At 43.2% G+C, this 144,179-nt stretch overlaps 2 protein-coding genes and 1 long non-coding RNA gene across 5 annotated transcripts in view; 1 reads left to right on the forward strand and 2 right to left on the reverse strand.

Moving 5' to 3' along the window:
- Positions 1 to 1,588: 1,588 nt before the first annotated feature.
- FOXO3 (forkhead box O3) lies at positions 1,589 to 90,194 on the reverse strand. The gene is made up of 3 exons (XM_040060525.2): positions 89,504 to 90,194; positions 17,151 to 18,585; positions 1,589 to 5,769 (listed from the first exon to the last, which is right to left on the reverse strand). Exons 1-2 carry the CDS (start codon positions 90,086 to 90,088, stop codon positions 17,185 to 17,187), a joined length of 1,986 nt encoding a protein of 661 aa, XP_039916459.1. The 5' UTR covers positions 90,089 to 90,194; the 3' UTR covers positions 1,589 to 5,769; positions 17,151 to 17,184.
- A 5,624-nt stretch (positions 90,195 to 95,818) lies between these two features.
- LOC120751139 (uncharacterized) lies at positions 95,819 to 107,178 on the forward strand. Of its 2 annotated transcripts, none has more exons than XR_005700286.1 (3): positions 95,819 to 96,943; positions 100,070 to 100,227; positions 105,660 to 107,178. It is a non-coding gene; the product is annotated as an uncharacterized LOC120751139 (long non-coding RNA). The 2 variants fall into 2 exon arrangements; XR_005700287.2 differs by lacking the exon at positions 105,660 to 107,178 and adding an exon at positions 103,032 to 105,126.
- A 9,785-nt stretch (positions 107,179 to 116,963) lies between these two features.
- The window catches only part of AFG1L (AFG1 like ATPase), a 64,437-nt gene continuing 37,221 nt past the window's right edge, over positions 116,964 to 144,179 (reverse strand). For both annotated transcript variants that reach the window (XM_040060753.2, XM_040060752.2), the window contains 6 exons: positions 140,824 to 140,906; positions 137,437 to 137,507; positions 137,080 to 137,180; positions 124,161 to 124,301; positions 122,319 to 122,432; positions 116,964 to 121,574 (listed from right to left, as the gene is read on the reverse strand). In XM_040060753.2, the coding sequence (XP_039916687.1) occupies positions 121,443 to 121,574; positions 122,319 to 122,432; positions 124,161 to 124,301; positions 137,080 to 137,180; positions 137,437 to 137,507; positions 140,824 to 140,906 (642 nt within the window). In that variant the 3' untranslated portion in view covers positions 116,964 to 121,442. The remainder of the gene's footprint in view (positions 121,575 to 122,318; positions 122,433 to 124,160; positions 124,302 to 137,079; positions 137,181 to 137,436; positions 137,508 to 140,823; positions 140,907 to 144,179) is intronic.

Genomic DNA, 144,179 nt, shown 5'->3' on the forward strand with positions numbered 1-144,179 from the left:
AGCTTGGGCTCCACTTCATCCGGGAAGACTTCCTTTTGAAGGGGGAGATTCCAGTCAAGATGACTCCAACCAGTAAAAGAGGTAGCCTCCCAGATTTACTTATCTCAGCCTTCTTAAAAGCACCCCTAACTTCCTTGGGAGCAGTAACCAAACGAGAGCTGTAAAATACTGTTTTCCCTGGTCTGGCTGAACTCACGACTCAGCATATGTGGTGAGGAGCTCCTAAAATAGCTCTCTGTTGCCTCACCAGCCTCAGCATCAACTTGAAAAGTCTTTTGCCTTCTGGGACAACTTGGAGAAGTTTTAAAATGTTTGGACTTATTTTGAAAGTACTGTGAGAGATAAGAATGATCTATTCCAAGGCTGGATGAACTGAAGGTCACAGCTAAGGCATTGCACAACAGACCCAAGTAGGTTCAGCACAAAACTCGCTCACGATTTGATCAGCTCATCTTCATTGCCGCTGCCACTCCTGCCTAAATTCAGGTTAAAGCTGAGTGCCTTTGGCACCTCACTAGGCCAAACAATCACCACAGCTTGTTCCAAGTATCAGTGGGGCGATGCCAAGGCAGAGGGCACAAGTCCTTCCCTGGCAGAGCCTTGTTGAAGCCTTCTGAAAAAGCCAAGCAAAACAGCTCTGTGAAGGGAAGATGTAGTTGCTGCAGGACAAGTGCACTCTCTGGGAAGTTTAATGCACACTTTATCCAAGTCAAAGGCTATTTATTCTGTCTGGATCATGTCATGTTTCATGCTGTCTCTGGTTAGAACAAAATCTGAACGGCTCTTGCTTTGTTTAACAAGGGATCTCCTCAAGCTGCTCTTTACTGCTGCACTACTTCAGCGCAGCGTTCCTGTGGGCTCTGCACGGACATCATGGTTAATCCCCATGGAGTAACAAGAACCCCTTCCCTTCCTGTGAGGAAAGGCTCCTCTTTCTCAAAAATATAATTTCTTCCTCAAAGACGACTCCAAAAGACTATATACATCTCTGGCTTCCCATCAGGGTGGGAGAAGAGTTTTTTTGGCGACATGTCTCTCATTTCTGAGCACACTCTCCACTGCCTCAGCCAGAGCCCTCAGTATAACTTTCTGCTGAGTCAGGCTGCTGGTTTTATTATCCCAAATCCCATGGTTTCAAGCACTCCAGGCATTTTTCAAAGACAGTCTGAAACCCAGCCAAGCCCACGGTGCGGGGTGTAACCCTTCTCCCGACAGGTCTGCAGTCGGACTGGTTCTCTCCCAGCTCAGGCGAGCTGGTCTGCAGCTGCAGAGTGCAGCTGCCACCCCTGGGGACATCCCCCCCTCTGTCCCCAAATTCAAGTGAACTTTGTGATTTTTTAGCAGCAGCAAATGATCCCCCTGGGGGTTATTTGACCACCAAAACTACACTGGCTTGGCTGAAGGACTGAAGGGCCAAGGCTCATGTCAATATGCATAGACAGATATTAGTGGATGCAGGCTGGGGACCTCTCCCAAGCTCCAAGCTGCCCACCAGCTATTTTCACTTGCTGCTTGAAAGTCAACCCTTCTCCAGGTCCTGTGTTTACATGTCTGTCTATGACACAATAAAACACAGCAAAGGCAAATGTGCAACGTAGAGATCCATTATGCTTTATTTACATGCGTCACCATCTCTTTTACAAACTAGATTACAATTTAAAATGGAATACACAAGGCAATATCTACTAACACCAAGTGGAGTAAGCACTGCGTCTCTACTTCATTTGGAAAGGGGCAGGTTTTGCTCCAAAACAAACTTCCGTCCAACCTCTGAGCAGTAAGGTAATATATTCCTCCAGGGCAGCATTTTTTTTTCTTTTTTTTTTTTTTTTAAATATAAAATCCTCAGTAAGACTGCAACGTGAGAGTGTCTGCTTTCAAATGAAAGTACAAGATAGCCCAAATGAAAAGTATAAACTGTTCAGCTCTTCAGTATGTAAAGACGGCCATGCGCGATAAGGCTGTGGATTTAATATTCTTCCAATTTACATGGCTTGAAACAGAAACAGATAAAACAGTTTTACAGATACTGTATACATATTTTTTCCAATCATGCAACTTTTTAAAAAAAAGTTAAACATGTGAAGCCAAATGTACAACTCATTTTTTCCAGCCCATAGTTACGAAATGTATCTGGTCCCCCTTCGCATCTGTTGGCAATTCCAAAGGTATATTGTGTACTTCAAACACTTACAGGACACCAATTGCCAAGCAATGATTTAATTTTGGAGAAATACCTAATGACCTAAAAGGTAAATTTTAAGCAGTGGCACAAAAATTTCTGGAGTTAAGCAGTGTTTAACTATCCAATTATTCTTAAGAGATTTTTTTTTTTTTTTTTTTTTTTACAAAATCACTAAATCAAGCCCCAACCTGTGACTAGAAACTGCACAAATAACACCTTTTTAGACCATTTGTTTAGACCAAGTGTCCAAAAGATAACCATGTAATTGTGACTTTGACCTTGATCTGTTTTACATGACTTCACAAGGAAAACTTCCAGGCATAAACATATTCAAAGACTCAAAGGCCAAATTTTCAAAAAGCAGGTTCCCCAAACTAGCTATTCAAGGCTCAATTTTGACACCTAAATAACTGGCCCTTTGCATTCTGAGAGATTTATTTAGCACCTCTGGAGTAAAGGGCCTTTGCTGGACACCTCTGCAGGTGTAGAGGGTGATGACTTTACCCTGGGCCTGGGGGACCTGTCACCTCCCCTCCCTTCCAGAAGCCAAGAGGGCAGAGCAGCTCACCTCTGCAACCACGCTAGAGTCCTCGATGTTTGGTGCCTGACACCAGGCACTCCTGCTTGAAAATTCTGGCCCCAAAACTGAGCAACAGAAACCAAACCAAACTGAAGAAGCTGGCCGAGTCCATCCCTCTTCATTGAGTGTTGGGATGCTCTCCAAAGCAGGGGCCCAAGCTGTCCCAGCCGCACCAATGGAAATGTTCCCCTTGGCATTGCTGGAAGGCAGGTTAAGCCTTTTAGCTACTAAAGCTTTTATTATTTCTTTAAAAAAAACTTCTCTGCCATTGATGGGCTGTCTCTAAACCAAGTGTTTTTTCTCCATTTTCTGAACAGAGCAGGCCATAGTTTTGTCTCTCATTTCTGCCAGTGGAAAGCAGCTCCTCTGAACCCATGAAGGCTAAGATGCTGGAACAGAGCAGAATTTGCAGCCATTTCATTTAAGCTTTCCCTTGCCTTTGACTAGAAGTGAATCTGTACCAAGAGAAAAAAAAATTATGGGGGGTGTGGTCACTTTGGCCATACCATCGAGTCAGGCTTTATTGATCTGTCAGTGATGGTGGGTCTTTGGGAAGCACCAGGGGTCTCACTGGAAGCTCATCTGTGTAGGGATTAAAAAGCTGCACCTCAGCACGAGGAGCCACCGAGTGAGCTCTGCTGACAGCCAAAATGTGGGGCTGGGGAACAAGTCCAGCCATGGGGCAGCAGGTGGAGAGAAGCCTCAGGGAAAGAAACACCAGAGGGAAGTCCTTCAGCATACACTCACATTTTGGGGTGCACCAGGAAGCTAAGAGCTAATGGCACATGCTCAGAGAAGGCCAGTAGGCCAGTGATGAACTCTTGATCAATTTCAGTAAAAGGTGCCTGCAACTGGACTCGGGTAAGCAGAGTGCCCAGCTGTGCCACACAAGCATCCTGGGAAGCCGGCTGCTGATAGACATGGGCAATGTTCACCAGCCAGCTCCAACGAATGCAATAAATTAGGCCACATGCTAACAAATAGAACAGTGTAAAAAGAAAATTTAAGTTTTTTTAAAAGACAAATGATAAACCCTTGGCTACTTGGAAGAGCTGATATGCTACAGAGCTATGCTAACCACAACTGCACAGAGCCTACATGGTCATAACTTGGGGGGAGAAGCCAAGAGGTGCATCTTTATGAGAGAACAGCATGGGGGCTACGGTACAAAACCAAAACTTCCATCACACTAAGAGCCGTTGTTTCACCAAAATCACCTCAGGGACCTGGAAAGTAAGGGGTGAGGAAGGGCCCACGAATGCATGTGAGTGTTGGTGCATGACTGTGCATGTGTGGTGGCAGTGGCGAGAGGGAGTCACTCCACATTGCATGGGACACGGGTTGGTGGGAACTCATGCACTGAGACTTTGGGTTAAAATGCTAGTTTTGTTTTCCTAACATCCATGCATAATGATCCATTTCTGTACATAATAAAATATATTTATATATTTATATGCATAATGCTTTTATGCAAAGGAAAAAACCTTCATATATCGCTTTGGAGAATTATGTATACACTGTCCTATTCAGAACCTCTTCATGCCAAGTTCCTACGTACCACTGGTGTTTTCCCCTCTTTTTTTCGTATCCCTCCCCCCCAAGATACTAATAAAAAGTAATCAAACTTTCCAGATTATAGAGAGGATCTATACAGCACCATACCTTTTATTCATTATTATTATTATTATTCATTTTACAAAAGAAAATCTTAGAAGCAAAATATATAAAACTGCCTTGTCTTTCAGTGTCATTTATCCTGCTACAATCTACGCTCATATGAAAAGCCATTTGTATGATACTGTCACCTTGCCATTCCCACTCCTGCTTCTCCTGCCACAATGGATTATACATAATGAGAAGGAAAAAATAATCAAGGATATGTCCAAAACAGCAACAACAACAAAAAAAAATAAACAGGATCACTAATGCCATAACACACTCTGCAGTGATCTGTGCCTCAACTCCTGGCATTGTCACTGCAAGTCACCTGCCGATGCCCAGCCACTAGGCTTCCTTTAATTTCTGTGTTTTCAAACACATCTTTACAGGTGACTGTGTCCACCTTGTGTGGCAGCTCAGCCCACAACTCCTCCCTGCGGCAGTGAGGGCAGCTTTGCTAACGTAAGGCAGGAGGGGAGCCTGCTCCAGTGGCCAGGAGAGGGGCTCCTGACTTGGTGCATGTGAGGGCAATGGTGCCCACTGTCAGTCTGTCCTCACGAGCCAAGAGGCAAACTCACCAGCTTCCCTTGTTTTGCAACCAACTCTGGGTTGACCCTTATGGAAAACAGGGGTGTACCATTAAACTTAAGGAAAGAAAAAGAAAGAAACAAACCAACCCAACAAGAAAAGAGGCCAGGCACATCCCCTCTCTGGAATCCAGCCAGTTGATAGGACTAACAAATGCTGTATCTTCAGAAAACCCTGACACCTGAGCAGTGTTGGGTTACGGTCATTTCCATGCACGTGCACAGTGCCTCAGACTGCCCAGGAAGAGAAAGCAAAAATGGTTAAAAATCTATGGAAATCAAACTGGAGGCTGTAGCGGGGAGGGTGGGCAGATAGGGAAATCCTCCAAAAATAAAAGCCAACTTAAAACATCCCATAAACCATTAATATATTGAAACACCACATACTCATTGACAAGTAACTATTGTAAAGGCTACACAGCGTGTTCTCAACAGGATGGTGCTGAACATTGTCTCCACAGCAGGTGCTTGGCCATCCCAGAAAAGGAAGATTTTGCATACTTCAGAATGAGTTCAATTCCCAACAAAAAGGGAGAGAAAAAAAAGAAATAATAGAGGGAAAAAAAAAAAAAAAAAAAAAAAAAAAAAGGTAGGTTCTTCACTCCAGCTCCAGTAAGGGGCCTATTAACAGTCTGCTTCGTTAGGAAAATAATGCAGGGTTCACAAAGGTCGTAAGCTGTAAACAGTATCACTGTCCACTTGCTGACAGCAGATTTGGCAAAGGGTTCTCTCTCTACATCTCGTGTCAGTTTGAGGGCCTGGAGAGAAGAAAAAGAAGAAAAGACAGTGAGATTACTGCATATAGAAAAAACAAAAACACAACAAAAAAGGCAACTAAGCAAACCTCCAAACAAAACAATGGCTTATACTGAGGAGCATTTCAGATATGTTTACACCCAGGAACTTCAAACATATAGCAAGGAATAGGATGACCCTGCCTGAAAATACTTTTTACTCGCCAAGGTTCATGTGTTTTCTTTGCTGGCTTAGCTACTCTCAAACAGGACAGAAAAAAACCCTCTCTCCAATGAAAAATGATGGTCAAGTCTGATTTACAGAAACCCAGTGCATCTGTCTATTTGTTAAGCTATTTCCAGGTAAAAGCAATGAAGGATCTTCTAGCTTTTCTCCATTTTTCACAATCATCTTTTCTCAGAATCACCAAAAAGCTGAACACATCTTCTGTAAGTGTTTGACATCCACCAGCACCTTGAAGGACAGATGAAGAGGATGCTCAAGAGACACAGTAAGGAGCCACAAATTTCAGTGTGGACTGGAGTTTTCCATTTTCCTGCTCACACAACACAGCAGCAACACACAAGAGTCCACCTGGATTTAAAAACTGGACAAGGGTCCATCTGATTCTGTAGCCAAGAAACTTGTCTGTGGAGAGAGAAGAGTGGGGAAGACACCCTGGATACAGCATGGAAATGCCTATGAAGAAACAGGGTGAGGTGGGTAAAACACTGAAAACAGATGAACATTTCAACCAAGGGGGGCAAGGAGACAGAGTTTTAAAGGCACTCAGTAGCTTAAAGATATAGGTAGGCATCACATAGGGTTTTGGAAACATTCTCATGAAATCCTCTTTACATTTTCAGCAAGTCCACTCGGTAGACATCTGTGTTGCTGGATATGTAGCTTCTGGCTCTGAAATGGCTTCTGAAAACAGAATTTAGTCCTCTCCACCACTTACTACCTTTTGAAGATTTTCCCCAAGAAGAAAGATTGATGATTTTTTATGCAGTGCAAGAACAAGGGGACACTGGCTGAAACCAAAAAGCCATTGAGTTGATTGCAGGAATGTTTTTACTCTCAAAAGACCCTGCTATCAAACATCCTCATGAAAAATGGTGGATTTAGTGGAAGTGCTGGTTTAACCAGGACAGGCACCTCCTGCAAGGAGGATCACTCAAAGACTGTCTCCTGTCTAAGGTGCCAGGCACTGATCCTATGATAACAATTTATTAAAATGACCTATTCTGATAATGCTAAATGATTGATGGAAATTTAATCATTTTGTCTCATGGTTATTAGAGCAATAGCGTGACAGCTGCTCCCTGCACCATTAGGGGAGAACTTCATTCAGCGCAGCTTAGGGAGCAGACAGATTGTGCATTTCACCCAAACAAAATTTGGCTTTATCCTTAATTATGTGGAGGGGTTTGGGGTAGACTGTTTTGTGAATAAAGGGATTTCCGACTGGATCAACATATTGATTTCTTCATTTTCAAAGGGCAAATTAACGCTGGCCATTCGTTAATGTGACTGCCTGGCAAGGACTCCATTTGGTGTGCCCCGATGGCTGTAACAAGGTCAGCAGAAGATACCCAGACAGGCCTGGTAGCCCCCAGTAAAACCCAGCTAGTGCCTTGTAAGCAGCTCAAACAAGTGCAAGCCCATTTCTATACTTCTTAAAGCCTGAGCACCAGAGTGGGCTGAAAACGTGTGACTTCCCAAAGCACAACATCCTCTGAAGGCAAGGCTTGGGTCCCAAATGCCACAGCCCAGCGAGTCAGCTCCCTCTCAGGCAGCTGCCAGTTATGCTGAGCATGGGCTTAGCTTTGGCACGTGTGAGAAGCTTTGCTGACTTTGAATAAAGCTATGATTAAAAACAAAACAGTACAGAAACTCCCAATAAAGTATTAAATAAAAATTTTATATGAAATGTACTATGAAACCGAGTGATGAGAAAATATGGAGGATGGGTTGAGTTATCTTTTGTGGAAGTGGCACTGCCCAATATTTTTTTCTTGTGGGACCTGTACTTCAGACAGTGCCAACATTTTGGAGACAGATGCACAGCTGAGGTGTGCATCACATAGCAGAATCAAACTATGTTCCACTTTCAAAGCTCTGCTTACATGGACTTTGCAAATGGATTAAAAATGAAAAGAGCAAGATCAAAGTCTTAACCTGCCTGCCTTCAAATTACCCTGTTAAAGTCTATAACAGACCCACACAGTCTTGCTTTCTGTCTCACCACAAAAAGCCTATTTACCCTGAGTTAGCAGCCTGCTACCCCACAGCGATGAAAACTGTATTAAGGCAGGAAAACAAGTGCTCCACTTACATCTCCATTTTTTACAGAATCATAGAATGGTTTGGGCTGGCAGGGACCTTAAAGATTGTTTAGTCCAATCCCCCTGAAGTGAGCAAGAACATCTTCAACTAGATCAGGTTGCTCAGAGCCCCATCCAACCTGGCCTTGAGCAGTTTCAGGAGTGGGTCATCTGTCAGCTCACTGGGCAACCTGTTGGGGTCTTTTACCACCCTCATCATAAAAAACGTTTTCCTCATACTTTATCTAAACCTACCCCCTTCTGTGTAAAACTGTTACCCTTGTCCTACTGCAACAGGCCCCGCTAAAAGTTTTGCAAACAGTCATGCAGAAGATGAGACATACCTTTCTTCTGTCCTATTCTCCGCCCTCCCATCCTCTACCTTGCTACTGACCAGTCACAAATGCTACTCTCATTTTACTCTGTGGCAAAGCTGATTGGTTCCAATTTCCCTCCAGCAAGAACTCTGCACCTCTGTCTCACAATCATTCTACCACTTAACTGGACTCCCAAGCCCCATGCCAGCTTGTGCACTTGAAGAATCATTTGCCACCTATTGCTTTCTCTCTGATCCCCAATGGTGCCAATTATGAAGCACTGGAAATTTTTTCAGAACAGAAAGGTGATGTGGAGATGCTCCCCAGAGTGGGACATAGATAAAGTGCCCTGATTTATCAGTGAACCAACACAGCAACCAGCACATAAAGTTTTCTGTTGGAAGAAAAGCTGTGTGCTCCTGTACACAATTATGGTATGAGAATCTGCACTGCCAACACACAGCTCCTCCGAATGGCAGCCTAACATGGATCTCTTGACTTGGCTGGAAGGCTTGTTGAGTGGATCTCATCTTGGAAAATATCACCCTTTAGAGGTCTGTAAAACAAGGGTTCTCCCTGGGTACCACTTTGTAACAACTCTCTAGGGACAGGAAATCCCAGTAACTACTTTTATTGTCTAGACACTTGGGATGCAAACATTTTCAAGGAAACTTGTGTCCTTTAGTGACAGATGTGCATTTGTTCTGCTACCTCTGCCCTTCGATTTGTCATTGCCTCTAGCAGCAGAGCTTCTACTCCAAAGTGGAAGTAGGCTCAAAAAGCAAGACTGTGGTGGACGTGTGGTTACAAGTTAATACTCTGCCTGATGTTTCAAAGCTAAAGAGCGAAAAATACACAGAATTTGCTTAAAAACAAGTAAGGAAGATAACTACTGTGGCCAGTCTTTCTCTAATGGCAAAATTACATCATGAGATTTGTATTTCAAGCACAATAAAAACTGGAAATCCCAATGCCACAGCACATATGCCACAGTGATGCCCTACAGGCTTTGCACACGCTGCACTAGGATGGCCCTGTGCTGAGGGACAACACTGAGATCAAGGGACAAAGCCCAGGGACAAAAAAAAACTAGCTGGCAACTTAATGTGGCTTTATTTCTTGAACTTTCAGGCATGTTGCGACTTCACTTTTTCTCTTTAATTTCTGCTTGCAAAAATAGATCCTTCCCAGCTCACAACAGGGTGCAGAGAGTAAGGGTTGAAGAATGGAAAGAGGAAGAACGCCAGCACAGAACCAGGACTTATGGGAGCTAAAATGTTGCGGGGTTTGTAGCTGCATAAGCACATAAAGCACGAAACTGTCTCTTCCTTCTTTTGCTGCTCTTCTTCCAAGGAACACTGTAAACCATAGGAGACAACCAAGCATTTTGGTAGTAAATGTAACTTAAGACAGCAGACCATTCTCTCAGCCTGTAGCAGGGACCCTGGGAAAGAAGGCCAGAAGTATAGTGAGCTGCCACAACTATTTATAAGCAGGTTATTCTGATACGTCACTGGTCTACAGAATCATATAAAAGTCCAGGCTGGAAGAGATCAGCATGATCTGATTCAGCTTTCCACTCAAGGCAGGGCCTTAGGTTAGATTATTCAGGATTCTGTCATGTATGGAGTATTTCCAGCACGGGAGAATCCAGTGCTCCTCCGGGCAGTTCATTTTACCCACAAAGGTGGGTAAAGTCCCTTCTACCCATTGTACAATGGAAAAGGAAACTCTGAGCCCAAGCGCTGTTGATACAAAATTGCTGTTGAGAACCATCACATCTGTCTGGGTTTAATCCTCTGCCCTGGCCAACACAGTAGAGGTTAGATACAGCACAACTTCTCTCCATAAGGTCATCAGGTTTCTTACTTGACAACCTTTTGGTCAATTTTAACCCCTGTATTTTGGTCAGGAGCCCAAGGAGTGGGATGGAAATCCTGCCAGTTATGGGTGACACTGCCAATGACTGAGAGAGATCAGTCTGGGTGTTCAACACATACCTTTTTAGGCAGGATGCTGCTGGACTAGAGGAAGAAGGCCAAAAATACTTACAAAATACAACTTTTTTTAGGGGTAAAGCCCATCAGCTGGAATAACTGTGCTTTCTTTAGGCACTCAGGAGCACTGGGAAGGAGATGTCTACTGTGGATCACAAAAAGATGTGCAACTATTGCACCTGTGCAAGACCAGAGAAGGATTTTGCTTGCATTTTTTAATCTGAAGAAAAAGAGTCACATTTTAGAGTGAAAGGTACCTGCATGGCTAGAGACATCCTGAATTATGGGTTTACAGTGCTATGGAAACATACTATGTAGCCGTTATTCTGAATGTGCTCATAGACAGCTGCTTTTTCTTTGCTAGGTACCAAGCCTATTTTAAAAACATCTTCCCTATGGAAGGGTTCTTTGCTATGAAATCATCTTGTTTTCTTCTACAGTAAGTTGGAAATGAGAGGCCAATACCATGTTGATAAAAGGCAAAACATCTTCTATCATAACTTACAAGTAGCAGAAAAGGCAAGAGAAGGAAAGATGCTATCTCAAACCCAGACTTTATCTACATTTGTAGGTAGATAAATGCCAGGAGATGTAGGCAGTGCAAGGGACAAACAACGGGAAAGACATTCAGCTCAGCTGTAATAATACATTAAGCACAAGCCATTCTCCACAGCATCATCTGGGAGAAGCGGCCTTTTTCCTGGAGTAATGGCAGACAGCCGTGTCTGCACAGCAGCTTCCGCTAGCCGAGCTGCGTCCCTGTCTGATTCCTGCTCAGCAGATGTCCCCTCTGCCAGACTCCAATAACTGCCACCAGTGCAGCAATTGGAATGGAAAAGCTGATTAAACAGCTCCGCCAGACTGGGCCTGAGCGGGGCATTCCCACCACCCAGCCACAGGTACCGGATTTAACGGGGTCAGCATCCCCACACACCGCTCGGGACTTGACTGGGGACAGTGCCGATGGGAACATCCTGCTGGACATCCTTCACCACTGGCACCAGGAGCTCAGGGTGGCTCCTTCCTTCATGCCCCTTCCCCCCGCCAGGACAGAAAGGCTGGCTATCGGCACACGGTACTACTCAAACGTGCACTCCCACTGCCCACACCGTACCTGTGCTTTTTGGCTGTCATCAGCACCAGACTTAAACCTCTCCAGCTGTCAGTTCATCACCTGGGCTGAGTGCCCAATTGCTGTGAAAAAAAGATCCTGACCTTTCCTCAGCTGCATGACGCTATGTTTCTAAAAAGGAGCTCTTATTACGCACTTCTTCAAGAAAATGTGCTTTCATGGGGGCTATTTAAAAGTCTGGCTCAAAGGAAGGCATGAACAAAGAAAAGCCACCTGTAACCAGCCCAGTTATCAGGCAAACCACATATCGAGGGACCAACACTGATCTGCAGCTCTAAACAATCATTATGGCTCATTCACATGAGACAGACGATTTGCAAAGACTCATTCTGTAACAAAACCTGTGCAATGCTGATCCAAGGAGGAAAGCACTGGGGAGACCAGTTGATGTGGGCTGTTCTAAAAATATCAGTTTGTGCTGTCATCTGGTGAGAGTAAGTCATCCCGTAATCTTAGCATCTGCAGGGACAGCAAGTTTCTGCCTAATTATTGCTGCTGAATCACATGACAAAGCATGAGGCTCTAAAAAATACATCTATATAAAACACCAACAGAAGAACACCCAAACCACAGGATAAGACCACTGTCCTAGCTTCAGCTGCTTTACACTCACAACACAAGCCTTTGGAGGCAACCCTGGTTTTTACAGATCTTTCCCCTGCATTAATAAAACCCCAAACAATAAACCCAGATTAAAAACATACCAGAACAAAAAAGCCCTACTCCCAGAAGGAGTGAGCAATTCATTTTGTTTGTGTGTCAGCTCCTTCTGTCTTCACACAGCACAAGTCACAGCATCCCTGCAAGCCCAGGACTGGCCTCTGTATGCAAGGGGCTTTGATGAGCTTAAGTGGGACCTCACAGGGGGCAGTCCCAATGGGGTTTGCCCAGATTTCCCCCCTCCTCCTCCCCAGCAGTCATGAGCACACAGTTTGTTCCCGTGCCACTGATGTATTCCCCAGCCACTGAGGAGCCTGCTCAGGGCAGGCCCTCCTTGGAGTTGAAGGGATCCCTGTTCTCCACAAAACACATTTTCTACATAGATATTTTTGTTCAAAGACTAAACTTGGCATGTGTGGAGTTCAGCTAGTCACAAAACCACCTTTGAAAACTTGGGCTGGCAGAAACACCATTTAAATGTTACAAGTGCCACCACCTTAACCACTAGCCTACTAGAAATGTTGCAGAAGAATGTGCTGCTCTTGAATTTCCTTTAGAATTTTTAAGGGCAGACAGCCCCACCTCAGCTCACTGTAAGAAATCTGGCAGCCCTAACCCTAAGCCCTCATTTTTGAAAGTAAGAGAGAAGGAAGTGCAGCTATGGTACTGAGGCAGTCACATGTCATCAGGTAAGAGGTCCAGTAATTCAGCTTTCATGGGCAGAAGTTTTCTGGCAGAAAACAAAAATCATCTTTGTGGTGAACTGTACAGAACTCTCTGATGCAAAACTCCACCCAAATGGAGATCTTTGACTACCTATTTTCACTTTTAAGATGGTGTTGTGACCATGAAGTCACCCTCAGACCTCTTTGTCTTAGGTACGAATTGTACACAGAAACAGGATGAAGACCAATTAACAAACTGGCAAGTAGTCCAAGCTGATATGGACTAATGAAAGACTAACAGACATTTTGTTAGGTTTCCTAAGATTTTCTTCACCAGAGATGTTAATCATTGAGTGTGAATACTACATTTGCAGCTTGTGTACTCTGCAGTAAGAAGATGTGAGACCTAGATGATACTGGTGGAAAATGAGTGACTTTAACTGATCTGTCAAGTCCTTTACATGTAATTTTCAAATTTCAAATAAGCCAACATGAGTCCAGCACAGTTCTGTTGCAGAGCCCAGAGGCACCCCGATAAATGACATATTGAAATCTCTTTCAGAAGATGTAGCTTAGATGAGTTTTTCAGACTATGACACCAACTCAAGAAGTTCCTGCCCTGCTTGTGCTGAGCTTTTCTCCACCCCATGCCCAACCCTGCCAGCACTGCTGCCTGCATGATGCCATTGTAAACTGGATCACTGAAGCAATCCAGGTAAAAGCAACTTCTTGGATGTGTTTTGGTGCTGGAGAAAATGTTTGCTCATGCAACTGTTCACCAGCTCCTGACCTTCCAGGCAGCAGCAAATGTCCTGAATAGTCTTCCCTGATGGTCTGGTTCGGGATTACTCTTTGGCAAAAGCCAAGTCCCTTTGGACTTGCCAGGTGTGACAGACCCAGGAGCAAAGTGCAGAGTTGTGGGAATCTCAGACTAAGAGAAGGACCTATTAATTTCAAAATAAAAGCTATTCTAGAGACAGATGAAGGAATAGTGATGTCTTTATTTATTGCTAAACCTGCTGAAATACCAAGGTGATGATTGAGTGGGTGGAGGGCATTATCCAGTGCTTTTGGAAAGCAGGTAGAGATAGAGGAACAGAGGCCCCAGACGCAGTATAGGAGGAGAAAGTTATGGCTGAGTGAATAAAGCAAAGCAAAAAAAAAAAAAAATTTCTCCATTCTTTCTTGTAAGAGAAAAAAAACCAAACCAAACCCAAATTCATTTATATGCCTCAATGAGGGCCCTCTGAAAGGCTGGGCATGGGCAGCCTCATGGGCACAGGTTGGTGGGGTGGGATTGGGCAGGGTTCTTTGCAGGGACCATGCACAGTCTTGTATGCAGCAAGCGTGCACAGCCACTAAACCCGCAACACTGCATCTCCAGCAGGGTTCCTTAAATTTTCCTATGAAGAAACTGCAGTTGATTTTCTTCCAAAGTAAACCTCCCTCTATCCCTAAGTACGTATAAATTAAATACCTGTGTATTTGCCTTCTTTCTTTTCTTCCTGAAAACTGACTCCAATGTTTCTCTTATTTTTAATAGAAAACACAGCACTCACTATTCATAGGTATGCCAATAATCCATTGCAACTGCTTTTGCCTGCCTGCAAAACACACCTGGCTACCCTTGTGAAACGGATTTAACACAAGCAATTGCCAGGCTGTTCTGCCAAAAGCATTCCCCAGTCTTTGGGCTTGTAAAGATTCATTACTGGGATCATGAATATCGCTGAGAGAAGATTTTAATTCATGGATGCCTATTGCTATAATGGAGAAGTAACCAAGAAAAGCAATTCAGAATGATTGCATCTGATGCCATGCGAGAATCCCCTATCAAATCGTGAGACGCTCACACGGAGGCAAAGTCTCAAACAGAGCTGCTTAACAGATGAGGAAGGGTGCATGATGAACCAGCTCAGCAGAAATCATCTGCGCTTGCACCTGATACCGGAGGCACCCTGCAGCAGCCGGTCCACTTGTCAGGAGAGGGAGAGAGGCTTCCACAGACGACTGGACAGTAATCCGCCAAGGAGAGCTGTCTCGTTAATAAATCTGTCCTCTGCAATGAGACTCTGCTCACACAGATGTGTCAGTTCCTTTATTCAGAGGGAGCAGCCTGAAAAAGATCACAGCAGCTATGCTTTCCATGGATGCCAGAGGCTGGGGTGAAGAGGCAGCAAGAGCATCACTGAGGAGGTGGGATGCTGTCTCTTCTCCACACTGCCCACACGAGTCCCCCTGCGGCGGCTGCTACCTACACACAAGCACGTGAAGCTATGGAAGCAGGAGGCTGCGTATTTGCCTGTGTCAAGCAAAACTGTCAATAACATGTATTTTTCAGGTCCCATTTGACAGATTGTACTGCTGGACGTTGCACAGCAATAAAGTTCCTACAGCATTGGGTTTTTTTTTTGGGTTTTTTTTTTTTTTTTTTTTTGTTTTTTTTTGTTTTGTTTTGTTTTGTTTTGTTTTGTTTTTTTTACATTGTGCAAAGAAGGTTTTTAAATCCAAGCAGCTCATGCACCTGAAGGAAGAGAACTCATCAGCAAGCATGACCTTCTGCAAATTTTTGCTTCTTCATCCTTGGATCAATGCTCTTTTTTTCCCTCCCTTTCTTTTCCTAAATTCTCCAGTACTAGAACTGAAGAAAGCCCAAAACTCATTCACAGGCCTGGCTTTGCCAAGTTGCTGCCTTGCTCAGGGTCTGTGGGACGCAGTGTCCTCTACAGCCCTTCTCTGCAGCCCGTCTCCTGGCTGTGCACTGCAAATGCTCTTGCTAAGGGTGAAAAGATGTGCAAGAGGAAATCCTTGCACTGACAGAGAAAAGGACTGTGCACACCAACCACTCCATCGGATCCTGGCAGCTTTGCAGATGGACTGAAAGGAGGATGCCGGGGCAGCCTCATTCTCCCTCCCAGAGAGAAGATCACAGCATATCTCCTGAGGTGCTCCGTACACACAGGAGACAGGAAAACATTCTCGAGGTTCACCACTGCTGTTCACCTACCACAAAGCTTCCCCTTCAACATCTAACTGGGAAACAGTGAATGAAAACGCAATTAAAGATGAAAGGGGCAAATTATGTGCCATCAAGTCAAAGGACACTGACTCCTTCTTTCTGTCCTTCAACTGGAAAATAAGAAAGCTGGAAGTAAGTGGTAAACTGAATGAATGCCTCATTTAATCACACCACTGAGTTGCTCCACATACTATTCTGAAGTGAACAAAACACTTTCAATAATTTATAGTTAACCTTTTATCCTGTTACATTTTGAAATTTACTCCCTTATACTAATAAATAAACAAAAGAGAAACGGTACTTTGTGCAGCACCTGCCCTATGAGTCAGGGAATATGTATGTGAGCAGACAGAGGTATGGGCAGGATTCTGCCAAATCACAAAAGAATGACAGAAACAATGATTACAAGTCCCCAGATGTGGAAAATAAGCAGCGGGAAAAATCGTATCAATCTTGAAAAAAAAGAATATGAAGAAGCTAATATTTAAAAAACACCTATGTCAGAACCCAAATCTACAGATATTCTCTTGGAGGAGTCAAAAACAAAAAGGTATCTATCCCATTCAGGGGCAGAGGAAGAGGACAACAGTTATTGCATACTTAAAGCATTAAATAGGCCAGGACACTCTTTAGACCAGGATCCCACGAATATATAATTCTTCCATTTCATACCTTTTTTTGGCCAAGAAATACAATTTTACAAAAAAGCAAACTCAAACAACTTTGCTAGTGTTGCTACGCCACAGCAGCAGCACAACTCTGATTCTGTCCAGATCTGTTCTACACATCTGATCCCCAGTGAGTGCTCTGATCTCGCAAAGACACTCATCCTCCTGCCCCGGAGCAACACTGCTCCACTGACCCTGCAGAGCCCCTCGCCCCATCCCTGAGTAGCACAGCCTGGCTACATGTGACATTGGCTGCAAGAAAGAATCCATCTGTTGTGACTTCAAAGAAGACGAGTTAGAGCTCTGCGATTCCTAAAACCCACAAATATTCCACCTTGGTTTGCCTGATTTGTCATTAACATTTCTCATGTCTAAATTAAGAAGGGCGCTGAGCACCAGATGCGTGCTGACAGTGTTGCAGTCGAGCAGCTTTTGTAGCTTAGCCTCGTTTCCCTCTACACCTCCACCTTTCTTGGTTGTGCCTGTTGCATACCAACACACAGCAAGCCATCACAAGCCAAATTACTATTATTAGTGTGCACTAACTATTAAGGGTTTGGTGCAAACTCCAATAAAACTAAGGAACCAATTATTTTTACTGCATCTATGGGGCACTGACCTGTTTGCCCGTTTTCCCTGTTCTCAAAGATCCTTCAGCCTGGTACCCAACTCTGTGATGAAGCCTGTTTAGCACCAGTGAAGTTCCCCACATTCAGACTGACAACGTTCTGAGCTGAGATGAGGGAATCAAAGTTAAAATCCAGCCCATCGGCATCCATGAGTTCACTGCGGATAATGGACTCCATGTCACACTCCAGGCTCCCATTGAAAATATCCAGGTCCAAGTCACTCGGGAATTTCTCGTGTCCCATGACTGGGAGGTTCACGCTAGAAGAGTACAAAGAGGAGCCTGACAGCGGGTCAGAAAGCGTTTGCATAGACTGATTGACAGGTGACTGCTGATGTTTGGTGGATCCCAAGCTGTTGGAGTCACTCAAGCCTATGTTACTGATGGAATTGGACAAGGCACGGCTGCCACTAAGAGAGGAGTTGTGGGACTGGTGCTGGTGATGGGACAGGTTCTGATTGACCAGACCGCCCTGGCTGGACTGCGCGGCAAACGACATCATGGGGTCGTTGCGGAGCATTATATTCCTGCGGGAATTCTGGGCGGACACAGCTGTGCTGGCTTGTGACATGAGTGGGTCAGACTGTGTCATCATGACATCGCTGTGACTAAGCGCATCCGAAGTGAGGAGATCCTGCAACGTCTGGTTGTTGTAATGAGAAATGGAAGAGAAGGTGGCCTGCTTGTTCTCCTGAATTGTCTGCATGGGTGACTGGCGGAGGGAGTTCAGGGACGACGGCCCAAACACAGCGTTGTTGAAACTACTTGATGGGGAGCCCAGCCCTGAACCTTTGGAACCATAAGGAAAACTGGAGCTTCTCTGCATTATCCCTCCTGTGGGTGACTGCTGGGAGGGAGGGAGTGTTATATTGTCCAAGAGATCATCCATGAGGTTATCAGTCAGTCCATCATTCAAGTTCATTGTCCCAGCCATATCAGTCAACCTAGGCAACTCCACAGTACATGGTTTGTTTACCGATGGGGACAAGCTCGATGGACTACTGTACAACATGGGAGAAAGCGGAGCATCGTCATCTTGAACATCATCGAGCTCGGTGCTTGCCAAAATTGGTGACAAGCGGCCACTGATCGTACTGGCGTTTGAATTTGTACGGGAGCGAAAATCTGTCCAAGCATCCAGCTCGTCGCTGCTGCGGGAGGTGGGACTCCCTGGCCACTTGGAGAGCTGGGAAGGGCTGTCCTCACTCGTCTCCTGGGCTGTCTGCAGGGCTGCCTTTTTCTTTGCCGCCCGTCCTCTGCTCTTGGTGTACTTGTTGCTGTTGTCCATCGACACAGCGCGTCTCCGGGGCGCCTTGCCGCCTTTTCCACCATCCGGATTGATCATCCACCAAGAGCTCTTACCAGTGCCTTCATTCTGCACCCTGACGAATCGGCTGTGGAGTGACAAGTTGTGCCGGATTGAATTCTGCATGAAAGAAGCAAAACAAAAGGTCAAGGCCGGCACCCCACTTCTTTTACAACCCAAATCTCAATCATTAAACCAACATCCCATGATAACAGCAACATGAATAAAATCACTGAACCCTCCTGGACGTCTCTGTGCATTTCTCTGGTGCTGGATATGGAAGGCTGGACTGTGACTGTGGCACGGCAGCGTCCCGCTGTAAAGCAAGCCCCAAGCTTGCACTAGCTGTGCATTCCTTGTGCCCATCTCTACACCCCTAAAAGCTTCATCCTAAGAAAAGGAGCCTGACATTCCTGCTAGAAGGGAGCTAGATGTTTCTCCCTTACTTCTGACTCAGGACAAACTGGTACTATCAGTAATCTTGCCATCAGTTCCTTGAAATAAAAACTGCAAAGGCACAGCAAAAATCTGGCTGGAGAGGTAGTCACACTCATCACAGCCTCTGCAAATGTCTTTTAATTCTTCATGGGCACGTGTGCCATATATTTGTTATAATAATGCCTGAGAAAACTGCAAGTGCTGTTGCTCCTCTCCCACAGGCACTCTGTGCATGACTAAGCTGTACTTTCTCTCTTGATTACAGGCACCAGAATTATGACCATACGGCAGTAGCTGGCCAGCTGTCCCCTCGCTATAGTAACCTCACAGTCTTCAAAACATGATGTGACACGGTATGCAACGATATCCCTGTCCCCGTAAGCTGCTGGATACAGAGCTGTATAAAGCTGCTGTACACAGCTGGATACTCCGTGTGGTACAGGATGCTATGAAATACAGGGCTCTCAGGGGAGCCTGCAACACAGCCTGTTCTTGCATCCTACCCGCCTGCACTCGTCAGCAGCACTGACCTGCCCAAACACCACACTGGCTCAAACTGATGATAATCACCTCAGAATCAGAAAGAGCCTAAGAAAACCAGCCCACGGTACCCCCAGAGAAATGGCATCAGATTTAAACCAAAATAACTGAGATGAAAATCCAACTCTACTCGTCCTGCTGATCTTGTGCTTAAAATATTGATCAAAGAAAAGAAAAGCAAATAGTATTTGTTAGTGTGAATGGTTCCAGGTTTGGTAAACCAACATTTTTTTTCCATGTGGAGGTCAAAAGATTTTTGGAGCTATCCCATATTCCTTTGAAAAACCCCTTGTACTATTCCTCTAAGATTAAAGAGTGCAGAGTTCTTTTTTCTTAAATTTTGGTAATTGCCAGGTGTATCTACGAAAAGGATAAAATCATATTAGTCCTATCAACACCTTTTAAAAACACACAGTCGGTAAGACCATAACACAATCAAACCATTCAGAACAAGTGCCCTTCATTTACAAAACACTGAAGAAACTGCAGATTTAAATGGGCAAAGAAAGAATCAGTCAACAAATCATTCACCAGCACCTCAATATTTGCATCCTTAGGAAAAATGGATGCTTGACATAAATAAACAGGAGATACATATAAAAAAGTACAGCCCAGCTTTTTTGAAAACAATTCTTTTCAGTATAAAATGCCTTTCTTTCCCCACTGTTGAGCTTTGTGGTTTCTGTCAGATTGTGAAATGGAAAACATGCCTGAAGTTCTTGCACGCAGACAGCAGACGTGGTTGTGATTATCACTTAATGAAAAGAGAAATCATATGGACCATGCTTCAAAACAGTAACTGTTATGTTTTAAACAATTTACACAAAGCAGCTGATCAGACTTCGCTGACATCCTCAAGAGAAGTTTGGGTCAGTGCCGCAGCTATAAACATGTCCATTTCTGAGGGACTATCATGCCCTCAAAATATGGTGGATTGATCTGATCCATAATAGTTCTTCAGTCTAAGGAGGGAAAAAGCTTTTTATTGTTTAACTGATGACAGTTGAACCATATTTTGAGTCTGGCAACAGTTTAACTTTAATAACTATGCACCACTCCTTACTTTCTCAGGTTTCTCCCCGTAGAACTGGCAGCAGAACAGATTTCTTTTTTTCTTTTTTTTTTTAATAACCTTTCTTGCAGCTTGTACTGCATCTCTGCAGGTAGCTCTAACCCTCACTTCCTGTAATTTCCATGGACAACCACTTATCAGAATATCTGCAGAGGGATTTCTCCATGCAAAGTCCATGCCAGGCTTCAAAAGCCATATGAACCACACTGTTCCACACCTAAAAATGCTGGGTATAAGAATACATGGCATCATGACTCTTGCTAATGAAAAACAACTCTAAGGGAGGAGAAACACCTGAGGTGGTATATGCAGTGTGCTATGCACAGCTTCAGATATAAAAATACATAGCCAAAGTACCAGCAGCTAATGGTTTTCAGCCTATAGTATTCTCATAAAAGGGCTTATTTCTGCTGCTGGTATCTGTAGTATGAAAGTATTTGGCCTAAAACCACGAAAAATCCTAATCGGTAAAATTGTGCGACTGAGGCACCATTCAGGATGAGGACTCCTGCATGTGCAGATATGTATGTGCACATGTGTAATTTTCTTCTTATTATATCTTTGCTCAGTGTCCATTCTACACAAATAATAAAAGAATGTAATAATCATTCTGCATTGAAAATTGGCGGTTATAAAAATTCCAAGCAGTTTGTTTTCGTTTACATTAAGCACTATGCCACTTATAATCCTGCTTCTGTTTTTCTTTGCTTTTCTTCTGCAGGAAGATTTTCTTAAGCATAATTATGGGCTAATTTATTTTTGTGTACCCCAACTCCACCCTCTGTTCAAACACTGCCTTAAAACCCACTTCTTTCACATAACCTCCCCCCACTGACCTCTTCAGCAACAGGATCTTGAGTTTTTTGGTTTTTCCTTCTGTTGGATGCCCTGCCAAATCAAATTAGGGCTGGATCCTATTATCCTTTCTCATGCAAGTTTTGCTACAGAAGCCACCAGGATTGACAACTCACATCAGTAAAGGCTGTTGCACTGTGCTACCAGGTGGCAATCTGGATGGAAATAACTGTATTTTCTACATGTTTTCTGAGCTGTCAAAAATATTCCCATCTGCTTAAATGATAGGAAAGTATATGGGGACAATCATTGCTCACAATCACATGCACTACTAATATATGACCACGCAACAAACCACAAAGGAGGTGAGCAAGCAAAGAAAATACAGTTTATTATTTGAACCCACTGCTGATGAAATTAATGGGGATTTGTCTTTGACTTATGTGGGAGATGAATTAAACCGTAATGATGGAAAATTAACACATTTTTCCATGCCAAAATGCAATGAGAAACTTTAAAAGATCCATAAAGGAACTTCCATCATGTGTCCTGGAGACCATATGTAGATGGGGTAGATGCTAGCCAGGCTGCAGACAGCTCAGTCACCACCAATGGGTACAACATATGGACTGTACTCGAGCAGAATGAAAAAGTATGATGTGCTCCTCCCTTTATTTGTGCTACTATTTATACTGGATGTGAAGAATGCCGTGTGCTCTACTGAAAGCCAGAAGACTGAGGCTCCTGCAGATAACATCTAGAGCATCATGTACTGCCCTGAGGCCAGAGCAGCTGGATTGAGGTCTCCTTTGAAAGTGGTCCTGCAAGAAGAGGGACTGTCCCTGGAGACAAGGAAGACTCAGGGCAGTGGAACACACAAGACCAGGCAGAAGTGGTGTGAGCAGAGGGTGGTGCAGAGCCACAGGCAAGCAGTGCTGCTGTCCTCCCTTGGCTTAGGCTGAAGGCACCAGGAGAAGGGGTGAGCTGAGTGCCCGGAACAGCCGGGGCAGCGACACCAGGGCTTATACCACTTTCCCCAAACTCAGGGACATGCTCTCAACTTCAATAAATGTTGATCCACTGCACTGTGTTTTATTCGGTTAATACTCCTCCAGCTACACTCTGCTGACAAGAAAATCTCCTGAGATCAGCTACCATGTCCTAATTACATGAGTCTCTCTCAATATTTTGATAAGACTGCAAACGGGCAAGCTGACAGGACACTCAAACATTTCCAAAGTGCCATATCCCTAATTTTATACACACAACTGAATAAGTCTCCCAAGGAGGCTGGGACGTGTTATTTCAACATGCAGACCCAGTCAGACAACAGCAGCAAATGTCTGAGCTTTCAAAATGGCCAAATTCCTCCTCCCTGTGCCCATTTCAGCCTCTTCCAAGCCATGTTTACCTTGTGGAGCCTGTCCACTAACTCAGACACCAGCTGCAAGTGCTTCCACTGCAGTACAGAGTCTTTTTTGTCTGGAAGCAACATGTGGTATCAATTTATCATCCTTGACAACGCAACAAGGAATCCACTCGCTTTAAAAATAAAATGAAAGTTGTGTAACTTAACTCTTAGAAGTTCCTGCTTTTAAAAAAAAATAAATAAATTTTAAAAGCCTAAAGATTAGCAAGATGAGGTGCAGCTGGTGGCTGACGAGTCCAAGTTACACACTGGCCTGTTTTTCTTTCAGTGTTTTGTAGTGAGTAGCGAATTTGCTATTTCAGATATGGGTTCCTAAACTATAAAGTTAGGGCTAAAAATCAAAAGCAGTAGTTTAACAAGTAGTATATTAGGACATGGTGGGAGAAAAACAAACACTATCTGCAGAGCCATAAATGTTGCTAATGCTCACTTGGGAGAATTACACTTTATTTTATCCTGTATTAACATATATAATATTTTTACTTCACCATATGAAGTTGTCTGGTGGCCAGGCAGTAGAGAAAGGCATCAGATCTAATACCACTGAAAAGAAGCAATTAAAATAACTCCAACTTATCAGCCTCCAGCTGAACAGGAGTCCAGCTTCTTCATGGCTCTCCTGGCTCACTTGAATTTCAGTTTTCAGCTTATGTCATCTTACTCAAAATGTTGTCACACAAATCTCATTTGGGGTGAACACCCCTACAGACAACCTCCACCAAAAAATTATTTTCTTTAAGAAAACCCCGCTTTTTTTGCATTCAGTGGTTGATGAAACTGGAGTCTGTTAATAATTCAACATATTTTGCCTGCCTCTCCAGACCAGTGTCTGTGCCTTTTCATGAAGTAACTCAAAACTTGCTTCAACTACCAGTTTTCATAGAATCATAGAATCACAGAATATATTGGGTTGGAAGGAGCACATCAGAATCATCAAGTCCAACGCCCAGCCCTGCACAGGACAGCCTAAGAGTCACACCATGTGCCTGAGAGCATTGTCCAAACACTTGAACTCAGACAAGTGATGCTGTGATCACTTACCTGGGGAGACCAACCACCCTCTGGGTGAAAAAACTTTTCCTGATAATCCAACCTAACCTTCCCCTGGCACAGCTTCATGCCATTCTCCTGGGTCCTGTCACTGGTCACCCTCTCCTCCTCTCACAAGGAAGTTGCAGACTGCACTGAGTTCTCCCCTCAGCCTCTTTTTTCTCCAGGCTCAACAGACCAAGTGATCTCAGTGCTCCTCATATGGCTTCTCCTCAAGGCCCTTCCCCTTCCTTGTGACTCTCCTTTGGACATTCTCTAATAGCTCAATATCTTTTTTATACTCTGGTGCCCAAAACTGCACACAGCACTAAAGGAAATGCTGCGTCAGTGCAGAGCAGAGTGCATTTTACACTCTGACTTTTAAAAACCACATTTTACAATTTCACATGTTTTACATTTTGTTTGCTTTAAAGTCTCCAAGGAGATTTAGTTGCAACTAAACAAGAAAACAGATGCAGTGGCTAAAGTTGCCAACTGTGTGCATGAAAGGGATTTTCAAGCCTAGGGAACTTGATCTTTATAAAGTACCAATCTACTGGTTCCATACAGTCCCTTGTTGCCTAGCTCCATAAGGCTGAAGTGCTACTCTTCTCAGAGAACTTTGAAATCCCAAAGAGGTCTCAGAATTTCTTCCTCTTTCCCATGAGTTTTAGCAAACTAGAAAAATGTATATAGTTTAATAAAGCAGTGAGGGTGCTCTGCAGATACAGGAAAAGCAAGAACTAAAACATAAAGAGAGTTCTCCCACAATATCTATCCAGCCATGTTGTCCTGATATACCTCTTTTTCCATATTAAACCAAATATTATGTGTTCCAGATTGTTATATTTTCCCTAAATTATGGAAGCTGCAGGGACAAAAAAAGCATTAAGAAAATTACACACAGAAAAAGAAATCTTTCCTGACACCCAAAGTGGTTTTGATGCCTGATGTTTGATATCATCTGCATGCTCCCTAGGCAGCTCCCAGAAATCCCACCAGCTGTTCAGCAGAAGCAGGCAGCCAGAGCACACCAGAGTCCTGCTGGGTACACCCCTTCACACCCAGATGGCAAAGGCACCATCCTCACACTCCTGGATATGGGAGGTGACACAGGCTCAGCCCTACCCAAGCACGCCCTCCTTCAGGAAAAGGGAAAAAAATATCCCCCAGATTTAAGAAAGTCAGCTCAGCATCTGAAAGGTGGCTCTGTGGTTTCCCCTCCTCATCCTCTCTTCAAAGGAGTTTTCTGACCTTGGTGGTAGGGAAGGAACACTACAAGAAGCCTCCACTGTGATTAGCTCTGCCTGCACCTCTGCCCATGGTCCCTCACCCCAGAAAAGCAGAGCCTTGAGGAATTTAAGCTTCTTGGGAGAACAGCGAGTCCAGAAAAGGTTTATCCCCTGAAATGTGCTGGCTCGGATAGGAAAGCAGTACACGGATCCGCCTCCGTCCCGCACCCAGGGCACCACGCCGTGCCAAATTACCACAGGAGAAAGTGATTAGCACAAGGAAAACAAAGCCTCCCCGACACGCACGCCACGCTTCCCCAGCTGCGCCGGCCACGAGGGCAGGCAGCGAGCAACCTGCCCAGCAAGAGGGTTTATGACCTCCTCTTTAAAAGGAAAGCATCTCATAGCATGGACCTGTGGGAATTGAGTCATGACTTGAAAGTTTTTCCTAAGGAAAAAAAAAAAGAAAGAAAAGTAAGAAAAGTAAAAAAAATTAATTCTAGTTAAAACAACCACTGCCTCGCTCTTAGCAAACAGTGATATTGCAAATTGCTACACTGACGTAAATAAAACTTAGCTGAAAATATACACTGCCTGGAAATTGCCTCAGAGCACCACACTTCCAGTTAGCAGAAAAATCTCTAGTTATTTTACAGTCAGACATGCTCTGACCACATGAGTACTCTAATAAATAACATTTGTTTTTCTGTGAACATAGTATGCTGGTTGTCGTTTACACTGGGTGTTGGGAGATGGGAAGCAGAGAGCAAGGAAAATGCTGATACTTTAATGCAGCTGTGGAACAAGAAGGTCAGGCTCTCCAGCAACCCCTCCCAGGAGCTAGGTACCTCAGCACCTTTGCTATAGGAAGTCCCCCAAAAAACAAATTGTTATCCTCTGCATGCTATGGCAATGCTTTTCCACATTAGAATAGGATTTGGGAATCAGGAGGCAGGCACTGTCACTGAGAGGCTGCTCAGGCACCTTGTCAAGAGGCACCTTTTTCAGTCCCTTCCACCCACTTCATACTGTGATTGCCCAAAACTCATTTGATTTAAATGAAAGGATTTAACTTAATTTTAAGAGCAAGAATTTACTGTGAGGTATTGCTCTTGTAAGGTGAAATCCCAAGGGAAGTCATCACAGGCTTGACTGGGACATGAACAGTCAGCAAGAAAATGGGAGATGTTACCCCTTATTGAATTTAAACCCAAGGAGTTGCATACAAAAAGGCTGCAATGGACACATAGGGCTGGGTCTGTGCAGAGTCAGAGCAAAACAGTTGTAATTTCTGTTCAGGAGTGGTATCACCAGCAGTTAATATCTTTCTTTTCTCCTGTTGTTTCTCAGTGGCAAGCCCCAGCATTTCCACTGTGTTTCCACTGTAGGAACTTTGAAAACACCACTATGCTTTATTTGTGGAGCTCCTTCAGGGCAGCATTGCTGCATTTCTCCTCCACGCCAGGGAGCCCCCAGAGAAGTGCAGGCACACACAACCAACCAACCTGAACACTGTACATAACAGTAACTCCCACAAAAACAGTTACTGCTGTCAGCACAGCCTCGATCCACCAGCTGCTGAAGCTACTGGAAGAGGTCTCCCAAACCTCAATGGTCACCCAGTTAGACCTCAATGAAAACAATGCAATTTTACTGCAAGGCAGATTTTCACCATGAAGGCTTTGGGTTTGTATTGCTAGAAAGAAGATCTAGGAAAAAAAGCACCTGTTTTTCATTTCTTAGATGCAAAGATCCCAGCACAACTCTCACGCAGCATTGTGGAAGCCAGAGTGTTCAATTCTATTTTTACTCATTCTCAGCATATGGTTGTTACTATACACTGACTATTTAGAAACATGTATGGGCGTTCTTTCATGCCTTTATAAATAAATGTGAGTGATGCTACTGCTTGTAATAATTCACTAAAAATAGCAGCTTCCCATGGAAGATCACAAAAGCCTCTCACTGCTGAATCACCTATTATAAATCTTTATTTTCTGAAATCTTTTGCGGTCATGGGTTGATTTTTTTTAACACTTTCTAAGCCTATGAAATGCAACTAAACCAGCAACAACTCCCACCTCACAGTGGCAGGGGAGGAGTAAAACCTGTGTGCGTGGAGACACCATTCCAGGGCTCCTGGAACCCAAGCTCAAGGCTGCCCTGTAAAGTGCTAGCTCTGAAATGATAGATGGTTAAACACCCGGCCTGGATTAATTGGAAGTGTTGAGCTGCACACACTAAATTGCGAATCTGGTGACAGTTACAGCAAACGTGACTGATGAGAGGAATAGATCCTATACACTGTCACCTGACTGAGCTGGATCTGGCCTGACCAAGCCCTTCAAAAGCCAGCACAGGCACCTGAGACCTCATAAGAAAAGTCCAAAAGCAATCTCCAAACCAGCTCCCAGTATTTCCGCTCTGTCAACTAATCTGAAACAGGACCCCTCTCCTGTGCTATTTTAAGCACATAATTACTTTATTATTGAACGAGAAGATAATATCTGATTTAAAAAAAAAAAAAAAAAAAAAGGTAAAACCCCAACATTTTAAAATATGATGTGCTTCAGTTGGCAGCTGAGATGGCAAAGGGAATGGTCCTGCTCCAGAGACCTGAGCTCTGGGGGAAGTTGGAGATGAAACTAAGCGTGGCTCTCAGTGGGTCTGACCCACTGACTTTTACAGGGAAAAACCCCTTGGGAGCCTCACAAAGGGCAGGTGGTGTGGGAACACGCAGCTGTAACTCCAGATACCCACTGGGTTAGGCAGCACTGGGGTGGACAGGGTGTGAATTAGGAGACAAGGGATAAGTGAACAGAACAACTTGAAAAACAGGTTATCTCCTCCTTCACAACTCCGGACTGGATGGCTACCAATAAATACCTGAGCACTCTTCAAAATGTAATGGCGGCTGTAAAATATTAATGCCTTTCAAAAGTAGAAAGTGATCGGTTTTCCTTTTGATGTATTCTGATGTGCATTCTGCTTTCGTCCTGAGAATAACACATGGGTTCTCCCCAGCCTCTTGGTTACACAGATTCCTGTATTTTCCCTCTGCATTGGGGAACATATTTGATACATTGCACTTAGGAGTATATTTGAAGAATCATACAGACTTGCTTTCTTGTATACACAAACACAGCTCATGCTGCACCAGATGACATGGGTGGACAAAAATATCCATCTCCACACCACTTTTACAAAAATAGTAGCAAGGTGGGTTTACTCCAGAAGTCCTTCCCCAGCCTATTCTATGATCTGACTTCCCCTGATCCATTGCATCAGGGCACTCATTCCCAAAACCAGGTCTGCCCTGAAACTCATCACCAAGGCATGTGGCTTAAGCTTCCATGCTTTGATGCCCAGGATGTAATCTCCAAGTTGACAGCATTTGTTTCTTTTTTTCCTCCCTATGGAAAAAGCTTTTCTGCAGAATAAAAATCTGGGCAGCTCCAGGTCAGACCTGGAGCTAAGTGACACCAGCCACCCTTGGGAGTACTGGGGAGAAATGGGCACCTCCACCAAACAGGCTCACCAGCCTATCTCCTAGTTCTCATCTGGGGGCACCTGACCCTCTCCACTGGTGGGGGTAGATCTCATCCTCCAGCAGGAAGGTTTTGGGATGGTGCCTCCCAGGGCACGGCAGCTTCAGAAAGCTCCTCCGCACCCAAACCAAACTCTACGTCTCCGCATTCATCCCAGCCTCACCTAACCCCACTGACGAACTGTTTTAGTTTTCATTGAACCTCACCTCACTCAGATGACTTGCGTGTTACTGGTTCTACTGGATTTTTAAAATTTATTTTCTGTTTACTGCAGGGACAAAATATACCCAAGGAGCTGACAAAAGGGAATATGACACCTATTACAAGGCAAATGAATCAGCCCTTTGCTACAGCAAGCAGGACATTCCTGTTTCACACGTACCTGGCAGCAGCACCATCCCAGAAACCTCACAATACAGGTAAATGCACTAGTATGAAAGTAATTTTTTTTAAGCTGTTTACCTAATTTGAGAAAATAAAACCACTGTCATGGATACAATCATAATCCCAAGTGCTGAATGTTGAGCCTAAAGCTAGACTGTGTCAAAATGCTTCAGCACTAAATGCTTTGTTAAAGCCCCACCCCAACACCAGAACCTGAATAGCAGAATGATGAGTGGAGGAGCTTTTTCATGTTCTAGATTCAAACCTGTACGCATGAGTAATCCCTCCTGAGGCCAACACTCAGGCCATGATGGGGTCCTTGTATTGCTCCATGCATGCCTTTTTCAGAGGCAGCTGTGGAGCCATAGGGCAATGGGTTTTAGGACCTTGACTGTGTCAACAGCAAGAGCCATCACCAGGTACTATGACAAGAATTATCTACTCTGTAGGATGCAGTCTGGTTGAGCTCCAAGTGGGAAGGACTGCACCCGCAGAAGACACTTGCATCTGAAAGTTTACAGCCTCAACAGGCAGCCAAAGAAGCACTAACTCAATAAAGATGCTACAGAAAATAAAATCAAGAGACTTGTTTTGCTTTCATTTGCTAGCACAAACCGGCCTTGCCTTTCCTGCCCTTCAGGACAGACCTTGAGGCAATTTCACAGACATCATCCTGTATTATGGAAAATTCTAAGTTTTGACTTGCTAAATCAAAATCTATGCCTTTTGGGGTTGCAGTAGCCATATGGACTTCAAGATGGCCCTACAATTCTTCCAGATATATTATCTCCCAGATAACTTTCTGCTTCAGAGAGAAACTATCCCAGATCCTGGCACAGGCTACATTTGGTTTTTAGGGAAAACTGTTGAGTTTTATTAGTGGAACTACACTGCTTGAAGTGAGCTCTTTTTCAACACCTACGTATTCAAGACACAGGGCAAATTTTAAAGGACAATGCCAAGAATGATGATGCTTTTGTACACCATCTTTTTCTTATGACACTGTTCACAGCATTCATAGCTCAAGAATGCAAGGCCTCCTAAGTATGCCAGGTATCATTTTCATAATCAAAGTACACAAGAACCAAGCACCTTCAAGTTGCAGTTGAATAAATGAGGGCAAAACCAGCGAGCAATGGCAAATACTTATGGGGATATTTTCCCTCCTTGGGAAGGAGAAAGGACCCACTACACCAAGAACCCTGAGATGTGCATACATTATGAAAGGCCTGCTAATACTTTTGAATTAGGAGATGATATGCAAAACATAAAATGGGCTTACTAGCCTTGTGCTTTTTATTTTCTTCCTCTTCTTCTTCCTACCCCCCATGACTGAAGTTAAGAGGTGATGGGATATCTAGCAAAAAAAGAAATGAACCAGGCTACCTTCTGGTTAAGGTTAGAAAAAGGAGAATGAAAAAATAAAGAGATGGAAGAGTCCACACTCATCTCCAGTTTGCCTTTTTTCAGAGCTAGTGGAAGGTAATTCTGTTTACAAGGATCTGCTCATGTGCCTGTTGCAAAGTAAGATTTTCAACTGCAAAGGCTTTTTTTGCGTGTCTAAATGTATGTGAACTACTTTGTGTGCTTGAACAGAAATGCCTTCAATGTGTGGGGTAGATGTGCACCAGCCTTTGCCAGGCTCTGCCTTGTTGACAAGGATAAACACACGGAGACATACAGAAATTTCCAATTTTGTACACAGGCAAGTTTTAAAGCTTGCAAAAGCTAATGAAACCCTTCTAGTAGTTTTGTAACAGGTTCCTTTTGAGGTGAAAATGCACCACATTAATTATTTTCAGCAGAAATGGGTTTTTGGTGCCATCCAATCACAGCTATGACACCAGCAGCCCTTCCGCAGGAGAGCGACAGCTGAGTCACTAATGCTAAAAAAGGGATGAGAAAAAGAAAATGAAAAAGAAACTAGGCTACTTCCCCTGAGGAGCTAAATACGGTATTTAATGGCATCTTTTTATAAGGTTAACAAATCAAATGCTTCAGCTGTGAATTGTTGCCATCATCATAACTACATCAGGATGACCCTGAACAGCCTGTCTCTATCTAGGTTTTTTCCTCCTGTGACACACAAATAAGGAGGAAGAGGCTGGGAGCAGCCCGGCCTTTCACCACACTCTGATCTTCGGGGAGACAGGTTGTGATAACCACACAAGGATTGGGCAGGACAAACAGCTACGCTATCAACGCAGGGGGAAGGTGGCAGGAGGGAGCAGCTGGGTGCTTGTCTTTTCCTGCATCTGCAAGCAGCTGCCATCTTCGTCAGCTGCTGCCCCCGTGGCACTCTGCCTGCACGAGCTGGAGCAGGCAGCACTTGGGTTCCTCTTGTTTAACTCACACTGAAGAGTTGTGTGTCCTCCCTGTCCCACTGCCCTTAAATGAGTGTGTCAAAAGCAATTAAAGTCAGGATGGCAAGAAACCTTAACGCTCTGTGTACAGAGGAGCATCTTTTTTCCATCACCACAGAAGTGCTGGACATTTTAGACTCCATGTTGCAAGTTGCATTTTAGTGAAGTATCTAAGAAATATATGCATACTCCAGAAAATATCTGTTCAGCAGGAAAGTAAGGAGTGAAGAAGATTCTCCAGGAAATCAACTGCAGCTACCTGACAAGGCTTTCTGTATTAGGAGACCCTATATATAGTCATAAGGTATTAGAGCACAACAGGATGAAATTTTTGCTTGTTTACCCAAGGTCATGTTTGTCAGCAACAGCCCTGGCTCAGGGCTGCACCAGGGGAGCTGCTTTTGCACCTTCAGGCCCCAGTAAATGGTTCCCACTCTAAGAGCCAACAAAGTAATCACAAATGCAACATGATCACGGGGTGGTTCGGAACACTGCCTCCTGATCTGATAGCCAAACACGGGAGTGCACAAGACACTGGTATGCAGGGAACTGGGCCACCTGGGCAGATAATTCCTGGCAAGATCATGTGCACTTGGACTAACCTTCCTCCTTGAGAGCAATGCCAGGGAATGCACGTTGGACACTGGCGGCACTGCATTTATATACTCTTCTGAGGGAGACACTTTCTCTGAGTTCTAGAGTTTAGCCAAACCCAGGCACGCTTGCCAAACACACAACATTTCTATTTAATTACTCCCATGCATGTCTCCAGCAGACTCCCTGCTGAGTTGGCTTAAAGCACCCCATCCACGCCTTATCACAAACTCTGACCATGTTTTTATGACTACTTGAAGCATAATTCCAGCATGATGCCAAACAGCAAATAAGTCACTGTTCGTGCAAAATGTCTGGCTGACCTCTGTAGGATTCTTCACATGAGAAAAAGTTTGCAGGATTACGACCAAAGCCTGGAAGCAGGGTCATTCCTTCCCTCTGCCCACACCCCCTTCTCCCTTGGCTCCAAAAACCAGTACATGCTGTCCTCTTCATTACTCCAACACAGTCCTTAAGGCCTTAGACCTGAATGAAGAAAATGAGCAAGCTCTGTGATTAAGGGTATTTAAAAGTGGAAAAAAAAAGGGCAACTGTTAGGGAGAATCTGCTAGGAGGAAGAGAAGGAATCGGCAGAGTGCCAAGAGACAGAGTCCATAGTCCTCACATTTCAAAGGCTTTCAGGATAGATGACCTCAAGATACTTTCACAAGCTAGTCTGAACGAGTCACATTTTGGTAGTCTGCTGTTTTTCCCCTCCTCTCCTTTTTTCCACCTAGATAACTTTGGTTTTTTTCACTTCGAGAAAGACAAAATAACTTTAATAACTTCAAATAACTTTACTCCCCTGTGGCACTTACATGTCAATTAGCTCTGGATTGCTGCTATATACTGGGACAGTGTACATGCTTGGGAAAGTGTCCCTGGGAATTGTAACGCCGTAAAACGCCTCAGTGCTTCAACCCTACCCCATCATTCTGGTACACCAGCCAGTGAACACAGAGTGCTTTCTTTTGCTGTGCCCCCCTCTGTCCTCCATGGAATTAGGACATTGCTGGAACTCAGCACAATGCTATTTGCAGCCATGCATGTTTGAAATAAAAAATGAAGTCCAGGATTGTGTCTCAGGCTGCCTGAGATTCAGCCCCTTTCTGCTGCCCAAAACCACAAAGACAGTGTTTGCATGTTTAGATAACAACTATAGCAAAATGAGGACTAAAACTGTAAGCAACCCCTTTTAAACACAGCCAAGGCAGGGAGTGACTGCCAAGACGCACTGGCACTAACCCGATGGAGCCTTATGAACATTTGACTTGTTTTACTCCCAGGTTTCCACTCTGAGTCCCAGCTGCATGGAAGTCATCTGGGGGCACAACTGGGTTTGTTATCAAAGAACTCCTGGACCCCCATGCGTCAAATGACAATGAGCTCTGCTCTTCGAGTGAGGTATTTTCAGCTTCGGGAGGTAGCTAGAGAAAAGCTGGGGGAGGAGTCCCACGAGCCAAGTTTTCAGGGGAGCCACTAAGAAAAAGAAAAAAACCGCAAGGGAAACGTCATGGTGTCATGACATTGTCGTGTTAGATGGATTTTCGGACTTTGCCACACATGCTGCAGCAAGGTTTCCACCCTACAGCCCAAGCACTGCAGTACTTAGGCACTTAATGGGTTACATCACATCAGGCCTCCACACTTGCAGTGGTTGATAATAACAGTCTTCTTCAGGAACAGGAAAAATTCCAAGCATCCTACAAGACATGATCCATGCCTCTCCATGACTGCCCCAACACATAAGGGTAAAATGAAAAGCCTGGAACAGACGTCAGCAGCTCCCAGAGGCCTGACAAGCACTGGAAAGGAGAGCTTTCCAACACCAAGAAAAGGCTGGGAGTATCACCTTCCCCTGGGTACATAGCAACAGTTGCTAGTTTTGGAAGGCAGAGAGATGCAGTGCAAGACGTGAGGGTGACATCATTTGATTATCACCTCGCTTCCCTTGGATTCAATTGGATTCCAATAAGAAATTATTTTTAGAATCACTACAGACAAAAGCCTTGAAAACTAATTTATTACAGATTTGGGTAGAGGAGGCTGGGGACTATATTAATAGCAGACAAAGCCTTAACAAGGCCCAAGTATTTGGAACCCAAAACCACAGCAGGAATAGCGTCTACATATTAACAGTGAAGGTAATTAACCTTCTGAAAAACACACTTGAAGGTGGGGTGGATTCTCCATTGCCTTAAGTGTTTGCATTTAAGGCTGGATGTTCTTCCAATAGGGTTGATGAAGCTGAAACTGAATTTTGTATTTGTTGTTGAAAGATCTGATGGGATCTCTGATACTTTTACTCAGATATCCTGCCCTTAAAACCTAAAAGCTTGCCTGTTGCCTGTGCTTGGGAAGTTAAGTCCCAGTTTGTTGATACAGGCATTTGCAGTTTCAAAGAAAGTTAAGAATTACTAGAGGATATCATGACATATGATGTTAACTCTCCAGAGAAAGCAGTACAGGGGGAAAAAAAAAAATAAAAGCTCTCCAAAATGTTAAGCCTGAGGTCCATTGCTTTTGCCCTGGGCACAAGAAATGAATAACATCATGTCTCGTTACTCCATGACACTGAGAGCTTGAAAGGAATTGATCTTGCCTCCAATTTCAAGTTAGCACGGTGTTTGTTTAGGAGAAGAAGCTCACATGACAGGCTGGAGCTTCTGAAGGAGACCTTTCCCTGAAGTGGTAGCAGCTGTCTGGAAATAAATAACTACAGGGATTCCCAGGCAGTTGTGGAATTGTCAGCAGCAGTCCACTGCTTGGTGGTGCACAGCACTTCTTCATTACTACACAGCACTTCTTCTATACTACAGGTATTAGTACTTACAGCAAGTGGCTTCTTTTTACATCCCTTACTTTGAATATTTGATATCCTATATGAATTTTAATGGACTGTTGTACTGTCTTCTGTTTTTTAGCTTGTCATTTAGTATGCTTGTACAGTGACAGACTAATGAACTACTGAGTGACGTGAGGAACCATGTAATATGCCACAACAACTCGTTTTGCAAAATAACAGGGCAGAGCTTTCTCTACTTTTTATAACAAGGACAGAGTCTCTGCTCTGCTTGCCCCAAATGACAGTGGGAAAAAAATCTTTTGAGCAAGAAAGAAGGAAAACCAAAAAGCAGAACAGAAGCGAAACTGCACTGTCAGGTTTTCATTCTGTTAGAGCCCTTGCAGTCAAACTCAGGAAGGCTACCCAGTGAGGGGCCCTGGGCTATCACATCATCCCCACCGCAAAACTTCTGACTGACGTAAGCAATTGACTTGTCTGCTAATTTGATTTCTACAACTCACTGCATCAGGACGTGACTGATAAGAGCTGACTGGCAATTCCCACAGATAGGGATTTTGCAGAGCCTTGCACGCCGTACAGTGCGGCCAACTCCACCCATTTCTTTCTGCACGTGCCACCGTCGCCCACAAATCTGAGGCAGACACACACAACTCTATCAGCAGGACCATATGTGTCTGCAGAGATAGCGAAAGCGAGACTGCCATAATTTAGCCAAACAAACAACTTCACATACAAGAAATGACACGTGGCAGAAGAAACCCAGGAAAGGACACAGTTCAAGCCTCCTAAATTCAGAGGCTGTTTGCTTCAAGTAAGAGAGCAGAAGCAAAAGGCAACCCAATAGCCACAGATTCCTCTGTAACACTCCCTGATTTCTGTCAGGGAGAAGTCAAAGTCAAGAAGGACAAACCATACCCAAAGCAGAGGACATAGACTTCTTCAAAACTGATGCATCTAAATTGAGGATTTTTTAATGTGTGAAAGGACTTGGATAAGTATGTGGATAAGAATGACAAAATGGATAGCAAAATCAGACCAGCAAGTAACAGGAGTAATGTGAAAATGTTTGGTGGGGTGAAGTGGGCAATAAATTATGAACCATCCGGCCCATAGAGATTTATGAGAGACTGTCTGCCAGTGAGGCCAAGCAACTTTTTTCTTCTGGAGTGGGATAGGAGAGGAAGCACAAGGGCAAAGACTGAGACTCTTGTACACTAGAAAAGTACATTTTTGAAAACCCTCAGAGAAGACAGGAGAGACTTCAAAGTAGACTGCAAAAAGCTCAGGCTTCTTGGAGTGACATGCCTTAAGCTGAAGGCTGTGAAGGTACCTGTAGTCGTAACAGCCTCAAACAGAAGATGCAGCACTGCTGCTGGAGGGCTGACCTTGCCTGCCCAAGTCTCATTGCACCCTCCTTCTCAAGGGCCAGCAAGGATTTACTGCTTCCCCTGGGGTATGCAGGGGTCATAGAATCAAAAAATCCTTAAGGCTGGAAAAGACCTAAGATCATCAAGTCCAACCACTAACCCAAACCTAGCGTGTTCAGCACTAAACCACGTCCCTAAGTGTCACATCCACACGCTTTTTTAACACTTCCAGGGGTGGCGATTCTACCACTTCCGTGGGCAGCCTGACCAATCTTTCAGTGAACAAAAAGGGTCCGTGTACAACAGAGCATCAAGTTGCAACAGACATGCTCCCCAGTGTGGCTGCATCCTTTCTCCCTGTCCAAAAGTGCCCAATGAGGCTCAGTGACCACAGCTCTGAGGAGGAGCACTCAGGGACCTCAAATCCTGCTGGCCGCTGATGACAGTGACCCCATGAAACAGCTTTCTCAAATCAAAATATGATTTACTAGTAACAGAAGGTAGGCAATGTAATGTTTTCTAAAACTGACTCAAAAGAAGGTATTTGTCTCTCCTAGCTTGGTCCCATGCCAATATATGTTGCAGGAGCTGCTGAGAAGCTGAGATTCCTGCAAAGCTAAAGGCAGGTGTCTGATCCTGGTGAGTGGCTCTCCAACACCTGCCTGCTTTCTGCCTGTAGAGTTTTTTTAACTCTTGGAAGTTCCTTTGATCTGTTCCTCCTTAACATTAGCAAAAACACCTGAAGCAGAGGAGGTAGCATCTTCCCAGTTAATGGCTTCAGTATTGTATCTTACTTCCCCCTGAAGCACCTTCCCAAAGTTGTTTTACCAGCAGCCGCCTCCCTGGTTGTTTTTAAAAGTACTTTGATACAAAACCAACAATACACACATCCCTGAAGCAACCATCCCAGTACTGGGGCATGCACCCTCTCCATCCCCAGCTGGAGATGCATACCATGCTGGGGATAGAGGTCAAAGAAGAGAGGGACAAGCCCCACTGCACACGTCTAGGCACCCTGGATGCTCAAGCTGGGAGTTGAGGCTAAGTGAGGCATCCTGACACTTGAGGCTTCTTTCAGAGGTCCCAAGATCAGGACTGCCCTGCTGCTCATGTGAGGCACAGAGACATCTCAAGCCCGACCATCATGATTTTCTCCTCTTCTCTCTTACTGAAGATATTTTTTTTTTGAGTTTCACTGCTGGGATTACAAGCTCTGTGCAAGCTGTTCTCATCATCGCATATCCAGAGAAATAAACCAAATCTTAATAACAGCATATGAAAAAGCAGAAATTTATTTCAAGACCATGGTGTTTCTATTAAGGTGTCTGGAGGCAAACACTTATGCCCCATATAATGGGGAAGACACGCAGGCAGAAAGGTATGGGAAAAGGAATTAGTAGTAGCAACAACATGATAATTCATCTCTACCAACAAAAAGGTGCTACAGACTTTCTTCTTGCCCTTCTCAAATAAATTACTTGTAACAAACAATAAAGGTTTGTCTAATAATAAAACAGACAAAGCACTCAATATCTGTAATTTCAGCCTCAGAGAATAAACTGCTTAATCCTTCATTTTTAAAATTTCTTTTACTTCTAAAAACAATCACTAGCTCCTCACTCTGATGCTTCTACAGCAATGTAGCAAGCATCAAATGACAAGATAAGAAACAAATAAATCTCAGTCCAAAGGAGAAATCTGTCTACCCTGACTTAGAGGTGAAACTTTCCTGTTAAGCTCCCTCTTGAGAAAAGCCGGCATAAATAAATACAGTACTTTTACTACCTTCCTTATTTAGGAAAAAAACACCATCACCACCATGTGATACAGCCTCAAGACCACAGCTTTCTAGAAAGAAAGGTCAAGTGAAAAGAGGTTGCCTGATTACAGAAAAAGGATTGCACCAAGCAATGAGCAGCAGGACGAGTGCCTTAAATCATATATCACAGGTGTTTCTCAATCCTCCATGATGCCAGTATGGACAGCAAAGGAGCAGGGAGGGGGGAAGGAAATACAGAGATGCTGTCACAGTTTTTACATTGACCATAGTCAATGGAAAAGGCAAGGCCACCTGGCCACAACCACAGCCAGGAGCTGCACCAGGCCAACAAAAGCCCTCTATCTCCACGTTCCACCAAGGTGGAGGCATGACCACATAGAAGAGAAGGCAGGAAGCAGTGATCAACCGGAAAACTACCATGAACAAAACCCCAAGCACTACCACAAAAATATGAAAACTCAGGGAAAAAAAAAATCTATGAAAATACTGTAATAGGTTACCTTTATGTGAATGACTCCTCACGCTCGCCTAGACTGAGTCATTCTGTGAACTGACTCGCGGTCCATCTGGCTGCCAACTCCTGGCTAAACTTGAACATCCTGTGACTGAAAATGAATGCATCAAAGGCTAAGGCACCACAAGGTAACAAGGTTTGCTTTGTCCAGCACTTCCAGATGCACCAGCATTCCCCTTATGCTAACTCTTATATATCCTCTGGGTCTGTGTTTGGTGTATTTCTGACTTTCAGATGTTGTAAAGAAAGGATAGACTTGAATTTTGCCTCTCACCCCAACTTCATGGACCTCCTCAATCCACCTCTAGCCATGTGTCAGTGACAGTATAGTTTTGGATGTGAAAATGTTGACAATTTTTCATTGCTCCGGCCATAAAATTTTGCTACCACCTATGTAAACAACTTGCAAATACTGGAGGATGCTGTGGATTAATGCAGGCACAGACACCACTCTGACACGACCTTACAGAAAGTGAGACTGCACTGCTGGATACTGCACTTCCACAGTCTGACTTTCAGCCCACTTATAGCTGTAGTGGAAGGGGGAAGGAAAAAAAAATTCAAAAATGTATTCCTTATGTTGCCAGCTTTCCTCCCCAAAGCAGGAACACACTCCTATCACTAAGGTGGCAATATAAACTTAAATAATCTTTCCTGCCCTCACTTAAACTATTTTTAAACCAGAGCCAGGTACAAAACAAATAGCCCAGCTAATGCAATGTGTATTACTCAGTGATGATAAACACTATACACCCACCTAGACTTTTCACTTGATGTGGTTGGAAACTGCTATGTAAGGTGGAAAAAGTAAGGCAGGCTGCTTTATTTTTGGCATTTACTTAAGAGTTTAGGCTTACTGCAGGAGTACATTTACTCTGGCTCTGTGTACTTCTTCCAGCCAACTGTGTAAAGATATTTAGTGGCTATTTTTTTGTCGGCAAGAAAGAGGTATCACCCCCCAGCCCCGTTGTGTCTCCTACTCCACCACGCTGCCAGGCTGCAAGAAGGGAGGGCACTGGGAGGGGACCTTCTCTTTCTCATCTGACAGAGCAGAGCTCAGCAAGGTAAAGCTCTGTCTAGCCAACAAAGCTCTTTACCACGAATATCCTTATTAAACACAGCCTTATCAGAGACTGGTTTCTGCAGGCTGAAGCAGTCAGGAATTAACTCTGTCAATATAAAATTTCAAGCCAGGATTAGAGCCCAGACCCAAGGGGGTGTGAGCAAGCCTTCAAGCCACAGCAGAGTCACCTGACGGTGCTCACCCCACATTGGGGGGCTGCCCAAGGGGCTGGGGCTCAGGCTGTGCACCCACCACCCTGGTGATACCCCAGCCCCCCAAAGGGCTCACTCCCCAGACTGCTGCAGCAGGAGAAGAGGGATGCTGAAACTTGTCTGTCTAGCAGGATGGAAGGGAAGGGCTCTGCCAGTTCTTCCAAAAAAGGTCAGGCTGAGGAAGACCCCAGTCCAGCAGCATCACCTGTGTGAAGATGGGATGAAAAGCCAGCCTGGAAGGGGCAGACAGCACTCCACAAGTGCAGCCCGGGCCGGTCAGCATGGGAGGCTCACCAGCGCTTCCCAAAAGGGTGCCACCATCCAGCTAGGTGCACGGCCAAGATACAACTCATTCAGTATGCTCCTTTGTCAGTCTCTGGCTCTAATCCCCGCCCACAGGATCAGGCTGTGTCCTCTGCCTTATGCACAAGACGAAGCTGTCTCTCCCCAACACGGCCCTGAGGGCTGAGGGACCAACGCTGCCTGCCTTCGCTCCGGGGCGAGCCTCCCCGGCTGGCATGGCACGGCCCAGCACGGCATGGCCGCCTGCCCGGCCGGCAGCAGGTGCGAGCTCTGCCCCACGACTCCGTGAGTCAAGGCCTTAATGGTGACCTCGCTTCTCCTGCTAATATTGAAAGTGGCAATGCTATTGATGGAGACTCCGTGAAACATGTTTGTAATACTGAGCTAATAAGGCAGCAGCAAAGCTATTGTGCCCTGTCATTAGCAATCCCAGTGAAAGAGCCTTCATGCTGCCCTTTCCTAGAGAATACCTGTCCACCTCCCAGTAAGGCAGAAGTACGTTTCAGTGCATGCCAAAACACAGTAATTTTTACACTCTTTCCCTGAGCTTATTTTACAGCAGTTACCAAAGAGTTAAGCTTGTTACTGAGTCCAAATATGAACATGGGGAAAATACTTCCATTGCTTTTGGCACAAACTAAGTGCAAAAGTTGTCTTTCTGCTTGACTAAAAGCCTGAAAAGCAAACAATGCACACAGCATACATTGTTCAAGAGGGGAGTGCAAACAAGCCTAAAAGCAGATTAACTTTGAAGGCGTTGTGCAGGAGCAAAGCAGGCAGCACCTACTGTTCCCAGCCCAGCACCTCAGGCAGCAGGTGCTGAACTCGGCATCGACTGGGATCCTGACCACTAATCTCCCCATCAACACAGGGAATGCCGAAGCTGCACCTCAGAAAACAAGCAGCTATTAAAAGAAATTGAAGGGGAAAAAAAAAAAAATACAGGTACAGTCCTAAGAGCTTTAACAAGACAAGGCCTTCACCCCCAAAGAACAATCACTCCTTCTTTTAAGGCTTATTCATCTTTTTCTAAACAAAATGAAGAAGCTATCAGTGAGCCAAAACTGTGGGGAGATTTACAGTCACCAGAGGCAGTAGCACATGCCTTGATTCCTACTCAAGTCAGCAGAAATCAGGTGCCTAACCCATCCGCGCCTCTGAAATCCCCTCAGTAACAGCTTAATGCCACAAAAGGGAGAAGCAAATGAGTTTTGTCTATAGGCTGCTTCTCAAACAAAGAATACAAATTGCGTGTGACAGGCTGCTGCACAAGTTTGACTGTATGTGTCTACGTGCAAGTGGAAGAGATAGTGGAGAAGTACGCCAGCTTCAGAAGGGCATATTGCTGCCAGTCATTTTTAATAAAAAATAATAAAATAAAATAAAATAAAATAAAATAAAATAAAATAAAATAAAATAAAATAATCCAGTAGGCCCCATTATGCAAGACCATTCGATTTGAGAAACCTGCAATTTGGAAGTAGCATGCAGCACTGCCTGCCCATGGCCATGGACCCCATGGGCCACACAGCTCAATCATCAGAACTGGACTTGCCAGGCACAGAGCACCAACAAGACTTCCAGCCTACTGTCCTAAGAGATAACCCCAGTCAACCCCAAATCTTCCTCCTTTTCTTTAAAGGCATTTTCCTCCATGTCCCAATGCATCTGTTGAGAGCAGCATGGCAACTCCATGGCTACAGCTGCAAAACAGACCTGCTGCCAGGCCTGCCCCTGGACTGTAGCCCTAGATTTTCTGGAGATGATTAGGTGGTTGCATGAGTGTACAGCTTTCCACCCTTAGCAGCTCCTTTGTCTAGGGAGTTGCCTGCCTATACGCAGCTCTACCACCACAATGTGAGTGCAGGCTCATGTCGGGTGGCACTGTTCCAAACAGGGCTCCCATAGTCCACTTGTCTCTTTTTTCTTTTTCTTCACTCCTCTCTGTGCTCCACATCGTGCCTCAGTGATCATAAGAGCACCTTGGGAATTCACAGCCATGGATTCAGATGAAATCAACCAAGCACTGCAAATTCAAGCATTTTTTTAAAAAGTTTTGGTTCATCTTTCAAAAGCAGAGAAAGAGCACAATTTAAAATTTAGATCTAATCTTCTCATGTAGGATGCCTGGACTAAGATAGAGAGCCAAGTCAGGCACCTATGAATTCAGGTTCTCACCTGGACCTGCTGGCTTCCAAAAGGCTCTTCTGCTCGTCACTTCACAGCACTGCAACTGATCATCCCGCCCCACCTCACTCACTCTCTATCTTCTGCAAATCTCCCTGGGTGATAAACAGTGGAGTTTGTAAACACACTGGCATTTTGATGTCAATTTTCAGTTCAAAAATATCCAAAGTGACATGCGTTTGGCATTGCTGGAGAAATCATATGTAGAAGGCTCCATCCTCACACTGAGTATCCGGGGAGAAACATCCAGCAAAGTGTTGGGTGTGCAAATGTGAAATCAGTTTGAAAGGGCCAGCACCTCCCTCAGCTGTTAGCATTTAAAAGAGGCCACAGCTTTCAGAGGGACCCAAGACAGACTCATAGAATTTCAATTAGATTCATGCTCTTACTTCCTTCAGGTTCTTCTAAAATCAAACCCAGTGCTTACACCTATAATCATACCTAGGTTTTGAAATACCCTTCTCCATTTGTATGTGTGCGAGTCTTTATTGGGGAAAATCTTTCATGTGGATGGTTAACTACAATACTTAAGTATTTCTTGAAGTAAACACAACTTAAGTTCATTTAGATTTAAGTAAGTGTTTGTCTGCTTGCTCTTCCGAAGGCAGATTAACTTGATTATATGTCTATGTATTCTTCTAAACAAGGGCCCTTTGGACATCTAGCATTACTTTTTGCAGGGTTTGGGTTTTGTTTTTTTTTTCTTTTAATCAAGATGTTCACACCACACAGTTTATAAACTCAGTTATATTTATATCCTTGTAATATTCTCAGACTGGAATATGTGAGTACAGAATATACTCACTTACTTGGAATACATTAATTTTCATCTGAAGAAAACCATTTACACATATCCAGTTTCACTACAAATTTAAGCAGTATATGATTAGCACTAATTGTTGGATATGCTGTTTTACTGTGTAATACACTGATCTTCTAGAACCTTGAATTGTAATGTTTAATAATCTGTCCCTAAACAGCGGTCTAAACTTGGCTTCTCTGCATATTTTGTCTTACTGTATTTGACTTGTTAATTATCTGCCCAAAAGCTGCACTCAAAGGAAAGTAAAATATAAAGATCCATGTAAAGATAGGCATATTTGGATTCATCTCGTTGGAAATCAGTAATGCTAACTTTCACATTCTAAGTAATGCTTAGATGAAAGACAGGCACTAAATACTTTCCAATGAAATCTGTAGAAGCTCTTGAGAGTGACTTAAATAAGATTAAAGCAAAGCGAATCAAACCAAACCAGACTAAAACAAAAAGGCACAAGCACAGCAGACATTGAATGACCACTCTCATACACATCTGTGTCTAACTTCTCATCTGAGGAACTTGTACAAGCATGCCACTTTTCCAGAGGACTGTTGGGAGAACAGAAGACAGGTCAAGGCAGGGACAGTGACTAAGGTCAGCTCACTGGCTGTAGCAGACTGTTAAAATTGCAGCTGCACCAGAGTGGAGGCTTTATGCAGAAAAGGAAGTGGCTCTGCCCTTTTGCACATCTGCGATGCAATGCACTATTAAGCAAAATTAACTGATTATGTAGCAAACATGGCAAAATGAAGCCTCGACTCCTCTGACAGCGCTATCTCCTTTTTAATGAGGCACAGAACAATCTGTTACCAGGGTTAGTGCTGCAGACAGTGTTTATGGTAATGGGTCCCAACTCATCTATTTTTTTTATAGTTCAGTAGGTACTGCAGATGCCAGAGGTACCATACATTAACTGCTGAGCCTACAGGGGCACAATGTTTGGCCATGTCACTGGATATTAACAAACTTGTATAAAGGGCCTCCAACAGTTTAATATGTTTAATGACATCTATTCTAGTCATCCCAATCTGTTCCTCCAGCTTGCCTTACTAACACTCTGTCCAATGTGTTCATACCTGTATGGCTCCTCCTCCTCCATTACCTGGAACTTTCCTTGACTCAAGTATGTTGTGCTGGCCATGCCTAACTTATCAGGCTTTTGTAAGCCAAGGAGCAGCTTAAGAACATTGCTAAGAAACCCTACAGGCAAGTGCAGAATCAGCTGAGCTGTTCACAATAGGTCACTTCTGCATTATCAAATGCATTTAGTGTAATTACAATCACCAGAGAAATGAAAAAAACACAGTAAAGAACAGAGACGGAGGGTAGGCCATCAACAACAAGGGTGAAGTTCTGTTTCTTCACAAGAAAATGCCATCATCAGGTCACCCTCTCTGGTAAAAGAACAGACTTTAAATTAGATACAGTTTTTATCACATAATTAAAAGGCTGCAAGAGGACATATTTAACGGGGTTTTTTTACTGTGATGAACACGGGAAGCAAGAGCATGGAATAAAGCATTAAAAATCAGTAACAGTAGTCTCTGGAAAGGAAACAGATAGGAGCTCCTACCTGTGCCAAGAAGCCCACTGCCTTTCCACAAAGTTTCCTTATCACTTGCAACTTCTCAGAAGAGCACATTGCAAAGGGGAAGAATACACTTTGCAGGGCTTTTAGGCCATGAGATAGAGCAAAAAGTAGTTTTCAATTCCCAGTTCTTGAGAGGCCATGCATCTCTGAAAGACTGTCTCCAAAATTTACTCTCCAGTGACCATCAACACCAGCTCTTCTGCCTGGATATCCTGCTTAAAATTCACATCCTGCTTAAAATTTACACTCTACTAACTCCAATGAACAGCTCTCACTAAAGTGAGGCTGTTCCCCTAAGGAGCCAGTCTTGTATTTAACAACCCTGGCACATGAATGTCCTGCGCTAACGGAGCAGGCTGACATAGGACACGAAGATGACGAGTGCTTCAGTGAGGACCCCTTCCTGCACAAAGCAGTCCACAGGCTGCACTTCTTCCCCTTGCAAACAGAATCACCTGCAATCCATTACAGCCTTGAGCGTTTTCATTATCTGAAATCACAAATGTAATGTAACACCTTTAAAAGTAGTAAGGGCTCACCTTGCAAGTTGGGGTTCAAACCATTTTGAGTGACATGGTATGCTGTGATGAGTACAACTCTTGCTGTGTAGTATGCAGACTGACAGGAAAGCATCACAGGGTAGGGGATCAACCAAATTTTTTCGTGTCAATTATCAAATTATTTCTTGTCAGTCAAAATCACTCTCCTCTCTGTTCTTACGACACACCCAGACAGGCCATAAGCACCGTATTAGTCAGGTACCGAAAACAAGACACCTGTTTTGCTCACTGCATGGCTTCCTGTGCAAGGTGAATGCTTTCATCATCTAAACACATGGGTTTCATAAATGAAAGAAACCTAAAATGAAAATAAAACAATTCTGATTACTTAGTTGTTCTCTGTACTTTACTTGAGAAATGCAGATTGAAAGATTACATACAGGATAGCACTGATGCAGAGGGATTGTGACACCACACCAAACCATAACGAGACTAATTCCTCCATCTCCTCCTAATCCCTCTGAGAATGCAGGATATTTACTTCTATTATCACCATCGTTCCAATTCTCAGCCCTGACTGCTGGTTACTGTAGTACAGTATGTACTCTTCAGAGTTGCTGAGTCAAAGAAAAACCAGCCCAAGTAATTAGAAAACAAACAAACAAAAATAGACTTTTTCTTCTGTCTCTCCCTCCTTAAATAAAGCGACATCACAGACTGTGAATCACATTGTGGCCATCATATGACCACATTGAAAGCCTTGTACTTGTTATTTCTTTTGCTGTGCACGCAGACAAGATAAAAATGTTTTACTGGGAGCTAGTCATCATAAAGTACTCACTGAGACAATCATTTATCTTTGCATGCAAGGGATCTCAAGATGTAGATTGCAGTTTACAGATATTTTTGAGGAGGGAATATTAACTAGGGAAAGTCATGTCTTATGTTTGATCCTAATATTTGTTGGCTTAGGAGCAGCATGGTTGTGTGGGACTTGTTCAATTTTAAAATGTACCTGCTGAAGCTGAAAGTAAATGTCTTTTTACAAGAAAATCAACAAATGCAATATATTATGTACATATCATGTAATATACTCTTTCTCTCTTTGTGCCTCAGTTTGGACCTAACACATAAACTGGACCCCTAAAAGCTTCACTTGCACTGAAACGTTAAATTAATAATTTGTAAGCATCCCAAGCAGTACATGAACAACACCATTTAAATAACACCAGCAAAACTGGAATCAATTTACAGTAAGTTTTCAAAACTAGCATTTAACACAACCCTAAAGCCTCTAAATGACACAAGAATGTCTGCTTCCAGGTAGAGCTATGCTATGTTGAAAGGCATGGGCAGAATGGAAAATGCACTCACTTCAGCCAACCACTGCCACTATATTTCTCTCTAAGGAAAGCAAATGACTGAATTATCAACTGTAAATGACTTCTGGGTCACAGAAGGAGGTGGAAGGGTTGAAACCTTGAACTAGAGCTGCTGATGCCTAGTGTCTTTATCTCCCTGCTCCCTATGGCGTGTAGTTGCTGGTTATCTCAAAGGATGAACGACCTGCCTGCAATGAATTATGCCTGCTTATCTTCCAGACAAGCTATACACCAAGTCATTAAGTCATCTAAGAGTATAACCCCAAGGGAATTACTAAATGAATGTGAAATCCTGTGCTGCTCTTAGGCCCTGTGCTTCTGGCGCAGGAGCCACAGGGATCAAGAATGGGGCTTGAATCTCTTTCACCTGTTGGCATGGCTACTTGTTTTCTGATATTAACATTTTCTGCTTCTAAGGCTGCAAAGTTAGGTGGTGTTAGAAGTGGTTAGTTAGGTGGTAGCAACAAACATTTCCTTCAGAGGAAGGGAGAACACAGCCCCTCTCTGACCAGCAAGATTTCCAAACCGCCAATGTATCAGCTGAGACGAGCAGCCAACATGAGACCAGCAGAGAGCTTACGGCTATCATATTTGTGTTGGGATGTAATGGGTTTAGTCCAGATGAAAGGGTGCACTTCTGAAGAGCAGCACATTTTTTTAATTAAAAGAAATTGATTTAGTGACAGGATTTACAATTGGGTATCTGACAAGCCCACTGACCTTCACACACATACACAAATGACTGAGGCTTCATGCATTCAGAGAAACGAATTCTCGCTTGAAACCACAAAACATCAAGATCACTGACTCCTGCTGAACTGCAGGAACCCCCTCTAAAACAGAGTGTATCAAAAGAGATTTAGGGTAAAGACTTATCTGCACAGCGAACCTTTCCAGATAATACTTCATAAAGTCAGGGGGATAAATAACATCTTTAAATAGAGAGAAAAAAGCATGTCTGACAAAGGCTGGCCCATGCTTTATTACAGCCTGCAAAGCTTTAGCTCACCATTTGCCTGGGATGCTGTACTTACTACCCCTACTCCTATTGCTCCTTGTACTGAGGAAGTTGTGCAGTAGTTAAGTATCTCCTTTCAAGTATTGTCATTGCCCACACAAAAGAAAGAGGCTCGGCAGCACCCTTAATGAGAAGAGACACACTAGCACCTCCAGACAGCGCTAAACAGTTTGGCACCCAGCCTCTAAAGCTGTTTTCAAGGGGCTGTTGCTCAGGTTTGTTTTTAGTTTCCCATTATCTGCAGCCAGGGTAATGAACACCCCAGGAGGTGTTTCCTTGGAAGTGGTGCTGCGACAGCCTCTACGCGTTCCACCCTGGCTAAACAGCAACCGAACCTGAGTTTTACTGGGAAGGAAAATAAGCAGGATCCTCCATGAAGGAACGAGCCCATCAGAGTGGAAATCTGTGCCTCTGCAAAAGGGCAATGACAATCTCTAACCTTCTGCCTGGTGGTGCCTACAAAACACACGAACGAATAATGCTCAGCAACATTTCAGGATCCCCTTCTAAAATTAAAATTATAGATTAAAAAAACAATAATTTTTTTTTTAAAGCTCAGTTTTCTTTATTTACAAGCTTTACTGAATGAAAGCCTCTCCCAGCCTGGTCAATCTGATAGGTTTCTCTGAATGTTACCAGATAAAAAATAAAACCTAATCCTTGCTTGAATGTTCCTGGGACAGGGCCAGGATATTTATATCTTTCCAGGGCAAAACTCAAACTAGGCCTTGTGCTGTGCCAAGAAAAGTCCTGCTAGGACAAGGAAAGAGGAAATTGCTCCCGCTTCCATGTGGACATCAGAAAACTTTGTCTGGAAAACAGAAGATGCCACACAGATGGTCAGAGAGCAACCAGACTTCCTTTAGAAATCTACACACAACACTCCTCCCAAAAGTTTTGGTTTTTTTCTTGTTGTTCTTCTGTGTGTGTTTTGGTTTGCATTTTTTTTTTTTTAATCAGAACCTTCTATATGAATAAAAAGTAATCTAAGTAACCTAAGTTTCTTTTTCGATCAGTACATCATACCCAGAGACATACCAGGCACCTCCACAAGTGTGATTTTAATCTTATCTTCCTATGCATAGTGGTTTATATAAGGATTTAGGTTTTTTTCTCTTACATAACACCTGTTTTTTCACATTGTACCTCCAGACACTACCATAGAGAAGGAATTAAATTGCATGATGGTGAAAAGTTATCACTAACAGACCAGCTTCTAAGCCTGCAAGCAGTCTGCTAAAGGAAAAATAAAAGCAACAGATTTTCAGTTTTAGTGGACAAGGAAAGCAAGGGCTCCCTTGTTAGCTTCTATTTATGGTCCCACGGCAGATGACCTGAATCTCCTCCATACTCATCCCCCTCTACAGAGCCTATAGCTTAGATTATTCACTTCTTAATGAAAACACCACCTGCCAGATGGACAAGAGAATAATTACATTACACTTACATTAATAAAATACATACGAGTCCCGTTTGCTGTGCACAGAGCAATGCTATACATCTGGATCTGTGTACAGTAGAAAGACTTTCAGAAATGGGATTTTCCTTGCTGCAGTTTTTGGTAATAAAGATCAGCATCTGATTCATGCAATTGCCTGATGCAAATCTACCTGATGTGGGAAAGGCAGCTCTTGGAGTAATAAGCTGCCTCTCCTTATCATCTGAGCTGTCTGGGGTTTGTAGGCTAGGGTTCAGCTATTGCATCCACAACATGCTGGCATTCCCACCTGAAACCCCAGACAGAATGGAGGAGACACCACCAGGAACTACACAGAAGGACAGAGCTCTAATGGGAGTCAAACAGAGGTAGGGACCTTATCTGAACTTGATAAAAAAGCTTTGGATTTAAGTCTAGGGGTGAGAAGAAGTTCAAGCCAATTACGCTCCCGTATCCCTAATGCTATCCATGGCATCAACCAACAGCACGTCCTGCCCTGGTGGTGTGTCTCAGGGAGCATTTCCACCTCTTTGGTAAAAGCATCATTATTCATATTCCTGGGAGCCAGAGGTCGAGAATTAGAAACCAAACTGCCTGAATGGGCAGTGCAGCACATAATAGTTTCATCATTAAAGAGATGGCCACAGAGTGAGTCACTTACTATACGGCCACAGCTGCATCTGCATTGAACTGAGGAGAGCAGAAAATTGACTTCCCCTCCCGAGAAACATCCTGAACCTTTAATGGTGTTTATCCAGGAGGGCAAGAAGACTGAGGAACACTTTCTGCTGGTTGAACTCACTTCTCTCTTCCCCCAAGTGAAGCTACATCTTTAACAAAAAGGCCATGTTTTGTTAAAAACATGTTTTAAAGCTTAACATTCATAAATTGTGCTAACATAGAAATTTCGGTGATACCATTTCTTTCTGTCTGTCCCACTGCTCCAAATACTACTCAGAAATACTACTCTGGGGCTAATGGGACTTTTCCAGCCTATTCCTACTTTCTTGGCTCTTATTTCTCACTTGGAGCAGAGCTGTACAAGACCCTTTGGGGACTTATCCATGCATATTTGCAGACACTCAAAGAAACTACTGGTTGGTTTGGCTGAATACATAAATTCTGCCATCCAGCTCAGTGGTACCAGAAACTGATATGGATGGCTGTTGTCCTCACAGGGCAAAACAACAGGAGCACAGTGTTCAGTGTGCACTTGGTTCACTGCCTCTGCTACTGGGAAAAACAGTAAAGTTTCTCCTTAGAAGGATGATTATGTTTTGCGTAAGTAAATAAGATGGAAGAAGTCCAGAGCTCACACTAAGCAATGCTACAGAAGCCTTGCACACAAGCCATCCTGTCTTTCTGGCTGACGACTAAACACATATTTCCTTGAGGGAAGAAAACATCTCAATCAGTTTGCCTGAGACCCGAACTTCAGTCCTAGCCAGACAGCAGTCCTAATTTCACCAGGAGCCAGACTCCAGCCCTGGATGGTTTCCATCAGGATTCCATTAAGCTTGTGCATGTGCAGCTCTCATAATTTGCAAGAGACACGTGTGTATTCAAGAGCAGATTTGGATGTTGTATTTGTTTCTGGCTTTGTAATGGTTCTCATGCCCCTTAAGTAACAGTCTGTTTTCTGGAAACTTAGTAATTTCTTAAACATGTTCACAAATTTATCCCTCTTATCTGGCAAACAAAATTGAACTTATCAAATGTCTGTAGCTTTTGTTTTTACTTTTGAAGACAAAAGACTGCGTCTCTGAAGGAAGATGTTGGTTAGACTGCATAGTTCCCTGCTCAGGAATTTTTCTCCTTTACCAATACCAATGTCAGCAGAGGTCCTGCCACATATAGCTCCTAGTTTGTCTCCTAGGTTCCACTGAGTCAGTCTAAGGTGCCATAGAACTCAACTAACACCTATTTTACAAAACCAGAAACTACCTCAGAACATGGAATATCCAAAGAAAATAACAACTTCCCACAAGAAATAGTTCAGGTAGCCTGTGATCCCAAGCAATTCCCATTGTTCTTGGCAAGAGCAGGGTATAGATCTAAATTCCCAAACGCAGCAATGTTTATTGCACTAGCTTGGTGATTCACCAAGTACAGGATGTGCCCAATTATTCTGCGTATTTTTTCAATCCTATTTCATAAACTTCGGTTGCACAAGTACAGCAATACATTCTTTCTTTCTTGTCCATTAAAATTAATTTTAAGAAAGGCCATCTGACTCGAACAATAAAATCACCAACGGGCTATATCTGTGAGGCTTTTTTGTTTTGTTGTTGTAACCATGGAATCAAAAACGTCGGCTGTTAAGTGCATGTATTCTGCGATACAATCACTTTATTTTTTGTCTCAACCTGCTGAGAAAAGTTTTGCTTTTAACTTAGGATGCTGGGTTTGTTCCAAATCCAAAAATTAAAAACAGCAGTTCTGAAGGACAAGGATATCTAAGCCAAAAACATTTGACTGTCTAACATAAAAATTAGCAGAACTGTTATTACTAAAAACAAACTATTAGATCTTTCCAACATAAATAAAAACTTAGAATTCTGACTATCAGTCCAGAAACAAAGCTTCTAATTTAGTTTGTTTGAACAAAACACCACAGATAAAAGAGATACAACTTCAATTTTTGCATCTCTAAGTTAATTTCACTACCTTAAGCAAGCTGGCTGTAAACTGAAACTTCGCCTCATTTTCCTTCTAAGATGTCTTATTAAAAGTAAATACAAATCTGAATTATCATCAAGGCTGACAGCCCTGCCCCATTGCTACACATTCAAGATTATATTATGAATGAAGTGTGGGGTTTGCTGCAGAAGTAGCAAAGGCAACAACATGCAAGACAAATGCAGTGCAAGGTCCCCAACTTCCACCACAAGGCACGTGCAGCGTTTATGAGAATCCCAGCAGCCAGCATGTGTTCAGTTGTGATGTAGCAGGTTTCATCTGGAGAGCTCACATCACCCTGCCTGAAGCAGACGGGGCAGCCTGAGGTGCAGTAACTTCCCATAAGCCACACGGCTCCCTTTGGTACCAGAGATGCAAAGGACACCTGAGTTTCTTAAACCTCCAGTTAGGATCACCCTGGCTGTGTCCACATAAGCAGGTGGTCCAAAGCAGTTTTGAAGCAACCTCCCTAGCCATCCCTCCCATTGCAGCCTGGCCTTCTTCACAGCGTGGCTCTGCTAGGCCAAATGAAATTCACTTCAGAAGAAAATAAAAAGGAAATTCAGGGACATACCAAACGCCTTCATATCTTTGCATTATGATTGAAGTACATGAAACAAGTAGTGCTTTGGGCAGATTCAACCCACACATGCAGCAGGGACATTTAGTCCAAAGGACCAGACAAAATCTAGTCTGGAATAAAATGCTCACTTTGAATACAGTGTAGATACAGGAGCTTCTGTACCTGCCACTTTGATCTACTCATCTTCTCCTACTGTGTCACACAGCAGGTAAAAAAGCCCCTGTTTGTCTAGCATGGCAAGCTGACAGGCCAGCCAGTGCCTCTTGCCATGTGTGCAGGACAGACATCCAACATATCTTTCCTGGACAGCCAAGTATTGCACTAACAACCATTTTATGCTGTAAATTTGAGGATGAAGGTACAACCTTCACACTCCAGATCTCAAGTTCACAAGGCAGATCAGAGTTCTGTTCCAGCTTGTATGAGCTCTTCTCTGACAGGACCCAGACAACTGTTGAATCCCATCGTACAAAGTACACCAGAAGCGGCTGCCCACTACAAACCTGAGGCATCTACACCACTGCACAAGGCCTACAACCCCTGGAACATCATTGATGTGATCCATGAATGAGATCACCCGCTCATTCCAGTGGTGCTCAGACAGCTGAGCCCAAAGTGCCCTGAGACACTCGGATCTGGCAAAGCAGTGCCACCCAAATCAGGTCAGCCAGTTTGAAGCAGGCTCACCTCCGCCCCTGGCAGCAGAGCTCCAGCAGCTGCCCAGCACTTCAAGGAAACAAGTGTCACCTCACCACTTTGCGCATGCACCCCGCAGCTGCAGTCACCGGTCAGGCTTCGCAACCTCCCTGGAAAGGGACACGAGAGTAAGATAGGCCAAATTAAAACCCTAAGCCCATTAATCACACCCTCATGACTTCAGATAATGCAATGTGCAATGTGCACCATATGCTTATGTAGGTCTTGCCCTTGGCCATAATCTAGATTATGGAATAAACTAGGAGCAGAGCTGTGGTGAAAAAATGAAACAACACCAGGCAGGAGGGACTGGCAAAAGTCACGTGAATTCACTCCTTCGATGGAAGGCAGTTATGCAGAGTTCATACCTGAACTCAAATGGCTCAATTAACATTCCTGAAATGAAACTCATCGATTCTCCACATAAAATGTATCACATCAGAAGTGATGGCATGTACCCACTCTTTGACACCCTCAGTGCTTGAAGTGGAGCTCAAATGGATCATTGCTGCTTTGCAAAGCTTTCTGTGAAGAACTGGCAAAAGAACAAAGTTATGTGAAATATCACTTTATCATTCCTGCAGTGGAAGCAATCACAGTGGAAGAATGCAGCTGAAGTAGATTCCTCTGACATGATGCAAGGCACCGAGAAAGCTCTTCAGCCTCACTGGAGAATTGCAGGGATCTCTGCATTAAAGTGATTTCATGCCTCTATTTGCAGACAGCATTGCATGATATTTGAAGAGCTGTATTAATAGAAATCCTTTAAAAAAAATGCAAGCGAAAATTGGACATACTCAAATTGCATGATCTCCATGTTATGCTAAATATTAATGCTGTTTGGTATAACTGTAGACTGCTCCACATGGAAAAACAAAGTTACTTTTGAGGGGGAAATGATCCATGTGGAGACTTACAAAGATTTAAAATCGAGCACATCAGAAAATGAGTATTCCTATTTAGGTTAATTGCTTACAGTCTTTTTTTTTTTTTTTTTTCCCTAAAAGACTGTATTTCTACACATCTGACATAGTAGGTTTACAGTGGGGAGATGACAAATCCCAGAAGGAAGCTGTCCCTGCAATCCTTTAACACGTAACACGTTACACAGAATCACAGAATGAATAGGTCGTAAAAGATTTTGAGATTATCAAGTCCAACCTATGACCTAATAAAACCCTGTCAACTGGACTATGGCACTAAGTGCCACATTCAGTCTTTCCTTAAACACCTCCAGGGATGGTGACTCCATCACCTCCTTGGGCAGCCCATTCCAATATCTAATCACCATTTCTGTGAAGAAATTTCTCCTGATGTCCAAACCAAACCTTCTCTGGCACAGCTTGAGGCCATTTCCTCTCATGCAACTGCTGGTTGCCTGGGAGAAGAGACCAACCCCACCTGGCCACCATCTCCTTTCAGGAAGTTATATAAAGCAATAAGGTCACCCCTGAGCCTCCTTTTCTCCAAGCTAAATAACCCATCTCCCTCAGCTGCTGCTCACAGGACTTGTGCTCCAGATCCTTCACCAGCTTCATTGCCCTTCTCTGGACTCACTCCAGCCCCTCAATGTCCTTCTTGTACTTAGGAGCCCAAAACCAAACACAGGATTCAAGGTGTGGCCTCGCCAGTGCCAAGTACGTAGGAAGAATGTTCTATCAACAGCCTTAGTATCCAGATACAAATCATCTGATTTTTCATTCTATCTCCCAGTGAATTTTTTTTGCTTGTAGATAGTGAAAGATTGTTTCTAAGTGATAAAACTGTGCTAATTCCTGCAACTTCACCTGGCAGAAACAGCAGGACACTTTAAATAAAGTAGTGTGCATGTAAGACATTTTTATCTTACAGGTGACTTTAATGCACAAAACAGAAAATGTCCTTCTATCTTCATCAAAGACTTGCTATCAGCTGAAGATCCAATTAGTTTAATTAAAAAAAAAAAAAAAAAAAAAAAAAAAGGGAAAAAAAGAAAGGGACAGGGTGAGGTTGGCAAGAACAAGGATAGGACACAAAATGCCCAGAATCTCTTTTGTATTTGAAGTCCCCTTCAGCCTACCTGAAAGGGCTTGTCTGTACCTAGGTAGAAAGCCTAAACTGATGCTAAGATTGGGGAAGTGTCTTTTTCTGACCTAAAGACACCAAATTTAGATACCCGTGGTACCTAAGTGCTATAATGGAAAGATGGGGAGTAGAGCAAGTTTCCTAAAGAGAACAATTCAAACCAGCAGGTATGAGCTGTGTTGTGAGCTCTCCTTGTTTGCAGAGAGCAGCCTGGACACACACAGCCATTGTAGTAACACCTGGAACAGCTGATAGGGGGAAGCAGCCCCAGGTAACACCACTTCACCCTGAAAGAAGCCTGGAGTGCAGCAGGCACAGTAAGGAACACTGTGGAGACAACTAATTTGCCTGAGCTTTTCAGTCTGAGTAATCTTAGATAATATGAGTGACAATAGCAGGTAATAAAAAACAACATAAATATACAACCTTAAGCCTCCTGAACTCCTTTGATCCTAACAAACCATGCTGTCAAGCAGTTGCAATGCTGTAAACCTTGCCAGGATGATGGAGGGAAGACACTGAAAACACACCACCAAGAACACCACGCCTCAGTGAGAACTAATCGGTGCTATCTGCTCTGCTGAAAAGGAAGCCACAGAGCAGAGGAAAGGAGAGCTCACCCTCCAGAGCCAGGGCTCTCCCTGGGGACAAACACCAGCCGGCATTCCCATTCCATGCACCCCCCAGCTGCCACTGCACAGCATGTGTCAGCATCCTGCCTGCCCAGCAGGCACGGGAAAGCCATGCTCTCTTGAGCTTGGGGCAAGCAGACTCAAAAGTCAAATGCCCTTCTTGGACAGGGACTACAGGCAGTAAAGCACAAGCCATGACTTTTATTAGCAATCCCTTTGCTGGAGCAAATGCTTTCTCTAAACATGTCAATATACACCACTGGCAGTGGACAAGGCTTCTATTCCCCCCACACCGTTCGTGCTGATAAAACACAAAGGCGTCTTCTTTAGCGACCTTCCTCTTTTAACTCCCCCTCAAGCCAGTAGTAGCCAACCACTAAAAATAAAGGTAAAAGCTGCTCCATGAAGGTTCTAAAGATGACAGCAGTGCTGCATGCCTCGAAGGAATCATTTGTCCCTAGCATTTCAAGCATTCAGACAGGGATGGACAGAGAGACACTTGGCTTAATGCTCCTTCCCCTCTCCCCTCCCCTCCTTCTTGGAAATGGTATTCTGTTTGAACAGTTTGCTCTGAGTACCCGTAACCATCCTTGGCTTTAAATGCCTCTTTCCTCCAGGAATCATATCAATATAGGCCACTCTATTTATGCTGCTCTTCTGTAATCGGGGAATGAAAGGATATCGCTTGCAAGACATGCCTGCCTGGTTCACAACCTATCTCCAGGCGGTGCCAACAATAGGGCTGCTTACAGCTAATCCATTTACTTGGCTTACCTGTTATATTCCCATCCCCTTAATAAGCACTACACAGCAGCTTCACCAAACTTGGAAACTGCTAAGTGACCCATAGTAACCTCCCCTGTGCCACGTACTTGGAAAGCTGGGGATTTGGATTTACACAGAAGCAAACCAAAATTGTCATGGAGCTTCCAGCGGCCTGCTATTGAGAGAAGACGTCTGCGCCCTTCCCTGCGTGGAGACAGCGCTGTAACCATTTGTGGATACAAGCACCTCCCTCTCCATGGCTAACCTTCAAGGAACAGAAGCCACATACAACACAAATAGCAGTTCCCTTTTCCATGTCAGAAAAAAAAAAAAAAATCACATTACACTACTTTTTTCAACATTCTCTTGCAGGCAGAAAAGGTTCCCAAATCGCTGCTGATGTTGTAGTAAAAGGGAATTTAGCCTCCTGAAAGTGGCTCTGAGATGCTGGAACTCACCGTTTTCTTTCTCCCCTCAAGAAGTAGCAGCTTTAGTGCTGTTTCTCTCTGCAAATTGCTGTGCAAGGCAACAGGCAAACAAAAAGCAGCAGAAAACTGAGACTGGAGCTCCAGTGGCTTCAGGAGAGCTGCAGCTTCTTCATCTACAAAAGCCCAAATTCTTCATCACATGCAGAACAAAATAGGGAAATGGATCAAGAATACAGAATGGAAGATTCACATTATTTCTACTTAAAACACTTAACCTATTTGGGTAGGTAAAGAAAGCTATCTAAAGAAAGAGATCTAGAGAGGGAGGTGGGGATTTTGGAACTCTGGCATCAGAAATACATTCAATTACAACACCAAACAAACAAAAATCCACAAACGAAATTCAATTAAAAGAAGAAAATAAATCAAAACTCCCACACACCCTGATCTTGACTAAAAAACTTATTAGCAGAAGAAAGCCTCTAATAGAACTGAACTTTAATGGAGACACTAGCTAGATGCTGTGGTGCAAAGGAAGAGACTCAAATACTATGAAGTATGTTTGCAAGCACATTTCAGGATGCACTGAAGTAGCAATACTTACATAAATTTTACTAAGAAAAGTAAAGGACTAGGAGAGTAAAGCCCTAAAAGATACAACTTTCAGGAGGAGCCCAAAGATTCAGGTTATCTAAGAGAACACCTGGTCATTTGTACCTTCCCTGTGCAAAGGTCTCTGCTATCAGACATCAGCTGATGTTAGCACACAAAAAATGGAATACCAAAAAAACCCAAACGGTGGCTTGACAATTTCAGAGAGGAAAAGAAGAATCAAACTTATTATTAAGGAAAAAAAAAAAAAAGGTAATTAACCACTAGGAAAAAGAATTCCAAAAGCTTTATCATTTAAAGTCTTTAAATCAGAATTGGAAGCCTTAAGAGTAACCTCAAGCTCAGCCAGAATTCACATCCTTTACATAGGAACTATTGAACTATTAGATGAAATTCGATGTCCTGTATGTCACACAGACATCAAATCATGAGCATAATCAGTCCATCCAGATTTAAAATCTATTAATTCTATTCTATATGTGCTAGGAACTCAGTTACATTTTGTAACCATCAAAACCTATACAAATATTATCACATTGCTGCAAAAGACAAGCTAAAAAAGAAACAGTTCATAAATCACAAAGCATTGCAAAATGAGGCTTCTTATCATGACAAAAGTGTATTAATGAATAAATTTTTTTTTAAAGGTGCTTTATAAAACTCATCTAGACCAAAGGCAATTCCTCCTCACGTTACCCTACTGTTAAAATACATTTTTTTAGTAAAATTTCATGGTTAACAAATAGTATCAATAATCGTAACAAAATGCGTTCACCTATTTTCTGCTGCTTGACTGGAAAAAAAAACAAGAATAAAGGGAGGAAAATACTCTTTTCAAATCCAGCACCTGGACCCTAGCTGATAAGAAGTGCTCTCTTTACAGATGCTTCATTCCAGAATGGAGAAAAAAAATCCTCAGAGAATAAAACACTTTGAGTTGGAACAGCAACTTCCCTTATTAGCACTAGAAGCCGTTAGCAGTTAATGTCTTTCTCATAAAGATGCATCCTCCCTTGTGGCTGGCCTGGATGAGAGACTCACAGTGCTGGGTGCTACATGAACACAGAGTACCAAGAAATGTCTGCTCTTTCAAAAAGCTTGTTTAGAGCAAGCTGCCTTTGTCCCACATCTCAAGGAAATGCAGAAGGTAGGTGAGAGCAACGTACTTTTTGGAAACTGCAGCTGTACTTTGTATCACTCCAACATCTCTCCATTCCCCACTGTGCCCTCACCTCCCATCCCCTCTTGCTAAGGTTGAACAGTACATGCTTACTTAGACCTGTGAGTAGATTAATCACAGCTCCTGATACATAAAATGAAGTAGATGGGACTCTATCATATTTCTACATTAATGCCACTTTACTTAATCCAATCTCTTTATTTCACTAAAACATTAGGCATAGTTTTCAAATTTGCATTTTATTATTAATAGAAAGAATTTAATGGTGATTTTTTTTCCCCTCCCTAACAAAACAGAAAAAAAGGTCTAGTCCATTTTTTTGAGAACAGGCTTTTTCTTAGTAATAAAAAGGATCATATGACAACAGTTTTGCAGTGTATCGTGCAAGCTCTGCTGGAGTCAATCCAATTTCTATACAAGTGCTGCCATTTGGACAACAAAGCCGCCTTATTGAAACAGGCAGGCTTCATCTTAATTCTGGCACTACTGAATGGAGAATACACACTAGCTGGGGAACAATGAACCAAGAAAAGAGTTACAAATCTCTCATGACAACTGCACGCCAAGGAAGAGAAGACGCATTATGATAGTGTTGCTTGCTCTGCTTCTTCCCAAGACCGCTTTCAAACAAAGATGGCTTTTTTGCACTCAAAGCTGAAGGCTTTTTCCAGATTTAACACATGTACCTTCCAACCCTCATCACACATCCAGTGAGACCCTCCACTACTGTGCAGTTCCTTGGACAAAGGTGAGGAAAAAGAGGCTCCCTCCTTCCCACTCCCTCTCCTCTCCTGCCTGCTCTGTCACACCTCCTATTTAGAGCCTCCCCTGCTATTTTCACATTTAAAGCACATACAGCTGGACCGTTGAATTGTTTTGAGGAAGTAAGTATTTGCCCTTCATTAAACTTACTTAACTTACTTCTCAGTGAAATTTAACTTCTGAATTCCTGAGATTTTCTGAAGTTAGGCTTAGTTCAAAAGTGCCTGCCAGGACCTTGGCTCCTGAAATGAGTTTGGCTCACACTGGTCCCCAACTCATCTGGCGACACAAGCAGAAACTCCCCCCAACATGATGCATTTTGATGAACTATTATATACAGCTGTATAAATAAATGTTAAAGTGTATAGGTGATATGATATATTGTGCAACAGTGTGCATTACAACCCTTACAAAACTGTGCATAAAATCCCTTAGAGAACAGGTTAGAAAATGCTGTCACCTACCTAGTGTTTTCTCCCAACAAATATTTTTAAGCGGGAGTTTCAGAAACCAGTATAACCCTATACAGGGCAAAAAAATAAAATTATTTCTCAAGGTAGCAGAAGATCATGTGCACATCACTTAGTCATGCCAGCAATTCTCAAGCGACAGCATGTGACACTGCCAAGGGAACACACACACACACCTGGGCAGAAAGGGACGGTGACTCCAAGCCTGGCTCTTATTTGCAGTGAAGTTTTCCACTTTGCTTTAGTATGCACAGAAGAGAGTGAGATTGCATCCACAGGAGCAGACCAAATCTTCCCCTGCAATTCAAGGCAATTTCACCAGTGTTTGCAGGAGTTTCAGAAAACCTGGCACTGGGTATTTTTCTACACCACAGATGACTATGGCTCTTCAGGCTGCTAGCTTTTTGGTAGGGTAAACACAAGGACATATATACACCCATATAAGCATGCACACACATAGGGAGATAGGACAAAACCTTGTGAAACCTGTGAAACAGGCCAGCTCAGTCCATGAGCTTCAGTGTAATGAGGTTCTTAAAACCTTTCAGGTATTTACTCTGGCAAATACAACGTGATAATACAGGTATTTGTAATATAAATCAAATGCAGGTACGTGCATGTTTTTTTTAATTAAAGCAATTACAATCTTTTAAATATTTGAATATAAAGCTTTGCTTGGTAATTCTGGTAAGAAGGATCCAGGAAAATACTAGCTTCAAAGACTCCTGGAGAGAAACACCAACTCATCACAAAATGCTAGACATTTACAAAGGGATCTTTCAAGGGCAACAGCTCAGCTTTCTCTTCATATCCCACCAGTAAAAGCCAACAGGAGTTGAGAGACTAATTCCTCTGGTATACCTGAAAATCTCCTCATTACTGTTCAAATTGAAAACTGGAAAGCATGAAGGACTTTAAATTAAAAGGCATTTAAACTAAAGCCTTTTCTGTCACACCTGGTTTCAGAAACTTGATAATTCTAATGCTGATTTGTACAAAATGTCCCATGGAAAGGTGGAATGGAGGGTCAAAAGCAGGATGAGTACCCTTCCCAGGCTCACACATACAAGACGAGAAGGAGAAATACACGGCACTTTCTTTTCCTTATTAATAAATAGCTTTGGATTCTCACTCAGCAAAAAAGAATTAATTTTATCTCCAGTGGATTGCAGCATCTTGGCAGGAAACACAGAACACGAGTTTAATCTTTCTAGACCAAGTCCTCAAGATTGGTTGATGTGAACGAAAATATGCAACGGGAGTTTTTCTCTCTGCAAATAATTGCATGGGAGGGAGATGAAGCAAGTCACAGACCTAATGAGCAGAATTGCTCAGCTTAGCCATTTTGCTGTCCTGCAGGGGAAGCACAGCTTTTGTTCTCTTTGGCGAATGGGAGTCTTTTGAGTCTAGGAGTCTGGGTCCACAGTCCACAACAACCACTGCTCCCTCACTTCTAATATGAATTACTGAAAGACAGGGCAAAAATAAAAACCCTGAAAGCCAGGAAATCTTGAGAACATCAGAAAAAGGTAAAACAGTAAGAAGTCCAGTCATCCAAAATAACTGGAGAAGACGCTGGAACTAGAAGGAATGTGTCAGAGCACGTCCTCTAGGCTGGGGCTGTCCTCCCCAGCTAGATGCAAAGACTACAGAGAGACAATGATGCAAAGACTACAGAGAGACAATGACAGAGCTGGGCTGCACCTAACAGGTCCTCCTATCGAAAGTGAACTACAAAACACAATGTGAAAGGTACCGTAAGGCAAAGGTTGGCTGTGCTCAAAAAGCTGCTAGACCAGCTACATGGAGAGCTCAACTTTCTGTGGAACACTTCCCTTGAAGACCACAGCTAAAGCTGGCCTATATAAATCAGCCAAGAGTTCACCTTTCTGTCCATCCAAGTTGGGACTCACAGTGCTTACAAACCTGCAAATAAGGGCACAAGACACTGCGTGGGGCACGCACATCACAAAGACAGCTGAGGTCTCCAGCAGCTGTCAGGGATCCTGAAAGCCTCACAGCACCCTGACTTTGATTCCCAGAAAGTGCATCCACATCAAGATGACTTGGGTCGTCCGGTAAAAAAAAACCTCCAAGTTGTCATCTCCACTGTGTCAATCTCGCTAGAGAAAAAAAATGCAATTATCCAATCCGTCACAAATTCTAACTGAGAAACACTGCTGATGAGAAAAGGTTACCAGGTTACACATGAAGGATACAATGTGCTTTTATTAAGAAAAAATCTACAAACTTGCTCCCTAAAACTTTTGATCAAAGCTCTGAGAGAGGCAACTGAGTGGTGAACAAAAGAACCTCCTTTATCACTGTTTAACACATTTAAATTCACATCTGATCAAATATACTAGATCTTAGATTCAGTTCTACTTCCCTTCTTGCAATTGCTTAAAAAAAAAAAAAAAAAGTAAGCAAATAAAAATCACCTTGCAAATCTATCATAACACGTCCCTAGAGAAGAAGATTCAGAGTACAAGGTTACACCTGCCACCCATCCTTCATGCAAAGGAAGATGGAAGGCAACTGCTCCGGTGTCTGCCCTTTTGTCCTTACTCAGGTGCCAGTGATTGAGAAATGCAGTGCCATTAAAAAAATTCCACAAAGTAAGTTTGTGTTTTCTATCTGATTATCAGGTGTTTCAAGATTACACTTGAGTAATTAGATTAACAATGCAATAGGAAAGAAATACAGCTTTGACATAGGGTGATTTTTTGCGATCCTTTCTGTTAAAGTATTGTGGAAAGCACAGATAAATTTCCAGCATTTTCTAGCACAGTAATACTGGAAATCTCCTTCATCTGAGACAGGAATTCCAAAAAGGAAAAGAGAAAAAAGAAAGAAAACAGAAACCAACTGTAAATAAGGAGACATTTAGAAGTGGCCAGTCTATTCAAGGGAACTTTTAAAGTTCATGAACAAGCTCTTTTAAATCTTCTGCATTTGTCTTTGTTTTCAGCATTATAAATTCAGCCCAACCAAGGGGAAATTAACACAGATTCAGAAAGAAGTGCTGGGGAAATAAGATGAGCTCCTTTATGTTTCCCAAGCGAGGAAAGGTCACTCTTTAAAACAATGTAAAATATGGTATTAATTTCAGTCGGCTTGTCATAATTCACTGAAAGTCTGAGCCACTTTTCAGCAGCCCGCCAAGCCAGATTGAAAACTGTAATAATAGAAGTCCGACTCCCAAGTGACATTCTTTTTGAGCCCAGAGGCTCCCAACACAGAGTGGCAGGCGGCAGAGCCTTCTGACACCAAACGAGCCAGCTTTTGTGTTGCCTTAACGCAAACGCTGGCCATGTGCAGACGCGTCCGGCTCAGCTGCAAAACCGCCCCATGTCCCAGCGCCCCATGTCCTTTCATCTTGCCCCTCCCTGTCTCAAGAAGAAGATGCTTTTGGGAAGGTGTTTAAGATCCTTAAAGCACAGCCCAAACCACTCCCCATGCCCAGCCACATTGACTCTGAAAGATCAATTATCATGCTAAAGCACGAGTTTGTAAAATGATGCCTAAATGCGGTAAATGAAAAAAAAAAAAAAAAAAAAAAAAAATCTCAGTATGTACTTTTATTGTCTGGGAAAGTTGTTCACACTGCTCCTTAAGAACTTTTCACTCTTCTGTCAAAAAACAGAATTGTAGTCCAAAACTGATGTCACATTATGACATTAAATCAACTTTCATTCCCTCCTTTCTGAGTCAGAAGACACAGAAGAACATCCTGCATTAGACCAAAAATATATGGAATATTAGCTACATATAAGACTTCTCTGGCATAATTCTGCAGCTGTATTTAGATAAACAAAAATGACAAGTATGAAATTTTGAACTAATTTTCTCTTTTTCATGCTTAGAATCTAAGTTACTGCTGTTGGGTAGCAAACTATGACCACCACACACACTGGGCTAATGAAACAACCTCCCACAAAAATAATCACTGGAGACAAAGAAAAGAGAGAGGCTACTGGAGGGTAAATAAACCTAACCACTGAGAAGTACATAACATAAGCAAAGGATTACAAAACTGTTCTCAAGATTATTCCATTAAATATGAATTCTGATATTATTTCTGTTGAGCAGAAATTAGTTCACCTAGCATATTACGCACCAATAGAATTACCAATACATCTTCATCTTGGTATGGAGAAGCAGCTGCAAAGTATCCTGACAAAAACAATGATCCCATGATAACTGCAACCCTCTAATATTTGCTACATGAAAACAATGCAGAAAACGTCCAGTTTGTTGCTTGTTTGTTCGGAATGCATCTAACTGCCTACAACAGGATGAAATTTTTAAGATCTTGCAAAGGAAACATTCAGATTTTGATTTACCTGCCTGCACTCTGACAGGAACAGAGCCTTTGGGTCACATGGCTTTGATTGTGCCTGGTACCTCCTCACCTGAGGGAGGACAGCTGTAAGTCACACCCCGCGAGACCATGTCAGCATCCTCCACCTTCAAACAGCCTGGTAGGATCACCCCACACCTGATAACACTTCCAGGAGCATGTAAGCAGTTGCCTCGCAACCTTTAGGATTAAAATTCTGCTAGTCCAACATGCAAGGAAGTCAGAAAAGCTCCGGAAATGCACAGCCTCTTCTGAGCGAAACCACTTGCACAATGTGGAATAAGCTGGAAGAGAGAGGAACATCTTCGGATTTTGCTCATCTTGCAAAATACTGAACAGTCTTAATTGCCTCACATATTAGAGATAATAACAAAGGATCTGAGTTGACTCAGTAGAAACACAGCACTAATTTGAAATGAATTCTTGGGCTGAAAAGAATAAACACGACTCCCTCAGTAAAGTACTGACTAGAGGCAGCAAAGAAGGGAAGGCTGGACAACTGTGTTCCAGCACTGTAAAGAACTATTTATTCCTAAAGAAAGAGACTTGTTTTCCCCAGGTGGTTGGGGAAGAAGAGGCAGAAGGTTCCTAAAGATAAGTTGCCTCTGATCCTCTTAATACACTAGATTAAAACAATTTCATTTCTTTTTGCCAGAGGTCTTGGAAACGTCTTTATCTTGGCTAGCTTTAAGATACTTAAAAAACAATTCAGTCCCATCTCTCGCTATTTATTTCTTTAAATGACAGCATGAGGTATGAAAGACAAGTTCTTGCAGCCAAAAGGTATTTAAACACAGGCATGCTATCAGATTGAAATATCACATGCATTTACACTCTTCCCTTTATGGCTCTCTAGCTCCCGACTCGGACATCTCCTCACACGGATAATGGGAGTCCTGAGGAAGATGGGGAGTCCCCACCACTGGATCCCCCAAACAGCTGCAGAAGTTCTGGTGGAGACAGCACCCACATCCTAAGAAACCACCCCAACTCCAGCACAGCAGCACTGATGTGTTTTACACACTGCGACCTGGCTCTCCTGGCAGCTCAGGGTGGGATGTCTTTGCCCAAGAAAAGGAAAGAGATAGCAGACACCAATTATCATTTTGCCATCTTAAACATTCTGGCACCGATTTGGCCAATTTGACTATTAATGCATGTTTGAATCAAGTTCACCATGGTGAGCAGTAAGAGCAGGGGGAAATATTTTCTTGGCTTTGAAGAAGAAACCTGGCCTCACAAGGAACTGCATGGGAAGAGTGCCAGCCCAAGATGCCTCTCTCCTCACACCCTAAAGGCTGACCACCATCTCCTCCTTACAATTCAGCGCCTCCTGCAGCAAGAGACGGACAGACCCACAGCCTTAGTGAGTGCTCCCCTAACCTTGCTGAACCCTACGAGTGCCAAAATACCCGTTTGAGAGGGTTATCCAGGAGGCAGCCAGCAAGGCAAGGTGCCTATGGAAACAGTAAGGAGGGTGGATATTTCAAACACCACCACAATGGAGCACGACAAACAAGAGTGAGCTGGCCCTCTCTGTGCCCCCATCTGTGTTTGCAACAGCATGCTGGGGTGCACAGATCCTTTTCTTTTGGTTGCCCTTAGCAGAAGTGGAGAGACCCCACCAGGGGAGATGGAAAGTTGGCAGCATCCTGACTAAAGCTGCTCCACCTGGCCTGGCAGCATCCTCCCCCACAGCCACTGGCAGCAGGGTCACCCCTGAGGTACCACAGCTGCTCCAAAGCAGCAGAGTAGTCTCCTACCTGGCACATCACTGCCTCGGCAGCGGAGCCTGCGAGAGGCATGTATTAAAAACAGGGTGGTAACTGTAAATCCTCGACATCTTTCTGGCTCTGCAGAGCCCTTTCAGAGCCATTAGGCAGGGAAAGGCTGCTGCCCCGAGGGACCTGGAACCACACAAGGGCTGATAACCACACAAGCGCGCACACACAAATGGATGCAGAGCTAGAAAATGCAGGGGTGAAAGGGAATCATGCTTAAAATTAAAAACAACAACAAAAATGAAAGACCTTTCCTTCCTCCTCATTAAATCATTAGAGGGCTTTGAATTCCTTCAGACACGGCATCTTCACAAAGATTCTCTTTAGGTAAACAAACTGCTTTTAATGAATTTTTTTAGCCCTCACAAGACATTCATTAAATGCACAGCAACTGCAGAACGCAGAGGTGACAGTCTTACCTAGAACATTTTTTCGTCTAGGAAGCTACTTCACTTGATGCTAAAAAACAATTTGCACCTTGGATCAAGACTACCACTAAATAACACTTCCTTTTTGTGGGAGGAAAAGATAGCAAGCTCCAAATTGTGAAGTTCAAAAATACAGAATACTAAAACTCTCTAGGTTAAGAAGCAAAAGGGTTCATATTCATCACCAAGATATCCACAGCTGCTTTTCCTAACACCAAAGTGATCCAAATTCACCCCATGTGGCACCAGCCCAGCCTCCTTGCCTCCTGACAGACAGACAAACTTTAGCCTTCATATGCAGCATCAACCTGTCCTAAAACCCATGGAAAGCACAGAAGCTCTCAGAAGTTCTTAAAAATGTTGCAAACAGCTGTTTTAATTCCCCCTCCCATTACACTTACTGGAAAGAGGGGAAAGCCACCACCCTGTGTGGCACAGCCTCGCAGAGCCACACCAACCTGAGGCACACAGCGATGTCTAAGGTGAGCTGGGAAGGTGCCAGATTAAACAAAGGCAAGCACAGGACGGTGCGGGGGCTGAGGCCAGGTTGCTGTGCTGACCTGCCACACACCTATCTGCACACCCTGGCAGCTGAGCGGGGTTCAGATCATCTGGGCATTGCAGGGTGCAAGAACCAGATAGCAAGAACCTTCAGGCAAGCAGTCTGTGCAGCCCAACACCAAATTTCCTCAGATACACAAATAAAAAATCACATTTGCCGAACAAGTAAAAGCTACACCTGAAGCAAGCTTGGCTTCATGTGGCAGATCATCCTTCTTCGGCCCTTCAGAAGACCTCAAACACCAGGGGAAATGCTTGGGTTGGGTTTGATTTTGTCAGAAACCACCCACAAAGTGTGGCTATGGACCAGTGACGGGGAAGGGTCTTTTGTTTCCCCAGCATCAGACCAAAATCCTACCCAGGTCAGCTTCTGCTAGCTGTTAAAAAACCTCTGTGAAACAAGCTGGCTGTTTTAATTCAGTTTCAAGTGGACTGTGCACAGATCCCAAGGTGGTAAAAGCTTTAGCAATGCAGTGGACAGGAACATACCCTTCACATAAAGCTCAGTACAACAAGTACTAAATCGGGCGCAGCCATGCAGGAGAGCAGCCAAGGACAAAGAGGAGGCTGGAAATCCAGTTACCCACTCCATTCCTAGAAATGATTCAGATAGATTGGACTTACAGCAAATGGGCAGAAGCACAACAAGTAGCTTGTCTTTGCTCGCTACATTTTATGAATAAGTATTTCAGCTCCTGAACCCTTGATCTTTCTTCCCATAAAATGCTATTGCAAAAGCCAACTCATATTTTCCACACACATGGAAAAGTATTTGCTACCCATTCAACTCCTTAACCAAACACATACACTTAATACACCAGCAGCTTTCTTCCTCACCCTTTTTGAACCTTTTTCTTCATGAAATACCTAAGTTTCTTCTTTTGGGGTCTTTCTTTTCAATATTACAGTATTCTTTTTTGACTGTGCCATCACTAACTTCTGGGTGCAGCAGAAACCCTCAGGACAATGGAGTAAACATTAATACCAAGATTTCTGCTGTTTACAACCTTATCAGAACATGGTGTTTTCCTGTGAGATTTGCACTCTTTTAGAGCAGTTGACAAGTGAATGAAAAATTAGTAAATGCCTTGACTGCACTGCAATAAAATAAATTTAGGAAAAAACTCTAAAACTTCCTAAAGCACAGAATATAGGAGGGGCGAAAGGGGGTGTTTTGGAAATTGTACATGTGCAGTCACGATGTGTTACTTCCAAAAACATACTTCCAGCTGTTATGTATAAACATTGACTCGAAAATGAAGCCCTAGACGACGTGTTAGCACTTGGTTGGATCTGTTGGCTGGTGGGGCACTCTCAGGTGACACCATGTACATGCTGTGCTGTCACAGAGCGTGCTGGTCCCTCCCGTCCTGGTGTGTCACCGGCATTGCATCACTGCCAGTGAAATAACACAGCTGTCTCACTGCTTTTTTTCCTTTTTTTTTAAGTGACAGCAAATTTCAGCGCAATAAATCTCTGAGCCTGTGCCCAACTCTACTGCTCACACAGGCCAGCTTCTCTGCTTTGCAGGATCCTTCTTTCTCCCTCAACATGACCTCATTGGAGGAAAATAACATTCTCACCACCTGAAAGATGTCGTGATTAAGCTTAAAGTTTGGCAGGCATGTTATTGCCTGTCATTGTCCCTTAGGCTCCTGGGATTAGCGCTTTCCCTGGCCATTATTGTTGTCCTCCCAGAAGACAGTTAGATGGTCTCTCCAATAACATCTACAATCTACCACAAACCTGAGCACGGCTAAAAGGCCCCAGAAGTCACTGACAAATCTCAGCAGCAAAATACACAAAACTGTCCCGGCGTAAACACAGCAGCAGCAATAGGTGTGTTAAGTACTATCTTTCCAGGCTGCTGGCCTCCACTACTGTTCAGCAGGCCAGGTTTACTGTTCAGCAGGCCAGGTTGCCCACATGGCTTTCAAAGAGCACCTCAGTGCCACAACCAAGATGCAGAAAAGTTCATTCATCCAGCTTTATCCACTGCTTACCCACAGCAAACCTGCCAAAATGTCACGCAAAGTGTATTATGGCAGAGCTATCTGTAGCCAGTGCTCATCATTTTAGTAGGACACCACAGTCCATCAAAACACCCTACCATATGGTTCACCCATGATTTATAAAATCCACTTGGTTACCAGAAAAAAAAAAAAAAAAAAAAAAAACAACCACAACACACCACACCACCAAACAAAAAGAAACAAACCAAGTGGCCACCATAAAGTATTTTTTTTCTGTATTTTGACAGTGCAGGAAAAACCCACTTTGTGTGAGCTTTCAAAAGGGTTCTCAAATGATGGACAGAGAAAACACTGCTGATCCCTCCAGAGCACCCTCTTTTCATTTTGACAATTAAATGCACGAGCACAGGGCTCAGCATCATCTGCAGCTGCAAACACTCTAGCTGGAACCTGCAAGCTACGTACTTGTTCAACCAGATTCATGTTATTATCTTTTCCCTTTCCTTTCGCTGTGGCAAGAGTACCAATTTAATTAGACAGGGAAAGGGAAAAAAAAAAAGCCCGTATTATTTATAACTGTAGCGCAATACATTATTTTTAGCTAAAGGACTCTTAAGAAAGAAACAGTGTCCAGACCGATTTTCATGTACAACTTCCTGAATTTGTGATTCACAGCCAAATTTCAGGGACAAGTTTAATTTAGGTTTTGATACTTCTGACCTTGGCACATTAGCAAGAGCTCTAGTTTTAGTGCCTGCAGCTTTGCTTCTTCTGAGCTCTACAGACATAAAGCTCAACAGGTCCACTGGCTGCAAAACCAGCAACACTTCAGAAAAGGCAGCCTTTGAAGAAACAAAGCTGTCATCCAACTGTGGCTCTTGGGGAAATTTGGGAGGTGGGGAGCATTTACCCGGGCACAATACCACACTGATAGGAGCGGGACGTATCCCATTACGGGAACTGCGCGTTCACAAACGAGTGCCAGAGTCACAGGCTGTTCTGTGCCATGCGGCAGAGATAACACCGACAGGCTTCACGCTGCAAATCCACCCTCCCCAGCCACTTTTTTTTTTTTTTAACCTAAACTATATTTGACTTCACTGTCAAGTATTTCAGCACAGCTGCTATTCTCAGGTTCTCCTAAAATACACACAGTAGGTACTGTACTATTGCACATACAAACATCTACCTTCCTACCACAGCTATTTATGATTAAAATAACTTTTCTCCATTTCTGATTTCATTTCCTTTCTCTGGGCCCTATTTTACATTGCACAGGAGGTGCTTTCAAGACCAGAACTAGCCTCTAGCATGAAATAAAGAAGTAAAATGTTAGTGTGGTTAGAAGTTTAGAATTTAATGTCCAGTTTCCCTTGTGGGTGACCTATAAGCAGGATGTATCTCTGATGCCTCACAGTTTAGGGAAAAGAAAGGACTCAAAGTCAGCAATTAGCTAGGGGGTGGTGGTAGAGGAGCTGCCTCTCATCTGCTGGTCCCTCAGATATCACCAGTGCCCATTCCAGTCTCTGCTGGGTTTGTTACATATCTTACTGGGCCTCGCACAGCACAAGTCCTCTCTAAAGATCTGCCCCAACTGCAGGCACCACTGTCAAAAACTGTGCAGGTGCACAACAGTGGCACTTAGCAATGGATCTTACTCTGTCTAAAAACAAACTTCTTCACCACACATGCTTTTCAGTTGCACTGAAATAGCATAAAATGGTGGCATGCAATTTAGCACACTTTTCCACCTTTCTGGGACACTTCCATGGTTCAGGGGTTCTCTGCTCATGTGATGCAAGAAAAAGAGCCAGTGGCTCCTCTGAATCTGGAAGATGGCCTCTCTGCATTGAAACCCACAGCATAACCTTCTAAACTCACCCATACAGATTGGAAAAGCAAAGACACCTTGTTTTCATCCACCCTTGCACCAGGCAAGAGCCAAGGTAAAGCATTAGCATTAGCAAGAGTGGAGGTAAAGCATTAGCACCACAGTTACAGTGCAGAGGAGGCTGTACGCAGGAGCAGACTAAGTTTTTACTGAGCTCCCAGCAGAAGCTCTGCAAGCGGTTGGGATGCTCCGACAGATGTTCTCAGCACCTGGTTCTTATCCAAACCCTCCCTCAGAGGCACCTGTGCCACTCAAGAGGACGTTGCTTTCAGTTCATGTATTCTTCCATAACTGAATGTGTTGAAGCCCAAAGCTTCTTTTCCTCCCAAAGCTTTTGCATGATTTGTAACTCCAGCATAGCATTAGTTGTGATGGCTTCTGGAGGGCTAAGTAAAACCCCTCCTACTCCCTGAAACGTTACGCTGGACACAGTTGACCAGCTTCATTCCTTGTCCATGATCATCAGGCCTACTCAGCCAACTATTAAATAATTAACCCACGCTGAGGCAAAGGCTCCTTTCTGCTTCATGGAATGGGGCCTCAAGTTTTCAGTGTGAAGTTCCTTTGTACAGGACCCAGTATGTCCTAGAAATCTTTCTGTGGGCAGCTGTACTCTGTTCAAACAGCAATATAAACAACAGAGATTAAAGGGGCTCATCTCTCGCTGTTAAAGACAAATAAATACAGTTGTTACAAATCATTTTGAGGTGACAAGGGATTTCGGGTGAGCAAAGCTGAACTCTGACTCCATGATCCTGTGGCGTGCATCCAAGTGCAGTTAGAGGAAGCTCCCAGTGGTCCTAAAGCTGGGCCCACAAGCCATCCCAGAAGAGCACAGGCACTAGTGCTGCAAGGCTGCACTTTGGCACCACTGCACTCCATTCTGCCTCCTGTTTGGAACTGCCTCCCCTCACTTTACCAGTGCTTAGAGTTGGCTGCACCAACTGAACCTTGATCCTGGGTTTTAGCACAACCCAAGCAAGCAGTTGGATACCTTCATACACACACTCTGAACATGTAGTTTCCTTACACAATTTGGTAGTTCCCCTAAATAGCTGCTGCTTCCAAGGATCCTTAGCCCTCCTTCTCCTTGCTTTTAAGTTTCCTTTCATTTAGAATTCAGGCATTTACATTTCTAGGATGGAAAAAGGACATTTGTGATCGGACATTGTAGACACCCCTATACATCAGAAATTAGGGGACAGGAGTTTAAAATACCATGCTACTACTGGTCTGTGCTGCCTCTTCTTCCTGCTCCAAAGCCCACTGCTGTAGGAGTGTAGCTGCTGCTCTCCCTGGTCCAGCACTGTCATATCCCCAAGAAAGACCAGAATACTCTTCTTGACACCTTCCCATTTAAAACAACTGCTGGATTTACAATCAGAGAAAACCCCTCTTCTTTGTCCTGCCCTCAAGATCAGACTGACAAGGAAGGCTGTTGGAAGACTTTTTTGTCTTGACCTCTGGCATGGGATCCTTCAGATATTTCATTTAACAGACATGTTGCACATGCAGTGCCTTCAGTTTTCCCTGGTCTCTGCTGTTGTGGTCTGTGTCTTGTAACTACAGGACTTCGGTTTGTCGTAAGGAGACATAAAAATGCTTTATCTGACACGTTGTGGGCCAGATTTCTGAGAGACTCTAGAAAAAGATGCTCATTGGCATGGGTGACTAGATCAGACCCATCCACTTCAGGGCCTTTGTAGGCCTGAAAGGTGCACATATATTGCAAAAAAAAGAAAATTACCATGACATCAGAACCCAAAGTTACGTGGTTTTCTTTAATTTTTTTTTACCTACTTTTCATATCTTTCTACTAAAAGAAGATGTTTACAGCATGGAGAGTTGCATCAAACAAGACTCTGCTCAACAGCCTTATCTCAATACCACAACATGTTAATTCAAGGCTGTTACCTCTTCCATCTACTTTCCTTGCACATGAGAAAGCAAACAAAATATACAAAGGGCACATGGAAAAGCCTCAGTGCAGTACAAACAGTACAGATTTTCTGATGCAACTTCAATCTCTTCACTTTTTTGTTTTCCACAGACACTAAGAAATATGTACAATTCTTTATCCACATAAATTGCCCACTTCTAACTGATGCAGACTTCAATAGATGACCTGCATGGAAAACAAAAGTTACTTAAACTCCTCCACCCTCCATAAATGCAAAGGAAAACCTCAGCTGGCAGCCAGCATGCTGCAGTACTGACGCTGTTCCTAAAACCTACAAACCAGTCCCTAGCATGTGTTGCTGCAGACACTTATCTGCACTTTAAATGCGTACATTTGAATATTTTTGAATGAGCAGAAAGCAGGCAATGTAAATAGAAAACAGTATTAACATGACACAGAGACACAGGGTAATGCTCCCTCTGCTCCCTCCACGTTACGCAGCTAAAACTTCAGCCGACAGTGCCGGCTACATGACAGAAATGCTCCATCAAGGCAGCGCTACGGCTCTGCAAAACTGTAAATGATTACAGAATAATGCCCTGCAATCAGAGAACAAAATGTGTGCTGCAGATTAATCACTTTCCAAGACAGGAAAGGAAAGATAGGCTTGAGAGATAAATCTGGCTGGGGTGTTTATGCAAGCGTATCATGCTCCTTAGTACTGAATGTCCCAGAACTTACAGAGGAAGTAAACAATGTGCTGGGGGGGTGTGGGGGGGGTGTGCGAGGGGTGTGCATGTGCCCACGCTCACAACCCCAAATAAGACAGCTTGTGAGAAATGCTGAACTTTCAGTTATGAAGCACGGGTGCCAGGAGTCACTTTATTGCCAGCTGCACTGCTCCTGCCTGGGAAAATCTAAAACAAGGAGCCCTTCAGATACAGCCGACGTTTCTCTCTGGCATTTCAAACTTCCCTATAAAACTCTACAAGGATGCCCACGGACTCCTGAGCCTTCTCCCCCATGTCGCCTCAGCAGCTACAGCAGATGGGCAGTGCATTTGAAGGCAGGGACTGCAAGCACTTCTGGTTGGGATTTACTTCTGGAAGCGCACTCCAGCAACTTATATTTACAGCATCCCTCTAGCATAAAATCACACTGCTTTTGGCTGTTTAGACAATGCCAGCTTTCATGCACTCCTCTTTTCACTGTAAACATATTTACATTTGTAACTCCTAACTGGCTTAACACTACACAGGCATTTCGAGGAAAACTCTACCAGCACTTGAATTAAATGCAACACTTTGACAATCAATTACAAACACAGTAAACTGACAGCAATGGGTGCAGGAGAGGCTGGTGACATAGATTTAGATCAAGGGCTGCACAAGTTCATTGGGAAAGCTTTCTGCAAAAGCTCACCAGGGGCCTACGCCACAGCAGACTGAGTCACCGAAGTGACACATTACAAAAAAGTTAGAAAATCTTCAAGCTGAGAGTTTTAGTTGTCATCAATGGCTTTGGAAGACATAGGGGCACCATGTGCAATTCCTCACCTGAGAATGACGGTCTTATACCAAATTTTTTTACACACAGGAGCTAATAAAAATTTCCTAAAAACTAAAGTGAGAGGCAGTGCTGGCATATGGACTGCAACAATGCTACATAGAGGGAAAATACTTCACAGAAACCAGCTTCTGAGGTTCCTTCTCCCTGCAAATATCTGACTCTCTATTAAAACAAATTAACAATATGCTGCTAATAACAAGACTGTGATATAGCTGTGAGGTTCCCCTAAAGCAAAATCCTACCAATGCTAGTAATTGATTCAGCAATGTGCACCAGTTCAATGGCATCTCCAACTCTTGGAAACATTACATCCACTCTAATTCTCCCCCCAAGGTCATCACAACCATCAGAAAATCCCCATACGTCATGACCCAGAGAACTGTGTCTAAACAGTTGTTATCAATAGCCTGGGAAACTGAACCACTGCACCTGAAAGGCATCAGCCACCACAAGTAAATCCCTCAGCCAACCTGCCAGAGTGGCTCAGGGAGCAGTGGCAGAGAACAAAGTGCAGATATCTCTTGCAGGGGAAAAAGCAGGGTGTGCTAGATTTGCCTTTGCACTATTCGTTGCAATGTGTGTTTGCATACACTTTATTGCAACGGAAAGAGGACAGGACACCCTGTTACCTGATTAAAGTTTTGAACTTTTATCATGAAGGAACAAGGGACTCATAGATTACACACTCTATGCCCAAGCTCTTTAATGGGTCAATACAAGGTTATTCACACCAATAAATGACTTGGTCTAGCTAGCACTACAATTCAGTATGAGTTTCTCAATCCAATTCTGATAACAAAAACACTGTCATCAGCTTCCCTAGATGTGAAGGCATTTTGCCAGAACCATTAAAGACCAGGCATGAAGTTAGCATCAGAGGCAGAAGGTAAAAGAAACCGTGAAGCAATACCAGAAAATGTCAGCTATATCATTATATGTTCAAGTCTAAATTCACCAAGTCAGAGGGTCCTTACTGGAGGACACAGAATATGCTATGACTATGGACTGTACACTTTCATGCCTTCTGTTTTTTCACTGACGAACTTGAATGTCTTCTCTCTTTTCACAGGTAAGGAAGGAAAAAGGAACGGCCCCTCACCATGAAAATAAGAGCAATTACTAACCTATACCATTAAATACTTCAGGGAAAACTCAGTAGCCCCATGAATTATAAAATCTTAGATGCTGTTTGGTGTCTAGGTCAGGCCACAGAGAATTAAGACATCCAAGTCTCTCTGAGACAGGACCCTCCATCTCATAAAGAAATGAGCAACCTCTCAGTACCCAGTATCGACAGAAGGAACAGGATTATCCAAATGACTAAGGATTTGCACACTGTCAGCACCAGGACTGCTTACCTAAGGGTGGATCAGTTAAAAATATAAACAGTACTCTAAATTATAGGTGGTACTGTGAGCCCCACCTACACCTTGTATTGTCCAACACTTCCTACTACAAAACCTTGTTTGTTCCTCAGCACTAACAACTTTGCAAACCTGAACTAAAACTGGGATTAGAAACAGGATAAGTGGTCCAGGACAGGCAAGCAAGACACAGGAAATACACAGTCCTGGGGCAGGGGAGAGATGAGGAATGGGGAACTGGACAAAAAAACCAGACAAGCTGGACAAGCAGAACAGATACGGATACCAGTGGGGATGTGCAGAGGTGTGGAAGATCACAGGAAAAGGAAGGAGGGATGCATGAAGCAAGACTGGGAATCACAGGAAAAGAGGCTGGGATGAGAGAACATAGTAAGGAGCTTGGTGAGGGGAGAAGAAGATACAGCGCTGGGACAGTGCTCGTCAGGAAAGCTTATGGATTCTGAGGAGGCAAATGACACAGACAAGCACACCAGGAAGGGCGTATTTCTTTAACCAGAGCCAAGTGCAACAACTGCGGCACAGGGCCCACACAGAGAGCACAGGGGATGAGCTGAAACCCTGAGCACCCCTTGAAGGATACAGCCCTACAAGGAGAGCAGGGGTGGATAGAGCCTGTGAGCTCCTTACTAATAACAGTCATAGCCAGCATGAGAAGTAATTTCAAGTGCTAGAGGCAACTTTATTTCTGACATTTTGTACTTCACGAGCACTTGACTTTTATATCGATACATTTTTTCAGTGTAGATTCCTGGGTAAATAAAGACTGTTCTTATTTAGTCCTTCTGCTTAGCCCTTCACTGAACAGTGAGAATTATCCACAGAGATACTCCAGTGATCGACAGTGTGTGGTCAAACCATGCAAAATCTCCCTGGTAGCTCCTAGAAAATGGGGAAAACTCATCACTGGCATTGCTCAAACCTACCCACTGCATCTCAATATTTCTAGGGAGAAAGCTGCTGACCCCCACAAGTCTTGTAACCACCTGGAAGAATTTGTGGTCTGGCACCTGATACAGTTTCCTGCAAACAATAAAGAAAATAACACCTCTCTGACCATGAAAAGCTTTTTTTTTTTTTTTTTTTTTAAACAACCAGAACCAGCAGGCACCAGCGAAAATGTCAAACCAGAAAGGAGGCACTCAAAACTGGATAAATTTAGTAAGATGTCATGATTCAACTACAATTGAAGGAAATCCATACTTAATTTCTCAAACAACTGCTATCACACAGTTCAAGCAGTGTTTTTTCTTCAGGCTGAGAAGACACCAAATACACACTATTTCCCAATTTTCTACTTTTTTCCTCTTTTCTTTCTTTCAATTAGAGAACATTGTCATTCCACATGCTTAGTACAAGCCTGAATAGAAATGACACGTGAGAAGTTTTTGCCAGGGTTAAGTCCTGACACAGCTGTTGGAAAAACCCAAAACGAACATTTCATCCTGGCCAAATCAGTGTTCTTTTCACTATTTATACTCTTGGATCCAGCAGCTGCAAGTGACGCTACAGGTCATGTTGTCCAAAATGGACAAGGAATCTGAAGATCCTCTCAAGTTTTGGAGGCTTGCTGCAAGTTTAAGTAGAATACCAAACTCTAGTCAGAACTGATTTTTCAGCAAAAATTTCCATTATTAAAAAAAAAAAAAAAAAAAAACAACAACCAAAAAGGGGCCTTTTTTCTGCTTTCATTTTCCAGCACCATAGGATCAACACTGGCTGCTCAGCTGATAATGCCCTCTTTATGTGAAATTATTTTTCTCCTTTCACCACCCACATTCATCTGGGACTTATTCATTATTATTCTGCCTGACACGGGTCCAAAACAGCAAACAATTTCTTTAACAGCTCAATAAGCAGAGAAGACCCTAACAGAGCTGCTCCGTTGTCTAAGAACCCCCTTCCATAGTGAAAATAAGTCTGAAAAACTTGTAAGGGGGATAGATACAGCTGTCCCTTTAACACCACAACCCTCTGGTATTTTACATTTGGCATCTGGCATTTTACAAGCAGAAAAGCATTTCTGCTGTACTTTGGCCTTCTGTCATCTGAGAGAGGTGGAGATTTATGCCCTTTCTCCTTCTAAATTAGACTACTTCACTGCCCTATTTTATATTCCTCCTGACAGGTCCCTATTTTGTATAAAACAAAAAGTACTACTGTCGCTGTATTGTGTGGCAAAATCCCTTTCCAGCTAAAAGAGAAAACTCCTGCCACTGAGTCAAGAAGCAAGATGTAACTTTGCAGTTAAAACTGCAAGGATAAAATAACTTTGCCCAGCAACATATTAATTTCCAGCAGGATTTGATAAAATTATAATTCACTCTCCAGAAAAAGACTAAAACATTAAACATATTATACTGAGAAAGTCAAAATAGGTCATGCAATCAGCGTTATTCCCCCTTCATTTCACACATAATACAAAGCAGTTAAGTAGTTTCTCTTGCAATTAGAATCATCTTTGTCTCCTTGGTGTCTAAAATACACTGGAGATATGAAGCTGCTCTGTACTGTAGCCCAGGCCCTGCTTCCCACCATCACCAACTCCTCAATAAATAACAGAGGTGAAATGCTGTCTTCAACGATTTCAACAATGATAATTTTTTTTTGTTATTCCAATTCCCTGGTCTATCATCTCAAACAATAGGCCTTTTCCCTCCGGTTAAAAGGGAGTACAGGTGCTCAGGAAGAACCCCAGCATCTCCAGCTGCTATTGCACATCCCACTCCATCTTCCAACCAAGAAGACTTGTTACCTGGCAGAGCCCTGAAGGAAGTGGGCTACAAACAGTCTTCATGAGGAACGGCAGGGTTTTAAGAGATCTTTCCTGGATGTGAGAAGTCTGACATATGCTTCAGATGCATTTTAATTTAGAAGAATGTTGGAAAGATTTTATTTATGTTTCTAATTAGGTAAACAGTATGTTTCTTCCACCTGCTTTGAGCTACCCCACTAGGCCCAGTAGACATCAGATGTCTATGAACATACATCAGGTTGATTTACACCCTACGGCTAGCTCATGGAATCCTTCCTCCTCCCAGTTCTGTATGCCACTACCTTATGGACTACACACTTCCCTTCTTTTTTGTTTGGAAAATGGCCTCACTATTGATTTTCAAATACCTTCCTAAGCACACAGCTCCCTTCTCCATAGCTTTATATAGAATAGGTCCTCATAAAAGATTTCACTCCTACCCCAAGCATGCAAAACTTCTGGCACATTTTAATCAGAAGTATTTTTGCCGTGCATAAATCAGGACGCAAGAGCACCGGGGCAAGAAATAAATCTCAACATGCCATGGGAAGTGAAAATCACACTGTCAACATCATGATGAACATGATACTAGGTCGGAGCTTTTGGCTGCTGCACAAGCTAAGCTGGAAACCTCTGGCCCAATCCATGCAGAGCTCTGACATGACTTCCATTCGCAAATCGAAGATTTTAGATGTAGCCTACTTATCTGGGACACGTACATGGCTGTGGCTACGAATTCAAAAAATGCTTCAGAGTTTTTACAGCTCCTCAGTGGCAGCATCATTTTCAGTGCCAAAGTTCCTGTCCTACAAAGGCATAGAAGGGTCAGTAGCCTCCCACTGTAGGTCTTGATGCATACTTAAAGAAGCACCATTCACTCTGAAACCCGACATCTCACACAAATGGTTCTGAGTTCCCCATACAGTGAAACTCAGGCACAATAGATCGTGTTGCACAAAAACAGGGACAGCAGCTCTACATGTCTCAGCTTACAAGCATCTCAGGACACAACGTGAACTGGCATCACCTTCTTGTGCGAATTCCTGGAAAAAAACATGCTCTGAAAATTAGTCAAGGTCCAGAGCAGTTGTGCAGGACAAACAGTAAGTTATAGGCTTTCAGGAAACCACATAACTGCTCTCTGCACAAAACCAAACAGCAAAAAAAGATGATAATGTAGGAGCTTGTGAAACACTCACAATAAGACATTCTTTCTCGAGCACTGTTCTCACTTGTCAGATGACAAATTTTAATGTACTAAAGCATATCTAGAACTTAATACGTGAAACTGATAAATCCTCCATGAAGTATTAGCAAATATATTTACACAAGATTGGGGTTCACACAAAGTCGGAAACTTTTGATCTGGATTATGTCTCACATTTAAAGGTATGTTTACCCTGCAAATTTCAAGTAAGAAAGTGGGGTTAACCTTGGTCACAATGTGTCTTTGGAGAGCTGCAATAGGTGCTTGAAGAGACAGTATGGAGAGAAAACAACCCAGATACAGCAGGATTTAAAAGCACTGCTATGTGAGTACATATCAAGACAATTCAGTCCACATTCTTGATAAAACAAATACGGCCCTGGAATTCGGCCCATGTCCTAAAATTATTTCTTTAGAATAATGCATTTTTTCTTCTGCCTTGTATTTTGGAAAAAGCATAGAAACCAATGTGATACAGCATGAGAAAACACTAAATTATAAGGGCAAATTGTCTCCAGAGTGAGAACTGTTGACTGTCTAGACTAAGAGAACAGCTTGTATTAGATATTATTAAGTAATTAATACATTTTTAAACAAAGCTTTGTTTGCTTAAGTATGACACTGTTACTAACGCTCCTTGGTCATACTCAGTCCTCATACGGGGCTCAGGCTCAGCTGCAATCAGGATTTTTGGCACTGCTGGCTCGAGTCTGTCTAGCACTAATGCAAATGTGTGCTCCTGCCTTAACATGGCCTTTAGCAAAGATGAGAGTCAGACCTGCCTTCTTTTCTTCACCTACCCGTGAAAGTTGCACTGTCATAAGCCTACATACATGCAAACTCTTTTTCATTCCCACTCCAAACTGGGCAGTCGCAGCAGCCAGGACGCAGAGTGAAGCCCCAACAGACACATCCTGATGTTTTTGGGTGTTCCTCTATCTGTACTCCCACAGCAGTCTGCCGTCTGTCCTCATCAGTCTTCTGACTTATCTGTTGTCTCCCACTCCTCTAGGGTTGGGATAAGCAGATGTTACCTCCCTGCTCAAGCCCTGGCAAGCAGCCCAGACCTGCCCTTTCTGCTCGCGTGACTCAGGAGCCAACAAACCTCCTGAAAACTCTTTCCTAGGACTGAGTCCCACCCACTGAACACAATCCTGGGAGTGCCATGGCCTCCGCTGCTCCCTAGAGAGAGACAAAGACCTCTGAAGGGATGGGGACACAGGTTGGCCTGGAGACACTGAGCCCTCACAGGCCGAGGGCTGGCTTACGAGGAGCGCCCAGGTAGGCCCACAGCACAACACAGAGCGTGAAGGTAGCCTGAGAGGAAGGTGTCAAAGGACAAAAATGGCTCCTTCGGCAACACTTCCGCCTCCTGTCCTCATTCCAGAGCTCTCAACTAGGTTTTGGCGTGGAGACGTCAGCACAGACCCACCCTTCACCCAGGCAAGGGCAGTGGGTGGAAGGGACGCAGAAGTGGCGTGATCCAGTGACTCACCCCACGGAAATGCACCTGACCGTGGGCAGCCCTCAGGTGTCTGGCAGCCCCAGGCTGCACAGGCACAGCCCTGCGCCCACAGCCGCCTGACCCCCAAAACCGGAGGCACACACTGCAAAGGCCCTGACAACAAGCTGTCAGCACCACAGAGAGCCATCCTTGCTTTGAGTGGTCCTTCCTCCACCAGTTCCTCCGACAATGGTCCATGGGCTGCCTCTACCCTTCTGTACCAGCATGCACCGTCCTCACACCTCTCTTTACACGCAGCGAGTAGAAACCTCACCATCGGAGGAAAATAATAAAGAAAAGCAAAATAATACCTTGCCAAATAAACATGTTCATGTGAGAACCCAGCATTCCATAATTTAGCTCTGAAGTATGTAGCATGTTGTGATAGAGCAAGCAATACACTCAATTTGTTAGCACAAGTCTGTTACAAGAGCTAATTTTCACAAAACCGTTTCTTTACTAGTACAAATCCACAGAAGAGCACTTCTCTGTCTGTGAAGTCTTAAGAAGGTATTTGTAAAAGTATTTAAATAGCCTTTATTTTTAATAGGTACCAGCATACAGATAAAGAAAATTGCCCCAGTAAGCAAAGTCCAGGTAGGACACACACAGAGCTGTTAATAACACATCAATGCTGCTAACTCCCAACCTGCCTCAAATTCCTTGCAAAGCAGTATCATAAGCATATCCATCCTCGAGCAAACGTGCAAGGCGGGTGGCCCAAAGAAAGGACTCTTGCTTCACAGGGCAAGAGAGGCACCTCCTGGACCTCATAGCCAAGCATAGCACCAGGAGAAACCACTCTGGCAAAAAGCAATGCTCTTCTCTAGCCCTACTGGAAGGCATCTCCCTTGCTATTTGACCAGGGATGAGGCAGAGCACTGATGCAATCACGCACTTGTTCCCAACTCCTCACACTGCACTGGCATTGCTTTCCATCAGTCCTGTAGCCTAATCATTTCCACGCTGTATCCCCAGCCAAAACTGCACAACATGCCCTGCACAGCTATGAGCCAGCCCTCCACCTCCCAAAGAAGTGCACCATGCAACCCCTCAGCTGGTGTTACAAGTGAGAAGGATAGAGAATGTGAGGTAGGATACAATGTCCCTGGAGTCTCCCAAGACAGGAATGAGAAACTGGGGTATAGGGAATTGAGGCATGGTTGTTTTTGGGTTTTTTTTTTAATACTGGTATTTGGAAATCAAACAAGTCCTCTTGTTCTTATACCCCTCAAAGGTTTTAGACCAATGATCTGTGACAACCCTTACCCAACACACTGCCCAGGAGATAACTTAGGTACTGTAGTTGATGAATACAGCAAGGCTCCTGCTGTTGTTGGAGATCACTCTCCACTCCAGCGGCGGCCTGATCTCAATGGCTGCAGGAGCCCTGTGGTCCATCATCCTCATCCACACAGAGCTGAAGCTGACCTTTCTGCAGGGCACCACCGTGTGCCCCAGCCACCCCTACATCCCCTCTCCAGCCCTGCACACCTGAACATTTCCTACTCCTTCACCCCAAAGGGGTCACATCACCACAGGACTCCAGGTGCTCCCGCAGCTCCTGGCAGGCTGAGAAGCACAGCTCCTCCTCTGCTGCCTCAAACCGACAAGCAAGAGCTGTACCCACCACTAGCAGGAAATGCTTGGAAACATGCTAGTTTGCTTGGGAAGCTAAGCTGCCAAATAAATGCCAAATACACATGGGTATGGAGTTGGTGCCTATCAGTGGTACAACTGTATCCCACAAGCACAACTGGAACCTCAGGAAACTGGTACAGCCATGAAAGGAAGCATGGGATATCCCAACCTAACTTCATTTGAAGCAAGTTAGAACAAAACATCTCACTCTGAAGGAAAACCCCCTTCTGTAGACAAGCCACTTTTAATAATAAGTGTTAAATGGACTATTCAAGCAGGTAATTAATGTTAATTAACATATGTCAGACCATAAATTGGCTAAATGCACCTCATTTTCCAAGCTTGGTGTGTGGCAATGCTCAGGAAATTGTAACAGAACAGTCTAAGGTAAAAAAACCCAAGCAAATAAAAGGTTAAGCACAATCTTCACTTAACTCATAGTGTGCTGAGCCAGCAGTACAGAAAACTGCATGACTATGCACATTACTTGAACACTTCATTTTGCTCCTGAACCGCTGCGCTACGCAAATATTGCCAGTCCCAAGAAAAGCCACATCAAAAAAAACCCTGCAGCTCTCTGAGCGCTGCGTTATCAGCCAGGCCTTTATTGGGATCATCACTATGTGCGGCACCTCCTGTTCCAGGACTTGGCCAAGCTGTGGCCCTTTCCAGAGCCAATCTGAGAATCGCAGTTTCCCGTGGCAAGGGGAACAAATCAGCAGCAGGAGGATGCTCAAAGCTTGTCCTTCTCCAGACACAGTACCCCCAGACGCACAGGGCTTCTTGCCTTTAAAACAAACTAATATTGACATTTTGTAATGCTGCCCTTGGGCACATTTTCTGTGACAGACATTGTAGTAAGGCTTTTATAAAAAGTGGGAGAGAAACAAGAAGCAGCAGAGACTTCAGTCTAAGTAGCAACTTGCATTAGGAAACACTTTCAGTTTCTCCTTTGGCAAGCTGCCACTACACCAAGACCCACTTTAATTGCATTGCAAATAAGGAACAATCCTCACAAAAGATTTTCCATACTTCCACGCAAAATAGCTGGCTGCCAAAATCTAGCAGGGCACCTTTAGGAGGCTGCCACCTAGAGAAATGCTTTGGCTGCTTATCCTGTTTTCCTTTATCTCCAAGGCAATCCCTTCGGCCTCCCTTTGAAGGCAGCACACCCACCATAATTTTCTGGGGTGGTTTCATGCTCGTTCACCCCATCCACCCCAGGCGAGCTGGCCGAAACCCACCCAGCCGCTGCAGGAGGGTGAGGGGGGGCTGCCCCAGAGCTGCCTACCTTCTACTCAGGGCTGCTACTTTGTCCACATCAGCACAAAGAGCTTTCACAAAACCACACAGCTAACCCTAATCACTCGCCTTTCTAAATGCACCAGCACGTGCCCAGCCTCCCCTAATCTCCTAGGATTACAGCAAAGTAGTGTAGCACCACCAAAATGACCCGAATACAAAATGGCCTAGAGAGCAAGACACCGCTTGCCTCAACAGGACAACACCAAGCAGAGGCAGGATGTCTCAGGGCAGCAGTGCCAGGACATTTCTCCTCTCCAGCCTCATAGCTTCAGATGGTATTTGTTCAAGCCAGTGCAATACATCAGATATAGCTGCCACTAAGGTGATTTAATTTTTATTAGTGTTAACTATGTGCTTTCAAATACACAGGTAAGAGTAGAAGCCAACCTCATACCCTCAAGCTTCCTATTTTAGATAGGCTCAAATTTTAAATATGTACAAATATTGACACTAATAAACCTATTATGGACACCGTCAATTGCTGCATGACTATTTTAGGTAACCTTCTGTCTCTGAAGTATGGAAGGACATTGATTCCAGCATTTATCATGCAGATCTACCTGGCGGAGATAGCATCCAGCAATACCACGTCATCATCGACTGGAAGTTTCCCATTCACATCAAAAATTGAGTTTATCAGAGCCTGTGATTCTTTGCAGCTGAAGACATTCACCAAGGTGATGTGTCTGCATTTAATAAGTCCTTCAGCAAAGATGCTCCTCGCCGTCACACTGTGGATCAATCAGTATCAGTGATTCTGGGAGAGCTACTTACTTGGTCTCTCTCACCATTCTAATAGCTGTCACCTGCCTGCATGAGCTGGGGAAAAGTGAGATCTTTGACATACATTATAGATATGAAATAACAATGTGCACTAATATCTACATATGGTTTGTGCTGGAAAGTTTAAAAAGTCACTTGTTACTATGATACTAAAGTACACTCCTCTTTGATGCAAGACATTTGTTATCTGGTGGTTTCAACCACTGGAACCACACATCTCTTTACACTGCTCAGCACAAAAGTCACTTACAAATGTTTCTGAGTATTTTGTTAAAGCACAACATAGTAAGGCTTTGATCAGGTAAGATGCTTAAGCAGCAAGTTTAAGCATACAAGTAATCCCAGTGAAGTCCCAAGGATCCATTCACGTGCTTAAATCCATGCTCTCTTTGGTAGGTCAAAACTTAAAATAATCTGGTTAGAGCTTGTAACTCAAACCCTTCTGTACAGATGAATAAGGCAACACAAAAAATGTGTTTTAGAAAATATAACAGAAGGCTGGAAAAATATTCTTGATAGCAGTTAACTGGGAAACAGAACCTCTAAAGAAATAAAAAAGAAAAAAAAAGTTTAAAAGTCGGCAGAGGAAAAAAAGAAACTGATGCACACTCCAGTTTTACGTTGCCACTCCTGATAAAGACATTGTATGTCAGTCCGAGGAAGGAGAAATAAGAAGAAAGAGAGTGATGTTACTTCCTTCTCACATCTTTGCAAGAAGATGATAAAAAGACACATCTTGTGTATCAGCATCTGGCTAACAGATTTAGACATCTGTCTACATCACTGGCAAACTTCTCAAGCCTTTTCAAGTCTCAGTAATTAGAGACGAGACTCATGCATTTGCTACACTGAAGGGACTGCAGCCCTTTGGTACATACTGGGCAATAAAACCTGGTAAGAAATGATGAAATGTCCATGTACAAAGTTTACAAAAACCTCTGCTTCAAAGTAAATACCCCAGCAGCTAGTGTTTATCTTTTGTGGGGAAGATGAAGACAACAGATGTAGAACAGAATAGGCTTCTGATATGAAAAACAAATCAAAGCAAATCAGCTACATTTAAATTTGGGAATTGCTGGTATCTCTGTACAGAGGACCAGATTCACAGTCTTGCTATATACACCGCTTAACAAAGAGGAAAATAGTCCCCCTAGTGTACTCTCCATGTAGAAAAGACTGTTTCACAAGATAGTGCTGCAAGAAATTACAAAATAACATTGTGAGAAGAGGTATGGAATTACTTAAGCAGTAGTGAAACTGCGCACCTCTACTACGTACAGGAATAAAAAGATTTTTCAGTCTCCTATTTCACGATTATTGAGGAAAGTGAGTGCTTCACCCTAAATACTTGTGAGGTAAAACCTAGCTTTTAAGTCAGCACACTGGTTTTGTGACTGCATGACTTCGATTGGGTAAGAGATACCTGAATGAGGAAAGATCTAGTCATCGAGGAGCTCTGTAGAAGTACCTGGAACAGTCGCCTGGCACAGTGCATTTCACAAGGGCGAAACCAACTCACCCTGGGATCTCTTCCCCCCTCCAGCGATGTTGAACATAAATACCAACTTTCCCTAAGTATTCAAGACAAAAGCAGATATGGGAACCTGCATGAAAACCCTCTCCAGCGGTTCGGAAGTGTACAGGATTGTACCACAGGACTGCCCGTGGCACACAGGAGTGACCGGAGCGTGGCACCTCTGCAGCACTGCATCGTATACTACTGCCCTAGTTAGCTTCAGGCACTGTTGGGTTAGTCAACGTCCCACCAGGGGTAACCCTGTGTACCCCTCCCTTTCACCCCGTGAGACAGGGGCTCCCCTGGAGGGCCAGGGGGAGGGGAAGCCAAGGAGATTGTTGAGGGTGTGTATTAGGCAAACCTTATCTGAATTACCAGAAACATAATAAATGCCTTCCTAACCACATCTGAAATATTCACTTCTGCTTTAATGCCCTAGGCAGAGAGGAAAAAAAAAAAAAAAAAAAAAAAAGTGCTAGTTATAACTTTAATTTATAGCTCTTAAAATAATTGTTTGAGGAGAATAATCCCAGCTATGTTTACGGATTATGCTATTCGGCACATCTCACTGGAAACAGTATTAAAATTTCATATATAATAACACATAAGGTAATAAGACCAAGTTCTCTTCTTCCCTTTGTTTAAAATAATAATTTTCCCACTCAGTGGCAGAGCAGAATACTGTTAAATGGGCTTGCTGCCTTCAACGATAAATTTAGCTGTGTAAAAATATTCTAAATTAAGACAAAAGTCTTCTAACACAGAACTATCTCCTGTTCATTTAAAGTCTCGGTGTAACTAGCAATCTGAAGAAGTCTAATGTGAAAAGTTGACATTAGCTCCTGAAGAGTTGCATTCATTACCTGTGAAGGAAACAAAGATGATAATAACATATAATGTGTTTTAACACCAGAAGACTAAGATGGAGTACCTATATAAGAGTGTTGCCTCTGCACAAACTAAGCTACTCTCCAGCCAAGAAATTGAAGTAGTCCTCTCCTGAATGTATATGCACTTGAAAAAGAAATCCTAGCCTTGCTAAGGAATTACATTTTCCAGTTCTAGATGCCTGGCAAATTATTAGCTCCTGGCCTATCCTTTGCCCCTCCCAGTATGCCCCTACCACCCACGTACAACTGCACCCACCCTTAACGCGACCGAATGCCTTACCCTAACTTCAGAGACAGCTCACAACCATCAGAGGCAGAATTTGCTGCTACCAGCGTACCTGCATCTCCTGAGAAAGGTCATCCTAAAGGCTTGTGAGAAACTTCTGTACTAAATTATAACTGAAGAATCTCAAGGGATCCAAGTTTTAAACATTTTAATTAGCTCCAAGTACCAGTTAATGCTGCTCAGCAAAGGAATCAATATCAAATTAACAGTATAAATTGTCAGAAAAATTGTGATGGTATTAAGGATACTAATCAATGTAAGCACTTCATGTTATGGCCCAGATTCTGCTTCTGCTAGAGTGAAAAGGAGTTTTGCCACCAAATTCGGCCAAAACAGTGTCAGCCCCATTGTTAGGAAAGTCTTTGCTTGAATCAGATATTGAGAATTTACTGAAAATTTAAAGGACCAGATAAAAATGCTGGATTTGTCATAGCAGCTGACATCTAAAGCCACTGCTCCTGTGTGAAACCAAGCAACTTACGAAGGCACAGGCTGTCATTGGAAGATGTAACCCTTTATCACACTCTGCGTCACACTTGTAAAGTCAGATCAAAATTCAACCTAATACAACACAAAAGCTTTAAAATGGACGTATGGTTTTAAAAGCCTTGTCTTCAACTAGCTACGCCAGCGATAAACTTTGTGTTTGTATCTTCCCCAGCCTGAGACGAGTCTGTCAACTAAATACTTCCTCCACTGTGCTTCATCAGGAAGGTAAAAATCAGAGCTGCACTTCGATTCCTAGCAGCAAGTCCTACTCAGGCACCACAATATGAGACAGGGCTGCTACTACAGAAACTGCCAGAAATGTTTCATCTATACAGTATTTCTGACCAACTTGCATACTGAAAGTTATCACCTGATCCAAACCTAGACAGATTCAAAGAAAAAAAAAATTAATTTCTCTGTAAAAGCATTGAACTTGCTGGCAAATTCACCTTCAACCATCCATTGAAAAACTCCGTGTGAGATGCCGCTAGTATCGGTCCTCAGCTGCAACTGAACCTTGCCGGGATTTCCTTAGCAAACGGTATCGGCACCAAGCAGCACCTGCATTTCTGTACAGCTGCAAGTACGTGACATTTCAGCATCCAAGAGACGCTGACAGACGAACAGGAAAACGAGAAGAAAAAAAGCAGCTCTGGAAATCACTTCAAATGTGCTTTACGTGCAGTTCTGGCTCCTTGTAGGCCTTACAAGACTCTTTCTTGAGGGTAAAAGCCTGCCTGCCTGCAACGTGCTTTTGCACACGCTGAGTAAACAAGCCACAAAATCAGATTTTTTTCCCCCGTCATTTATTAAAACGGTAGTACTCTTAGCTACTCGCTGTCGCAGTGCTGGACAGAAAATGCTGGGCTATCAGCAGACAGTGCTCTCATACTGGCACCGCAGGAATCACAAACCAAGCATTCCCGTGGCTGAACAGCCAGTAACTCCATGCTTTAACTTCATGAAGAAATGTCAAAACTGGAATTTCCTTCTACTGCCTTTGAGGAACATACGGGCAAAAAAATGGGGGGTTCTTGGCAAAAATAATAAAGTCGTTCTGTATTTGAGCTTTGAGACTCGGACTGATCATGCATAAAAGCAATTCTGCTCATTTCCATCTTGAGTTACCTCTAGTGTTACCGTAACTTAAAAAAAAAAAAAAAAAAAAAAAAAAGGCACAACAAAACCCACACACCTTATAAATACTTTTCTTTCTCTCTCTCTCTCTCTCCGTCCCTGCTTATGTGCTTGTGCATCTCAAAAGCCAGCTCCGCTCCAGCGTGTACTCTGCCCCCAGAGTCAATAGCCCTCACCGCTCGCACACAGCAACAGGAAAGAGACAAAACTTTCCTTAATCCCTCCCTTTAAAAAAGCAAAGCCGACAGGACGACCACCACCAGCACGAGCAGCACCAGCGCCCGGAGGGCTGCAGTCGGGGCCAGCCGCCAGCACCCCGCTCCGCGGCCGCATCCTCCACGGGCAGCCCGGCCGTCGGGGCGGCGCGGCGGGAGCGCCGCGGCCCCGGGATCCCGCCTCACCTTCCACCCGGCCGAGCTGTTGCTGTCGCCCTTGTCCTTGAAGTAGGGCACGCAGCGGACCATCCAGTCGTAGATCTGGGAGAGAGTGAGGCGCTTCTCCGGAGAGCTCTCGATGGCGCGGGTGATGAGGTCGGCGTAGGAGAGGTTGCCCCACGCGTTGCGCCGCGACGAGCACTTCCTCGGCGCCGCCGCCGAGCCCCCGCTCAGCCCCCCGCCGCCTGCCGCCGCCGCCGCTCCCCCCGGCGAGAGGCTCGGCCCCTCCGGGCCGCCGCCGGGCAGCGGGGCCAGCAGCCGCGCCGCCTCCTCCGGCACGGCGGTGGTCGCCGCCGCCGCTTCTCCGCCCGCGGGGGCCGCGCTGCCGACGGTCATGGCCGAGCCGCCCCCCTCCTCCTCGTCGTCCTCCTCCTCGGGGATCATGGAGGCGGCGTCGGCGGCGGACTCGCCGGCGGGCTTGGCTGGGCTGGCCTGCAGCTCGGGCCTCTGCAGGGGCCAGGTGCAGGAGCGGGGGCGGCTCTGCGGCTCAAACTCGGGGTCCAGTTCCACGTCCAGGGGCGAGAGCGGGGCGGGGGGCGACGCCTCTGCCATCTTGGCCTCCCCCGCGGGCTTCTGCGGGGCGCTGCGACGGGGCGGGCGGGCGGCCGCCGACCCCGCTCCTCCTCCGCCGCCTCCTCGGTGCCGACGGGAGCCTAGCAGGCGGGGGGCCGCCGGGCGGGCATGCCGCGCTCCGCTAAGGACTGGCCGGCTCTCCGCTGCGCCCCGAGCCCCGCTTCCCGCGGGCGATGCGCACGCCGGAGCTGGGAGGCGGAGGGAGAATGGGAGGGAGGGAGAAAAAAAAAAAAAAAAATTTATCAGATTAGGAGCCGGAGCGGCCGCGCAGGGCGGCAGCACGGGCCGGGCGGTGCCGGAGGTGCCCGCGGCGCTGCCCTCCGCGCCGGCTGAGCGGCGGCCGCTCCCCGGTGCGTGTGTGCGTTTGTTTATGTTTCACTCCATGCGGATGCAGAAGTAGCTCCAGCGGCAACCGTGCTGTATCCAGCCAGGAGAGGATCCCCCCACGCCCCCGGCCCCTCCGCGTTCGCTCCTCGTCGCTTCCGCAGATATCTTGCCTTTTGGGGGGGGGCGGGGGGGTGGTCCTTCGCGCCTTCCGTCGGCAGGAGGGCAGAGAGAGGGGTCCTTTGGGTTACGCCGAAGACTTTTTCCTTCTTCAAAACGCCCTAAAGGGAGCTGAAGTCTTAGCATACATCCAACTGCACACTAGCGTAAACCTGTCACTTTGCGGTGCCCCCAAGCCACACGCAAGCAATCCCCCAAAATCTCTCACAGCCGACGGAGCAGGGGGCAGGAGAAGGCCACCCCGGGGGCTGGTCGGTTTAAAAAAACAAAAACAAAAACAAAACCAGTAATCAATCCTCCTTCTTGCAGGGAAAAAGCAACCACAAGGGAACAAATCAAATCGCCAGTCTTCCAACAGGTCCAGTAGCTTTAAGCCCTCCCTAGGGCTGCCAAAGAGAATAGGTTTTGTTCCAGCATCAACACCACATTCATAACCTCCTTGCTCCTGCTGCTGCCATCTTGACAGTTTTTCCCCCTTCACTTAAGTCATTTAAAAAGCGCAGGCAGACGAGGCAGGGAAAGCCACATCGGGAGGGGCGGGAGGCGCCGGGGGGGTGCTGGATCGACAGCCACCTCCACAAGCGGCAGCAATCGAGATCCGAATTCACGGGAGGAAGGAGCAGCGCTGCTGCATGGTTCCTGCTGCTCCTGCGCCTTCAGCTCCAGAGCCTTCCCTTTAAAGGCGAAGGATGGGAAAACGGCAGAGCGCCCGCTCCCCTTGCGAGCAGCCGGCGAGAGGCAAGCGATCCGCCCGCGCCCAGCCCGTCCGCCGCCGCAGCAGCCCGCCCGAGCAGCCTGTCACCCTGCTCGCCGCCGACTTCCACATCCCTCCTCCTAACAACCACCGGCAGCAACACAAAGTTATAGACACACGCAGGGAGACGCAACCAAACCGCACGGCTCGGCGCGGCCCGCCCACGGGCGGGCGGAGGGCGGGCGGCGCCGCGCAGGAGCCGCCCCAACGGGGCGGGAGCGCCGGGATGGGGGGAGCCGCCGGAGCTGGGCGGGCTTGGAAGAGCTGCCGGCATCGGGCGAGGGCAGCGGTTCGCTGCTCGCTGTCCCTGCGGCTCCGGAGCCCTGCCCGGCCCGCCCGGTGGAAAGCGCTCAAGCCTCTCCGAGTATCCGGTAAATCTTTCCAAGGATTGTGTTAGCCCTGTTTCTTTTCTGTACTTGTTTCCACTGGTCGTAAGTTATTGGTGCATGAGCTAGTCTGGTAAACTTTTAAACACAGAGTCTAATTTAGTAATACTTTGAAAACTTTCACTCTGCCTGTGGGTGATGCCAGGAACATGTTCAGACGTGTCCACACGTGAATATAATCCCTCTGTACCTCCTCCTTGGAGGCCATGCCCTGGCAGAAAGCTCTCCAAAGCAGCTCACTTGAAGATGTAGTTAATTATGGGTTCAATAAAGGGGTGACCCACAAAAACAAGGAACATAAAAGCTATCAATATAGATGTAGTTACAAATACTTTACATGGCAACTTCTATGTATCTGTTCTCTCCCGGCTTGATACTGACCCAGACTGTGGACTAGATTTAGTCCAACAGTAGCATTGTCTCTGAGACAAGAAACAGACAATAGCATGGACTGAGAAGCAGGTGTGCTTCTGAAGCATTGCTGGATAGAATTAGCAGACAAATTAAGCTATCCCTGATGTATTGCATTATAGACAAGTAGAGAGATTTAAAAAACAGTTTGATTAGAAAAGAGCAAGGCCCTGATCCTGCATGCCTTACACATCCTGCTAAGGCCCTGAGGATCAAGCAAGGTTTTGAATTCAAGTGGCACTGAAGTTAGGAATAGTTTAGTGTGATTTTATTACAAGGGACAGCATTTCAGCATGCATACAATTAATCCATGGATATCTAAATATAGCAGGAGACACTGAATTAGTCAGAATGAATATAGGTTCAAGTAATGGAAATAATTTTCATTGCAACTTCATTTTGGGTCACAATGTTGAGTGCCTTGCCATGGCTTTTGTTGTAACATGGCCCCTACAAGAATGCAAGGCAGCTCAAAAAGACACCAGCCACTCTGAATTGTGACACTGGCATCCGTGTGTATGATTTAGCAGTAGGTAAGGAGGAAAACCACAGTGGCATTGAAGAGCCAGCAACCAAGTTCAGACAAAAAGGCGTGGTGAGAAGATGCTTAGTCCAACACCACATCTCCAAGGAGCCTTTCCTTGTGGCTTTCAGCAGTTAGCCAGAGAAGGCTGGCTGTGAAACTATGACTGGTGCTGAGCCCTTTCCCAAACTACCTACTGCTTAGGGCTGATTTTGACCACTGCAGCAACCTCCACATGAAGCGCATCCTGAGGTTCCAGGGAAGCATAGCACTTTGACCTTGGGCTGGGTTACAAGCAGCAAATCTAGTTCTAAATGATATTATCATCTTCATTTATTTATTTAATTGCCATTGCATTACTCTACAGGCACTGCTATTAGGTCTCATTGTACTGGATGAAGGCCCTGCACGTGGTTAGAAATGCTCCACTCCCTGGCAGAATTGCCGTCTAAGTGAGGCAGGAGAGGGCGGGAGAAAGGAAATAAGTAAGTAGTAACCCTATTAAAAAGATGATGGACTGAGGCACTGAACAATTACATGACTGTACTGAGGTCACACAGGAAGCCCATGCCAGAACTGAGAGATGAAACTGGATCACCTGAGTGCCAGCCTTGAGCAAGGTTAACTGTCCTCTTCAGAATTCACTGGTTTATCAGTCGCACAACCTTTATCACAAGTTATGGTACCATTTCTTCAGAGCTCCATGCACCACGTGTGTGCTCATGATAATGCAGTTTAGGGGCGTAATTAAAACCATAGTGTAATTGTTCTTACATATTTTGTTTATGAAAAGTGCATGAGCAATACCGAAAAGACACAGGAGCTCTGCTTATTGTCGTTCCATGGCTGGGCCCACTGAAATACACATAAAAACTGATCAAAATTAAATCTAAAGCCTACACAATTTTCAGTCTTTTCCTTTAAGTACTTTCATGCCCCAAGGGTGGGATTTTCCAAAAGGCTCCCTTTATGGGAGTTTTATCAGTGACTTCAACAGGAATAAAGTTAGGCCAGCCCTCAGGCCATTTGAAAGCTGGCTCATTTACTTTGCCTACTTAGACGGCAAGTGTTCTAGGGCAGGGCTGCATCTTTCCTCTGCATCTCCTTTTATCTACTATGGCTGCTCAAGCTGATGTGGGGAACGTGTGTGCCTATCACGGTATCTGGATTATATGGCTCTGGCAGGGTCACAGTCACATGGCAGCTAGAGAAGTGCAGGTGACATTTCTGGCTTCACCTCTCATGCAAATATCTTAACTGCAGAAGCAGGGTTGGAGCTAAAGTCTCATGGGGGGTGGTAGACCTGGAATTTCTTGTCAGTACAGCATTATGGACATCTCCTGTAAAGTGTACTGCCGCTCAATAAATGAATGTTATATTGCACTTAGGTTAAACAACAGCTGCATTGTCTACGAGGACCTCACACAAACAAGCATATCATGGGTTGTTTTGTAAGGCACCTGCAGCCCCGACTCTGAGCCGTTTGTGCCCCCTGCAATAACCCTGCGTACTCCTCCCATTCACCCCGTGAGAGAGTGGCTCTCTTAGTGTGTTTTTGTTCTTCCCACTGTTCCCTACTGTGTCCTTTAAACACAGACTGGGCAACAGGCAATAGGATTTGTGGCTGATTCAGAGCAACCTGGATGCTGATGATTAGAAAGAAACATCATTTATAAAACAGCCAAATTCGTACCCTGAGACTAACTTTTTGACCTAGTTTGGCTAAAACTGGCTAATGGTTTCCACAGTTGTCACGGGAAGATTGGCTGACTGGCAGACACAGAGCAAGGGTCCAAATCATGCCCATGGAATCTTGATGGGTTTGCCAAAGATGGCCACAGATTTCTAACTATAACATTTTTCCTGAAGTAATGAGCAGCAGCTTAAAGATCACTTCAAGCTGACTCTCAGCATTATTTATGAAGCCTGCAATACTGGTATTTCCCTGAAATCCCTCTTCTTAGTGTCCCATTGAAGGAGCACCTCATCTTCCATTTTAAACCAATAATGAGGTTCTTGATGCACCATGGATGTGACCCATAAATACTTTGAGGGCCAGGAAGAAAGATAAGAGGTGGGGAAAAAGAAAAAACTAAGGGCATATTTTAAACCCTTTTTAAAGAACCTGCTCTTTAGGCTGCTATTGCTCAAGAGCTTGCTTCATAATTTTTAAATACTCGTGAGTACATGGAGTTCTTGACTTTATACTATTAGGGTGCAATCAATTTGCTTAGATACAGCAAGAAACTCCACCTTTTTATTTTTATTATTCATCTTGGATTATATGAAAGAATTCTAACTTGTGAAGATAGAGAGCTCTCCCCCTTAGCTTGGGCCGGTCTGAGTGACCAAACGCTGTTCTACCCCGCCACTGACTCGTTGTGCAACCCGGCCGTGTCCACTTCAGCCCGTCTCGGTTACCCCATGTGGGGTTAATTATAGCCACTTATCGCTTAATTGCACCATCATTATAACTTAACACCTTCCTGCGCCCACACAGCGCGGGGAGAGGGAGCGGCAGCGCCGGCCCCGCCCCGCCCCCGCGCCGGCCCCGCCCCCGCCGGGGCCCCGCCCCCACCAAGTTAGGCTGCGCCGTGCGAACTGAATGATGTCATGCTTCGGGACCGCGCGTGACCGCCGGGGCCCGCCCTCACCGCCCATTGGTCGGCGCCCGTCGCCCGTCAGGCCAGCGACGCCTCCCATTGGCCGGCGCCTCCGCCCCGCCGCCGCCCCTCGGAAAATAATAAACAATCGAGTAAAATGCGGCGCGGGGCGGGGGCCTGGGTGGGTTCGTGCCTCCTTCCTTGGAGCTGACCCTCGCTCCGAGCCCTGCCGGCAGAAAAGCTTTTCCTAAAGGTGCCGTGGCGTTCGCACGAAAATCGCCTTCAGCCAGAGGCTACCGCTGCACTGAGGACCAAGCAAAGCCGTCTCCCGGCTTTCCCCGATCCCCTTGTCTCAAAGCTAAGTTGTGCCGGGCTGCAGGTGCCCTCCAGATGTGGGCTTCGAAGCAGTGGAGATCTGTGTGGGGTGGGAGGGGAAGGGACTGGGTGGGTACGCGTCTGGCTGCCAGGTGTGCCAAATGCCTAGAGATAGGGCACCGACAGGGAGACCTGGAAGCCACACCTCGGAAACTATGTCAGTGTGTTGGTTGTCTTCACGAGAAAATAAAACCGTCCCCGAGGTGACTGTCCTACCTGCATGGTGCTGTGCAGAGAGATGCATCCTCAACCCTTGCTTCGTTGTGGTGGTGCTTACACAACACAGCTCTAAAATCACTGCCTCTCACAGCCCTGCTTCCCTCTACCTGCGCACAGAAGGCGCGCTTGTACAGCAGGGGATTTAATCGGGGATCATCTGACGAGAACGAGGGCTGCAGAAAAGGAACCTTTTCTCAGGTTTGCAGCCTTGCCTCTCCTTTTGAGAGCAGGTGCCCAATACGGCCTATTTCACTTCCTCCAAAGAATTAATTATTTTCTCCCGTACGTGGCCCCTGGAGGAAGAAGTCTAAGCACCTCCTTCATGCTGTCATCCTGTATTTCCAGTGATCAGAGCACTTGTTCAGGAGCTGAAGATGTGGCTCCTGGTCCTTTTCCCAGAACTTTGTGTTTTCTTCTCTGACAGATGTTTGATGTAAAGTACATAGAGCACACTTTGAAAAGGGGACTGAAATCCAAGGCTGCTCCCCTCCCTTCCCCACGGCAATGTTATTATTGCTAGGTCATGGCCTCTCCTTGATTGCTCCCGTGAATCCCGAAGCCCCACCCCCAAGCAGCAGTACGGGTTCAACAGGCTGGTTGGAAGTGCAGTGTGTGTTAGGCTAGCCTGCCTCCCTGGTAAGGTAGTCTTCGGGAAGGTCAGAGCGAGGCATCTGAACCCCTGTGGGCAGAAGGAGGAGAAAATGACTCGTGTCTCCTGGTGTGAGGGGCGCTGCAAGGCACACAGGGGAAGGAAATCTCCCCTGGGAAGTTGAGGAAGGGCTCAAAGGGGCTGGTGAAGTGTTAAGCAAAAGCAGTCAGCGGCTTAGCACATGGTGGGGAAGTCGATAAGCGTTTGCAGCTGGTTCTCTCTGCCTCGGAGGAACTGGGTGACTGCTGACTAAGGAGCTGCATCAAGTCGGAGGAATGGGAAGGGGGTCATGTTTCCCGAGTGCCTGTACACGCCGCAGAGCGATGGGATAGCGCCGGGCACCTCCTACCTGCTGTCCTGTCGTGGAAGAGCGATTACAGCAACATGCTCTGTGAAGCTAGAGCCTATTGGTACGTGTTGGATGTGCTCTGAGCAGCCGGGGCCGTGGGTCTCGTCTTGCATGGAAACGTGTCCGAGCTACGAATTCCAGCACTGGGACCAGGGGGAAGACAGGCACAGAGCTGCCCAACCTGGGATGGTTGTGGGTATGGGAAAGGCAGAATATCCTGTATCTTGAGATGCTGACAACCTGAAAATAGGACTTAATTGCCTCAGGATTAGGCATCAGTTGAGCAGGGGATTTTGGAAGGGCAGTTCTGAACTTTAATACCTCGGTTCTGCCCTGCTCCTGTTCTGGTATTAAAGAGCTTACATTCCTTGCAGCTCATGTGAATGTCACTCACATATGCTCAGGGCATGCAATTACAGCAACTGCCTTGCAAACTCCTCCTGGATCTGAAAAGTTGAATTCTTCCATTTCCACACACCCTTGCACGCCTTGCAAAATCACTTCCTTCAGTTTAGCAAACCAAAACTTCAGCTGAAGTTATTCACTGCCACTTTGCCTATGGAGAGGCAATGACAGCAAGAGTGAGACCTGATCTTATTGGTTTTTAAGTTTATTTTTTAGGGGTGCCATTTAGGTGAGCCCGTCTAATTGAATACACGTGGATCTGCTAAAGAGCTTGCAGCTTCTAAATACAGTAGTTACTCTTCATAATAGGCATGTCTAGTTTAAAATATAGGTCGAGGTATTATTAACCAAAATGGACTTTTTTTCCTTGTAAGTAAACAGGGAAAACTGGGGAGGAGCTCTAGCTGAGGTCTGACAGGTGTTCAAGTATGTGAAGCTTAAAGAGGAACGTGTGCTATTCAGTTTGCTCACAGAGCCTTTGTGACCTGTGTCTTCATAGTAATGATGACACAAGCCTTTTTGCATAAAAGGAAGAAATTAACTGCCATGGCTAATTGCACCCTTGCTAGCTTGCTAACCAAGGACACCATTTGACTGTGAAAATTGTTGGGGTACCCAAATCTCTCAGCTGGAGAGGATATCCAAAGTGAGAGTGCTCCCATATCTGTGGGTTAGAAGGGCTATTAAAAAAAACTTCCTTTAATTGGAAAATTAAACACTATTGCTTTAAAACAGTGGTGCACTGCTTTGAAAAATTAAGATCATATGGAATCATTTATTGCTTTTCAATATGTATTCAGTCTCTGGTGCAGTTTTATGTACTCGCTAATGCATAAAGTCTTTTGGAGCAGGCATAAAGCACCACAAAGCATGATTTAATGCTATAGGGTCACCAGATCTGTTTCACATTACTGGATGTTTCAGTCTGCTGAAAAGAAGGGGTTGTCCCTGAACCAGTGAAACAATGATGGGGAAGGAGGGGGAAGCTCATAAATCTGAAGCACTTTGGAAATATAGTGCACATACCAACAAAAACTTTGAAAGGATTCGCTGGGGATTTGGCTACATAAGAGATTAAAATTATGTAAATTTATATTAAGTAACAGGAAAGTTAAAACAAAGTCAGTATTAATAGTACAATACTTGGTTGCAATTTAAGGCGCCTTAATAAATCATGTTTTCAAACAGTACAGGCCTACATAAGCATGTGACTGTAAGAGAAAATAAGAGCAAGTAATCTGGGAGTGCACAAAAGTGCTTTTGTTTGTAGTTCTGTGGTCACTGGAAGTGCCCATTCTTGTGCTTATTCACAAACACCTCTGGCTCCTTCTTCCAGAAATCCTATCCAAATCTTTTTGTTCTGACTTCGTTAGAGGGCTTTGTGCTTTGGTTCTTTTCATATGACTTGTTCAGGATTCAGCCTTACAGCATCTTTGCCCTGGCAAGGGACTGAGATGGGTCTGATGCCTTTGCTGCTTTCTTTTTCCTTTTGCTTTCTTTTTTCCCCCCAGAATGACAAGCTGTGGGGCAATCTTGGCTCTTGGGGCCTGGGCATTTCCCTTTCATGGGTTCAGCAGGGATCAACAAGAAGAGGCCGAATCTGACAAGTAAACCATGCATGGTTTGAGCCACCTGGCAATGAACTCTGCAGGCATGGGAGGCATCCTTTCTGCTTTTATCATGAACCTGAGAGCAGTATAACTGTCTGGCTAGTTATAATTTAACAGAAACTTCATTTTTCATCTCACTGTGGTGATATACTTTCTTTTAAATGTCATCTGTAGAGCCTCCCAATGAGGGGGAGCTTCAGTTTTGCTTTGTATTTCTTACAGATACTGACAAAAACTAGTCCACCAGTTTACTGAGTAAGAGCCATATTCCTTCTTAGAGGCCTAAGCACACTAAAAAGAGTTTGCCGTAACTTTAATATTTCAGTCAGAATATTTTTCAGTATATATTTGTCATTTAATCCAGTAAAATATTTGACTGGTTCTTTTATTGATTTTGAAATTTTACACTTTTGGCAGCTTTATTAAGCAAGTAAATTAATCTTCAGCTTTCCTGTAGCACTGGAGCTTGTTCATCATGGCTGTGCCTTCCATCATTCCTTGGTAACTGATAGTAGTAATTTCAAATAAGTTCAGGTCTTTTGCTCAAAATAAACCGCGTGTGCCTGTGTCTTCTGGATCAGGCCCTTGATGTGACCTCTCTTGTCTGCTCAAATCATAGTATCAAAATAAAAATCTCCAGAAAAAGGGAGCCAGTTGAATGGATACATAATCCGTGTTAAAACCAATACCATGAGGACTAATTGCTGTCTTCAATTAACTTTTGCACAGATCCTATATCTTAGCCATTGGAAAATCTTAAATGAGATCCTCTTTAAAGTCTTTTCAAGCTTTTTCAAGAATAGTTGTCGGTTTAGACATGTATTCCTACTTTAACTTGTATGTATGTTTGTTGAGACTATTGCTTGTCTGTAGATGGCAACAGCATTACAGTGCTGAAGTAGCCCCCAGCCCATGAAATAAGGCTGTGATGCTGGTGAGCATTAACTTTGAGAATGGACAGAAAAAATATCTTGCCTTTTTCTTTTCTGTTTCGGGGTTTTTTTTTTTGTTTGGGTCGTTTTGGGGTGGGGTTTTTTGGTTTTTTGGGGGGTTTGTTGGTTTTTTTTTGTTGGTGGTGGTGGCTGTTTGTTTGGGGGTTTTTGTTTGTTTTTTTTGTTTTGTTTTGTTTTTAATGTCTGCAGCAGTGGCAATGGGGACTGTTCTACTTGCAGGAATGTTGGGACTAATCATGTGAGAAAAGATCCTGGAGTGATGAGGCAGCATATTTCCCATGTCTGAGGTCAGGATTTGTTCTGTGAAGCTGACCTTTAAAACAGCCTGAAAATGAGGAACGTGGCACCAGAGAGCAGAGCAGGAAGCATGAAATTATGTAAGATATGTTTCTTCTGCATATGAAATACTTTTTTTTTTTTTTTTTTTTTTTTTTTTTTAAAGCTCCAGGTTTGTGATTCAGCATTTTCTACCACTGAGAGATACAAGAATGGGGAAAATTCGGTAACAAAAAAGAAAGTCCCTTTTGTTCTAATCAAAGCCTAATAAAATATTAGCCATCAGGTATTTCTGTTCCCTTCTGATGAGCTGGGGTTGAGATTATATTTTCCCAAAATTACTCTCCCCTCAGCCTCCTGATCTGAGAACCCTGGAATTGAAGTCAAAGTTCTATTTTGGCACAGCCTGGGCACCTTTTCTATATATAATCTTTGTGAAATGCCTCCAGCTTTGTTGGCATTGGATTCCTAGGTGACTGCTGTTTCAACTCTGACAAGCAACTGCAGGACAGGCCTGTGATGAGGAAGCTCCAGGGTGCTGGTGCTTAGTGGATGGTTGGTGCAGGACAGGCAGGTCAGGGACCCCCCAGGGCTAAAGCATCAGCTTGGGTGAGGTTGCCAGCCTGGGTTTGATCCCAGCTGCATGGTGATGCAAGCCCTAGACACAAGCTCTCCTCTCTGAGCTTATGCAAAAGTGCCTTTAGTGCCTTTTTTTTCCCTTCTTGCCTTTTCACCCTGTGCCCTTTCCCTTGTTTAGATGCATGAGAGGTTGCATTGAGAGGTTTGATGCAACTGCCAGATGCCCCAGCCTGTTGCTGTGTCCCTGGTCTTAGAAACGCTGCTGACCTGTTTGGAGGGAGAAAATGAGGGAGCCATTTCATTCTTCTCCCTCCTCAGACTGGTTCTGTTTTAAGATGGTATTTACCTCTGGATAAAGGAGGTGGCAGTGGTGGGGAGCACTCCCAGATAGTGGAGCTCAGCTAGATCCATGGAGAGGCTGGTCCCCGGCAGAGTGTTGGCCTCAGGATGTTAGCATATTCCCAGGTATGGGCATGGAAAGTCTGCAGTCACTCCACTTTGACGGGTAAGAGGGTTTAACAGCCTGTACGCAGCTAGTCTGTGCCCATTGGCTCCTTTATCCCTATGGTGAGGTCTGGGTGTGCCTGGGGCGATCTGTGCTCCGAGCAGAACCCTGCTCTGAGAGGCAGTCTTGCTTTCAGTGTTGAATTATGTGGAAAAAGGGAAACAACCTTGTCATGCTTTCTGTTTTACTGTTGAGATGGCAGCAGCAGCAGAGGTGACTGATAGCTCTTTTTTGGTTGCTCCAAATGCCAGACAGAAGGAAGCTGGCTTGCATCTGCCTCAGACTCCGAATAGGTTTCTTTCTTTCTTTTTTTTTTTTTTTTTTTTAAGACTCCTAAGGGACAAGCAAATGGATATAAGCACGTATTGTATTTGTGAGACCAGCACTAGGATGGCCTGCATGTTATAAATTGATGTTGAAAAATGGGTGGTAGAACATTAGAGCCACACAAAATGATTCAGAGCCTGAAGAAAATGCTTCTCAATGGGAGACATGAAGCACTTTGTCTCTTTAGTTTATCAAAAAAAGCTGAGCAGAGAATTGATTATGATGGTGAAGGAACTTCCTTGGAAGAAAAATATCAGGTACTGAAAGGCTCTTTAATCTAGTAAATTATGGGAATGTGTTTCAGCAAGCTGAAGTCAGATACATTCATATGAAAATCTGGGCACAAATTCATTGGAATGAAGGTGGTTAATCACCATAACAAGCTGTCAGGGTAGTTGGAACATTTTCCAGATGTGTCCAAGCCAAGACAGGCCTGTTTCTGAAGGGTGTGCACTAACCACAGTTAAAAGTGTGAGGGACACTGCAGTCAAGTCTCAGGCAAGGTAAACAGGTGAGTTTTGAAGGACTGTGATGTGTGACAGGCTTGACTAACAGCTCCCACAGGAGCTGTGAAGATCTAATGGTTCCCATCTGTCCTTAACCTCTGAGAGACTGAGAAAAACAGCACTTAGCAGAAAGTGGAAGGGAGGAATCAGAATGACAGCCTCATTGCTGGCACACTCCTGTGACCTCTGTTTCTAGAAGGCCTGTGTCTTTTGCCTGCTTGGGGCTTTACTAACATTTGCTCTACTCCCAACACAAGAACAACCTTTCTGCAGTCCACAAGCTCTCTGTAAAGACTGGCATCAGCACCTTTCATTTTAGGACAGCATGAGTAAAAATCCATGATGCTCAGCAACTCAGTGGTAGATAGGATAAGTAGTTTCCTTTTTCAGGGTGTTTTTTGTTTGTTTGTTTGAGTTTTGTTTTGTTTTAAATCCATCTTCTTTAGCTTTGGACTTGCCTGTTCTTCACGCCTCCTAGTTTCCCTAGTATCCATTTCCTTGTATTGCCTTTGCCACCAGGCTCAGTGTATTTTCCTGCATTGATAATGTGGTGCATGATGTCTTAGAGGGTGCTTCCTACCTATAATTTGACAAAATAAACCCTGTCTTTCTTGCACAGATTTCACATGGGATAGTTATGTCAGAGATGTGCTGTGTAGATAAGAGCTTGTCAGGAACTTTTTGAAAAAGTACCTTTCATCCAGCAGTACAAATTTGTAGCTGCTGTATATATTGACAGAAACACACTAAGGTATCTTTGCAAAATACCTGCAGTCTGTATCTAGAGAAGCGCTCTAATCTGATTTTGAAAACAAGGCTCCTTTTCCAGAAAACCGGTGGGTGGTGGAAATCAGGAATTTCTTATCTCCTTTTGCCCCTTCTGGAGTCCCAGTGCTTTCCTGCTTATTCCCCATCTGCCAGGGATGATGAAAGTATTTTATTCTCTCAAGCCCTAAGACAAGTTTGCTCACTTTTCCTTGTTCCAAAGGGCAGTTATGTACAAAGTCAGAGGCGAAACAAGGCAAGTAATTTCCACACAGCATCCCTATCTTCAACTCTGAGACATGGATTTAAAAGCTGGACTGTTTGGTGGATAAGGCATTGACTGGATGGATGCAGCCAGAGAAATGTGATTGAAGACTCTGTGCTTATGTAGAGGCTGGACCCAGTGGTGTCTCTTGAGACTCTGTCTCTGTAGTATCTTTATTATTGACAGTAGGACCAAGTGCACCCTCAGCAGGTTTGCAGATGGCATAAAGCTGAGTGATGCAGTTGGCACAACAGAGGGAAGGGATGCCATCCGGAGGAACCTGGACAAACTGGAGAAGTGGGTGCATGAGAACCTCATGAGGTTCAACAAGTGTGAGGTGCTGCAGCTGGGTCAGGGCAATCCCAGACAGTACAGACTGGAAGAAGAACTGATGGAAATCAGCCCTGTGGGGAAGGACTTCTGGATTCTCATGGATGAAAAGCTGGACAGGAGCCAAGTGCACACTTGCAGCCCAGAAAGCCAAACACCTCCTGGGCTGCATCAAGAGGTGTGGCCATCAGGTCAAGGGAGGTGATTCTGAGTCCTTTACTGCACTCTCTGAGTCACCCCTGGAGTGCTGCATCCAGCTCTGGGGTTCCCAGCACAAGAAAGATGTGAACCTGTTAGAGTGAGTCCGGAGGAGGCCACAAAGATGATCAGAGGGATGGAGCACCTCTCCTGCCCCAAGAGGCTGTGAGCTGGGATTGCTCTTCTCTTGATGGAGAAGGGAAGGCTACAGGGAGACCTCATGTCAGCCTTCAAGTACTTAAAGTGGCTTATAGAAATGAGGGAGAGAGGCTTCTTTGTGTAGTGATAAGACAAGGAGGAACGATTTTAAGCTTAAAGAGCGTAGGTCTAGATTAGATGTTAGGGAGAAATTCTTTACTGTATGAGTGGTGAGACACTGGAACAAATTGCCCAAGAAGCCGTGAATGCCCCATCCCTGGCAGTGTTCAAGGTCAGGCTGGATGGAGCTTGAAGCAACCTGATCTAGTGGAAGGTGTCCCTGCCCCTGGCAGGGGCGTAGGAACTGGATGATCTTTAAGGTCCCTTCCAACCCAAATCATTCTATGATTGTATGAAATGAAGGGGTGGAGTTGTCATCCAGTTGTCATGCAGTTGTTGTCAATATCCACAAGCCATTAACCTGGTTCATAGACTCTCTAGAACAGGGAAGTTAGAGGTAGAGCAGGGTTTTGAACTGACACCTCCAAATAGTGAGAGCCCTGACTTTATTTTTATGTGGGGAAAAAAACCCTTTGAAGAATAAGAAATATTGGGGAGGAGGAGGGGCGAGAGTCATGTTTGTTTTAGATTTGGGGTTTTTTTGGAGGACACCCAAGAAGTTTTCCAACCAGTTTTCCTGAAGCCCCCTTACCTCTGGAAAGCAGTAGAAGTATCTGCATGAGTGAAGAGCTCCAGCACAGGAAAGTACAGAGGACGTAAGAAGAATAAGGCTTTGCGTGGAGAGATGGACTGCTGCAGCCACTGGTAGGCTTTTCTGCAAAGACCGCAGTTGCAAACAGACCAGGCAGGAGCTCAACCACACTTTAAAAGACATTTAATTTTAGAACTTAAGAACCCATGTTTTAGTCTGAACTCAGCCCATGAGTCTAAAACTTCTTTAAACTCTGGATGAATGTTGCTTTTAACCTACCGTGTACCTTGGATCCATTTGCTTAGTCATTGGCCAGATGAAGGTTATTCTTTGTCTCTGAGAAAAGATTAACCTTTGCTCTCTGTCTCAGATTAGTTTACTGTTGTCCCCACAGTTCATCTGCTTTTATATGCATATCCTGCTGCTAAATGTGGATAAAATAAGCAGATAGTCTTTTTACTCTCTTTCCTTTCAGCTTGTTGATGCAGGATTCTGTCATATGCATGGTAATGTGTAACTGAAGGATGTTGGCCCTGCCCAGCTGGCTTAGATCTCACCTCTAAGCCTGTACTCAAAAAAACCCTACCTATTCTGAGCAGCATGGGAAGCTCTCCAGGGCCCAGAATGTGAAAATTAATCAATTCTTGTAGAAATGTTTTCTGCAATGCTGTGGAATCCAGCCAAGAGACATGATGAATGTGAAAACTGTTTTCTAGGACATCCAGTTTCATTTAATTTTGTCATGCCCATAGAACTTTTCAGCAAATGTCTGTATCCTTCCATCCTGCATCCTTTTGTGATGTGGTTACCCTGGCAATCCAGCTGACTTTTCAGAAAAGCCAGCTCCATCGAAGTTCATTGACTTGCTGCATTAAAGGCCTTCAGTAGGCTTCAGCATCTATTGATCCCAGTTCTTTCGTGGGCTTGGACTGTTAGGAGAAGAGGTCTGCAGAATGCAGATCTAGCTCTAGCATGTTTGTTTGGAGCTGATTTTTTTTTTTTTTTTCCCTTGTTTCTTCTTCACTCTACGTGGACCAATAATCTTGAAACACTGAGGTAATTTTTCTGCATATCATCAGACTTCTGTTCCAGCAGATTCTCTATAAGGGCAAAGTTTTCCAGGAAAGGTTGTTTCTTATGTACCTCCCTTCGATGTGTTTGTGCAATAGTTTGACTTAAAAAAATCTCAATATAATTTCTTCCTTTAGGCAAGCCACAGAGGGACCAATGTTTAACAAGTTCGTCTGTATTTTCCACTTGAATTTAGGTGGTTTTTTTTTTTTTTTAATGCTTCATGATTAAGAAATAGAGCCTAAAAGGTACTTAAGTATGCAAGAACACTGAGCATCGAAATGCCTGACTCCCTGAGTGCCACGTGGAGTGTTTGCACTTTATTGGGGGGAAGGTTTGGTGCCTCAGAAGAACAGAACCTGAATGCACAAGGAGCTGCTTGCACCAATCAACAGAGGTATGAGCCTGGGAGGGGAAATCACATGGGAAAGACCAAGCAGACAAGAGCTGCTCTCATCACAAAAACAAGCAACAAAATAATTTTAAAAAACCCAAACCCAACAACAACCCATGAAACATTAAACAGAGGTTGACCCATCTCCTCTAGTACCTTCTAGTTTCTTTGCTTATGTTTCTGGAGAGGATGCAGTCTATAAATTCTCCTAGGATGCTGTCAGTGGATAGGACTTCTGCAAGCTGAGCCCTGTGGGAGGAGGAGAAGTGGAGACACTGATGATGAAGGAGTGGCAGAACAGGACTAGGGAGCTTCTTGAAGTTCTTAACCACAGTAAGCCCAGGCAAGGGTCATCTTTTTTTATAAAGGCATAATCATGGGGGTATTTTTGAGGAGCCTGTCATAAGCCAAATCCTACAAGTACTCTGGATTTCAGAGCATTGGGGTTTCAGGCTTGTTCAAAAGCCAGACTCTTCTAAGTCTGTCCCCAGTATTGTGATTTTTTGAGAACAGGATCCCAGCAGAAGACAACCACAACAGAGAGATTTCTTCACTGAGATGCCGAGAGCAACTTATCAACACAGCTGCCTTTGAATGGGGGGAATTCACAGCTGCACCTGAAGTTGTGTGAGTCACCGTTTCTCATAAGACCACCTGTATGTGCAACAAGCATCCCAGAATTACTTCAATCCCAGGAACAGGTGGCACTACCAGCTCCACTTGCCAAAAAGTGCCCACATACAGGGCCAGCAATGACCCCCACCAAGAACTTCTGCACCCCAGGGTGGAGACAACCTTCCATCACCCAGGCAGCACACTGCCAAATATGTGCTAAAAATGATGGGTTGGCGACAGGTACCTGTCACAAGGTAGCCATGCAGAAGCTTTCCAAAGGCTTTTTGGGGCTCTGCCTGTGGCTTCGCTCAGGAGCACACATGCCCTGTACCCTGCATGCACCAGGATCCTGCTGGTGCTGTGACCGGGAGGAGAAGATTCAGCTTGAGCCATTGCAGGGCGGCATCTGGCAATGGGGAGAAGGCTGAGATAGGATCAAGCAACATGAAAGAGATCACAGCACCGAGAGAGTTCAAGAAGTTTGGACAGTACTCTCAGGCACATGGTGGGACTCTTGGGGATGGTCCTGTGCAGGGCCAGGAGCTGGACTCGATGATCCCTGTGACTGCCTTCCAACTTAGATTATTCTGTGATATAAGGCAGCCCCAATTTCAAGAAAGCCCTTGCTTCCCAAAGCCAAGTTAAAACGGACTGGCTGTATATTAAAATCATAAATCTGTTTGAAAACATAAATCGTGGTGGGTCATCCCTGTCCTGTGGAAGGCCCTGCTGCTCACGCTTCCCTGTCCAGCAGCCACCGTGCAGTCCCTCACAACCTCTCTGCTCCCCCATTTTTGTGTCCACTCTGCCTGATATGGGACACAGGCCTGTATCCCATGCTGGGAGTGTGGGTGTTTGATGTCTCTCTCTCTCTCTCTTTTTTTTTTTTTTTTCCTTTTTTTTTTTTTTTCCCCAGCACTTCACAGAATTTTCCGGGTTGGAGGAGGTCTCTGGAGATCACCCAGTCTGAACTCTCTGTGAAAGCAGGTGACACAAGAACATGTCCAGGTGGATTTGGAGTCTTTCCAGAGAAGGACACTCCACAACCTCCACAGGCATCCTATTCCAGTAACACAGCAAAGTTCTACCTCATGTTGAGATGGAACTTACTGTGTTTTGGTTGATTTAGCCCATTGCTCCTTATCCTATCAGGCAGCACTGAATGTAGTCTGACACAGTCCTCTTGACTTTTGCCTTTGAGACAGATATATATGCATTAACGGGATCCCCTCTCAGTCTTCTCTACTCCAAACTAAACTTTCTGAAAGGGACCTCAGCCCTGGCTAGGGTGTGTTTGCTTGACTTTGTTCTCAGCCCGGCGGTGACAGCCTGGGTGTATTTTCGCCCTCTCGTTGCCAGGCCGCGGAGCGCGCCCGCCATCTTGTGGGCTCTGCCCGCCTTGCAGGCCGCCCTCAGCGCAGCCCCGGCCGGGCTCGGGGCTCTAGCGGGAGTTTTCCAGAACGGATTTAGAATATGGAGGATCACTGGGACTGGAACAGGTTGCCCAGAGAAGTTGCTGATGTCTCATCCCTGAAAGTGTTCAAGGCCGGGTTGGGTGGGGCTCTAAGCAACCTGTCTAGTGAAAGGTGTCGCCGCCCATGGCAGAGGGTGGGCGCTTTAAGGTCCCTTCTATCCCGAGCTATTCTATGATTCTGATACTGTGATTTTGCAAACAAATGTAGGAGAAAGCCGAAAGCAGTGTCCTAAAGCAGGCATTCCCGTTATCGCTGGGAGGTGGCTGATTGCCGAGTGAGTGGATGCGTTGCCAGAGCCCTAGCAGTGCAAGTCTTGTGCGAAACCTGGGCCATCTGGATGACTCCTGTTATCCCAAGGGCAGGTATCCCCGCAAATCCTTGCCAGTCTAGGATTTCATAGCCCCAGCCTGCTAATTTTTTACCATCAGAGAGGCCAGCGTGTGCAGATTCTGGAGAAGACAAGCGAAGAACAGGAAATGCATTTTGACTGGAGGTGCCACTGAATTGCAGAAACAGTGAGAGTGGCTGATGAGAAGTTGTCTGCTTGGCACTACTAAAAGAGCCTGCTGAAGAGAGAATGATACAAGTGTATGCACACTCCTCTAGGAAAGGGTGAGGAACAAAATTTTTCCTCCCCTGAGGTGAGAGAAGTGATCCCAACACAGTGGAGCCAGATGATGGCATACAATGCACCCAAGTACAAAAGTATTCCTGCAGAACTAGGGGCTAGCTTTCCCTTCTCCATCAGTCTTTCATGATAATTTACTCTTTATCCTGCCATAGCCCAGACTCTCTGTTTTGCCTGGACAATGGAACAGTGGTGCCTCAATTCACTTAAAATACAGCACTGAACTTGTCGTCACTGATTGTAGATGCACCAAATTTAGAGAGGGACCTACAAATCCTGACAGCTTCCCTAACACCTCCCTTCAAGAGGAGCATCTCAGCTCAAGTGAAACAGTAAAATCTCCCCAGAACCTGTAGCACAACAGGGCTCTGTACACACCCCCCATGAAAAGGGGGATCCTTCCTTCCACAAGGGAGATGTAAAGTTAATAGGAAGATGGGGGCTTGTGTCTGTTTTAAGCCAAGAAATGGGAAACTGCTGAAACTCGCTTTGCCCTACTTTTACCCTCTGCTTACCCTGTTAATATGCAAAAAATATTCAATCATCTTTCTATTTGAAAGACAGGGGATACTAAAGTCCAACTTCTCTTTTGTAGGGACCCATCTTCCACCCTAGTCAAGTATATAAATACATTGGAGGATTTTGACCCAAAGGCTGAGACTTCTGAAGCTCATTTCTTAGCTGGGACATAGGCAGGAGCTTGTGGCATTAATGGGTCAATGGTTTCAGCTCTAAATGAGCTGGCAAAGGTGTTCTCAGCCCAGAAAATTTTTCTATTTCCAGCTGCAGCAGTTGATCACAGAAGCAGGTTATAGCATCACAGAATCATAGAACATGCTGAGTTGGAAAGATCCCTCAGGATCCTCCAAGTCCAGCTCCTGGCCCTGCACAGCCCCACCCCAAGAATCACACCTTGCATCTGAGACCATTGTGCATGTGATTCTTGAACTCTCTCAGGCTTGGTGCTGCGACCACTTGCCTGGGGAGCCTGTGCCAGTGCCCAACCACTCTCTGGGTGAAGAACATTTTCCTAATTTCCAACCCAGCTCTCCCCTGACACAACTTCAGGCCATTGCCTCGCCAGGTCCTGTCACTGGTCTCCACAGAGAAGAGATCAGTGGCTGCTCCTCCTCTTCCCCTTTCTGTAGCACTGCTTTCCAGCCTCTCATTCCCCAGTCTGTCCATGCATCCAGGGTTGCCTCACCCCAGGTGCAGAATCTGGCACTTTCCCTCATTGAAATTCATATGGCTGGTGATTGCTCAGTTCTCTAATTTGTCAGGGTCTCTGCTGGGCATCCCTGCCCTTGAGGGATTCAAGAGCTCCTCCCAATTTAGTATCATTGGCAAACTTATCCAGGATCCCTTCAGAGTCTTCATCCAAGTATTGAAGAGCACAGGGATGAGGATGGAGCCCTGTGGAAAGCCCATCAGTGACAGGTCACCAGTCCAATGTCACCCCATTCCCTGTAACTCTTTGTGCCTGAGTGGTGAGCCAGTTGCTCACCCATGGCATGATGTGCTTATCCTGCTGTGTGCCTGACATTTTGTCCAGAAGGATACTGTGAGAGAGCGTTGAAAGCTTACTGAAATTCCAAAAGATTACATCAACTGGCTTGCTTTGATCAGCTAGGTGGGTTCCCTTGTTGTGAAATGAAGTTAGACAAGCAGGACCTTCCCCTCAAGAGGCGGTGCTGTCTGTGCGTGATGAACGGTGGCTTCCTGGTTGGTCGTACTCTCCTTGCAAATCCTGTTCCTCTTCCACACCAAGTCACTTATGACACTTTGCTTCTGATTCATCATTGCTGCCTCATTTTGGAAAACTGAAATAAATGCTGGACAAAACCACGGAGAACTGCAGAGCTGCCTGGATGCTGTGCTGTAGAGGTGGGTGGGTAAAAAGCAGGCAGCTGGCTGTCAAGCCTGTGAGTGTGACAAAGAAAGAGCTGAGGTGGAGGAGGGGGATGGAGGGTGCCCAAGCAGCACCATACAGCCCACCAAAGGCAAGCAAAGCAATAGAAGGCAGTCTCTATTCAGAGAGGGAACACTAGTCTGAAGAGGAGAAGGGAATCTGGCAAGGACAAGGGCGCAGATTTGTAATGGTCCAGGGGACCCCTGGAAAGACCATGAAATGAGAACAATCAATTAACAAGCTGCTGTGGCTTCAGGAAAGCCATTATAGACATACTGGTGTAATGAGCATATCTGATGCACAGAAGCTATTTAACCTTCAGCCTCTTGCCTTGTGAAGCACCTCTGGGGCAGTGGGTAAAGCTGTTAATTATTAAGGTCAACCCTAGCAGACAGAGGTGTCCTCAAGTACGGGTTGCTGCGATACACTCAGATAATTTCTCCATTATGTCAATAACTAATTTCCTGAATTGTTCAAGAATTGACAGATTAGCATCCATTAACCAAGTCTTAACTCATGGCTGTGGGAGCAGTTACAGGCCACAAGGACTGCAGAGCCCATTCGTAATTCCTTGAGCACATGTAATATGTATACCTAGACAGTACTGCAGCAGCTTGGTGTTAGTAAAGCAAATAACCAATGTGTGTGAAAAGGCTGGACAGGCAGTGACAGGAACTGGCTTGAGCAGATGTCTTGATGTTTATCCTCAGGTGCTCTTGAGAGCAGAGGATGAAGCCACTCTGACTTTTAAAGAACTGTGTATTGAGGAATTGTAAATTAACAGAATCACAACCAAAGCAAAATAACCGTTATATTCACTACCAAAAAGGCTTTTTTCTTTTTTTCTGGGAAAAAAAGAAAAAAATCCATACAGCAAACATTTTCATGGATTTGATAAGTGTGACATTTTACATTGTTTACCCTTATGCTGCAAGAAAATCTCATTGCTTTTATTTATGCAGGCCATATAATTTTGTGCCTAAATGCAAACATTTTTTTCCAAGCCTGTGAAGAACCTTTGGAAACTGCAATACAGGTAGGTAAGAAATTCCTTTGCTTACACAAAGTGGTTTTATTGTTCTGCCTCAAAGCCAAGTGTGACTGGACAAGCAGCTACCCAAAGTGGAGCTCTTGTGAAGGGACACGGGGTGGGGGGCACAGTGCTGAAGCTGCCTGAGCCTTGGAAATTCTCAGCATCTAGAGTTCCCACAAGCCTGCACATGGCACATGGCTGCACCCAGCTTGTGGAGGAGGGAGATGGCCGTGTGACTGCAGCACAGCATTACCTGTGTCTGCGCTTACCTGCCTGAGACTCTTCTGGCTGACTGCCTGGAGTTGAACCAAAGGAGGCTGAGGAGAGACAGAAAAGAGAAGGAAATGGAACTATGGTGGTGATAAAGCCTTTACTAACATTCTTCTAGGGAATCTGTGGGGACTGAGGCACTGGAATAACTGCTGCCAGCCTGCTGCCAGAAGGATGACAAGCTGTTTTACCAAGGCCAGCAGTGAACACAAATAGATACGAAACCCTCCCCCAGCACAGGTGGAAGGGCTGTGGATTGGGGCTATGGAAAGGTCAGAGCAGCTTCTTAAGAAATATTACTGGACTTGCAGCTACACCTGGGTGTCCCACCAAAGCTGGGGACAATGGACTGTGGGAGGGGATTTCAGGGACTTGTCTAAGCTGCTGAAAAGGTGGAAAAGGGGAAGCCCCAAGCACCGACACCTCCCTCAGGTTTAGGCTTGTCTCCTGGTTTATGGCAGGCTTTTGGCTGCACTGCCAGCTGTTGTGCCCCAAAGGGAGAGTTTCAGGTGTCCACTGCAGGCTGTTTGGAGGGCAAGGAATTGGCAGGCAATGTTCAAAGACAGCAATCCTGTTTAAATGCCAACACAGGGAGTAGGGTGGGTGAGACAGGCAGGGGGTACCACAGCAGCTTTCCCCCTGCCCCCAGACATCCTTTACTAGACCAGTCACTACCACCTTTCCCAACAAACCCCATCTCACTTATATTCCTTAGGCTGCCATGGCTGCAGCATCATTGCAGTATCTGTGTGCAAGGGGCAGGTGGCCATGGGAGAGGTCACAGGGGGAGAGCAAGCCCAGGTGCACCACAGGCTGGAGCTGTCTGCCCACCGAAACTGCCCAGGCGGCTGTGACTGAAATTTAATTTGCATGGTGCATTCTGTGGACATTTTAATCAGCTTTTCCTACAATCTACTTGGCAAAGAGGCTCGATTGGCAGCTGCCTGACTGAATGGGCTTTGCACCCAGTCTAACCTTCTCCATTTGCAATTTCCAGTGCTGGAAAACCTCTCTGTCTCACTTTCAGAAGTTTCTATAGCAATCATAGCCATCTTAGTGAAGCACTGGAAATGGCAGCCCATTCAGATTGTAATATTGCTGGACAGTAATTGCTCCTCTCTCCACTGGCCTCTGCAATGTTACTTTTTGGGAGGTACCAACTGCAACTGGAGGAGACTGGTCTTCTGCCTGTGTTTCCAACCAGCTTTGCTCCCCCTGCCCTCTGAGGAACTTTGTTAGCTGTTTACAGTGTGTGAACCTGAGCACATCATACCTCAGCTACAGGAAAGACCTGACATGAGTGATGCTCTTAAAAGGCCTGCAGGAACAAACCTCACCACCCAGGTGGTGACCTGAACATCATGTTGTGACCTGAACATTATCCATCACTACTTGTAGAAAAAGCTACATAAGTGCGTTTGCCTTTGCTAATTGTAAAAGACCAGAGCACTCAAAGCTTTTTTCTTCATGTCGGTGAGCTTACGTTTCCTGGTTCAGTTGACTTCAGCGTGAACAATCACTTGATCTTTTGTTCCATGCTTCATTTTTCAGTGGCTGTGATTGCTCTTAATTACTGTGACACTGAAGAACCATGTGCTAAAAATACATTAAGTAACTTCTTGCAATAAGAGAATGTGGTAGAGTTATCCCACAGCTCGTGAAGGAATCAGTTAACCATTTCTTAAGCTCTTGTAATAATCTTCCCCTATACTTTTACGGCTATTGTTGCCTGCTGGAAAAATTAGCTTAAAGCTGAGTAAGGGGAATTGTGGATAAATGTTTGCAATTTGGCTTTGGACTGACATAGTATGGCTGCACTCAGAGAATTTGAAGTTTTTGCACTGGCAGCAGTACTCAAATCTGGGAATATAGGATTCACATTGGAAAAGAGTGGATTTTTAAAACTATTTAAATGAACAATTTCAGCTAGAGAGTGGATTAACAGAGCCAACTAAACCCTTCACCCTGACAAAGAACTGGCGGGAGGACTATAGAAACACATCCAAAATTTTACCACCATGAATGCAGAGTACTAGGTCAGTGAGAAGCATTTCTGTGTTTTAATGGCTCTCTTAGAAATCAATTCAATTTAAAACAAAAGTTGTTTTACCAATACGTGGAGCATGCAGAAGGCTGGAGAGGGAGCAAGTGGCCTGCATCCTCCATCTGCTCCATCCTCCCTCTCCTCTTGCACTAGGAACTGCTACTGCAAGTCCCCCTTCTGGGCAGACACTGAGGCAAAAAAGCAGGTGGTGCCCCAAAGCCAAGGGTCAGAAATGTCTCCTATTCTGCAGCTGCATGGGTGCACCCCCAGACCCCACACCCTGTATTTCATATGTGTCAGAGCTCCTGAGGCCTAAAGCCAAGCAGCAGGAAACTCTAAGCCCAGGGGTCTTGGGGAAGCTGACACACAAAAACCTGTGCTTCTCCATCAGAAATTAGGTTACAGAACAAGAGAATATTAAGTATCCAAGGATGAGGAGCAATCTTCACTGACAAGAGATGGGACACCTTGGGGATTGCTCATCTCTGAGAGGAAATGGATCAGGGAGAGACAAGCAGCATCCACTGGACAAAGAAAGTTGCAAAGATTGGCAAAACCTGTTCTGGAAGAACTTCTGGAGAGGCAACAAAGCTAAGGGACTTGGTTTTGAGCAAAATTTCTAATTATACCCTGACAGCTCACTGCTGCAGGATGTTTGAAGGAAAAACAGGACCTTAAATTGATCTGGAGAAGGGTCCAATGTTTCCGCAAGTGACAAGGCATGCAGCCAGTGTTGAGGGTACCGCCTCTTCCATCACAAACCGGTGTGAATCTGTAATGGGAGAGTAAGACATCCCATTCTGGATGAACTTCTCGAACACGGGATACCACAATGCTGCAAGCAAGATACTGGAGCAAGTTGGTTGCTTGGCTTTGAATATTACAATATGCCTCCTCAAGAAATGGGAAAATATGTTTGCAGTAAAAAGTATAAAAATAGGCCCAAAGTTTAACCCTTGCCTAAAAAATTTACACCCCTGGTTTCTCAAGTCTGAACTGTGAAACACTGCTTTCCATCTGCCAGCAAGAACTGCCTGTCTGCCACTGGTGTCCATGGAGAAGTGCCATGCTGCAGCAGTGCTCTCCTGTTCTCAACACTCAGAGATGCTCCTTCAAGGCACTTGCACTGGGGAGCTGCAGTAGTCCTCAAACCCTCCCAGCCCTTCAGTGTGGGGGTTTTCTGCCAGCCTACATGTTAACTAATTGCTTCCCTGGGCAATTTTCCAAGCTGTGCAAAACCAGTATCAGGAACTAATCGGCTGACAGCAAAAGCACATCTTGAACAGTAAGAATCCTGAATTATGGGGGGAAAAAGCACTTTAATTGTGGTTTGCATACAGCTATTTGGTCTCACCATCAAGTTGTTGGAGGAAAGAGCCAAAGAGGTGGAAAAAAGGTACCAAACCAAAAAATTAGGGATGCTGGCAGCAGTAACTGAGGCAGACAAAACTAAACTACTTCTGGAGGAGGACCTTTCTGACACACCCTGGATATTCCAACCCAAAAGCTGAACCATGTGTAGGGCAATGACTACAGCTCCTACAGGCAACCACATGCCAGAAACTGGCAGTGCTGGCAATCCAGGTTTGCCCCTTGGATACAGAGATTCAAGAAAAAACAATCACATTAAGTCATGAAGATCAAAGGGCTGGAGCACCCCTCCTATGGAGACAGGCTGAGAGAGGTGAGGTTGTTCAGCCTGGGGAAGGTTCCAGGGAGACCTTAGAGCACCTTCCAGTACCTAAAGGGTGCTGCAAGAGACCTGGAGAGGAACTTTTCACAAGGATATGTAGTGACAGGACAAGGGAATGGCTTTAAACTGAAAGAGGGAGGGCTTAGAGTGGCTATTAGGAATAAATTCTTTACTGTGAGGGTGGTGAAGCACTGGAACAGGTTTCCCAGAGCAGTTGTGGATGCCCCAACCCTGGCAGTGTTCCCAGATAGACTGGATAAAGCCTTGAGCAACCTGGTCTAGTGGGAGGTGTCCCTGCCCATGGCAAGGGAGGTTGGGATTAGATGATCTTAAAGGTCCATTCCACCCCCTTAACATTCTATTATTCTAATTAACAGCGGGTCTGTCTGTCCAGAACACCTATCTAAAAATAGCATGAATTAATGACAAATTATGAAATCTAGATTATTTTTTCTTTATTACAAGATAAATTCTTCTCAAATAACAGATGGATTTGACAGTATGTAATATATTGGATTCAAAATTACATATTTAAAAAAATACTCTCTCTATACAAGGAAAATCCCAACAGAATTTACAAAGCCACTGTATTTCACATGTATAGAATCTGAGGTTGTTATGAATCTTATAGGAAATTTGTTATTACAAGTAAAAGAAAAACTATAAAAGTGGTTACCAGTTTTAATCTCAAATCTCTCTTTTTTTTTTTTTTTCCTTTAAATAGATTCTTAAAATAGATGCATTATTTAAAGGAAAATCACTGTGAAGAGGCACATGGTATTTAGTGGATGACATTAATTCTGTAACCCAAACAAGGAGACTAATCCACTCCAAGCAGCTAAATTTTTTTGCATTATTTCCATACTTTACTGAAGTATTTTCATCCCAGAGCCTCAGCAAGCATCTTAGAATATTAATGAGGGATGCCTGGCAGCACGCCAGAGTTAGCAAGTAAGAAAGTAACATCACTCCCATTTTATCAAAAGGGAAACTGAGGCACCCGGTGTATTCAGATCCAGGCAACTGCAGCAAGAAAAACCCTGACTCTTAGTTCTGTTAGCCACGTCTTGATGGAAGGACTGTTCTTCCTCCTTGTCACATGGCTGGTGACTGTGCTGGGCACTGTTTGAAACCTGGTCAGTTGCTTTTTTTCATGTTTAGATTGCTGCAAAATAGGTGAAATCTATCCAGCTGTAGTGTCATCATGAACACTGTTTCTAAAAGAAAAGCCAATGTTTTTCCCTTTCAGATCAAAAACCAGCAACAGCAGAAAGTGCATCTTTGATTCCTCCAAAGCCTCTGGAAGGCTGTCTTGTTCTACCCAAAATACTGCAATTGTTCCCTCAATCTGCACAGTAACAAATACTGAAAACCACTAACTGAAAGACAGAATTGCACTGTTTATTATTAAAAAAAACCAACAACAACAAAAAAACCCACCACCTTAAATTTTTGGGCATTGTGAACATTCTTTGGTCAATCAAGTATTTGAAAGAAGTTAGTTAAGAGATTCTCAGCCAGGATGTGACCTTTAGAAAACAAAGTGTTTCACATGGTCCATAGTCCCCAGGATTTTACTTCTTATGACAGCAAAATATTATACCACATCAATAAAAGTCACTTGAAAAGACCTTTAAAAATAACTTGTCAATAATGCTTGCTGAATGACTAAAGGAAATAAAAACTTGTTGCAGATCTGAGATGACATGAATTCACAATTTAAGAAAAATCTAAAAAGCCAGGACTTAAACTCTGCATAGAGGCATCCAGCACAAATCCAGCAATTTTTAAGGCTTTTATGGAGCCTGAATAATTTAGTCACAGGCATCCCACTGTTTATGTTTTGGCAAATACATCTTCTTGTGGGAATAAAGTCATGGACTGTTGCTGTCTCACAGCAGCAGGAGGAGGCCAGGCAGCAGGAGACAGGACAGCTGGGAGCACAGGTGGCCCAGCACCCTGGGGCACAACATAACCACGCTTGTCCATGGTGTCCAGTGAGATTCTGGCCAGCACCAGTTTCCTGGAAGGTGCCTGACCCCAGAAGAAGCACCCCCAACTCAGCACTGGAAAAAGGTATACATGCTACAGCATCATAAAATGAGCAAATAGGGCCTCACTTTCTTCAGGGAGGTAGATGGGCATAAATGTGCTGCTTCTGTGCTTACTGGGGCACCCTCTGCCCTGGCATCTGGGCTGGCTGAGAAACCTGTCCAATAAATTTCTCCTTGTGCACCTGACCCCAAAGTGGCAAACCTCCCTCTGCAGCACAATCGCAAATACAGGACAGTGATTTAGGCAACGCCTCTTGTTTTCAGCATCAAAACACTTTTGGAATCTTTCCCATTTCTTTTCCTCAATTATTGCTGGTACCTACCAGGGACTCCCAACAGACAAATTCAAAATTCCTTGCTGGCCAAGGAAAGACAGCACTATTGTTTTATTTAGCAATATGTCCCGGAAGCAGTGCTGGCTCTGGAAGCTTTTGGGAACTTCCCTCCTGTGTTTTGACAGAGCTCACCTATATCCTTAGAGGTTTTCATCAATGGTACATCAGTCCCACTGCATTCAGGAGCTTCCAAACACCTGGGGTATCTGAGTTTGGGGTGTGCATTCAGACTGCAGAAAAGCCTCAAATACCAGTGGGCAAAGGAGCACCACTTTGAACACAAACAGGGATCCTGTGGTTAAAGGAGCTTCATCATCACCCACACCTCGCGTAGAGAGACACCTCGCTTCCCTGACCTGAGACAGTCACTGTGGGAATGAAGAACCTGCCAGGACCTCCTCTCCCTATGTCTCAGACATGTCATCTGTGTTCTGCAAGATTACACATTTCCCCTGTACCACCTGACAGAGAAGGACATACAGGCTAAACATATAAACAGTTTTTCAAAGAATGTAAATAAATATCCAGATGTAAAGTGCCTTAGGTTATCTACCATCATCTCCCATTTTCCCACAACACATTCTGGTTCAAGGCAGGAGACATTTGAATGCTACTCAAAAAAAGTCAAGGCTGAAGCTTCAGGAAAGTTATAAGCACAGTCCCAGGCTGATAAGTATAGAGTGCCATGTATAAATACAGAAACACACAGACTTAAATTATATATATTAGATTTATCTAGATTTATATATACATGTATAAATCAAATATACATGTGTGTTTGTATATACAGATACACATGCATGAATGTCAATAGTCCCCCCGTTGAGAAACCTAATCCAAATCTCTGAAAGAACACACCAATTATTTGGATATTCTTAAGTATAAGCAATGTATTCTGATTGGAGTTTTCATAAATATGCATTAAAACTCTCCATGTTATCCCTGTGGGAATAATAATATACTTCCATGAGTTGCAAACTATAAATATAGGCTTTAAAAATTACTTGAAGAGCAGGTATAGCCAGTGTAAGTAACTCCCAGAACAAATGGAAGGGATCAGAACAGAAAACCAGACTTGAGCGTGTGGCTCCCTAGCAAAAGTGCGTGCACAGGACATCTCCAGCCCTCCCTGCTGCCCAGAAGGCTCTTTTAGAAGCTTTTTGTAACTGTGATGGGAGACAATTTGCTAACAGACAGACAAAGGTCATGTTGCAAAATCCAAGAAAACCTCTCAAAGCTGGGGACAGTGTGTTATATATCTTCTCCCTAGGAAATGAGGGCAATCTTTTCACTCCATCTACATGTTTTTTTCTACTTAAAAGTTTCTAAAAATGCTCATAAGAGTACTTTATAAAAATACATGATAAGCCAATAAACACAATACCATGTTTTGTTTCAGTTAGATTAAAATCAAAAATGACACCACTCCATCTTTAACTAAAATAGAGTTTTCAGCTACAAACATGAAGATGGGTGATGTGTCTTGAGGTATCAATTACTATCCTATCTTTTCCATAAAACATATTCCTATGGTAACATGATGAATTGCCTCAGGAGTACTGAGTACCGCTCCCCCCAGATCAGGACAGGTGTGTTAGCAGCAGTGGAAGGTTTGGTGAAGAAGAAGCCTGAAAAAATTCAGGGTAGAGACATCTCTGGTGTAGAGGCAGCATATTCACGCTTGCAAGAACCACAAAATTTAGGATGAACTCGCACTTACTTGTTACAGCATATCCTGTCTTATCAAGGTCCCTTTTCCCATCCATTACTTAGATCTTAATCCTGTGCAGCTTCAAGTACCTTAATGCTCCTCCTCAGGGTTCTCTCTTGGTTAAAACCATTAGCTTTCAATGAACCACACTGAGCAACAGTCTGATTAAAACAAACTCCTAGAGCCTGAATGTGAACACATAGCTAGACTATGTGTCTATAGAGAATAAAAAAAAAATCCAAAACCAGAACACAGTACAAAGGAGTTCCAGGATTCTAGCATGGACAATATCGGGAGCTTCTTAAAAGAAAGCATTTGATCTTTCTTTTGTGCAAGCAGCATTGTACATGACAGAAGCAGCGCATAAGCAATGACGTGCCCTTCATGTGACATCATGAAATGACTCTGCATTGCCCATTAACTTTGTCTGTAGACCAATTCTCCAGAAAAATTCTAATCCCATTAAACTTCCTGAACATCAAAGTTACATTTTAGAGAACCATTAAGGTTGGAAAAAAACCTCTAAGATCAACGAGTCCAACTTTTGTTCAAACATCGCTCTGTCAAATAAACCACAGCACTAAGTGCCATGTCCAGCAATTTCTTAAACACTTCCAAGGATGGTGACTCCACCACCTCCCTGGGAAACCTGTTCCAATACTGGACAGCGCTTTCAATAAAGAAATTCTTCCTCATGTCCAACCTGAATCTCCCCTGGAGCAGCTTGAGGCTGTGTCCTCTAATCCTGTCACTGGTTGCCTGGGAGAAGAGTGCAACCCTCACCTCATTACAGCCTCCTTTCAGGGAGTTGTAGAGAGTAATAAGGACCCCTCAGCCTCCTTTTCTCCAGGCTAAACACCCCCAGATCCCTCAGCTGCTGCTCACAGAACTTTGCTCCAGACCCTTCACCAGTTTCATTGCCCTTCTCTGGCCTCGCTCCAGCTCCTCAATGTCCTTCTTGTACTGAGGGGCCCAGACTGGACACAGCACTCAAGGTGAGGCCTCACCAGTGTGGGTACAGGGGGACAATCCCTGCCCTGCTCCTGCTGGCCACACTCTTGCTGATACAGGCCAAGATTCCACTGGCCTTCTTGGCCACCAGGGCAGAGCTGGCTCATGTTCTGTTGAGCAGCACCCCCAGGTCCTTTTCCCCTGGGCAGCTTTCCAGGCACTCTGCCCGAACCCGTGGTGCTGCCTGGGGTTGTTGTGACCCAAGGGCAGGACCTGGCACTTAGCCTTGTAGAACCTCATACAACTGGTCTCAGCCCATTGATCCAGCCTGTCCAGATCCCTTTGCAGAGCCTTCCCTCCTGCAGATCAACACTCCCACCCAACTTGGCATCATCTGTGAACTTACTGAGGCTGCACTTTGATCCTCTTGTCCATACTATGGATAAAGATATTGAAGAGGGCTGGTCCCAATACTGAGCCCTGGGGAACCCCACTGGTGAGCAGCCACCAGCTGGATGTAACTCCATTCACACCACTGTATGGACACAGACATCCAGACAGGTTTGAAGAAGAACAAATGAAGGGAAAATTTCACATATCCACACACTGGTGGTACAGAAAAAATAACTGAGACCTCATGTCTTAAACTCATAAAACTATTGATGAAAGAAAACATGGTCCAGATAAAGTGCAATTATTATTCAAGTTGTGCTAAATAGCTTTCCAGTGCTTTTCCGAAGCTTTTCCAATTTTTCTTGGTGATTTCATGCTGTAATTTTATTTCCTGGTGGTTTCATTCAACTTTTAATTATGTTTTTTTGCTTCTGTCCCCATCATTCCAGTACTGTTCAGTTTGCATTTCTGTGAGCCGTGAGAGAGTACGCTGAAAGGCAAAGATTTCCTCTTCTCCTGTAAACATGGAGAGTCCTTTGGCAGAATCCTACATCAATACACAAAAACAGTACCACACACCTGTGAGACTCATGGCTGTACTGAAGTGCATCCTGTCTAATTCCTAAGGCTCAGTGCTTTACAGGCTTTTACAAAACAACACAGCAGCATGGCACCAAAAAATTAAAACTAATGTCCAAAAATTAAAGAAAAGCACCTATTTCAGCTAGGTAATCCCCTGAAGGAATATAGGAAGAAGAATAATTTGGTTTTAAAGCAACAATAACAGGTTAATCATCTGTTTTCCCTTTTTTGTTGACTAATTGTACACCGATTTAAACAAATTATTTAAAAAGTCATTGGCAATGACTGAGGTACAGGGGAGAAGAAAAACAGAATAAGAAACAAGCAAGGTAGTACTGTTTGTGAGGACTTGTGAGTCCTGTGAGTTCTGTGATCTAGGAAGAGGTAGAACAAATCATCTTTTATTTCCGTATTTTAAATGTAGACACTAAACTTAAATCAGCATTTTCATATATGACTGAACAGATACAATGATTAATATTCAAAATTACCCTAAAACTTACACAAAAGGGTTCTACAGATAGTGACATTTTCTTTGACTATGAATAAGTAGCACAACATGTAATCACCAGAGTGACAGATATACTGCAAAAAAAGTAGCAAATCATTAGTTAAATGTTTTCTTGATTCCCCCTCCTAAAACGCTACTGCAATTATGAGACTAAACCAAATTTTGTTACAAAAGGGAGATGATGTAAAAACCATGTACCTGGCTCAAGTCCAAATCATCCATCAACACTCTGTTGTCCTGCAATTGACCACTGTCATGTTCCACCAGGAACAAACTTTGGAGAGGAGCTTCTGCAGAACAGATAATGCGCACCTGACAGGAGGAGAACAGCAACAGCAGTATCACCACCTGGCTTCACAGGAACGGGATAAAATACATCATCTATGCACAGCAAACTTCAAGTTAAAACATCAGTGTTTTTTTTCCAGTGTTTTAACCTTGCAGGATCTTTTTCTCAATTACAACTGATGTAACTTTTACTCAGAGAACAGAAGAACTGTGCTATCAAATATTCAGAATATCTGCAACACAGGCAATGAGTTCATCATAAAGTTTACTTTCTAAAATAACAGCTGTATACTAAGCAGTGCTTACTTTTCACCCATAGTGAGAGTCCTCTCAGTGGGTAGATACACTTCACAATTTAAAGCATACTTAAATTCCAAATTTCCCAGAAGCCTTTCTTGCCTTCATCTGTGCTACTCCAGTAAGTTATTTGCTAGTAAAAATAATGATGCTGTTTTCATGTCTGCTGGGAGGAGATAGTGCATACAGTGAGAGATGGGGGCTGCAATGAAGACAGACTGAAATAATACCACAGAAGGGAACTCTTGTTGAGAGCATGCAGGCAAGATGTTTGCGTTGTGGACAGACATCCACTTGGGATATCTGTGGACAGACAAATATACTCGGGTATTTTTCCCAACTACTTCTGATGGGAGTTCAACACTTGTGGTCTCTCCTATGGAGGAAGTAACAGAAAGTGACTGCTTGCAATTCTTAGTGACAGCACAAACACAGAGCAGCCCATCCCCCTATTTCTAACACATTAGTTTATTATTAGCATACTGCCTTAGCAAATGTCCACTTCCAAAGTATGAAGCATAAAGAATCTGTGAGATAATCTGAATGTCACTGATCTGAATCTAGCTGATTTGAATGCGACTACTCATACACTGAGTTAGTTCAATACTTCACTGAGTTGGGGCCTTTCTGATCAACAACCCATGCCAGAACATTCTTGATAAGAATGTTCTCTTATCTGACACTTATCTGACAACCTCAACTGACACTTCCCAGCTGCATAAATGTTTAAGTGCGTGCATATACCATCACAGTGTTTCAAATCTTGTGTAGTGTTTCAAATCTTGCATCATTTAAAAAAAAAAATCACCTTAAACGGGAACTTCCCTTTGTCAGGCTTATTTTGCTTCCATGATTGAAATATCTGTAAATCCACATGAAGTGCTGTATTTATCATTATTATTCCATCAGCAATTCTGCAATCTAATGTAAAGCCTACAATGACTGCTTCCTTTAAACTTTATGATGTAATTGTGCTATTAACTCCTCTTTCCTGATCAAAAAGGCACTGATTCCTGACCAACTGCCCCTGCAGATTAAAATCTAAAAAACTCCATTTCACTCCAGCACAGTTGGCAGCACAATCTTTCATTATTAAAATAATGACATGGCTTCTGTTGTTTTCCTGGGTTAGAAAAGAACCCCATTCAAGAAAGGCAAATGAGCTCAGGCTTATATTTATGCTCATGCTTACTACTCACAGAAACCAAAAAACCCATCTGTTTATTTGCCTTTATTGCAATAGGACCTTTTTTTTTTTTTTTTTTTTTTTTTTTTTTTTTTTTTTTTTTTTTTTGTGAGGCTGAAATGATGTTTCTTTGCAGTGCTAGTTCATTCTGCTTATGTTTTCCAAACCACTACTACAAAAAGCTTTATTTCAAACCAATAGTAACAGTCAGTTTTAGGACTCCCAATATTGTATTATTCCTATGCATATAGGAAAGGCTTGGTTCTCACCTTATGTTCATAAAAGGTATCAATAAGAGTAATGAAACGACGAGTTTGTGTCCTTTTTGCTATTGTAAGAAGTGGTATGTCACGAACAAACACTGTGTCAAAATGCTTTGATATTTCCAAATAGTCGCTGGCTCCAAGAGGCTGAAACAAAACAAACCATAAGCAATGGAAACCCATGGTAGAATGACGCACAAACATTGTATCTTGACATACTACAGTAACAGAAGAGAGCTGTAAAGTCTTGATCATACTCTTAATTTATTCCTTTGTATCTCACTTGAGTAATGCTTGATTGCCCTTAGGGATATAGGTACAGGTGAGTGTTCATACTGCTGGCTTTACATGAACAGTGAGAGTTAAAAATGTGGCTCTTCTGCACCCAGACAACACTATGATCTCTCTGACATCCTCAAATAAAATAATCATTATAAGCCATGATCTGTAGAAGATGAGATTTCAACCTAAAGCATAAATAATTTGAATAGCTATTAGGATGCTTTCCAGCAGCAAGACTTAAATGCAATTTCTTAGGCTAGTTACTAAATCCTAAGTAGACCTGCATATAGTTCACCCAGGACTCACCCAGACTGAATAAATATCTTATGTTTTAAGTACAGAAAACAAGAGTAAACAGACAAACTACAATTTTGCAGCAGTTCCTTTGCTCATGGTTTCTCCTGTAATGATGAAACAAAAATCTTCAGGAAGAACCCATTAATTTCTCTTTCTGTAACTAAAATATCAACAGAAAATATGCACAAATAGTAGTAGCTCGTTCAAGTACATTCCTCTAAAATTACTTTTTCATTACATGGAAGGCATTTTTTTCTGCAAGATCTCTCCTATCAGTACCATAGGCAGTACTTTATCATGAGCTATTAAAAATTTGCACTCCTGAACTCGTTCCGTCAGTTGTACTTGTACAAATACTTCAGAATCTTGTCTGCAGCTACTGCAGAGAGCAAGTTCAGCAGCATTTTGCATGGGCACCGTTTCCTTCCCAGCTAATGACACGTACCATGTGCTGTACCAAGAATAATAATGTTATAAAGCACTGCAATACTGCTATTACCTTAAAAACAGTAAATACAAAATATTTTCTCTAACTGAAATTGTGAGACTAATTTGTGTAGGCCACATGTAACTTAACTAGAGCCCTTCTACAAGAAGTGATTTTAAACAATTATTAATAGCTGCCTGTGAACAGGACTTTGGGTTTTGTTTAGATGCTAGAATAAAAAAACTTGTAGAAATGGTCTCTACACAAGTACAGGAGAGAGAAACCCTGATGGCATTCCAGAAGTTCTTCTGAAAATTAATGGGAATAAGCTAACCTTCCAAGTGGGAATTAAAACCTCTCACTCTCCACCAGCTCTCCCACTTGCAGTTTCATGAATGACCCTGCTTTTCCATTCTCAAGGACTTCCCTGTAGCATCTATGGAAAAGAATTATTACAAAAGCTTTCAATTCTTTTGAGCAGTGTTTAAGAGTAGTATATGCTACATTCTCCCCTTAGAATTGAATTTAATGCTTATTTTCTCCCTCCATTTCAGTCCCCCAGTTATTACTATGGACATAGTAATCAGAAATTTAGTAATCAGAAACTCATCATCATGATGCAAAGCTTCCTGCAACACCTCTGGAAAAAACAAAATTCTATCTAGATAAATCAGAGTAGCTGAACTCAAAATGTTTTGATGAAATAAAGCAGGAAAAGGTTCAAGAAAGTTAAAGGACGTGATAGATGGAAATAACACAGCACTAACTCACTGGACACCTTGCCAGATATAAGGGATACATATGGACAGTCAGAGTACCAAGTGCAAAAGAAAAAGGGAACACTAAAAGCAACACAACCATGATGCTGCTGGAGATTTTAAGATTAGTAATAAGCAAATAGTTTAGGTAAGGGTAATTTTGTTCCACACTTAGGACTGGAGTACTGTTAAACACAGAGATCAAGTATGCCTGTGGGATGAGTACCTGCAAGGGAGAACATGAGTTCATGAGGAGTACATGAGAAAGGTTAAGAATTTCTCATGTCTCCCCTTAGGTAAGAAATTACAGACATCACTGCTATGCTGATTCATCCCTTTATCACATGAAGAGCCCAAGCAGTCTTCTGCTGAAACCCAAAATCCTGAGGAATTGTTCTGCCCTGTCCCAATGTGACACACTTTCTCACACAAACCATACCAATACACCCTCCTCATCTCAAAGTATCAGAAATTAAAAGCCGGTTCCTAAAATAAATAAATACATAACTAAAAATTAAAGCATTCAAACTTTTGCAAAAAGGACAAACTGAAGTGCCCAACCAATGAGCTATACAGCTAAGACTTGGTGGGTGCCTTGTTTGGTAGACATCCAAAGAGGAGAATAAAAAACCTGGGTATTCAGAAGGAAGAAACAGGTGGAAGACAAAAATTAGGCTAATGCATTTCAAATGGGAAGAATGGAAGATGGAATACTTATACTGCTTTTCATACAGACATAAGATCGTGGTTCATAGAAGGTTACAATATGCATCTTTATCAGTCAAACAGGAATTCAATCTATTTCAGCAGTGCAAAAGGAAGCAATTAAAGAATTCCTCTGATTAAGGGCATAAAAAGCAGATAATTTCAAGGCTTAAGAACTTCTGAAACATCTACATCAACACTAAGTGATAATATTCTGTAAATGTTGGTGCCTTTGGAGACTCCAAAATCTTACACTTGGAAAGATCTGAGTCTAGCAGCATATGACTACTTTATTAGAGTAAATTTGGTACCTCCCTGACAAGACTCAAGTCTAGTGAGACACAACTGAAATGCTGAGTCAGCCATTCTACTGTTACATATGGCTCAGCTGATATGAGCTGGAGTCCCTTACATAGAGAAGTTCTCAAAACTCCCTGCTTTTAGAGTTTAGAGACAGTCCTGGAGATAAAGACAAAGCTTTCAGTCTTGTTCTAACATGACTTACTCTCATCTTGGGAAGTCCTCTAATTTCCTACTGTCTTACTCAGTGTAAAAAGTGGAACCACCCGCAAATTTGCAAATGCTCTGGTAACAGATTAAAGCCCTTTTTTTGTATATATCTGACCTTGCTATTGGCCCAGTTTCCATGCTCCTTGTACTTGCTTCAAAGCTGGTCTAACCCACCAGCTAACTCAAAATGCTCTAAATGCAAGAGGCCATGATGCAGGGGCACCCTGACAACTTCTCAACTCACATTCACAAGCACTCATGTACCACCTCTGCTACACAGGAACAGAGATAGGGAAATGGCTTCAATGCCAGATTGTGCCGTTGCTAGAGGCTCTGGCTGTACAGTCCATGTACAGAACCTCCACCGAGGAGCAGATTTCTGCTGTTCCAGCAGCCCACAGCCCTCCCCTCACCTTCACAGCACTGCCTTGCTGCCCTCAGGCCCTTTTTCCCTCACCTTGCAGCAAACACTGGCTGGGTCCCCACTGCCAGCAACATCAGCTTAGACTAGGTAACAAGACTAGAAGCACACGATTTTAGACACATAGCACTGTCCTCTATATAACCCTCCAGGGCTGAAATTTATTTTGTGAATCTCAACCAATCACAGAAAGTATTTCACTACAGTTAGCAGCATATATGAAGGTATTTCTTCCTCTCAAGTTGCTAATGAAGCCACAAATCCTCCTAATATTGATACATATATATATGTAATCCTCTTACCAGAAGTTTAGCCTGATTAATCCTCTGAATAATACTGTAAAAATAACTTCATTTGGTGTGTGTTTCTGGTACGGTCTGATCTCTTTTGTTCCATCAATTATTGATCAAAACTCAACTGAAGAACAGTAAGACATTTATGTAATGATTGTCACTTACCATTTGATACCAGCTCTTTCACGTGCTATAGTATTATTTTAAAAACTCAAAACATTCACAGATAAGAATCTTTCTTACAGTATTATTGTTCCTGCATGTGTATATACTGTAAAATCGTTGAGGATTTTTGTCCTTAGCTCTGATGCCAAGAGGCAGTATTTTACAGGCTAATGCAAAACGCATTAGCACTAACGTGGGCTATGCTCCTGACAAAGTGTTTACTCCACTTCAACCTGCTTGACTGAGTTCTCACCTTCATTTGTTTTTGTTTCTCTGTCTACTTAATGCATTTTCAGCTATCATCATCTCAGTTCAAGTAGGATGTTTATTATTTGGAGCTCTCTGGGGGCTGTTTTAGAGTTAGTCGTCTTCTGTTTGTATTATAGAGTCCATTTAATTATAGTATAAAGTATCTTTTTTTCTTTGTTGACTCATCAGTAGCCCAGTATATCACCTTTCAGAGACTGTCTGAAGACTACAGAATGTTTTACATATGACAGAAAAGGATATTTCATCTCAATAGATATTTTTTGTTGATGTTGCGAGATATTCCAGGGCCAGTTTCAGCCAGTCCCAAAGACTCAAAGATTGACAGTAGCTATAATTTTGTGCAGACACTCTTATCACTCCATAACTTCCTATAGACAACACCCAGTTTAAGACCAGATAATATTTACAACTTAATCATTAAGTACAAACAAACAAACAAACAAATAAAGCTCTGTTGTTTGCAAATGAACAACACACTATCACTAGTGAGGCTCATAAAACAGAGCACTGAGATAATGTGTCAAGATCATAATTCCAAGAAAGGAACAGAAAAATCCAAGGCAGGATATATGATGCCACAGCATGCTAAAGTTTAAATAAAAATGGGAAGAGGTAGGGCATGGCTAACTTGGTTAAAATATTTAAAGCTACAGACGGCAGTGCAAATCATAGAACCACAGAAAGGCATGGGTTGGAAGAGCCCTTAAAGATCATCTAGTTCCAACCAGGAGAGCAGGAATCTAAGACCTGTAAACCCTGGATTGAAAGTATTTTCTGTATCAAGCACAGCCCCTTCTCAGGTTATCACACCACAGAATCCTGTTAAGAAGTAATTTTGCTTGGTCTCACAGCAAAAGTTTAGTCACATTTCTCATAGTGGAAAGTTGTTTCAGATCATTGCTCTTCTGCTTAAGAAGATGCTTGTAATTTCCTGTTCTTTTATTTATGTATGTATTTATTTAAAAAATATGCTCAAAGCTGGCTGAATACTGGAAGCATGGAAAAGGCATGTTTCTGCTCTAAAAGCTTTTACTGCTAAGTTTCCAGTTCCACCTCCAAAGTACAGCATTATCAATGAAATTATCTCCAAAAATAAGACTTTAAAAAAGTTAAGACTTTAAAAATTTACAGGTCTATTTAAATATTTACAGTTACTGTTAAGACTATGATCAAAAAATCTATGAAAAAAGAGAGAGAAGTATACTTGAGAATTTAAGAAACAAAAAAAACTAAATTAAAAAGGCAAACCCTTAAAACTCCGACCAACTTCAAAAATCTTGTATTAACTGGTCTATAAATTATAGGACCTAAACTCTTCAGGTTTATGAAGCTTTCACTGAAAGGAGTGCTCTATAAAAATTAAGCTCTGATGCACTTAAAATATGAAACAGAAAGGTGGTTTGACTAATAATATAACTGTGTTGCAATATTTCCACCTGAAATAAGTTTCCTGAGTTTATTTTATAAAAAATGTTTGTAAAATAAGATAAGGCAAATTTTTGCGGGAGAACCCGATTAAATCCTTAAAGCAAATATAGCTAATAAAAGACAGACTGTCAGTCTAAAACTTAAGCTGCAAAAGCTAATCTCTTAGGAATAAAACTAAAATCACAAACTAAGGAAAACTCTGATTTTAAAAGGTTACTGGAAATAGTGCTTACCTGTGGTATGTTTACTTACACCTACACCTGGCAATCCTACAATTCTAAAGAGAACATCAAATTATACGGTGGATACATTCAGCAGCTTTTAATGAAGATAGTTCCCTCAAAATGACTCATAATCATTAAACCAAAAATACAGCTGAGTTATGTCATCATGCAGGGCAGACGTTCAGCTGGCTCAAAAACAGACACTTGCATTTCTAAATCACTTGATGCATTTGAAAATGCTGAGGGGTTTTTTGTTTGGTTGGTTGGATTTTTGTTGGTTTGTTGGGGTTTTTTTTAAACTTAGATATTAATATCTTTCCTTTGAAGTGCAAGTGCTTCAAGTTAAGAACCACATCTTCCTCCCGGTCTGTACAGCGTGCCTACCGCACTGGAGCAACAACCTAAAAGAAACCGTTCACCACTTATTTGTCGCGTTAATCTACACAAAAATTCTATTCCGCCAATTTCAGAAACACTGGATAACTACAAGGAAAACAAATTCCCGGTAGGATAACCTTTCACACCATAAATACCGATATTAAATTTATTTTCAGAGTTATAACGCTATCGTACGTTCGCTAACGGTCAGTATCGTGTTAAGGAACCACATTCACCGGGCGGCTGGAGGAATGGATTTCTCGGATTCCCTACTGGAAAGCCTACGGGACGCAGGCAGCAAAGCGGCCGAGGCTCTGCGAGGAGCAGGCGGCCCGGCCCGAGCGCTCGGCAGCCGGCGTTCCCGGCAGAGGGCAGCAGCTGCTGCGCACAGGCCCGGGGAGCGCCGAGAGCCCCGGATCGCCCCACGCCCGCAGCTCCGCCAAGATTACGCAGAAGGTACGCGGCGGGCTGCGTTATTCCCACCGGTCCAACTGCCGCAAGGACCAGCTTTCAAGGAAAATTTTAAAAGGGGAGGGAAGAAAGGGAACTAGCAGAGAGTGATTTTTTTTTTTCTAAGGTGTAACGGACACTGTTCTTCAGGTGTGAACATGCTAAAATGGGGTAAGACCTCTATTTGCACAATTGCATATGTGTGTGTGTGTGTGTGTATATATATATATATATATGGATTTAAAAACCAAGTTAATATATACATTTTATTTTTAAAGGTATCTGGCGATCTTTCCTTCACACAATTAGCAAATTAACTGGTTATGTGTTGCGAGAATCTAGCACCACTTGCAGTGTTTCCCTCATTGCAGATGGAGAAACTGGAATAAAGAAATTAAAGGCCCCAAAGAAAGGCAGAAGTCAATGTTAGCATTAAAATTTGGGAACTGTATGACCCTATCCTGCCTGGTGCCTGTCCCAGCCTCCTGAGGCTACATTTTATTTTGATGAAAACCAAGCAGAGTCCTTCTGGCTGATTACACTGGAGCAGCACATTCACAAGGCTCCATTCTAGTACAGGGTAACTGCTTCATGCCCACCATGTGCCACTCTGCCACATAAACCCTGGTGTGTCAGGTCCAAAAAACTGCTTCTCCTTTGCTTAAAAGCAACCAAAATCGATCAGTACCCTCTTATCCAGTCTTTTGTTGGTTTTCCACATGTTCACATAGCTAGTAAAGAAAAATAAGCGAAGTGTATGAATTTGATATTAACTAAGTTAGCTAAAATTTGGGATTATTCTCAATTGGGAAACCAGAATTTACAAACTGATGCACACAAGAGCTTAGCAAGTCAACTGCAATGTCATATCAGCATTGCATACAATATATTCTCTGTATTTTATTTTTATAAACATTAATGGACAACCAGTAATTACCAGTATCTGATGCATTATTTTAGACAGAAATAACTCTTTATACTCTTGACATGAAAAAGTTTGATGCTAACAAAGGAATGAAATACTGTAGTACCAGAAAGGTATCAACTCTAACTCCCAAGGTATCCAGGTATTAATTAAAAAACAGCTATTACAAAAATTCTACGTAAGCTAGGAGATGTTACAAATATTATCAGGTTACCAATTGCTGTTTTGCTATTTCCATCTATTATGTATTAGCTGGTGTGTCATGAAATCATGTGATACCAAAGTAGAAAATGTTTCAATATTTCCCCTTAGAATTTTGATTTTATTTCAAAGGAAACCTCAGTGAAATTGAAGAGGTTTTACAGGTTGTTCATACAAAATACTGTATTGCAGAAATCACTAAGTAATTACCTGAGAAATTTCGAACACATCTCCTTAATCCTACACCAGCAAATGTAGATTTTCAGGTTAGGGTATTTATCCCTTGGAATGGACTGTAACAGCTACCTGAGACCAGACTAGAAAGATTGCAGCTATGAAGTGAAAGCAGAGTCCCTTGAGTGATAAGCTATTTTGCCAACACAACAAAAGCATCTATCCTTTCACATGTTGAGTCTTGCGTAACTTTTTTTTTTTTTTTCTGCAACCCTTAAGGGTAATGGATAGCCAAAGGAATCAATTAACCAAGTTTTGAGTACAATGCTGTCCACTCATGCTGCAATTATTAGCAACAGTATACAACAGTTTCAGAAAACTCAGAAAATACTACTGCAACTCCAAGATAATACTGTAAGTTTTAAGTACTCCCATGATGCAGACCAGATATGTCAAATTTGGAAGAAAGGTTGTTTGGTATGAGGGAAATGTCCTATACACTTCCTGTGAAACCCCCCTCAAAACCAAGGAAGGTAAAAGCCTTGGAAAAACTCAGCCTGAACTGACTGCACAGATCGATTGTAGAGTAAGAAGTATTGCCTACTCCCAGAAGTATGATGGGCTTGGAGCTGGTTATTCCCTCAAGATGGACTGGGCACATTCCCCTGCTGGCTGCTGAACCTGTTCACTGCAGGAGCAGTGAGAGCTGCCAACAGGCAGCAGGGCCCCCGACTCTCTCGCATCCCTACTTTCAGGCACTTTAAAACTAGAAAAGATCATGGGGTACTTCAAGTTCCTGCATTTTAGATATGGCTAAGCCTAAAAACTAGTATGTAGCTCCAACACAAAAGCCTCCTCCTAAAATGGCATCCAGTCTTGATCCAATACACAGTAAAAGGAGGCTGTGCCTGCTTAGATGTAAAAAAACCCAAAATGAAACAAACTCTCAAAACCACAAAATATCAGTTCTGATAAGAAATAAACTGCACACAGGATTCTCTTCTTCATTGCTCCTCTCCCCATACATACAGTACTCAGTATTTACAGCAAATTTGTATTAGCATATTAGCAAACATTCAAAACTCCTGGGGAAAGAAACCTGTTATACTGGGCTTAGTATAAAAATGTGCTCATTAGAAATGCTACAAACACAAAAAACTTCTGCAATATTTCTTTTTATAGGTTAGTTGACTAACTTAGCAATCCATTTAGCAAATACGTTCTTGAAACTGCATAATGCCACTTTCCTAATAAGAGCAGCATCTTCAAAACTCCACCCTTCCTATAAAGTCAGGGAGACTGGAGAATTAATTTCATTTCCATTCTTTAGTATGCATCCAGAATCAGCTCCTCCATCACCCACCCTTCAGTCCTTCCTGGATTAAAATCTCACCAACAGCCTGCAGTTCCACCCATCATCCTAAGCATATGTGAATTTTACTCGCTTGTTTTTTAATACTGACACACAGAGCATTCTTCTCATGACATGGATTTTCTCTTGCACTTTAACATTTATCAAAAATAAATAGCTAGTCAGAGATGTCAGCCTAGTTTTCCAGGACTCCAATGATACAAAATGTATTTGAAGGCTCTTTTTAACATATGCTAACTATTTACAGACTGAAAATTATTTCACTATCTTTTAGTAAAATGGATGTTTCACGCTGCTTCACCTAAAACACTTGTTTTTTGCCAAACCTTTTCCTTTTTCCACGTTGTTATTAAGAGTTCATCCATCTCCAGCTAAGAATAAGCCAGTAACATTCAGATAATATAAAACATCAAAACTCCAATTTTAAGTCTTTTATCTGAATGGACATATTTGCCCATGACCTTTATTTTATCATTTTCCTGCACTTCATTACTAGTTGTCATTCATTCAGTATTATTTGATTCTGTCTCAACAGTTACACAGGAAATACTTTTACTACCTTCCTCCTCAGAGAGTCCTTCTTGGGTTTGTGTTGCACTTTTTGTTGTTGTTTACACTTCCCTTTCCAGTCAGTCAAACTTCCCTTTCGCTTTTGAAAATTACTCTTCCTGAACACTCACATACACAACTTCACTTTTTGCAATATCTTTTGGTTTCATTAAATGTTTGAAAATTAACATTATTCCTACACAACACAATTTTCTAGATTAATTCATCACTGTAAGCTCCAACGAAATGACCTTGTACTGGATATAGTATATTTTATGCTAGAAAATTATCATTTGCAATTTTCTGGCTAATTACATTTCACCTTTTTCTGTATTTCATCTACAACATAACATACAATGGTGTATTTTCTTTATATGCTTTTTATAGCCAAGTGCTCAAGGAGCAATCCACTTCATGCTCCATTTGCAACAAATCCCTATGAGTACTTTCCTTCTGGGTTTGCTAATTAGTAGACTGATATGTACTCAAGAACCTCATATTAATTAACTTTAAGGCAGGTACCAGTAACTTCAATGTTGCACACTGTTCTCCACCTCTTTTAGCCACTCTCTCTTTATGTAGGCTGTAAGCACCCATTCTGTATTATTGTTTTATGAATTGTCCCACAAGGTTTCAATAATAGCACTTATCTCTCATTTTCCCCCATTAATGAAAATTTCCCATTTATCATGCTTGTCACCACATCTTAAAACTGTTAGAAAACCAACTGCAAATCTGTTTTCAATTCTGTTACAAGTTTAATGAGCTCCTACAACACCAACTTTAGATTTCACTTATCTACCTGGACACTTTCCTTGAGCTGTCAATTAAGCTTCACCTGGCTGCAACAGGCTCCAGCGAGGAAGATTTCCTGCCCCATGTCCCTTCCTACAATCTGCCTTCCCCTTCCCATGGGATTTTGTCCCCATGTCCTGCACAAAGAAATCCGCAGATTTGCTCCATGCAAATCCAAAAAATTCCCCTCCAGTATTTTCTTTTGTCAATCTTGCTTTTCATTATGTCTTTGTCAGCTTTCTACGTTCCTTTTTTTCACAGTAGCACTTATGATGCCTGTTAACTTATCTACCATTTGGCTTCACAAGAAGTAGCAAATACCTTGTTGCTATGTCCCCTACAGATTTCTGCTTTATCCCTCCATAAATCACTCCCACTATTAGGAAGCTTACTGGAATATATATAAATTACTTTATACTTCCTGTCATGTTCAATGTCTCCTCATTTTGGGTTATTTTTTCTATAAACCACCAGTGCACTCTTCCGGATTTTCCCTATGTTTTCTGTGACATGAGTGGGAGCAATTTTCCGCTCTGACTGTTTAAAAAAGACACTGCATGTTAAAGTTTTTCCATCAAAATTTAAAAGAATTCATAGAAAAAAAGGAAGAAAGTTTCATGGCTTGACAGCTGCATTTTTCTATTTTGGAATTTTTCCTTTTAGCAGATTTTAATGGCAGCAGGTCAAGCAAACAGAGCAGTGGGGCAGGCAAGGTCCTAAATGCAGCTTGTACTGAGGGAGATTTTCTGCCATTGCTATGAATAATTGCAAAAGTTTACAGTAATGAAAAAAAAAAAATCACATTCATCTAAATTTAATAGACAGCTCTGATATTCATGACTATACTTTTCTGCCTATGAAGGGAGCACGCTGATACCCCTTATCAACATACTAATGTAATATTTATGAAGATACCTCAGTGATCTGAAGAGAAAAATCAGCGATGACTGAGGAAGTCGTCAAAAGAAAACCATTTACTGTCTGCCATGTAACTTTAGTTTTAAGCATGTGATTTTGCTATAAGAGACAATAACACATCTGCAGAAGGCATCTGAATTGAGACAGCAAGATTCTTAAGTCCTGGGCCATCCATGTAAGAACAATACTGTTAAACAATGATTAACATTTCATAAGGTTTCTCCTTACTTGCTCTGAGTGCAAACCAAGACCCTCAGCTCCATTATGCCAAAATGATCTGAACCCCAAATAATTCTTGAACAGTGTAAGAACCTTCAGACCACTGACATGTGAGCTAATCAGAGCACTTCTACTTAGAAGTAATGTATTATCCCCTTTAATTACATAAGGCATTACTGGACTAAAGAACTGTAACAGTATTTGCTGACAGCATAGCTTCCCCATACTTTAAGGGGAACAAGGCAGAAAAAATTTCAAAACCCCTAGATGGAAAAGCAAGGAAAGCTATTCCATCTATGACACATGTCCACTGTTACAAACGGTTTACTGGTTTTGTCTGAAACGGAAAACCAGCAGTCTAAAACCTACAAGTCTGAAACACAACCAGTGAAATTTCTGTCCAAATAGTTATCAACACTGCAATGAAGTCAAAGTACAATGTTATCACCAAAAGACTGGCCACCATCCTGAATCAAAAGTGCTATTGGCCCAGTTTAGGGTTGTGATCATTTAACAGCAACTTCAGACATCAGTACAGAGATTACTGAAGTGCAGTGCAACTCCTGGGGAATTGTCTTCCAACCCACTGAACAAGATAAATACAAGGAGAACTTTTCAAGATTCACATCTCACATGTTTAAGCAGAGAATGTGGCAGTATTTAGCAAAATCTGGCATATTTTGAGAAGGCCTGGGATTAAACATTCCTTGTACATGTAGCTGAAAACAAGGCACGGAACAGCTGTATTACTCCAGTGGTGCCAGGATCACTATTCCTTTGCCTGAGTATCAAACTAAAACCCCACATTATAAAAACACCATTTGACTGCTATTTACATATTGAGATGTTACCACCACTCATATACCAGCAATGATGTTGGGCCAGGCATACATTGTAGTAGGATTTTTGAAGATAATCTATGATATACCTAAGAGTGAATTTACTATATCGCTAAAAAGAAACTAATATGGTTCTTTTGAGGAAAGGGATTTTTTTTCCTGTTAAATTAAAAACATTTCTGTTAATCAAGTTTTTTTTAAAAAGCCTTTTCAATTTAGTGCAACTTGGGAAAATAGCAAGTTTGTGTGATTAGAAATATTAGAAATTTTTTTAAACTGTGAAAAGTCTGAGCATTAACTGATCTAGATTGGACTGGGTACTCACTCTGTCACACAGCTCTTCAAACGTGAAGTCTGCAATGGTTCCACACGCTTTATTCAGCCTCAGCTCTCTGCCTTGCACTTTTAGAATCCTTGGTCTAGTTACTATGGGAACATGAACAAAGACTCAATCTTCTCTGGATAATTACTATAAAATTCATCTCTTACAGATAGGAAATGCATAGCTTCATGAATAATAGCACATGATTCAACACATAAATTAGACAAAATGCTGATACAATGACTGCCACTTGAGTGTGGCATCAACCCATATACAGCAATGGAACTTATTAATTGGTCAGTGGAGATTGGGCATTGTGTTCTAAATGTATTCTCTTTCAAGAGAAATTAACTTACGTACAATCATTTTGTTTCTGAGCCAGCTCATCAAACAACTTATCCATGACAGCCTCCACATCAGCTTCACTTGTGCTACAGTGAAAAGAATAATAGAATATGAAATTAATAACACTTGAAGCCAACATCAAACAGCTGCCTGAGCCTGCTTAGCTTTTTGCCCATAAAAAAAAGAGAACAGGATGTTATGCTCTAAATACAAACATTACATTTAGAATACACTTAAAAGTAGAGAATATTAACTCTCAGGTAGATGATTCTGCCTTATTTGCATATACTGAAAGACTTCTGTGTTTTGAGCTGTTTCCAGTAATGAGGCAATACAGGCAGAGCAGATCCATTAACACTATGTGTACACAATGAGAAAAAAGGCTTCTGGCTCTATCTTGCATGCAAAATAAGAGCAAATAGACAAGGCAAGGCAAGGCAGTCAAGCACCTGAAGAAGTATCCTTTGAAATTTCTGAGAGGGGACTTTGTGAAATTAGATGTTGAAGCAGATTTTTCTTTTTTTTGGGGGGGTGCTGTGTCAAGTCAACCAATTATATTGACCAAACAAATTGCAAAATTAAACTGTGAAATTAAAAATACCACTATGATCTCTGCATTAGCAGTTTCAGCAGTTTCCCAGCCTCTGTTCCTAATACTGCTTGGGAAAAGATCAACTACAGGTAGTGAAATGCAAAATATCTGTGCTCATAGCTAAAGTAAAGTTTACATTCATCTTCTGGGCCACAAGAATTAAAAAATCAGTCCATTTTCTGTAATCACTGAATAGGTTAGAGAGCCAAACTTTCCATATTTTATTCTTAAAAATGGATGGATAGATAGAGAGATAGATAAGATTTCTAGATGAGAATAATAAATTAATGTTACGGTAGACAACAAACTAGAACTAGGATATATAATGTTTCACTGAAGTTTGTGTAAAGTCTTTTGGTGTGAAGTCTTATTTTACAGACCTTGATGGACTGATGCTTCACACAGTTCTAGACATCCCCTTAACCGACAAATGAATATCAGCTTGTTAAACAAATACTCTTCTGCTCATTAGGCCTTAAGCATCTTAAAAATGTTACAGCAGAACTGAATAACTACTTTTTAGCTATAGCTTAACAATGACAAACCTTGAACATACAAAGAATTTGGGGAAAAAAATTAAAACTCACGAAATCACAAAAAGTGCCATTTGAAGACTTTAAAAATTTTTCTGACTAGGAGGTTACATAAAATTCTAGAAGTTTCTCTCAACATTGAGATTGGTATGATGCATTTCTCTGACAAAATGTAAAATAAAAAGAACAGACAACACCAGGAAAAAAAAAGACCATACAAGGGGGTAAAGATTATATAAATATATCTATAGCTATATATATCTCAGAGAGTATGTGTATGCATATCAGTAACAAAACTTTCACTTGAAAGGCTACCAGAAGAAACAGGTGAATATGATGCCAAGGTGAATTTTTGTACCTAATTGCCAAGAAAGTTTGTTTTGAAAATAGACAGCTGAGACTGAGATCAATGAAGTTGCTTTGATCAGGCATCTTGTAATTGTGTTGCACTGATTGCTCTCAGATGAGTATGAAACAGCTTTTAGTAACCCTCAGTTACATATTTTAAATGAAGACTGGACTACATAACATATAGAAGCATCAAGAGGATTCTTTAAAAACTGTAACAATGATACTACAGCCATTAACAGAAGAACATATACACGTTGAACAAGAACATTTTCTTTGGGGTACAAGAACTGCTAATTAAATTTCAGAAATCTGTAGCAAACTACTGCACAGTACCTAATTTTAAAACAAATCAAACAGAAAGGAATCCCCACATACTAAGCTAACCCTCAGAAGAAGAAAGGACAGAGAAATATGTACCTAATTCTATTGGCAGCTACAGGGGTTTTTTTTAGCCCCACTGCTTCCTAATGGTTTACACATCAAGTTCTGAAGGCAACCAACATCTTTTCAGTAACAGAGCATAAGACAGAATTACTGCCCATCTCTGCCATTCACTTCATCACAAGTTTTACAGCAGAACACAATGAAATATTTTGGCTGGGTACTACTCCTGGAACTTGTTTGTATTGCTTCTCCTCTGAGAGCTGACGCCACAGGCACCATGTTTGGCCTATTACCTGCTAGAAACACAAATATCCTTTTCTTTTCTTCAGAGTATGGACAGCGAGAAAAGAATGTGGCAGGTGCTCTCCACCAGTGTCCAACAGAAAGAGTGCAGCAGGCACAGGGAGCAGCACCACAGGCAGGGACAGCAGCGCTCAGAACGAGGGCCGTGGTGAGCAACACACGGGGACCAGTGATGGCTTCAGAAAGTACTTCTGAGCAGATGTGACAAAGCACCGAGCAAGTGGAGCCAGGCAAGAACACAGAACAAGAGCAACTTTTCTCAAGTTCATACAGCCACAGTTTAAGGATACAGAACTTGCATTGGACCTGTTTTCCATATATGAAATTCCTTTCAAAAGCAGGAAGAGTTACCAGTTGTAGTTCTACCGAGCAGTATTCCTCCTTCCAGACAAATAACTACAACATCTAACTTTATTAAAAAGTAGCATGGACATACTTGGTTTCAAACACCCGTCACAGCAATAAAAATACACCACTTTTCTTGATGGACACGTGATTTTAAAATCAGCATTTTAAAGGTACAATCGTTATAAATCTAATATTAAGCTATTGTAGTCTGATTTGTTCAGGTTGTCATTGACTAAATAATAATAATACAAGAGAAAATACAAGATAGAAAAATGCTTGCATTGCAAAGGTTTCAAAGTATTAAAGAGGATGCTCCTATTGCAGATTTATGCTGCAGTCAGAAACACAACTGTGATTTTAAAATATATTTATTTGCAAATATAAAGTGCTAAGAAATTTTGTCATGATAAACAAAAACAATCTGTCAAAACAGAAGGGTGTTGGGTTTTTTAATCCACAGCATTGGAAACACCCGAAATTAAATGAATCCTTGTCACTGGATTTCTATAAATACTTAATTACTTAAATACAATAAGGATGTTCTTCTATTATAAGAGAATTGTACAATCTTTTACAAGAGGATATTCATTACTTTCTAACCATCTGTCACTTCAGTTCTCCAAACACCACACCTCCCCAAAAAATCTAATTAGTTTTTATTCAGTCACACATTATAAATGATGCTAGTGTGGATACCGAAAATGTAGTTTAATGAAGTTAATATCAAGGCATAATGGAAGGCGGTTTGCTGAACAAAACGGACCAGAAGGCAAAGAAAGGAAAAGTCACACCCTGCTAATTCTACTATACATTTTTCATTTCCCATTGAATAGGAAATTATTGGCTAATAAGAAGGAAAAATAGAGCAAATACAATCATAGATAAACTTACAGGTAGTAAAGTTTTCCAGCAGCTGGAAGCACTCGTTTCCTGTAGTCTATTCCAGAATCAAGCTGGACTGTGCTGCAGTATTTCTACAGGAACAAAAAAAAATAAAAAAGAATAGCTTGCATCAAGCCAAAGCTGTATTTACTACGGTCTGTGATATAGAGAAGACACACTGCTGCGATAAACCATCAGCATTAATATCATCTGCAAAACTGAAATTCAAGATCTAAAAGCTGAAGTCTCATTTGCAATTATCAAAGCAAAGAAATAAGCTGAAAATCACTCACATATGCAAAACAAAATGGTCTATCACAAGTCCATCAACTAAAAAATTAATACAGATTAGAAGCACATGGGATGAAATGAGGGTGGATATTACTCCTCTCTAGGCACCGGTTGTTGCAAAAATAATTATTTTCACATTAAAATATATACATTTTGAAATACAAAATTAGAAGCACTAGAAGTTTAATGGAACAGAAACAAATTCCAGCAACAAGTGAAACCACTTCTATTTCATAAACTAAAAATAATTTTATCTTTTCCTTCTACTAAGAAAAGCAAAGATTTTACAATAAAAAGATCAAATATATGAACCACACCAAGTTTTTCTGCAAAAAGGACAAGGGGGGAATAAACAAAGCTCTATATCTAAAAGATTTTATTTCATTTTTGCAATGTCTGAATTAACTCAGAAAAGGATCTTTTTTGCTCCTCTTCAAACAACCTGTAAGATTCTAAGTATGGTACAGATGTCCCTGAGTAGTTACAATTATTGCTTCTGTTAGAAAACTTAAACCCAGCTACAATAAAGGGTGCTTTTTTTGATTTGAGGCCTGAGGCTGAGAGCAAAATTCTCACCAGTATCAGTAAGATCAAGATTTTTAACTTCCCCCCCGGCAAAGGGAATAGCTCTGCTTATCTGTTATGACTACTTCCAACATGCACAACTTCTGGGTGTTATATATAGCAAGAAGCAAAATAAGCTATAGAAGAAAGAGAAGAAAAGTTTTAGTATTTTAGAAAATATAGCTCTATCAACAATTTAGTTGAAACAATAAAACTTTTTTTTTTTTAATGTAATTCAACACTAGTAAAATTCTTCCATTTTCTAGAATCCACTAAATCAGTCTGCTTCTTCACTGGACCATGAACTATTGGTTTATCTTTAATATTCTTGTTAAGCATTTCATATTTTGCATGTTCGAATTTTTCAAAGCCTCCTTGAGGCCATTCAAATAACAAAATTGGAAATGTCAAACCTCATTCATAGCAACTACATTGCAGGGAAAACATTTAGAAGAACTACCATCAGTGGTTTAAGGAACAATGGCCCTTTTGAACAAATGCATTGCATAGGACACAGATCACAAATATCTGCAGGAATTACGGTGATGACTCATTGCACTAATTTTTTGGCCTTGGCTGTTAGTGAAGGCTCTATACCTACTTTAAACCTCCAACTTCTCTGTATCTCAAAGAGATACAGCTGTAGAAAGAAGGTTAAAAAAAAAAATCATCCTGAAAGCACCGAATCCCAGGAAAATCCATGTATCTTTAATTCCAGTAAGTGAAAAAGCCATGCTAATCAAATCATTATCTTGGACTAAGGCTACTGCAAACACAATAGCATTGGTGCTACAATATTATTATAATCTATTCCCTTTCTTTTCGTGAGAGCTCACAAAGAAAGAGAATAACAGAGCAGAAGAAAAAAGTTCCAGAGGCAAGTAATAATATGCACAGGGGAGGGAGGATGTTAAGCTTTTCTTCAGCATCAGCCTGGCAGCCAAGGCCAGAAGGAAGATTACTGAAATTTCACAGCAAAGCTAGTTCACTTAGCTTTTCTCTGCCAGCATCTTTCTACCTAATGGTTTATTTTTCCAAAGTAGTAGATTAATTTAAGTACTATTTTCTTTATGTTAATAGGGGGAAAAATCCCGCAGATTACTACTACAGCTTTGAGGTCTGTGAGATTACTTAGACTAACTTTAGATACTTGCAAATTTAGTAATGCTGTTAATCATTATGGTTTGTTTCTTCCTGGAAACAAGAGATGGGAATTTTACATGAATTCAGCCTCATCTCTTTGGCTCTCAAGTTGGATTTTTGAACTCTACTGCTCCCTCAGGATATTGTGCTGCACGTAGTGAAAAGTGAACACAGACCCACATACACTTGAGAGTGTTCCATGGTTATGGTAGGGCTGAAAGAACAAAAGCACACCTGAACACTGTAGCTGGTTTAAATTTGTTCCCTGACATTTACAGTGGCACTGGAGGCTCAGCTGCCAATGACAGGCAGGTGTCCTGTGCGCTCAGATACAGACTTGTACTGGGCTGTATTAAGAAGCAGGTCAGTGCAGCCTGACGATGCCCAGTGCTTCGCTGTTTCAGTCCATTTGTGATCCACTTAAAACCTGTCACTTACATGCACCAACAGCTTTTACGACTCCATGATTTAACATTACATTGAATGTGGTTTGGAGGTAAGAACCATGGAACTGAAGATGTAAATGCTACCAATACAGTGAAAGAGAAGATGCCCTTTTTGGGTGTTTTCGTCTTCCTTCTCTTTTCTCTTTGAAGTAATTAGTATTAGCACTCTTCAGGAAAATCCACTATGATTAGTGACTCTAGTTAAAAAGAACTTGTGTGTTCAAAAATTATTTACGTTTTTGGACTTTTTTTTAAGCTACAAACATTACTTAACAGATATTTCCTTCCCTATAAGCTTTACTTGTATGTCTGTAATGATGTACTATTTTTGATTTGAATATGATGCAACATGATATAGTTTATTTCAAAAAAACCTGTTACATATAAGACCTTTCAGCCAAAAATGCAATAGCAGAATTCTGTTCAGAGACCTATAAAATACAGTTAATATAGTCCTAGTGATTTTTTGCTTCCTTAGGAGGTGAAAGTCAACTAAACCAAATATAAACAAAATGAAAAAAACAGAATTCTGATGTACAGCAGGTTTCTGTAACACATAGTGCAAGCATAAAAGCAAGGGACAGCTAACAGGAACCAAGTACTTAGTACTTTCAAAAATATTTATTCCTTGGAAGTTCCTAATTAATTAATGTGTTTGGCCTCTCCAGACTGATGGTCAGTTCAGGATGGTGCTCTGGCCATATAGAGATCATATTCTAAATACAATTAAAAGAGCCACAGAAATTTCCTAAACCTTCTACAGGTTCAGGTGTCTATCCATGCTCATTGCGAATTATTTTCACTAAGACACTTCAAAGCTCACCCACATCTATTGTGTTAAGACACTGTATGAATATACACAAAATGAACTCAAATATCATAATCTGAATCACAACATGCTCTCAGAAAACAGTCCTTTAA

This window comes from Hirundo rustica, chromosome 3 (assembly GCF_015227805.2).
Source record: "Hirundo rustica isolate bHirRus1 chromosome 3, bHirRus1.pri.v3, whole genome shotgun sequence".
In the NCBI taxonomy this organism is placed as follows: Eukaryota; Metazoa; Chordata; class Aves; order Passeriformes; family Hirundinidae; genus Hirundo; species Hirundo rustica.

What these genes read in the sequence shown, in the direction of transcription:
- FOXO3 (XM_040060525.2), bottom strand. Translation starts at nt 90,088, where the DNA reads ATGGCAGAGGCGTCGCCCCCCGCCCCGCTCTCGCCCCTGGACGTGGAA. An exon ending in ACAGCTCGGCCGGGTGGAAG is followed by an intron (nt 18,586 to 89,503) that starts GTGAGGCGGGAT and finishes TCTTTCATGCAG; the next exon opens with AATTCAATCCGGCACAACTT.